General features: G+C 43.6%; 7 protein-coding genes, 1 long non-coding RNA gene and 3 other non-coding genes across 15 annotated transcripts in view; 1 reads left to right on the forward strand and 10 right to left on the reverse strand.

Moving 5' to 3' along the window:
- st6galnac5a (ST6 (alpha-N-acetyl-neuraminyl-2,3-beta-galactosyl-1,3)-N-acetylgalactosaminide alpha-2,6-sialyltransferase 5a) overlaps window positions 1–1587 on the reverse strand; it is a 54767-nt gene extending 53180 nt beyond the window's left edge. Inside the window, exon 1 of one of the 2 annotated variants that reach the window (XM_029118998.2) lies at window positions 657–1587. In XM_029118998.2, coding sequence (XP_028974831.1) covers window positions 657–671 — 15 coding nt within the window. In that variant the 5' untranslated portion in view covers window positions 672–1587. The other variant, XM_029118997.2, reaches the window with a different exon arrangement.
- Window positions 1588–14311: 12724 nt separating this feature from the next.
- On the reverse strand, window positions 14312–83049 carry st6galnac3 (ST6 (alpha-N-acetyl-neuraminyl-2,3-beta-galactosyl-1,3)-N-acetylgalactosaminide alpha-2,6-sialyltransferase 3). Of its 3 annotated transcripts, none has more exons than XM_029119162.2 (6): window positions 82774–83049; window positions 58181–58360; window positions 46899–47099; window positions 44833–45041; window positions 18598–18705; window positions 14312–15679 (listed from the first exon to the last, which is right to left on the reverse strand). In XM_029119162.2, exons 1-6 carry the CDS (start codon window positions 82789–82791, stop codon window positions 15490–15492), a joined length of 906 nt encoding a protein of 301 aa, XP_028974995.1. In that variant the 5' UTR covers window positions 82792–83049; the 3' UTR covers window positions 14312–15489. The 3 variants fall into 3 exon arrangements, with proteins under 3 accessions (XP_028974995.1, XP_028974994.1, XP_028974996.1); XM_029119161.2 differs by having other exon boundaries at window positions 58181–58363; window positions 82774–83047; XM_029119163.2 differs by lacking the exon at window positions 82774–83049 and adding an exon at window positions 72278–72348 and having other exon boundaries at window positions 58181–58363.
- Window positions 83050–99122: 16073 nt separating this feature from the next.
- rabggtb (Rab geranylgeranyltransferase subunit beta) lies at window positions 99123–107663 on the reverse strand. The gene is made up of 9 exons (XM_029119077.2): window positions 107599–107663; window positions 107088–107195; window positions 106655–106852; window positions 105697–105802; window positions 105323–105375; window positions 103557–103667; window positions 102868–102993; window positions 102400–102549; window positions 99123–101771 (listed from the first exon to the last, which is right to left on the reverse strand). Exons 1-9 carry the CDS (start codon window positions 107599–107601, stop codon window positions 101631–101633), a joined length of 996 nt encoding a protein of 331 aa, XP_028974910.1. The 5' UTR covers window positions 107602–107663; the 3' UTR covers window positions 99123–101630.
- A 1319-nt stretch (window positions 107664–108982) lies between these two features.
- acadm (acyl-CoA dehydrogenase medium chain) lies at window positions 108983–114330 on the reverse strand. The gene is made up of 11 exons (XM_010864381.4): window positions 114229–114330; window positions 113731–113836; window positions 113497–113594; window positions 113221–113391; window positions 112830–112910; window positions 112541–112671; window positions 112248–112356; window positions 110937–111077; window positions 110521–110616; window positions 109884–110132; window positions 108983–109592 (listed from the first exon to the last, which is right to left on the reverse strand). Exons 1-11 carry the CDS (start codon window positions 114241–114243, stop codon window positions 109521–109523), a joined length of 1269 nt encoding a protein of 422 aa, XP_010862683.1. The 5' UTR covers window positions 114244–114330; the 3' UTR covers window positions 108983–109520.
- Window positions 114331–121594: 7264 nt separating this feature from the next.
- Window positions 121595–121726, reverse strand: LOC114838871. The gene has a single exon (XR_003781677.1). It is a non-coding gene; the product is annotated as a small nucleolar RNA SNORA35 (small nucleolar RNA).
- A 210-nt stretch (window positions 121727–121936) lies between these two features.
- Window positions 121937–125288, reverse strand: rps8a (ribosomal protein S8a). Its single transcript, NM_001304214.1, has 6 exons — window positions 125262–125288; window positions 124335–124441; window positions 123979–124078; window positions 123583–123758; window positions 123028–123157; window positions 121937–122093 (listed from the first exon to the last, which is right to left on the reverse strand). Exons 1-6 carry the CDS (start codon window positions 125263–125265, stop codon window positions 121984–121986), a joined length of 627 nt encoding a protein of 208 aa, NP_001291143.1. The 5' UTR covers window positions 125266–125288; the 3' UTR covers window positions 121937–121983.
- LOC114838863 lies at window positions 123371–123439 on the reverse strand. Its single transcript, XR_003781669.1, has one exon. It is a non-coding gene; the product is annotated as a small nucleolar RNA SNORD38 (small nucleolar RNA).
- Window positions 124152–124259, reverse strand: LOC114838864. Its single transcript, XR_003781670.1, has one exon. It is a non-coding gene; the product is annotated as a small nucleolar RNA SNORD46 (small nucleolar RNA).
- Window positions 125289–126585: 1297 nt separating the features above from the next.
- On the reverse strand, window positions 126586–137139 carry hectd3 (HECT domain containing 3). 2 transcript variants are annotated; one of them, XM_010864385.3, is made up of 20 exons: window positions 136186–137139; window positions 135919–136079; window positions 135736–135828; window positions 135258–135393; window positions 134505–134626; window positions 133977–134090; window positions 133770–133852; window positions 132903–133068; window positions 131786–131867; window positions 130730–130912; window positions 130571–130623; window positions 129383–129551; window positions 128990–129103; window positions 128805–128894; window positions 128507–128713; window positions 127976–128105; window positions 127513–127587; window positions 127318–127399; window positions 127122–127193; window positions 126586–126897 (listed from the first exon to the last, which is right to left on the reverse strand). In XM_010864385.3, the coding sequence occupies exons 1-20, from the start codon at window positions 136537–136539 to the stop codon at window positions 126813–126815; spliced, it is 2571 nt and encodes an 856-aa protein (XP_010862687.1). In that variant the 5' UTR covers window positions 136540–137139; the 3' UTR covers window positions 126586–126812. The 2 variants fall into 2 exon arrangements, with proteins under 2 accessions (XP_010862687.1, XP_010862686.1); XM_010864384.4 differs by having other exon boundaries at window positions 133761–133852.
- Window positions 137140–137205: 66 nt separating this feature from the next.
- On the forward strand, window positions 137206–138696 carry LOC114832752. Its single transcript, XR_003778399.1, has 3 exons — window positions 137206–137290; window positions 137646–137705; window positions 138630–138696. It is a non-coding gene; the product is annotated as an uncharacterized LOC114832752 (long non-coding RNA).
- On the reverse strand, window positions 137418–142553 carry best4 (bestrophin 4). Its single transcript, XM_029118580.2, has 10 exons — window positions 142520–142553; window positions 142209–142338; window positions 141163–141257; window positions 140672–140905; window positions 140221–140375; window positions 139966–140043; window positions 139210–139362; window positions 138888–138968; window positions 138618–138772; window positions 137418–137807 (listed from the first exon to the last, which is right to left on the reverse strand). Exons 3-10 carry the CDS (start codon window positions 141176–141178, stop codon window positions 137558–137560), a joined length of 1122 nt encoding a protein of 373 aa, XP_028974413.1. The 5' UTR covers window positions 141179–141257; window positions 142209–142338; window positions 142520–142553; the 3' UTR covers window positions 137418–137557.
- Between the last annotated feature and the right edge of the window lie 1626 nt (window positions 142554–144179).

A 144179-nucleotide genomic window follows, 5' to 3' on the forward strand; every position in this document is an offset into this window, starting at 1 on the left:
TTATATAGTAATCTGTTTCAATTCTAGAATTCTCCAATGTGATTGCTTTTATACAGGCTACCCACAGGCTAAAAGAGATTTAAATATATATTGTAATTAATAACTATATGGGCTAAACACAGACATAGAAGCCCGATAAAACAATGCATCATTAATTTCACAAAACTATAAACTCTGTTACAGGTGTTATTCCTCAATGTTTTTGTTTCTTCTCCAGAAAGTGCGTGAGCAGTTTTTTCACTAATAATAACATAATAGGCTAAGCTAAATTACGTTGTTTCACGCTTGTTCTAGTATGCATTACTGAAATAGCAATAATTCAAAATTAACTAAAGTACTCTCTACTCACATGGTACCAAGCCAATTCCATGCAAACAAAATTTAATTGAAACAATTCAATTCCTTTTAAGAAAATAACAAATTCCAAAGAGTCATATTTCTTAATACATCCGAAATCAATCCGCGCAACGGGATCTATTGTTCAAAGTGTTCACTGTAATCTCCTTCTCAACCGAGAACAGCAAGTGAGCCAGGTTACAGACAAAACGCAGCCGGTTACAGGAGACTACACGGCATTACAGTGGAAGAAACACAAAGACAGATTCATAACCTGTAATAGGTTAATACACGTGAAAACAAGTTCAACAAGCTCTTACCATGGGTGTCTTCATGTTGCAGCAACACGCCGTCTTATTTCCCGCGGTCTGCACGTGCAAATCCACTTTTACTCATGGCACATATGCCTGTTTATTTGGAACAGAAAATAGCGGGGGGATAATTTCTCGTCGCTTCCCCGCTTCCCTTCAGCTTCCCGCCGTCAACCCCAGCGTGGTGCTGTTGTAGTGCTGAGGAGGGCTACTCTCTCTCTCCTCGCTCTAGCAGCGCCGTGTCACATCGCCGTCTGGCGCTGTACAAGCCGACTGGAAGCCGAGCGCGATTCATGGAGTGTAGCGGACAGATGTTGCCCACATTATTGGAGCAGCCTACCGCTTGGTCTTAGAGCTCACCCTGTTCCAGGTCTGGCAGTGGAAACACAGCAATGCACCGGACCAATGCGGATGGAAGAATTCCGTGTTAAACCACGCTCACCAACCACACTAATCACGCAGGCAGGCAGCGAGCATCAGCGGTTTCATTAGGGGCGCTGAATGTGCGCTGCGCTGTTCCTGGGGCAGAAATACATCCGCAGTGAAGCTGAAGCTGGTGGTGCCCATGGTCCTAAATTGCTTGTACTCATCGGTTTGGGTTTGTACGGTTCAATGACACAATTATCCCACTTAGTAAAGCCGTGATAACCGCCATCCTGGTGGTGTGCAGAAAGCATGCTAGACCCCAACGCGCACTGTGGATTTTAAGAGCGCTGTATGAAGAGCGCTGTATGAAGCCTAGGCCCTGCCGTGTCACACTACGCCCGACAATACATAGTCTGCTTAGGAAAACAATGGCTGATTGGGATTTGAGAGAGACTTAGTGTTTCTTCAAAGTAGGCCCCGCACCCCACTGTGGGGTGGACACCAAATGTCCCTCTAGTCCAAAGTTGTGTACTATATAGGGATATAAGGCTAATTTGGGAGGCCCCTGTAGAAATCCTAGACATCCTCACGATGTGGGGAAACGGTGTCATGTAAAGGGGCCCCTCGAAATGTTTGAATCTTAAAGAGGGGAGACCGCCTATGTACAGGGCCCATCATTTTGCCTATTGAGTCCTGGTCAGAAGTAGTGCATCAAGAAGGAAAGAGTTAACAGAAGTAAGGGCTTGAGTTTAACGCCCCAGAGTAGCAGGCAGCAAAGTAGAATTACAATACAGAATATATTAACACTAATTACAATTATAATGTGGAATATATTAACACTAATTATAGTAACAAACACTGTAGTTCTGCTCTTCCAAATGACCCCTTGCATTTGTTTTTGTCCATGTTTTTCGTGTGTGTTAGTCATTCCCTGGAGAGGACAGATAGAGGACAATGTGCATTCTGGGTATTTGTATTGTCTCTATAAGAGTATTCTTCTGAGCCAATCACATCAGGACACATCCAAAACAAATAACACTTTCTCAGTAGCACTCCAATGACACAGTGTTGATAATACGTCTTTAGAAATAAGTCGTAGCGGTGAAACAGTTGTACGAGTGCAATCGGTGTCTCTTCACTGTCAGTCAGTTTTGAAACACAACCGATCACCCAGTAAAGGAGATCTCCCGTTGGGCTGATATGTGCTGTGTTTTACTGAGGAAGACCTGACAATTACGCTCCCTTTAAATGTAAATCATGCTGAACTGCTGAACCTCCACTATACGGACTGAAGGGACTCGATAAACACTTTATGGCACATATGGGGTTCTTAAACCAGTTGTCTGGGAACCATAGATGGGGTTCTCAAACCTCTCCTCTGGGATCCGAAGATGGGGTTCTCTGAGTACTAGGGTATTCGTTTTTTTGAAGTAATATAGCCACAGGATGCGATGCGGAAATAACCATCATAACATGGTTAAGATCTGTTCTTGTATGGCACAGAACTGAGTACTCAACCCGATACGATCTGATATACTACAGCTTTCAGCTGAACACAAATCAGGTCTACAACCGCTTGGTTAATAATCACCTTTATATCATAGATCACAGATCAGGCCTCAAACCGCTTGGTTAATAATCACCTTTATATCATAGATCACAGATCAGGCCTCAAACCGCTTGGTTAATAATCACCTTTATATCATAGATCACAGATCAGGCCTCAAACCGCTTGGTTAATGATCACCTTTGTATTATAGATCACAGATCAGTGCTTGGTTAATAATCACCTTTATATCATAGATCACAGATCAGGCCTCAAACCGCTTGGTTAATAATCACCTTTATATCATAGATCACAGATCAGGCCTCAAACCGCTTGGTTAATGATCACCTTTGTATTATAGATCACAGATCAGTGCTTGGTTAATTATCACCTTTATATCATATATCAACATACACCACACCTCAGACAGCCCTGTCTAACCCCCCACTCTTGTTAACTGACAGTATTTGTTATGTTAGTGTACTTTAACTGACTGCATTGTTTAGAGACTTAAACACATAAAAGCATTTACATCCATGACAACATCTGTTATAACATGTCTGTTATAACATGTCTGAGATCGGGAATAACTTGGTTTGCCTACGTTGGTTTGGTGTTACACATTCAAACAGATGGCAGTTTTGCATCATCATGGAGAGGACATCCCGCTAGCTGTAACCCTGACCATAACCCTGACCATAACCCTGACCATAACTCTGACCATAACCTTGACCATAACTCTGACCATAACCCTGACCATAACCATAACCCTGACCATAACTCTGACCATAACCCTGACCATAACTCTGACCATAACTCTGACCATATCCCTGACCATAACTCTGACCATTACCCTGACCATAACCCTGACCATAACCTTGACCATAACCCTGTCCATAACTCTGACCATAACCCTGACCATAACCTTGACCATAACCCTGACCATAACCTTGACCATAACCCTGACCATAACTCTGACCATAACCCTGACCTTAACCCTGACCATAACCTTGACCATAACCCTGACCATAACCATAACCATGACCATAACCCTGACTATTACCCTGACCATAACCCTGACCATAACTCTGACCATAACCCTGACCATAACTCTGACCATAACCCTGACCATAACCTTGACCATAACCCTGACCATAACCCTGACCATAACTCTGACCATAACTATGAACATAATCTTGACCATAACCCTGACCATAACCATGACCATAACCCTGACCATAACCATGACCATAACCCTGACCATAATTCTGACCATAACTCTGACCATTACCCTGACCATAACTCTGACCATAACTCTGACCATTACCCTGACCATAACTCTGACCATAACCCTGACCACAACTCTGACCATAACCCTGACTATAACTCTGACCATAACCATAACCTTGACCATAACCCTGACTATAACCTTGACCAGGTAACCCTCTGGCTCAGGTAACCTCAGGTAACTTACACCAGGTCCATTCCTGGAATCACTATTAAACATTAGAACTTATTGACGTGTCGGGAGTCCTCAAGCTTGTAAACAATCTTGGAAACTAGGAAATGACAAGATTATGGCCTTTAATTAAACTGTTCCTTCAGGCATGGTGCAACGTTGCTAATGTAGTTTCAGGGGTGGGTGGCTGGGCTGAGGGAAGGAGGTGGAGGATCCAGGTCAACTGGGATGTTGGCGCAGGCTGGTATCTGAATGCCAGGCTGGTATCTGAATGCCAGGCTCTGTCAGGCTGTCTGCTTCAGAGGAGACAAGCAGCTCTTATACACACACACACACACACACATAAACATAGAGAACTCTGCCTCTGATACCTTTAATCCCTGTCTGACTGTTTTGGTGCCAAATGCGAATGTAGACCTCTTTAACTGTTGTCCCATGTTCCCTCTCTTCACCACTGTCTGTCTCTCTCTCCCTATTTCTCTTTGTCTTTATCTGCCTGTCCCTCTATTACTCTCTCTGTCTTTCTTTCTACCTCTCTTTACCTCTATCTCTTTCTCACTATGAATTCAATAAACTTTAGTGACATGGAAAGTCAAGTTACTTACATTGTCAAAGCCTACATGTATTGACAGTAGTCAGACCAAAGACAAAACATGCAGTGTTAATAATATGAAGCCATCTTCATTACTGACAACATTTACTTCACCAACAGTAATGAGAACGGTAGTAAGACACTAAAGTAGTATAGCAGGATGCAAGTGTAGAAATTACATGAAAAACCAAACAAATTGTATCATTGGCCATCCCTCAGACTGTGGAAGGGAGCCAGGTACTTGGCAGCCAAATATTCACATTTTGCTTTTACACCCGATACATATTAGATGTTTTCCTTCTTCATGGTAGTGCCTGGGAATGTTGGGAAAGAAAGCTTCTCTCAGGCCTTGGAATTTGTCACATTGTAATAGAACATACAGCTCTGTCTCCTCCTCACAACCTTCTGTCTCTCTCTCTATCTCTCCCTTTCTCTCTGTCTCCCCCCCCCCCCCTCTGCCTCTCTCCCTGCCCCCCCATCCTGTTTTTATATCCACTTTGGGACAGCCCTTTTCTGATTAATAGGCGAACTTGGATATGAGAATTCCCACTGTAAAGTGTGTGTGTGTGTGTGTGTGTCTGCCGACCGAGTGACACAGTATGATATTGTCTGATAACGTGTGTGACAGGCCCGTCAATCAACCAGTGCATGCCATCACTCACAGCTCCTGTCCGCCCGGCTCTCCTCATTACATTCACATTTGAGCGGGAATAAATGAATAGAAAATACAGCAGCTATTATACCGTCAGCCGTTATAACCGTAAGACTGACTGATGCTGAGGGAACAAGGCTGTGGAAAGTCTCCATCACGACGTCCTCTGTGGCGCCCAGGGCTCAGGCATTTAGGCTCTCCGTTCTGAGGCACCCAGGAACGACTGAAAAGCACTTTACTATCAGGGGCCGTGGGCTTGTGAAGGACGGGGACAAACAAACAGAGCTCCTCAGTGAGGGTCTCCCCTCCTCTGGACAGACATGAATTAGCAGTTGCCTGGATCAGATGCTGAATCTACATAATGTTTCCTGACAGAAAATATATTAAGATATGAATTATTATTAAGATGTTAGTCTAACAAAATTGAAAGCCATTCCCATGTGTGCTGTCGCAAGCTGACTATAAAGAGTGCAGGTGAAGGAGGAATAAATATAAAATATAAAGCAGCTTCAGAATTAGATGGATGAAACCAGAAGGACCAAATGGTTAAGTACGACATGTACTGCTGGAGATCTCATGACCAAGATGACCCTGTGTGCGTGCGTGTGTGCGTGCGTGTGTGCGTGCGTGTGTGCGTGCGTGTGTGTGCGTGTGTGTGCATGTGTGCACTTGTTTGTTTGCATGTGTGTACAGGATTGTAATGGTGCTTATTGCTGAATAGTCATAAATTAATCTGCATCGTTCAAGTAAAATAATGAGTATTTTTTAGTCTGGTATTCTGCATGAAGCCTTCAGCTATAAGCCTTATATAGAAATAAGTAGCCACAGCCATTTGGGCAAATCTGAATGCTGATTGGCTGAATTCTGATTGGTTGAATGTTGATTGGCTAAATTCTGATTGGTAGAACGTTGATTGGTTGAATGTTGATTGGACGAAAATATCGTTTAAGGATCTTCAGGGATCTTATTTTTGTTATTTAGTGATCGCATTGTCAATTAGTTTAGTAGCAATACTTGCAAACATTTAAATTGTGATTGACAGCCGAGTGTGCCACTGATAAAGCAGGGACATTTCTTTAAAATGAGGGAGCCAACCCGGTGTTGCTGAAATCGTTCCACTTCCTGCCAGGTGGTCAAGATCCTCATCCGTCATCTGGATGATTTATTAACAAAGAGACCAAGGATGGTTGGACGGGAAAGGAACGAGGGATGAGAAGAAGGAGACGAGGCGGGGTAATCAATAAAAACACAGGGCCAATTAGTGTCCTCTGTTATATTTGTTAATGGACTGATAAACATCTTAAGTACTACACTATTAATGGAAGGGGTCTCTGGTCTAAAGTACTAAACTATAAATGTAAGGGGTCTCTAGTCTAAAGTACTACACTATAAATGGAAGGGGTCTCTGGTCTAAAGTACTATACTATAAATGTAAGGGGTCTCTGGTCTAAAGTACTACACTATTAATGTAAGGGGTCTCTGGTCTAAAGTACTACACTATAAATGGAAGGGGTCTCTGGTCTAAAGTACTACACTATAAATGGAAGGGGTCTCTGGTCTAAAGTACTACACTATAAATGGAAGGGGTCTCTGGTCTAAAGTACTGCACTATAAATGGAAGGGGTCTCTGGTCTAAAGTAGTACATTATAAATGGAAGGGGTCTCTGGTCTAAAGTACTACACTATAAATGGAAGGGGTCTCTGGTCTAAAGTAGTGCACTATAGATGGAAATAGGTGGCATTTGAGTCCTGTAATGTCAACATGTTTTCCCAGGGATTAAATGTTTATCAATCATTCCCACGCCGGGCCTTCACTACATCTTCACCGGCCAAACCATATCAGTATAGATTACTATTATTGATTGGTATCATCTCCCCGGGCTCCAGCAGATGTCAGATATAGTTAAAGTAACTGGAACAAGAAGAATACGTATCGCCATGATTTACGCCAGGTACATTTGAACACAATTACATTAAAATCCCAAAGCTGTATTTATCCCAGAGGGGGGTAATCACTCAAATCACAAAACAGAAGGAAACACCAGGAAGCTCAGTGTTATTATCCACCAGGAATAATTTATTAGAAACATCTCTTGAAGATGGTTTACAAAAAGGGAATGTGATATAAATGGGCTTTGTACAGTTGGTCTCTTACGAGGAAAAAAACAAACCAACATCTGTATCTTAAATAACACTCTAATCCCCAGTCAGTACACTAGGAATTAGGGTGTCATTTTGGACACACAATGACAAAACGTAAAAAAACTGCTATGGAGGATGAAGGACATGGGTTCAATCGCCCAGGCAACGTCCAACAGACCACACAGAAAACTGTAAACACAAAACATAAAGTGGGAGAAGCATTGACATAAATACCACTGCAATCGTTTGGCAATTAGATGTCATTTTTAACAGCTCACTTTCTCTGTAGCTTTTTTTTCACATTGGACGTTGATCTGGCAAGCGGAAGAAACCTCAAGCTTCATGAAATCTTGCAAAGGTCTTTTCATTCTGAAGCTTGGCTGAATGGGGTTTCAAAATAATTCTATACATGTGGTAAATCAGCTTGAAACTCGTAACGTTCCCTTGAACAGAGCTTTACAGCCCAGATCGTGACGGCAGAAACAGGAGCTGCACATCACAGAACCAGTCAGTATGTGGCACAAATGGCACCTATTCACAGCTGTTCATGGGGACTCAGATGCAGGCTGTGTTGGACGTTTGCTTTGTTCCAGGCAAGGTCAGGCAGACTGAACATCCAGCCGCCCCCTCTCCTTCACTTCCAATGGTTTATTAGCTAGTTGTTAACCAGTCTCCATCTGTCACACAACACCGGACAGCCAGCCAGCCAGCCACTCGGTCAGTGAACCAATCAGACAGTCAGACGGTCAGACAGCCAGCCAGCCAGCCACTCGGTCAGTGAACCAATCAGACAGTCAGACGGTCAGACAGTCAGTCAGTCAGTCAGTCAGCATCTCTCAGTAATAGCACTCCCGCACACCAAAGAAAAACTGCTGTAGCCCCTCCCAGCGCCACTTCCTCCACCTTGCAGCTATTTCCTGATTAGCCAATGTATCATGAGCCGTGTCATTTCCCTATTCCCTGTATAATCCAATCACATGACAGGAAGGTCCAGACAATCTGCATGACGAATTAACCATCCACAGAATCTACATAAAGAATTAACTCAACGAGGCTGACGAAGAGGGATGTTGTTCATCTTTGATGAAGAGGGATGTAGTTTCCTCTGTGTGGAAGAATATTCTGATAAAAGCTATGAAGAAATGTGAGACTTGGCACTGTTTCATAAACTGCTACTTTGCATGTGTGTGTGTGTATGTGTGAGCGTGTGTGTGAATGTGAGTGTGTGTGTGTGTGTTTAGCTTCTGCTACTGCGTGACAGATGACTGTTTATTCCCGTAAATTAGACTCAAGCGTTCTTATCAAAAGACAAACGGAAAAGAAAAGTAAGTCTGCAGTATTAAAAAGCAGCAAAGGACTTCTAAGCCATGCTTATGCCTCGGAGCAGCATGTTTCCTGTGTCCAAATCCCATCTATCATCCACGCAAGATGAACGCCAAGCATAACCAGGGCCATGGAATCAGTCACGTTGTTCTGATAATGCGAAACGCCCTTAAAAGCATTGAGAGTGTGATTCTTGCCTGGCCTCAGCATCAAGGCATTCTGCAACAGTCTGCAAAGCATCTGAAGAGACTGGGACAAGATTGATAGGGTTGCCATGCCAACTATAATTAGTGTAAATACTTAATTTATGATGAGAGCGTGAAGGGCCTGAATTGTGCTGTCATCTTGTCACTATCAGGCTTTACATAACCTCCAATGCCAATGTTAGATAAAATACAGTTAGACTGGCAGGAAAACATTAGCTAAAATACAGTAAAACAGGCAGGAAAACATTAGCTAAAATACAGTAAAACTGTCAGGAAAACATTAGATGAAATACAGTAAGACTGGCCTCAGCTTTACAAAAGAGCTCTTGTTAAATAATTCATGCATTTTTTTTGTTGAACAGCATTTTCAGAAACCACCTTGGAGCAGGTGAAAATGATTTAAAAAGCAGCAGGTTTGACACTGATCTTAAGATGGCTGAACGTGGAGATGGAGATGGAAAGAACAACAGTATGGTGACGGAGGAGGGGAGGGGGGGCAGGAGACAGGTTCTATTAAAATCACTGTCAGACAATACAGCACCTCCTTTTTAAAACTCTCATTTAAACCCCAGGGAGATTTAATTCTGCCGATAGGCTGCACAGCAGTCGTCACATCCACAATGTTTACAAGACAGGACAAGATTAGAGAGGCAACATTTTGCTAGGAATTTACCAGATTTTTATCCTGTAGTGGAAAAAAAGAAAGGTGGTGGATTTACTAAGAACTGTTGAGTTTATGTAACCTGGGAGCCAGTGTGTTGTGCTATCATTCCACTTCCTGCCAGTGCTTGTCATGCAACACATTTGTGGCATCAGGGGCAATGATAGCACAACAGAACGCCATCCAGGCTTTAGTCTCATCACAGAACATCAATCCACCAGACGAACAACACAGCAGATTCCAAGCCAGGGCTTCAGACAGTCAACTTAAACAATTCACAATATGAGAAATACACACACATTATCCATATTGGAATGGAAGCAATGCAGACCTTTTGATTGACACTATCAATATTGAACATGATACACACTTGGAAAAACTGATGTTGTTACTGTAGCTACATATAAAAAGAAATAACAGCCCACAATGATCTATCTATACTATTACTCTGCCAATGAAAGACTGAACTACTTCACCCATCCAGCTCTTTCTCCAAAACTCTATTGACTACTGACAAATAGGCCAACGTTCAATAATAATGAATGGTATTAACCTTCCTCTAACCATGTCCCAACCACAACATAAACATATTCTGACCAAGGACACTTGATGTGAAGATACTAAAAGCGCAACATGTGTGAAACCACACGTTTTCATGAGGGAAAAAAAGCACTTGGATCATTTGAAAAAATGGCAAAAGAACACCAATTCAGTGTGAAAAAGAACCGGCGTGGATCATGAGTTACACAGAATGTAACACTGTCAGAGCAACAAATCTTCAGCCTGCTTACCAAATGGCACCCGCTTCCCTTCGTAGAACACTACCTTTAACTAGAGTCCCAGAGGCCCCACTGAGAAGGAGAGTGTCATTTGGGACACACAGCTATAATGGGTCAGGAATGGACGATCATTATTCTTTCTGATCATGGAGAGAAAATGGACCTGAATAGTCAAAATGCTTGAGAAGCAGTGCAGGAAGAACAGAAATGGAAGGCTGGAGAAAGGAAGGGTGTTAAATTGGGATTTTAAAATTCCCAGCCTCTTCTCACGTCTCTTCCGCTGCTTCAGATCTGGGACTGCCTAACTAACAGGAATTGGGTCATTTCCATTCCAGTCATTTTAAAAAGTCTTCAGATTGTGTCTGATGGCGAAGGTGCATAGAGACTGTGGCCACCATGTTCTTACCCGAGACGTGTCATTGGTTAAGTTCTCCTTATCATACAAGGCTCCCGGGACTACCCCTGTGTGGCGGCATTAGGACAGTTTACACAATTGCTACTAAAATGGTTTTGCTACTGGGACTAATCAGCTTGGGGACTATTTTGCTCCTCCTGTTACATGTCTGTGTAACAGTATTAGCACTGTATACATGATTCAAATTTTAGCCCCAAGAGCATGAGTGATACGAATCAGTTTCTGGGACTATTCTGCCATGGGACTATTTAAACACAAGGACTATTACATTATGGATTGTTTTAGTGGTGGGACTATTTCGCTACGGACTATTTGATTGTTGTTTGTTTTCTGCTCAAGAGTTGATACAGTTCACTAACTACTTATCAGGAGAGGGGTAGTAAGAATCCTGAAATAATTGTGGTTAGGGTCTGAGGATGCCTTGTCTGAATTTGGCACATTATTCTATACGTAGTGCACTACTTTTTAGGGTGTAGGGTGCCATTTGTGCCGCTTCCCTAGGTATGCTAACACACTGACAAACAGGAGATCTGCTACTGTGGCCCAAATGCTGACTGGATACGGGCTTCCACAGGATGACATCATATCACAGACGGATTGAGAACAATATAAAATAACCACATGACACTGATATGAAAGCATGCCACCATGTAGCCTTAATGACCACATGACACAGTCCATATGACACTGATATAAAAGCATGCTACCATGTAGCCTTAATGACCACATGACACAGTCCACATGACACTGATATAAAAGCATGCTACCATGTAGCCTTAATGACCACATGACACAGTCCACATGACACTGATATAAAAGCATTACCATGTAGCCTTAATGACCACATGACACAGTCCACATGACACTGATATAAAAGCATGCTACCATGTAGACCCCGGGGAAGACCTAGGACACGCTGGAGGGACTATGTCTCCCGGCTGGCCTGGGAACGCCTCGGTGTCCCCCCGGAAGAGCTAGAGGAAGTGTCTGGGGAGAGGGAAGTCTGGGCATCCCTGCTTAGACTGCTGCCCCCGCGACCCGGCCCCGGATAAGCGGTAGAAGATGGATGGATGGCTACCATGTAGCCTTAATGATTTACAGGCGTCACCTTGATGTGGGTTCAATCCAAAATGGCTCCCAATTCTCTACTGGAGCCCTACAAAGTCTCCCTACAAAAGCCAATTGCAGTAATCTGTTGTGCAACTACACAATCTTATTAAGGTGGTATTTAGGTATTTTACAATAACCACCCGGTGAATCACAATATACAGTACCAGGCAAAGGTTGGGACACGCCTACACATTCAAGGGAATTTCTAAAATGTTTACAATTTTCCACATTGTAGAATAATAGTTATGACAACAATGTAACAACACACATGGAATCATGTAGTAACCAAAAAATTATGAAACCAATCAAAATACATTGCTGACATCCTCACTGAGCAATTTAAAAAGGCACTTCACCAAATCAACTTACTGCAGGTGCATGGTAATAAGAGGATAACGCAAATAACAAAAAGAAACCCAAGTACTGCTCTTGCTAGTATGTGTTACTAGCAAGTGAAGTGTGCAGGTTTCACTCAAAACAACATTGATAGTAGCAAGAGCAGTGAGAAGGTTTCACTTAAAACCACACTGACACTAGTAAGAGCACATTTTTCTTAATCTAAAGTTTAAATAGGGATTTTTTTGTGCATGAGTCAACAACATTATATGATTATATGATGAGTCGACAACATTATTTGATTGCATGAATCGTCAACATTATCTTAGCAACAGAAAATCCACTTTTAAAAACTGACGTTTTCAATGGACAGTCACTTCAAGGGTGAAAGTGACAGGGGGTTATAGAGCTCATTGACAGGGGGTTATAGAGTTAATTGACAGGGGGTTATAGAGTTAATTGACAGGGGGTTATAGAGTTAATTGACAGGGGGTTATAGAGTTAATTGACAGGGGGTTATAGAGCTCATTGACAGGGGGTTATAGAGTTCATTGACAGGGGGTTATAGAGTTAATTGACAGGGGGTTATAGAGTTAATTGACAGGGGGTTATAGAGTTAATTGACAGGGGGTTATAGAGTTCATTGACAGGGGGTTAAAGAGTTAATTGACAGGGGGTTAAAGAGTTCATTGACAGGGGGTTATAGAGTTAATTGACAGGGGGTTATAGAGTTAATTGACAGGGGGTTATAGGGTTAATTGACAGGGGGTTATAGAGGTAATTGACAGGGGGTTATAGAGTTAATTGACGGGGGTTATAGAGTTAATTGACAGGGGGTTATAGAGTTCATTGACAGGGGGTTATAGAGTTCATTGACAGGGGGTTATAGAGTTCATTGACAGGGGGTTATGGAGTTCATTGAAAGGGGGTTATAGAGTTAATTGACAGGGGGTTATAGAGTTCATTGACAGGGGGTTATAGAGTTCATTGACAGGGGGTATATATGATGGATAAAGACAGACAGAAAGACAGACATACAGAATGTAACTCCAAAGGGTTTTGTCTGTTCTGTGGTCTGTATAATGGATGATTAGTATGAGGAGGTGGTCTGTATAATGGATGATCAGTATGAGGAGGTGGGCTGTATAATGGATGATCAGTATGAGGAGATGGGCTGTATAATTGATGATCAGTATGAGGAGGTGGTCTGTATAATTGATGATCAGTATGAGGAGGTGGTCTGTATAATGGATGATCAGTATGAGGAGGTGGGCTGTATAATGGATGATCAGTATGAGGAGGTGGGCTGTACAATGGATGATTAGTATGAGGAGGTGGGCTATATAATGGATGATTAGTATGAGGAGGTGGGCTATATAATGGATGACCAGTATGAGGAGGTGGGCTGTATAATGGATGACCAGTATGAGGAGGTGGTCTGCAGTGGTCCTCCTGCCAGCATTGAGCGGCGTCATTTTCAGGTAAACAACAACAACATTTCACAGCATTAACATCACAACAACCCCCATTGACTTCCACTACACTGACACATACTGGCAATATTTCAACAATGCAAAATATGACTCAAGAGGACGTTTACATTTATCCTGTGGTGAACGCAAAACACAGGTTAGAAGACTAAGGGCATCCCAAATGACACCCCTAGATAGATAGTGCACTCCTTTTCACCAGAGCCCTATTCCCTAGATAGTGCACTTCTTTTCACCAGAGCCCTATTCCCTAGATAGTGCACTTCTTTTCACCAGAGCCCTATTCCCTAGATAGTGCTCTCCTTTTCAACAGAGCCCTATTCCCTAGATAGTGCACTCCTTTTCACCAGAGCCCTATTCCCTAGATAGTGCACTCCTTTTCACCAGAGCCCTATTCCCTAGATAGTGCACTACTTTTCACCAGAGCCCTATTCCCTAGATAGTGCACTCCTTTTCACCAGAGCCCTATTCCCTAGATAGTGCACTCCTTTCCACCAGAGCCCTATTCCCTAGATAGTGCACTCCTTTTCACCAGAGCCCTATTCCCTAGATAGTGCACTCCTTTCCACCAGAGCCCTATTCCCTAGATAGTGCACTCCTTTCCACCAGAGCCCTATTCCCTAGATAGTGCACTCCTTTCCACCAGAGCCCTATTCCCTAGATAGTGCACTCCTTAAGACTATGGCTGGGGTGAAAATAAGTACACCTTGTAAGGAATAGGGTACCATTTGGGAGGGAGCTGAGGGTTGGTCGTTGGCTTCATTTGACTCCTCCATCGTTGTAGTTCTTAACCCCAGGAGAGTTCTGCTTCATGTTCACTCTCTGGAGGGAAGGATGTGTTTATGTCCTCAACCACACCCTATTTACTGCATGTCACATGGTGAACAGGTAGAGAATACACACAGGGCTGTCTTACAGAAGAGTGGGAATTTTAACCAGCTCAGGATGGGTGTCTGATGTCTGGGCTACAGTCAGACAAACCTCCATCCCCATCAATGGGATTAGACCGGCCTGAACTGGGCAGGGACAAGACAGACAAGGACTAGGCTGGGACTAGATGACCAGGACTGGTTGGGACTGGACCGACCAGGACTGGGCTGGGATTAGACCGGTCAGGGCTGGGACTAGACTGACCAGGACTAGGCTGGGATTAGGGAGGGTTTCACACCTGCCAAACAGAGGATGTCCATGACAACTTTGGGATCCTCGGGGCCGATGTTATCAAGGGTAGATGTGTCTGCTGTGCGTCCTAAATGGCAAACTGTCTCCTATGTAGTGAACTACCTCTGACATCTGATCTCAAAGAGGATCAGGATGTCATGGCCTGGGTGGTGTTAGACAGCATTCCAGACCTGGGTTATGAAGGTCAACAGTGGCCCTATTCCAGACCTGGGTTATGAAAGTCAACAGTGGCCCTATTCCAGACCTGGGTTATGAAGGTCAACAGTGGCCCTATTCCAGACCTGGGTTATGAAGGTCAACAGTGGCCCTATTCCAGACCTGGGTTATGAAGGTCAACAGTGGCCCTATTCCAGACCTGGGTTATGAAGGTCAACAGTGGCCCTATTCCAGACCTGGGTTATGAAGGTCAACAGTGGCCCTATTCCAGACCTGGGTAATGAAGGTCAACAGTGGCCCTATTCCAGACCTGGGTTATGTAGGTCAACAGTGGCCCTATTCCAGACCTGGGTTATGAAGTGGTGATGTCGGTGTCTCCGTGATGTCATCAACAGTGCCCCCCCCCTCGGTAGTGGGCCCTCCCTGGTCACGACTGTTGCCAGGGTGGGTTGAAGAACTTGATGGCGTGTGTTTTGGCCCACTTGGCGAAGACTGCCTTCTCTGTGATGAAGCGGTGACCACCATATGGAGCGCTCTCATGTAGAAGGTACTCGGCACACTCATCACGACTGCCAGCCTCGTAGTAGTGGTAGGGAACCTTCCGGTAGCCCTCGGACCTGGGGGGGGGGTACAATCCAATCAAAACCACGTCCCACTCCTTCTCAGTTGGACAGAGGAGTGACAGCTTCATGACCACCAGGGTGACTTGACTATGTCTCCATTACCAGAATGAACAGAAAATGAAAAAGACTGATCATCACATTACCAACCTGCCTACAGTGTTTCAGCAGTCATCTCTCACAAACACACACACACATACACACAGACACACACAGTGGTTTGTAACCACTTTAAGGAGAACTTTCATCTTGACACACCAGTCCAACAGTGTTTCCAGTCTCTGGTGTCTGCAGTATCTCCGTCGGCTCCATCTGTTTTATCCTAAGTACGGCCTTACAGCTTGAACGCTCCTCTTGGCTAATCGACCACAGAGACTGAGGAAATTTCATAACAGCACATTATCTCTGCCTCTACCTACCATGCCTGGACCAAAGCAACACACACACTCACACACAAATGGAAGAACAAGGACACCCACACACTCTGCAACTTTCCTGGACGCTGTGAACTAGAAAGTGTGATGCGCATCGAAACACACTTCCTGTTTTCTCTCTTGGAAAGACGGTGAAAAGTCCACACGTCAACTAATCAGACAATTTCCTTTCTGTGTGCATGGGGGAGACACAATTACTCCTCAACTGTGAGAAAAACAAGATCTTTTTTTCAAGAGCATGTCACCCTAAACTCCCAAACCCATGTACATTAACTAACGCCATGAAACTACGGATACATTTGGCTGTGGAACAAACAGTAAATATGTCTGTTGGATATGTGCTTGATTGACATGGCTTGAGGGACATTCTATGATTCCCAGAATTTCTTTCACAGTGTATTAATGAAGAATTATATAGAGTGACTATATTTATGTAGAATTTTAGTAGACTTTTAAAATGTTATTTATTGAATAAAGATGACACTCTATAGCAGCATAGGTGTTGTTCTTGTATAAAGGATTGTTGCTCTACTATTGTTACTATCATTACTGAAATTAACAGTTATTTTCATTGTATTATTTTGTATTTATTGAAATTACCTGTATATCATTATCCTAATGTACTGTTTTAAAATGGCTGAAACTAAGGCTAAAACTAAAGTAATCGGAGGGAGAATTTGAGCAATACAGGGCAAAAAGAAGGAAAGATCAAATAAATAGGGAAGAGAAACAGGGAAAAAACACCCTTTTCATACAGATCATACAGAAGTGCAAATCATTTGAAACCACACTACACACTCTAATTATGTAGCACCTGAAAGGTCTGTGCGTGTGTACTTACATACCAATCAAGTATTTCATTAGAAATACAATTGAAATAGAGAGAGAAAGAAAGAGAGCTGGAGGGCAGAGAAGGAAAGCGATGTATGGCAGAAAGAGAGGTTATGTTCTGGAACTGACCCTGAAGCCACAACAAGCAGTTCCTTCCTACGAGTTCACAGTGGAGGAAAACACACACACACACACACACACACACAGAATAATCACCATCCCTATTCCCCTGGGGCCTTGGACAAACATAAATAATAGTTTTAGAGGATGCATCAGTTCTGCTACCTGCTCAGAATAGCAGACAGAGCCGGACGCGTGGTGGGGGGGGGGGAGTATAAAGAGGGCAAGATAGAGAGAAAGAGGGAGATGATGTGAGGGAGAGAAAAAGAAACAGAGGGACAGAGAAAGAGAGAGAACCTGCCGGTTCGGACTGAGGGACACTCTCATCTTGCCACAGGGAGCTGCTTAATCTCACTCACATTGCGATTTAAAAATTCCAGTCCAATACATAAGCCTAAAATCACAGAATTGACCATGCCATGAATTATTTACAGAATTATTTTCTGAAAGGTATCCAAAAGGCATGTGGGCAACAAAGCTGATGCGTTTGTTTTCAGGAACCAACCCTGTGATGGTGTCAGCTAAGCGCTGCCTCTGGCTCGTCACATGCAAGTGGCACACACAACAGCCCAGTTAATCTGTCAGGCAGAGAGACGCCCAGCTGGTTGTTATGTGGAGCATCTCACCAATGACAGGCAGGATAATGTTACGTGATGACAAGGCTGTCCAGCGATAATTACACAGGAAAGTATGGCTGTGGAAAACAAGTATTCAGTTTTGAATTTAGAATGTCAACCGACATTATACGCAAATCTGCTTCCACCTCTTAGAATTTTCCTCTACAGGTATCTCTAGATAAATGAGCCGACAGGAAAGGAACGAACATCTGCCTGAATGAAATGGGAACAAACATTGACAAATTCTTAGGAGGAGAGATAGGTATTGGCTGCTGTCGGTGTCATTAATCAGGTCAGTCAGTCAGTCAGTCTTACCTGCAGTATGTGTCGTTAATCATGTCAGTCAGCCAGCCAGCCAGTCAGTCTTACCTGCAGTATGTGTCGTTAATCAGGTCAGTCAGCCAGCCAGCCAGCCAGTCAGTCTTACCTGCAGTATGTGTCGTTAATCAGGTCAGTCAGCCATTCAGCCAGTCAGTCTTACCTGCAGTATGTGTCGTTAATCAGGTCAGTCAGCCAGCCAGCCAGCCAGTCAGTCTTACCTGCAGTATGTGTCGTTAATCAGGTCAGTCAGCCATTCAGCCAGTCAGTCTTACCTGCAGTATGTGTCGTTAATCAGGTCAGTCAGTCAGTCAGTCAGCCAGCCAGTCAGTCTTACCTGCAGTATGTGTCGTTAATCAGGTCAGCCAGCCAGCCAGCCAGTCAGTCTTATCTGCAGTATGTGTCGTTAATCAGGTCAGTCAGCCAGCCAGCCAGTCTTACCTGCAGTATGTGTCGTTAATCAGGTCAGTCAGCCATTCAGCCAGTCAGTCTTATCTGCAGTATGTGTCGTTAATCAGGTCAGTCAGCCAGCCAGCCAGTCTTATCTGCAGTATGTGTCGTTAATCAGGTCAGTCAGCCAGCCAGCCAGTCTTACCTGCAGTATGTGTCGTTAATCATGCCATAGATGTGGATTTCTTTACACACGTCCATGGCCAGGACCAGGGTGAACCAGCCAGTGCTGAGGTACGATCCTGATTGAATCCTAAACACACAGGAAGACAGAGGGAAAACCCATGGGAAAGAAAATATAAGATCTTCCCTTTTTTGCATATTTTTGGAAAATTGTTGAATGTTGCCTTGTAAAATACAATAATTGTAAATCAGAGATTATTGCCATGTAAAATGTAACCATTTCTGCAGCATAATCAACCTTTAAGGTTGTTAATGTCCAAATTATCTTTTAATTTGACATTAACACTACATTTTCCTGACTATTATAGATACCACATGTTTACAAAAAGAGAAATCAGTTTTTAGGTGCAGTAATTCTGTAACATTAAGAGATTGGTGTTTAAAAACAAATTGTTTGTTTGTTTCTGAGGCAAAGAGATAAATCAAATTGCTTTCCTCTGAGAATAAAGGACCAAAGGTAACATTAGGTGTGTAACTTTACTTTCCCTGAAGGCTGTGTTTGTGTGTGTGTGTGTGTGTGTGTGAGGCTGTGTGTGTGTGTGTGTGTGTGTTGGGGGGGGGGGGGCTTTGTGTGCGGTGTGTGTGTGTGTGGCTGTGTGTGCGGTGTGTGTGTGTGCGTGCAGAGGGGGGGTGCTTTCCCTGATGTTTTACTAGCTGTCTGTCCCCTGAAGCAGCCAGTCCCTGCTGTTAAAATGAAACAGGATAAAACAGTGTTTTTTCAGGTACAAATCTGTGCTGCAGGCTTCAGACTAAAGTAAAATAAACCAGGTTTTAAAGCCCAGAGAAAACTGCTTCCTGCCCCCCCACCCCTCCCCCCACCCCTCCCACCACCCCTCACTCCCTCCATCTCTTCCTTCTTTCCTTCCTTCCTTCCTTCCTTCCTCCATCCAACCCACCCTCCTCCCTCCCTCTCCCTCATCCATCTCTCATCTGAGGCTGGCACATGTGAGTGATTGAGACTAGCAGCATGAAAGCAGCTTGGCTAACAGCTCTGCGCACACGCGTACACACGCACACACACACTCATGCACACGCACACACGCATACACACACACACACAGAGCTAATGGCTCAGTCTGGGAAATGAAGGCTGGTTGAGGGATGAAGTCAGACACTCCAAACTGGCCCTGAGTACATAATAGAATAAGGCTGAGAGAGGAGGGAGGGAAAGACAGGAGCAGCCAGCTGGTTTTGGGGCTATTCAGACTCCACAGAGCCCCAGGAGAGCAACACAGTAAGTCCCAAATAAATAATGGGAAAAACAAAAAGTTTACTATTTGACAAACTGGAAAACTGGAAAGTATCCTCCTAAAAACCAAGCAGACTAGGCTACACAGAGGCTAGACCACTGACTGACCCACTAGGGAAAAATACCTGGATGTCCAGTGGGTATGGCCTTGATATGCAGGGGCCTTCACTGACTGATCTGGAACACTGGGCACACTGGCCACAAAGTTGGAAACTGAGCTGCACTTTCTTACATCTAGCTAAATGAATGTTAACTTTAGAGACCAATAACAAGTCTGCCAACAATGCCACCAATTTGAACTTGTCATGAATGATCTTGCTTTTTTATGGACGAAAGGTAATCGAAGAGAATGGGGGCAATCAAGCCCAAACATGTATTTAATGCACCTAGCAATTATTACTGTATTAGGTATTAGTTCCGCCTTAATATGAATGTAGTCAGTAAGGCATCATTGTGTATGTACCATGTTATCTGAAGTTTTACAGTACTTTACATTATGTGTAAATGTGTAAATACCCTGTTTGGTTATTGAACAGACATCTTACCTGGATATATTGATACCGGAGTTCTTTCACACATTCTTTCACAAGGGCACAGTGTACAACACTTGGGTCGGTTTTCAGTTGAAACTGCAATCAACTGTGTTTGGATTGACTAAATAGTCTAACATTATTAACATTTTCTTTATATTTCAATCTGGTCACAGCAGAAATGCGCACTGGTTGCCATCATTCAGTTTTTAATGTGTTTTTAACAGTTTTGAGAACAGTGTGTAAGCATTTGAGAAAACATGTGCTGTGAATATATTGTTCTGTAGGTGGTGGAGTTTGAATGAGAAAAGAGTTCATGGATTTTGGGGAATGTGTTCATTGAATGCATTTTGTGTGAAAGCAATGAAAAATTATTCACAGTTTGGTTCACATACACTTCAGTTTTGCTGACTGTGTGAAGAGTTTTGTTACTGTAACTTCTGTATGGTTCAATGCTTGTAAGCAATCGGGAAAAACTGCATTATAATTATATTCATTAGAATTATATTCCACTTGCCCAGGCAATGTGAGCAGAAGTTTCCGATTCCTTTAAATGGACACTGTATTGAAACTGGGAGAGAGCGAGACCATGATAGTGTGTTGAGACAGAGGGATGGAGACATATAATGGGAAGGATGGAGACATATAATGGGAGGGATGGAGACATATAATGGGAGGGATGGAGACATAATGGGAGGGATGGAGACATATAATGGGAGGGATGGAGACATATAATGGGAGGGATGGAGACATATAATGGGAGGGATGGAGACATATAATGGGAGGGATGGAGACATAATGGGAGGGATGGAGACATATAATGGGAAGGATGGAGACATATAATGGGAGGGATGGAGACATATAATGGGAGGGATGGAGACATATAACGGGAGGGATGGAGACATATAATGGGAGGGATGGAGACATATAACGGGAGGGATGGAGACATATAATGGGAGGGATGGAGACATATAATGGGAATAAGGTAAGAGAAGGAAAGGAATAAAAAGGAACAGGGGAAAAAGGATGGAAAGAGGGAGAGAGGTTGAGAGAGAGGTAGAGGGAGAGATAGAGGGAGAGGTTGAGGGAGAGGTAGAGGGAGAGGTAGAGGGAGAGGTTGAGGGAGAGGTAGAGGGAGAGAGATAGAGGGAGAGGTAGAGGGAGAAGGGCAGAGTGTAGTGGGAATATGCTGTCCAGACAATGTGAGCACAGTAACCCTCTTTAAATAGTGTAGACACATGATGTGTTCCCAGCTCCATGATCAGAATACAAAAACAGTTATGGCCTCAGTCACTCCATTAAAGGAATGGCATTGAATATCCTCTCCTCCTCCCCTCCCCTCCCCTCTCCTCTCTCTCTTCCTCTCCCTTTGTGTCCCTCTCTCCTTCTCTCACTGATTTCTCTCCTCCTCTCTCTTCTATAGCTGTGTGTTCAGTCTGGGTGAATAGCCGTGTTGGCTTCACAAAGGGAACTACACATTGTGTCCCGCTGCCTTGGGAGGGTGTGTCCTAAACAGCACCCTCTCCCCTAGGTAGCCCACTTGGACCTGAGCCCTGGTCCAAAGTCATGCACTACATAGGAAATAGGGTACATTTGGGACCTACCTGGTTCTATATTGGGACAGGGTTCTTCAACACATAGAGAGGGTTCTACTACACATGGAGAGGGTGTGGCCCCTACTGTAAAAGGTTACTAGTCTAGACTGTCCCGTGGCTCCTTCAGTAAAAGGTTACTAGTCTAGACTGTCCCGTGGCTCCTTCAGTAAAAGGTTACTAGTCTAGACTGTCCCGTGGCTCCTTCAGTAAAAGGTTACTAGTCTAGACTGCCCCATGGCTCCTTCAGTAAAAGGTTACTAGTCTAGACTGTCCCATGGTCCCTTCAGTAAAAGGTTAGTAGTCTAGACTGTCCCGTGGCTCCTTCAGTAAAAGGTTACTAGTCTAGACTGTCCCGTGGCTCCTTCAGTAAAAGGTTACTTGTCTAGACTGTCCCGTGGCTCCTTCAGTAAAAGGTTACTAGTCTAGACTGTCCCGCGGCTCCTTCAGTAAAAGGTTACTAGTCTAGACTGTCCCGTGGCTCCTTCAGTAAAAGGTTACTAGTCTAGACTGTCCCGTGGCTCCTTCAGTAAAAGGTTACTAGTCTAGACTGTCCCGTGGCTCCTTCAGTAAAAGGTTACTAGTCTAGACTGTCCCATGGTCCCTTCAGTAAAAGGTTACTAGTCTAGACTGTCCCATGGTCCCTTCAGTAAAAGGTTACTAGTCTAGACTGTCCCGTGGCTCCTTCAGTAAAAGATTACTAGTCTAGACTGTCCCACGGTCCCTTCAGTAAAAGGTTACTAGTCTAGACTGTCCCGTGGCTCCTTCAGTAAAAGGTTACTAGTCTAGACTGTCCCGTGGCTCCTTCAGTAAAAGGTTACTAGTCCCAGACTGTCCCGTGGCTCCTTCAGTAAAAGGTTACTAGTCTAGACTGTCCCGTGGCTCCTTCAGTAAAAGGAAACAGGTGATCCTTGAAGCTGAGGTTAATCTTCTTTGCTAAATCATGCACTGTCAATCATACTGAGTGGGCATGCAGACTGTGTCTACACACACAGACACAGACACAACAGACACACACACACAGACACACAAACACACACACAGACATTTAGAGCTGCACCAACAACAAGTACTGCAGCCTGAGATTCAGGACGGGAAAAACGGACACTAAAAAATAAAACGTTTATTTGTCTTTCAACAGGTCAGCAAAAATACTCCTCCCATCCCGAATCTTCCCTTACCCCTCTCTCTGTTGTCCTGGTATGAACCATATGTCAATACAAAGAGAGAAAAGGGGGAGGGAGGGAGGGAGGAAGCAGGTGAGAGGTAGCAAGAGGACAAGGACATAGAGAAGGAAGGGAAAGAGAGGGAGAGAGAAAGGGGGAGAATTAAACACATCCTGTCCTCAGTGCCCTTCAGTCCATGACCTCACGTGACCCTGTTACAGTTGGTCATCAAAGATGTGACTTTACTGAGAGATTATGTTGTGTTCCATTCTCCACATTTAAATGCAGACCTCCCCTACTACAGACCTGTTGTGTTCCATTCTCCACATTTAAATGCAGACCTCCCCTACTACAGACCTGTTGTGTTCCATTCTCCACATTTAAATGCAGACCTCCCCTACTACAGACCTGTTGTGTTCCATTCTCCACATTTAAATGCAGACCTCCCCTACTACAGACCTGTTGTGTTCCATTCTCCACATTTAAATGCAGACCTCCCCTACTACAGACCTGTTGTGTTCCATTCTCCACATTTAAATGCAGACCTCCCCTACTACAGACCTGTTGTGTTCCATTCTCCACATTTTAAATGCAGACCTCCCCTACTACAGACCTGTTGTGTTCCATTCTCCACATTTTAATGCAGACCTCCCCTACTACAGACCTGTTGTGTTCCATTCTCCACATTTAAATGCAGACCTCCCCTACTACAGACCTGTTTTGTTCCATTCTCCACATTTAAATGCAGACCTCCCCTACTACAGACCTGTTGTGTTCCATTCTCCACATTTAAATGCAGACCTCCCCTACTACAGACTTGTTGTGTTCCATTCTCCACATTTAAATGCAGACCTCCCCTACTACAGACCTGTTGTGTTCCATTCTCCACATTTAAATGCAGACCTCCCCTACTACAGACCTGTTTTGTTCCATTCTCCACATTTAAATGCAGACCTCCCCTACTACAGACCTGTTGTGTTCCATTCTCCACATTTAAATGCAGACCTCCCCTACTACAGACCTGTTGTGTTCCATTCTCCACATTTTAATGCAGACCTCCCCTACTACAGACCTGTTGTGTTCCATTCTCCACATTTTAATGCAGACCTCCCCTACTACAGACCTGTTGTGTTCCATTCTCCACATTTAAATGCAGACCTCCCCTACTACAGACCTGTTGTGTTCCATTCTCCACATTTTAATGCAGACCTCCCCTACTACAGACCTGTTGTGTTCCATTCTCCACATTTTAATGCAGACCTCCCCTACTACAGACCTGTTGTGTTCCATTCTCCACATTTAAATGCAGACCTCCCCTACTACAGACCTGTTGTGTTCCATTCTCCACATTTAAATGCAGACCTCCCCTACTACAGACCTGTTTTGTTCCATTCTCCACATTTAAATGCAGACCTCCCCTACTACAGACCTGTTGTGTTCCATTCTCCACATTTTAATGCAGACCTCCCCTACTACAGACCTGTTGTGTTCCATTCTCCACATTTTAATGCAGACCTCCCCTACTACAGACCTGTTGTGTTCCATTCTCCACATTTAAATGCAGACCTCCCCTACTACAGACCTGTTGTGTTCCATTCCCCACATTTTAATGTAGACCTCCCCTACTACAGACCTGTTGTGTTCCATTCTCCACATTTTTATGCAGACCTCCCCTCCTACAGACCTGTTGTGTTCCATTCCCCACATTTTAATGTAGACCTCCCCTACTACAGCCCTGTTGTGTTCCATTCCCCACATTTTAATGTAGACCTCCCCTACTACAGATGTGTTGTGTACCAAGCACTGTGAACATCGACCCACCAAGCACTGTGAACATCGACCCACCAAGCACTGTGAACATCGACCCACCAAGCACTGTGAAAGTCACTGTGATCATGTAGTCCATGTGTACTGTGCCAGGTATTAGTGTGTTGGACAGATCTCCAGTTTGTTTCTGTTTCAAACCCAACAGATGTATATAGGACATCTCCTATCTACCCTCTCTGGTGTAACAGATCTCAGTCTCTGTGTTTCTATTTCAGACACATCAAACTATAACCTGTCATTTATCCTGAACACTACCAAGTAGTGCGGAATATTGTCTGTCAGTGATGTGTGTTCAGCTATGTACCCTGTGTGTGTGTGTGTGTGTGTGTCGGTGTGTGTGTGTGTCGGTGTGTGTGTGTGTATGTTCACCTTTGTACTAGATGTGAACCAATCACGTCAGATTACGGTGGTGACCTCCACAGAACACAGCTACGCTCCAAGTGAAACAGGAACAAATCATTTCCTGGCTGACGAGTTAACCCATTCGTTTCCTTGTACTGCATTTCCTACAATATGTTAGTGAGTTAAAATGTCGATAGAGACCACATTGATATCACTTATCATATGTCCTGAGTTTAAAATAAGTGTGAACAGCTATTAATTAATTAATTAATAACATGTATTGTTGTTTGACCTGTTACAAACCCAAATATTGAATTATAGTTTTGGTTACCACATTATATTTGGGGGGAAGGGTGGGTTCAGGATGTATTGTTTGATTTCTGTTTAGGATTTTCAACTCATTTACACTTGTGATTGAGTTCACTGCTCCTCTTTGAAAGAACAGCAGTAGAAACTCAAAGTCAAAAGGAGTCTGTTTAAAGTTGGGCGAATCTGTTCTTCATTTTCCCTAGTTAATAAGAACATTAATTTCTCATTATCACTTCCTAGCAGACTTTTTTTCATTGAATTTTTTTCTCGTCTTTGATTAAAAAATGTAAGAGATAACATTGTTTTGGCTTTGCAATTAAAAAATGACAGATATATGGTCAAAATCTCTGAATCATTATTCTGAGAAACTGTTTTTCTATGATGTGCCAATCATCACAATGCTAAACCAACTATATCCGCATACAAACCAGCTAGCAATACCTGTGAATTTTAGTCTGTGAAAGGGCTTGTTTTGGTTATTTCCTTTACGTTTGTGTCCAATTAAGATTTAGACAATCAGGTGAGGTGAGTTCCTCAATAAAAACATGTGAGAAAGTAACTAATAATAAACATTAAAAGACACTGTGTACTAGAAACACAGCTGCATATTTATGATACAACCTTTGCTTTATTGTAACAGTTCTGAGCATGGACTGTTAATTCCCTACTGTCACCATTAAGCCTCAAACCAGCAATCTGCATTCTGGGTGATAAACAGTCACAACATGATTATAGGTTTTCATTGCATAGGGAAAGAATTGAACTATTTAAGTGATGAGCTCTAACCACCTGTCAGTAGAGACTCAAACCACCTGTCAGTAGAGACTCAAACCACCTGTCAGTAGAGACTCTAACCACCTGTCAGTAGAGACTCTAACCACCTGTCAGTAGAGACTCAAACCACCTGTCAGTAGAGACTCAAACCACCTGTCAGTAGAGACTCAAACCACCTGTCAGTAGAGCCTCTAACCACTTGTCAGTAGAGACTCAAACCACCTGTCAGTAGAGACTCAAACCACCTGTCAGTAGAGACTCAAACCACCTGTCAGTAGAGCCTCTAACCACCTGTCAGTAGAGACTCTAACCACCTGTCAGTAGAGACTCAAACCACCTGTCAGTAGAGACTCTAACCACCTGTCAGTAGAGACTCTAACCACCTGTCAGTAGAGACTCAAACCACCTGTCAGTAGAGACTCAAACCACCTGTCAGTAGAGACTCAAACCACCTGTCAGTAGAGCCTCTAACCACTTGTCAGTAGAGACTCAAACCACCTGTCAGTAGAGACTCAAACCACCTGTCAGTAGAGACTCAAACCACCTGTCAGTAGAGCCTCTAACCACCTGTCAGTAGAGCCTCTAACCACTTGTCAGTAGAGCCTCTAACCACCTGTCAGTAGAGACTCAAACCACCTGTCAGTAGAGAATCAAACCACCTGTCAGTAGAGCCTCTAACCACCTGTCAGTAGAGCCTCTAACCACCTGTCAGTAGAGAATCAAACCACCTGTCAGTAGAGCCTCTAACCACCTGTCAGTAGAGCCTCTAACCACCTGTCAGTAGAGACTCAAACCACCTGTCAGTAGAGACTCTAACCACCTGTCAGTAGAGACTCTAACCACCTGTCAGTAGAGACTCTAACCACCAGACAGTAGAGACTCTAACCACCTGTCAGTAGAGACTCTAACCACCTGTCAGTAGAGACTCTAACCACCTGTCAGTAGAGCCTCTAACCACTTGTCAGTAGAGACTCAAACCACCTGTCAGTAGAGAATCACACTGAGGATATTTAAAATAGACCCAGTAAACTATGATCTGATCACACTGAGGATATTTAAAATAGACCCAGTAAACTATGCTCTGATCACACTGAGGATATTTAAAATAGACCCAGTAAACTATGATCTGATCACACTGAGGATATTTAAAATAGACCCAGTAAACTATGCTCTGATCACACTGAGGATATTTAAAATAGACCCAGTAAACTATGATCTGATCACACTGAGGATATTTAAAATAGACCCAGTAAACTATGCTCTGATCACACTGAGGATATTTAAAATAGACCCAGTAAACTATGCTCTGATCACACTGAGGATATTTAAAATAGACCCAGTAAACTATGATCTGATCACACTGAGGATATTTAAAATAGACCCAGTAAACTATGATCTGATCACACTGAGGATATTTAAAATAGACCCAGTAAACTATGCTCTGATCACACTGAGGATATTTAAAATAGACCCAGTAAACTATGCTCTGATCACACTGAGGATATTTAAAATAGACCCAGTAAACTATGCTCTGATCACACTGAGGATATTTAAAATAGACCCAGTAAACTATGATCTGATCACACTGAGGATATTTAAAATAGACCCAGTAAACTATGCTCTGATCACACTGAGGATATTTAAAATAGACCCAGTAAACTATGCTCTGATCACACTGAGGATATTTAAAATAGACCCAGTAAACTATGCTCTGATCACACTGAGGATATTTAAAATAGACCCAGTAAACTATGATCTGATCACACTGAGGATATTTAAAATAGACCCAGTAAACTATGCTCTGATCACACTGAGGACATTTAAAATAGACCCAGTAAACTATGATCTGATCACACTGAGGATATTTAAAATAGACCCAGTAAACTATGCTCTGATCACACTGAGGACATTTAGGCCAAGCTGTAAACCACAACAGCCAGCTGATCTAATAAAGTTGATCACATTTATCTTGTTAGAAACACGGCAGGTGATTCAGGTGTTAAACACACACATGCCCACAAACACGCACACACACACCCACACACAAACACACACTCATTCGGCTTGTTAGCTCCTTGCAGGTGTGTTCCAATGAAAAGCATTCATCAGAGTGAATAATGTATTCAACACCCCAGCGCTTTGTCTTTCCCTCTGTCTGCATCTCACCATTCCTCTCATTATCTCTGTCATTATCCCTGTCATTATCACTCCCTCTCTACCTCCTTTTTAACCAATCTCTCTCTTCTTCTCATATACTCTCTTTCTCTTTCTAAATAGCTCTTCCTCTAGCATTTACATTTCAGCCAGAGCGACCTACAGGAGTACCTGAGGTTAAGTGCCATGCTCAAGGGCACAGTGCTAGATGTTGTCAACTTAAAGAAAAGGTTTGCTATTTATGATCCTGGGCTCTTTTTTCGGATTATCTAGCCTAACCCTGGACTCTGGAGACATTACTTTTTGGAATTAATACAGTTTTGAGAGTTTTTTTAAAGGAAGTCTCTTCTGGCTAAAATGAAAGTGAACGGGGCTACAGATAAAGGGTTAAAAATTATATGATGCATTGGGTTTTCTAAAACGGGAAGGCCAGGGTATATTGATATAAGTCTCCGTATGTTCTCCGAAAACGAAGATTGTTCAATGGTTATCGCTGTTTACTCTTTCTATTAAATGTACAGGCAGCTGCCATGTGGATGAATCTGTGAGGAGGCTGTATCTTTAATCGGCTTTGTTTACAGAACTGTAACTCACGTTAGCTAGTATAAACTACTAGCTCAAACAAAAATGCCAGCAAGTTGTATTAGCTGCTAGTAAACTGATGTGAATCTGTCTGCGAGGTGGATTTATCCTGCAACCAGCTTTGTTTAGGAGTGGGATTTATTGCTACTTAATGCCATGGAGAACCTTGATGTGTCCGTGAATGAGGCTGAAACAGCTCCAGCACGTGCAACACATGGCATTGACTTTCAAGCTCTTATCAATCCTGCAGTTTTGGAAACCTTCCACATCCCCAAAGAAACTGAAAGAGGCAGAGGCCGGAGGGACCAAACGGACAACTCTCAGTTCTGTAAGTAGGCATGTAATAGCTATTTGGATAATTCTGTCCCGTTCTGCAGGATTAGTGTGGGGAGGTACTGAAATCATTACTACTACGAAGCATTGGCACAATTTTGATACTTTTGGCAACAGACATTTTATTTTTATTTTTATTATTATTATTATTTTCCAGGATTAGGCTAGATAATCTGAAAAAGGCCCCAGGATCAAAAATAGTGAACCTTTCCTTTAAGCACTCAAACTATCAACCTTTCAGTTACTAGCCCAATGGTCCAACACTAGGCTATCACTATGATATCCTCTCTTTCTTCCTTCTATTCTATCCCTCTCTCTCTCCTTTTCTCTCTCCTTTAACCTTTCCTTCCCCCAAATCCCTCCCCCTCATTTTTCTCTTTCATCCTCCTATTCGTTCCCTCTCTGAAGCATATTTCAGATCAAGAGGGTAAACATCCATGATATTTTTTCATAACCGTTTTAGCTCATCTTTACCAAAATGGTCCAATAATTCAATACACTATATGTATCTCTTACACAGTCCTACACTGTAGGCCAGGAGTTAGAAAATGCAGCTCGGTTTCCACCTAAGTTTGTGGACAGTATGCACTATATATCTTTTGAGAGCCAGTGCTGCCCATGGTGGCCTCAGTACATAGACAAGGCCATGCTCAGTGAGTGTGTACATAGACCAGGCCATGCTCAGTGAGTCTGTACATAGACAAGGCCACGCTCAGTGAGTCTGTACATAAACAAAGCCATGCTCAGTGAGTCTGTACATAAACAAAGCCATGCTCAGTGAGTCTGTACATAGACAAGGCCTTGCTCAGTGAGTCTGTACATAGCTTTTCTTTATTTTGGGTGAGTCACAGTGTTCTCTCTGTGTGGGATAAGTCAATGTTCGAAATTGTATTTGGAGGATTCATTCCGATGAGTCACATAGTTCTTGTTTCATTTTCTCAAGATTTGTTTCAGTCTAACAGTGTTGCTGTCCATGAGCCCCTCGGCCTGGTGATTTTACGGCCCTGATCACAAACACAAACAGGCCTCACAGAGCCCCGAAAGCAGCTGGCTAAGGAGCGCATTTCAATAATTATTTCCTAGCAGATTAGTGCTTTTTAATGGAGGGTTAGGTAATCACTATAGGTGCTTGTGGAATTTAAACACTCTTTTCAGTGGGTTTGGTAATAAATTGGCATTGTTTGGGAGTTTGGCACTAATGTCTCGGTAGGGTATCTGTCCTATTTTGTCCTGACTGGTGAGTGGGCCACAGACTACACAACCATAGAGTGCAATATTTCTTCTTTATTGAAAGGTCCATTGTATATTCTCTTCGTGTAGAAGGGGTGTGTTTTGAGGTAACCCCACTGAGGGTAACCCCACTGACGGTAACCCCACTAAGGATAATGCCATAAGATAAGCGTGATGCTAATTTGGATGACTGAATAGATGATGGATGATACAGACAACAAACAGGTTTTTGTGAAATAGACAAACATTTTGTATTACACATTCTAACACATTAATTTCAAAAAGTTTGTGTAAAAGACAGGATTTTTTTCAAATTTTCAAAGACAGTGTACAGTCCTGAAGGGAGAACGGGATGTAATAAGGGTTAGGGTAAAGTAAGTTTTTCTTTTGTGCAAATTTCCAATAGGCAATTTGTGTCTGTTTCAGGAAAACCCATGACACTGTGCTGGATGCAATCATTATTCACCACCTCCAGTACAATACAATGTAGTCATTAATCACTGCCTCCAGTACAATACAATGTAGTCATTAATCACTGCCTCCAGTACAATACAATGTAGTCATTAATCACTGCCTCCAGTACAATACAATGTAGTCATTAATCACTGCCTCCAGTACAATACAATGTAGTCATTAATCACTGCCTCCAGTACAATAAAATGTAGTCATTAATCACTGCCTCCAGTACAATACAATGTAGTCATTAATCAGTGCCTCCAGTACAATACAATGTAGTCATTAATCACTGCCTCCAGTACAATACAATGTAGTCATTAATCACTGCCTCCAGTACAATACAATGTAGTCATTAATCATTGCCTCCAGTACAATACAATGTAGTCATTAGTCACTGCCTCCAGTATAATACAGTGTAGTCATTAGTCACTGCCTCCAGTATAATAGTGTAATCATTAGTCACTGCATCCAATACAAAACAGTGTAGTCATTAGTCACTGCCTCCAGTATAAAAAAGTGTAGTCATTAGTCACTGCCTCCAGTATGAAACAGTGTAGTCATTAGTCACTGCCTCCAATATAAAACAGTGTAGTCATTAGTCACTGCCTCCAGTATGAAACAGTGTAGTGATTAGTCACTGCCTCCAATATAAAACAGTGTAGTCATTAGTCATTGCCTCCAGCATAAATACGTCTTTACAAGCAAGTGTTGGAACCCTGGTCGCAGCACACCGACAATGCCCGTAAATGTACTCAATCAAGTCAAAAATAAATAAATACTGCAAGGATAGACATATCACACAATAACTGTCAGATTGGGATTTTTTTTACTATTTTTGTTAAACCTACATCAGCTTTATATTTTATGGATGAAATTAGGCTCAATGTGAGATCCTTCAGTTGATAGTTGTACAGAAAGGGAACAGCCTTATCAGGAACTCGGCCATGTGGCTGCTTTTATGGAGGGATTAAAACAAGAAGGTAGAGAGTCCTACCAGGAGAATGCTATCTATCCATCATCCTGCAACTACAACAAGGAGAAATGGAGGAATCACACCCTCAGAAGATTAGATAAATATAAATAACAAACATGACACCATTAAAATAAATTGATTTGATTTAGATATCAACCACTTTTCTAAATAATTGTTGTGTCTAGACTGATTTTAACGCCCATAATATAAAAAAGTATTCCATATAAGAGAATAACATGTTTGTCCCAGAAAATAACATGTTTTAACATAATTGAATATCTACATAAACAAGATCTAAAAGGGACTGAAGGAATGACTGAGTAGAAACCAATGAAGTTTCTGCTTTGACGTAAGGCCTTAATCACGAATTAGATATCACAAACCAGGGAAAATACTTTTTTTAACAAACAAAATCGTTGGATAACAGTGTCCACCGAATGATTCAACTGTCAAAAGTTTATCGAATTAAAATGTTTTAATGCCGACAAATCTTGTGGACAGTCTTGTTCAGTAGCTGTACGCACAGCATGACAGACTGGACAGACTGATGCAGGCACCTGCTATACGTTGAGGTACAAACATCCAGACTGCACACGCTGTAGACACCTGCTGTACGTTGAGGCACAAACATTCAGACTGCACACGCTGTGGACACCTGCTATACGTTGAGGTACAAACATCCAGACTGCACACGCTGTAGACACCTGCTGTACGTTGAGGTACAAACATCCAGACTGCACACGCTGTAGACACCTGCTGTACGTTGAGGTACAAACATCCAGACTGCACACGCTGTAGACACCTGCTGTACGTTGAGGCACAAACATCCAGACTGCACACACTGTAGACACCTGCTGTATGTTGAGGTACAAACATTCAGACTGCACACGCTGTAGACACCTGCTGTACGTTGAGGTACAAACATCCAGACTGCACACACTGTGGACACCTGCTGTACGTTGAGGCACAAACATCCAGACTGCACACACTGTGGACACCTGCTGTACGTTGAGATACAAACATTCAGACTGCACACACTGTGGACACCTGCTGTACGTTGAGGTACAAACATTCAGACTGCACACACTGTGGACACCTGCTGTACGTTGAGGTACAAACATCCAGACTGCACACGCTGTGGACACCTGCTGTACGTTGAGGCACAAACATCCAGACTGCACACACTGTGGACACCTGCTGTACGTTGAGATACAAACATTCAGACTGCACACACTGTGGACACCTGCTGTACGTTGAGGTACAAACATTCAGACTGCACACACTGTGGACACCTGCTGTACGTTGAGGTACAAACATCCAGACTGCACACGCTGTGGACACCTGCTGTACGTTGAGGTACAAACATCCAGACTGAACCCGCTGTAGACACCTACTGTACGTTGAGGTACAGACACCTTAATTGGTTCTTACTGGGTTTCCAGTGAAAGACTATGCACTACCTCAGTAAACATTTCTGGAGATAAACCATGGAATTGTTTGATTTGGGTAGATTTGACATGACAGAAAGGCTTTAGAGAAGTGGCAAGAAAATACATTAGAAGACAAATGTCTTCTGACAGAAGGCTTTGTGAAATGGGTAGTTTTAGGTGATGTGCATGAGGTGAGGTATTTGGAAGTTAGTCAGGTGTGGTTTTGGGTAATGTGTCTGAGGTGTTTGTAAGGCTGAGTCAGGTGTTGTTTTGGGTAATGTGTCTGAGGAATTGGGAAGGCTGCCTGTGTGTTGTTTTGGGTGAAGTGTCTGAGGTATTGGAAAGGCTGCCTGCGTGTTTAAGTGAGGAGTTTTCTGAGTCAGGTGTTGCTGCAGACAAATGGGTTTCATAGTGTGGGCTTCTACATGTCAGACAAATGGGTTTAATAGTGTGGGCTTCTTCAAGTCAGACAAATGGGTTTCATAGTGTGGGCTTCTACATGTTGCAGCTTGGAACAGCTCTCTGATTAAAAAGGTACTGTAAATTGTGCCATGTAATATCTCACAGTTATTCTACTTTCATAATATAGTTTATGCGGTATATTTCATATATTTGCTTTATTCAACAGAGTTCACATACAGTAGCAGTGCAGTGAGTGAAGACTGGTTATAACCTGGTTATGAAACACACAATAATAGACAACCACACTCTTCATAAGAGATCGGTGTCAGCACTTTGACAGACAGTTCAAGTCAGGGAGGTATTAAGTTGGAAGCACATTGACAAGCACATTTTAGAAATTCACCATTGTTCCCTAAGGAAATAGTCAATGACAGCATGGAGCTTCCAACTGAGTACTGCCAGCCCAATTCATTTGTTCTGCACAAGCGTTTGCACATTATATTTAGTAGGTTTTGAATATGAACAAAACAGGGGACACAGGAGATACAAATAACATATCCTAAAGTATTTAATAATTGTTTTGTTGATGATTTGATCACGATTAAAACTCCCTTCATTGAAAAGCTTTGAGACATGAGTTAAGTGAACAACTGCCCTTTTCATTCAGGAGCACTGCGTGAAGCAGAGCATGAAGATGTCTTTTGATATGGTTGTAGTGGGTTGGGTGAGAGATCATCTGGTAATCGAAATTAGAGTACTGCTTGGCTATAACAATTGGAACATTTCTGAAGGCTACCTGCAGACAAAGCCTTTCATTATGCCACTGGAAGTACAAACAGGAAAGCCATCTGAAAAACTACGTGCCTGAACAATATGTGTGGACAACCCAGAGGGAAATCTAATATATGGCCATATATGGCCAAATACATTAAAAGACTTATATATTTTAAAATACATGATCATATATGTTAATAACATATTTCAATCTGACATATAAAAACTGACAATTCTTGTATTTTGACATACACTCACCTAAAGGATTATTAGGAACATCTGTTCAATTTCTCATTAATGCAATTATCTAATCAACCAATCACATGGCAGTTGCTTCAATGCATTTAGGGGTGTGGTCCTGGTCAAGACAATCTCCTGTACTCCAAACTGAATGTCAGAATGGGAAAGAAAGGTGATTTAAGCAATTTTGAGCATGGCATGGTTGTTGGTGCCAGACGGGCCGGTCTGAGTATTTCACAATCTGCTCAGTTACTGGGATTTTCACGCACAACCATTTCTAGGGTTTACAAAGAATGGTGTGAAAAGGGAAAAACATCCAGTATGCGGCAGTCCTGTGGGCGAAAATGCCTTGTTGATGCTAGAGGTCAGAGGAGAATGGGCCGACTGATTCAAGCTGATAGAAGAGCAACTTTGACTGAAATAACCACTTGTTGCAACCGAGGTATGCAGCAAAGCATTTGTGAAGCCACAACACACACAACCTTGAGGTGGATGGGCTACAACAGCAGAAGACCACACCGGGTACCACTCATCTCCACTACAAATAGGAAAAAGAGGCTACAATTTGCACGAGCTCACCAAAATTGGACAGTTGAAGACTGGAAGAATGTTGCGTGGTCTGATGAGTCTCAATTTCTGTTGAGACATTCAGATGGTAGCGTCAGAATTTGGTGTAAACAGAATGAGAACATGGATCCATCATGCCTTGTTACCACTATGCAGGCTGGTGGTGGTGGTGTAATGGTGTGGAGGATGTTTTCTTGGCATACTTTAGGCCCCTTAGTGCCAATTGGGCATCGTTTAAATGCCACGGCCTACCTGAGCATTGTTTCTGACCATGTCCATCCCTTTATGACCACCATGTGCCCATCCTCTGATGGCTACTTCCAGCAGGATAATGCACCATGTCACAAAGCTCGAATCATTTCAAATTGGTTTCTTGAACATGACAATGAGTTCACTGTACTGAAATGGCCCCCACAGTCACCAGATCTCAACCCAATAGAGCATCTTTGGGATGTGGTGGAACGGGAGCTTCGTGCCCTGGATGTGCATCCCACAATTCTCCATCAACTGCAAGATGCTATCCTATCAATATGGGCCAACATTTCTAAAGAATGCTTTCAGCACCTTGTTGAATCAATGCCACATAGAATTAAGGCAGTTCTGAAGGCGAAAGGGGGTCAAACACAGTATTAGTATGGTGTTCCTAATACTCCTTTAGGTGAGTGTATATGTAACCAAACCAAATATGTTTACAACATAAAGTGGATATAAAATACACACCCCTGTTAAAATGACAGGTTTTAGTGATTTAAAAGAATGAGACAAAGATAAATCATGTCAGAACTATTTCCACCATTAAATGTGACCTATAATGTGAACAATTCAATTGAAAAACAAACTGAAATCTTCGAGGGGGAACATTTGTAAATCTTACAATAACCTGGTTGCATAAATGTGCACACCCTCTTATAACTGGGGATAAACTCATGTTAAATATAAGTAATTACATAACTGCCATCATTTGAAGTTACTCTGATTAATCACAAATAAAGTTCAGCTGTTCTAGTAGGATTTTCCTGACATTTTCTTAGTTGCATCTCAGAGCAAAAGCCATAGTCCGCAGAGAGCTTCTAAAGCATCAGAGGGATCTCATTGTTGAAAGATATCAGTCAGGAGAAGGGTACAAAATAATTTCCAAAGCATTAGATATACCATGGAACACAGTGAAGACAGTCATCATCAAGTGGAGAAAATATGGCACAACAGAGACATTACCAAGAACTGAACGTCCCTCCAAAATTGATGAAAAGACAAGAAGAAAACTGGTCAGGGAGGCTTCCAAGAGGCCTACAGCAACATAAAAGGAACTGCAGGAATTTCTGGCAAGTACAGGCTGTGTGCTACATGTGACAATCTCCCGTATTCTTCATATGAATGGGCTATGGGGTAGGGTGGCAAGACGGAAGCCTTTTCTTACAAAGAAAAACATCCAAGCCCGGCTGAAGTTTGCAAAAACAAACATCAAGTCCCTCAAAACCAAGTGGGAAAATGTGTTATGGTCTGACAAACCAAGGTTGAACTTTTTGGCCATAATTCCAAAAGGTATGTTTGGTGCAAAAACAACACTGCACATCACCCAAAAAACACCATACCCACACTGAAGCATGGTGGTGGCAGCATTATGCTTTGGGGCTGTTTTTCCTCAACTGGAAGCTGGGCCTTAGTCAGGGTGGAGGGAATTATGAACAGTTCCAAATACCAAGCAATTTTGGCACAAAACCTTCAGGCGTCCATTAGAAAGCTGAAGATGAAGAGAAAGTTCACCTTTCAGCACGACAACAACCCAAAGCACACATCCAAATCCACAAAAGCATGGCTTCACCAGAAGAAGATTAACGTTTTGGAATGGCCCAGCCACAGCCCAGACCTGAATCCAATTGAACATCTGTGGGGTGATCTGAAGAGGGCTGTTCTCGCAATCTGACAGATTTGGAGTGCTTTTGCAAAGAAGAGTGGGCAAATATTGCCACGTCAAGATGTGCCATGCTAATAGACTCCTACCCAAAAAGACTGAGTGCTGTAATAAAATCAAAAGGTGCTTCAACAAAGTATTAGTTTAAGGGTGTGCACACTTATGCAACCAGGTTATTGTGAGTTTTTTATTTTTCACCCTCAAAGATTTCAATTTGTTTTTCAATTGAACTGTTCACGTTATAGGACACATTAAAGGTGGAAAAAGTTCTGACATGATTTATCTTTGTCTCATTGTTTTACATTACAAGAACCTGGCATTTTAACAGGTGTGTGTAGACTTTTTATATCCACTGTATATGCTCATATAAGACATATAAGTTACATTCATATATTGCCATATTACATTTCCATATGGGAAGGGAGATCTTAATACAAATTGAGATCAAGAAATGCATTGAGATACCATTTTGTCATTAACATACCAATTGTGAGAGTGTAAGACAGGAATGGAAAATGTTTAAGATGAATAAAATCTAAAAACAAGATCCGCCAGCAACTGTTTATATATGGAAGCAGGGTTAAGATTGAATGCAAAGTATGTTTGGTGAATCGTTCTGTTTAAAAGAACACTGGAGCTGTAAGATTAGAGAAATATAAATGAAGGTCTGAATAATGAATAAAATTACAATGTTAGAATTGTAGAAGATGTACATTTATCATGAATGTACTGAATATCTTTACCAAATGATAAAAGTAATGCTTAAAACAAAGCTGAATTAGAAGAAACAGTGGTTGGATCTTGATTTAGGTCGACTTTACCTTCACATAGTACAACATGTTTTCAGTACATTCAGCCATACTCACAAAGCAATCAGTGACCTTGTTTTCTTTTGCAGTGCCTGTTTATTGATTGTTATACTGTACAAGATTTTCTCTTCTCACATATATCTAAAGGTTTACACTGCTCAGTGCATTTTTGTCTTTATTATTTATTGGGTATGGATAGGTTAGCCCAATGTTCTTCTTCCTCCTGTGGTGTGAATTCAAAAAACATAATTCCAACAAAGGGATGTTTTGAATAACTGTAAGCTGTTTTCGTTCCTCCCATTGTGTGAAGGATGTTGATAGTTGAAAACTGCTAAGGTTAGAAAACTGCAATATTATAGTTTCTGGTTGTTCTGTTGATAAACTATTGCTGTCAGTTTGTTGTCAGTATTGGGCCATCAGTTTGGGCCGGGGTACCATTCTGGGCCGGGGTAACATTCTGGGCTGGGGTAACATTCTGGGGCGGGGTAACATTCTGGGCCGGGGTAACATTCTGGGCAGGGGTAACATTCTGGGCCGGGGTAACATTCTGGGCAGGGGTAACATTCTGGGGCGGGGTAACATTCTGGGCTGGGGTAACATTCTGGGCCGGGGTAACATTCTGGGCCGGGGTAACATTCTGGGCAGGGGTAACATTCTGGGGCGGGGTAACATTCTGGGCTGGGGTAACATTCTGGGCCGGGGTAACATTCTGGGCCGGGGTAACATTCTGGGCAGGGGTAACATTCTGGGCAGGGGTAACATTCTGGGGCGGGGTAACATTCTGGGCTGGGGTAACATTCTGGGCCGGGGTAACATTCTGGGCCGGGGTAACATTCTGGGCAGGGGTAACATTCTGGGCTGGGGTAACATTCTGGGCCGGGGAAACAATCTGGGCTGGGGTAATATTCTGGGCCGGGGAAACATTCTGGGCCGGGGAAACAATCTGGGCTGGGGTAACACAATCTATAAAAATGTGTCTGATGGCTGTATCTCTTCAGTAACCTCCTGGTCATAATACCAGGGTTCTTTAGCATTAAATATAGAAGATGTTCATCCCGTTTAGCTGAACTTGGTTCAGACACCTAATGACTAAAGATTGTATAGTGTATACTCTGATCTGGAAGAGGTCTGGATAACTCAAAACTAGGAGCAGTGACTGGTCAGGGAACGGATGTTTAGCTGCCCAAAGCAGAGCATGTTGTTTTGACTCCATTTTCATGGAAGTCTTCTGTAGTCATCTGGCGTTTTGACTGTTAAACCAATAAAATGTCAAAGAGGTATGCTTCATCTGAATCGAGCATTTCCACTGCAGACATCAGAGTTCAACATCTAGACATAGTTCTTTGTTTGTTCCATTGAAATGGTGCCTAGATTTATGACCTGGATCCGACCCTCAGGACATGTTCTGGAACACCATTCTTTGTGTCCTGCTGAGATAAGCTGTCAGGGTCAAAGCTGACAGAACGTGTGATGAAGATATAGGTGCTGCTCTAGGCCTTCTCTGGCAGGGACGCTCTCCTCCCAAAAGGAGACAAATTATTATTATTAATATTCACAGACTTTAGAAGGACGAGGCCGCTAAAGAGACAAAAGTATCCTTTACTTCTAACACAGAACAAATGAAGCATGAATGTAGCTACTAATACTGCCGGCTTCACTGTAATAGTCCATCATTAACATCCTCATTATACACCAGGTCCAGGACTGTTCACTAGATAATGCTAATGGAAGGCTTTACATCATCTACTGCTCCTTGCCTATTCCTCTGTGATCGCTTCCTTTCACCTTAGATGGGGTCATTTACAATGAATCGCTGTAGAATCTTTCAATTGGGTTTTAAAGCACTGTGAGATAGTCTGTAAGAGGGCTTTTCTCCCTGGTGGGCGAGCTGCTAATGACGGTAGTGAGTTGATATCATCATCATATCATGTTCCTCGTGTCTTATTCAATTTGCTTTAGGTTTGGACTAGTCTAGCATGATAAAATATAATATGTAGTAGTCTATCATGAACCAAAAAAATTAACATATTTTGATTAATGTAATTTGATTTGCAAATGAAATGTCAAATTAATTATAAACGTACAGTGATATAATTGGATTGTGAATAGGTAAGTTAGTGTTTGTTGTTGTCTAAAGACTTCCTGTTCAGTTGAAACAATGAGTTAGAACATTTTGTCATACAGAAGCTACCTGTACATCTGAAACTGGGAGTTAGACCTTGTTGTTGTACAGAAGCTACCAGTTCATCAGAAACAGTGCCACACTGCATACAAATATGTCTACTCAAACACAGTGCATCTGTGACTTAGTTTGTCCTTAATTTGTTGAATCTCCATTTTCTAACATTGGGCAGCCAGATAACTATCAAATTATAGTTATAGACATCCACACTCTATGTGTGTCTGTTTATATGTGTCTGTGTGTGTGTCTGTGTATATATGTGTCTGTGTGTGTGTCTGTGTATATATGTGTCTGTGTGTGTGTGTGTGTGTTTATATATGAGTCTGTGTGTGTCTGTTTATATATGGGTCTGTGTGTGTGTCTGTTTAGATAAGTCTGTGTGTGTCTGTGTGTATTTATGTATCAGTGTGTGTAAATGTATAGGTGTGAGTGTGTTGATGTGTATGTGTGAACCACTGATTCATATTAAACCCTGACTCATCTTAACCCCTGATTCACATTAACCCCTAATCCCTATTAACCTCTGACTCATATTAATCCCTGACTCATATTAACCCCTGACTCACATTAACCCCTAATCCCCATTAACCTCTGACTCATATTAACCCCTGACTCATATTAACCCCTGACTCACATTAACCCCTAATCCCTATTAACCTCTGACTCATATTAACCCCTGACTCATATTAACCCCAGACTCATATTAACGCCAATTCATATTAACCTCTGACTCATATTAACCTCTGACTCATATTAACGCCAATTCATATTAACCTCTGACTCATATTAACCTCTGACTCATATTAACCCTTAATCCCTATTAACCTCTGACTCATATTAACCTCTGACTCATATTAACCTCTGACTCATATTAACCCTTAATCCCTATTAACCTCTGACTCATATTAACCTCTGACTCATATTAACCCTTAATCCCTATTAATCTCTGACTCATATTAACCTCTGACTCATATTAACCCCAGACTCATATTAAAGCCAATTCCTATTAACCCCTGACTCATATTAACCCCTAATCCCTATTAACCTCTGACTCATATTAACCTCTGACTCATATTAACCCTTAATCCCTATTAACCTCTGACTCATATTAACCTCTGACTCATATTAACCCTTAATCCCTATTAACCTCTGACTCATATTAACCTCTGACTCATATTAACCTCTGACTCATATTAACCCCAGACTCATATTAACGCCAATTCCTATTAACCCCTGACTCATAATTGGGACCAGTGTAATGTCCCACACAGTCTGATTTTCCTAATGTTACTATCCTTGTAGACACACACACACACACACACACACACATAAACACTCACACCCACACACACATTCACACCCATATACATGTTCATACAGACACAAACACATTGACACACACACTCACCCACACTCACCCACACTCACCCACACTCACACACACTCACACACACTCGCCCACACTCGCCCATACTCACCCACACTCACCCACACTCACCCACACTCACCCACACACACGGCGAGAGATTAAAGAGCACTAATACATAAGGTTTCTGAGCACTAAATTTAAACGATAACAAACATACATGAACACGTTAAAACCCAATCCAAATCCCAGTCTTGCATCCTAGTACCTATGAGCCCTGGTCAGAGAAGTGTGAAAGGAATAGGGAATCATTTGGGACGTGAACCACCCTAATGGATTACAGCTGAAATGTGTATTTTAGGAGACACTGTTTGTTTGTGACGATCATTCAGACTGGTCTGAAAATAGGGCAATAAACCCTATAACCCAGGGTGCCATCTTATCTCAGAAAACACAGGCTCTCTCTCACACACACACACACACACATTCACACATACAGAATAGCTCCTGATGTGGTCATAATGATGTTGATTTATTGCAAGACAGGTGTAACAGCCTGCAGTCATCATTAACATCTGAACTCTGCAGCACAGAAACACAGAAACAACTAGAACAGCATCTTATCACAGCTGTATAATCACCCCACCTTCCTCTGTCCCCATCTCTTTCACTTTCCCTCTTCCTGTCTTGGCCTCTATTTCTCTCTCGCTTGCATCATGTCTTTTAGCTTAGTTCATTAAAGATCACCTTTTGGAAAGAATTCAACATGAAGCCACACAAGGTACATACCTTACCGTAATGTTACTGACAGTGAACTTTCTTACAAACCTTTCTATCTTGGCTACTGTTAAAAACACACAGGGGAGAAAGCCTCCCGCTACCACTTGGCAGAGACCACACAGGATGGAAAACATACCGTAAACACAAACCTGTCAGGTTTATTTTATATCAATCAAATATGCAATTAAATGGTGTCTAATGTTGGGAGAGAGAGGTGTACTGCCGACTAATCCTGGAGCCTGCTGAAGGCCTAACCACCAGCTGGGAAAGGAACGACTGAAAATGTCCTCATTACTGAAGATGACCTAAAGAAGCCAAATAAAATGCGTGTGAACCTGCAGGTATTGGTACACGTTAATCCTCTAACATCATTAAGCGTTAATTAGGAGGGGAGACAGAGGTTGGCAGACTGTCTAAAACACTTAGTCTGCCTTGCACATGGTCCCCTATTCTATTAGTAGTACACTACTACAGAGGCATAAGGGCCCACGTGAAAATGAGTTCCCTATAGGCGTGTTAACACTGCACCTTAGCCCTGGGCTTAAGGGGCAAGGGCCTTGGTATTGTGTTGTATTTGTCTGTTAGCCCAGGGCTTAGGAATACAAGTGTGAATCCTCAACCTAGGGTTAAACCTTGGCCCAGGGTTAAACCTTAGCTCAGGGTTAAACCTTAGCCCAGGGTTAAACCTTAGCCCAGGGTTAAACCTTAGCCCAGGGTTAAACCTTAGCTCAGGGTTAAACCTTAGCCCAGGGTTAAACCTTAGCCCAGGGTTAAACCTTAGCCCAGGGTTAAACCTTAGCCCAGGGTTAAACCTTAGCCCAGGGTTAAACCTTAGCCCAGGGTTAACAAACTCTTGTGTAAACACAGGCTAAGCTAACCCGGGGCCAGTCATAGCCCCACTCTATAGGGGGCAGGATGAAAGGTAGGACAGGGTGAAAGGTAGGACAGGGTGAAAGGTAGGACACTCTATAGGGGACTGGGTGAAAGGTAGGACACTCTATAGGAGACAGGGTGAAAGGTAGGACACTCTATAGGAGACAGGGTGAAAGGTAGGACACTATAGGGGACTGGGTGAAAGGTAGGACACTATAGGGGACTGGGTGAAAGGTAGGACAGGGTGAAAGGTAGGACACTCTATAGGGGACAGTGTGAAAGGTAGGACACTCTATAGGGGACTGGGTGAAAGGTAGGACAGGGTGAAAGGTAGGACACTCTATAGGGGACTGGGTGAAAGGTAGGACACTCTATAGGAGACAGGGTGAAAGGTAGGACACTCTATAGGAGACAGGGTGAAAGGTAGGACACTCTATAGGAGACAGGGTGAAAGGTAGGACACTCTATAGGAGACAGAGTGAAAGGTAGGACACTATAGGGGACTGGGTGAAAGGTAGGACACTATAGGGGACTGGGTGAAAGGTAGGACACTATAGGGGACAGGGTGAAAGGTAGGACACTCTATAGGAGACAGGGTGAAAGGTAGGACACTCTATAGGAGACAGGGTGAAAGGTAGGACACTCTATAGGAGACAGGGTGAAAGGTAGGACACTCTATAGGAGACAGAGTGAAAGGTAGGACACTATAGGGGACTGGGTGAAAGGTAGGACACTATAGGGGACTGGGTGAAAGGTAGGACAGGGTGAAAGGTAGGACACTCTATATGAGACAGGGTGAAAGGTAGGACACTCTGTAGGGAACAGGGTGAAAGGTAGGACACTCTATAGGGAACAGGGTGAAAGGTAGGACACTCTATAGGGGACAGGGTGAAAGGTAGGACACTCTATAGGAGACAGGGTGAAAGGTAGGACACTATAGGGGACAGGGTGAAAGGTAGGACACTATAGGGGACATGGTGAAAGGTAGGACACTATAGGGGACAGGGTGAAAGGTATGACAGTAGGGGACAGGATGAAAGGTAGGACACTATAGGGGACAGGGTGAAAGGTAGGACACTATAGGGGACTGGGTGAAAGGTAGGACACTATAGGGGACAGGGTGAAAGGTAGGACACTATAGGGGACAGGGTGAAAGGTATGACACTAGGGGACAGGATGAAAGGTATGACACTATAGGGGACAGGGTGAAAGGTAGGACACTATAGGGGACTGGGAGAAAGATAGGAAAGGCTGAAAGGCAGGACACTCTATAGGGGACAGTGTGAAAGGTAGGACACTCTATAGGGGACAGTGTGAAAGGCAGGACACTCTATAGGGGTCTCACCTGTCCTTGCCTGTCTCCTTCTTGAACACCATGTCACAGTAGTTCATGCGTTCCTCTGTGGTCAGGTAGATGCGAGCGTGAGGGAAGTTGATTGTGGCCTGGCGTAGCATGTTGTACACCATGCCCTTCCCGTCCTTCCTCATGTTCCTCAGAGGCCCCCACACTACATAAACCGTGTCGTTGGCCTGTCCAAAGAAATACTGCGGCCTCTTGAAGAAGGAGAACAGGGAGAAGACATAAATTCAGTCAGTTAGCAGACTCCGCCTGTCCAGAGTGATTGACAGTTGTTCCATATAATTGGTGGAACTATGAGGTGCAGGACTGGGTTCTGACTGGGTTCTGACTGGGTTCTGACTGGGGTCTGCCTCAGATCTTCACAATTCAACAACTTCTGGTGGTTTAGTACAGCCCAGAGAGGGAATGGAAGGACCAACCAGGTGGTTTAGTACAGCCCAGAGAGGGAATGGAAGGACCAACCAGATGGTTTAGTAGAACCCATAGAGGGAATGGAAGGACCAACCAGGTGGTTTATTACAGCCCAGAGAGGGAATGGAAGGACCAACCAGGTGGTTTAGTACAGCCCAGAGAGGGAATGGAAGGACCAACCAGGTGGTTTAGTAGAACCCAGAGAGGGAATGGAAGGACCAACCAGGTGGTTTAGTACAGCCCAGAGAGGGAATGGAAGGACCAACCAGGTGGTTTAGTACAGCCCAGAGAGGGAATGGAAGGACCAACCAGGTGGTTTAGTACAGCCCAGAGAGGGAATGGAAGGACCAACCAGATGGGTTAGTAGAACCCAGAGAGGGAATGGAAGGACCAACCAGGTGGTTTATTACAGCCCAGAGAAGGAATGGAAGGACCAACCAGGTGGTTTAGTACAGCCCAGAGAGGGAATGGAAGGACCAACCAGGTGGTTTAGTAGAACCCAGAGAGGGAATGGAAGGACCAACCAGGTGGTTTAGTACAGCCCAGAGAGGGAATGGAAGGACCAACCAGGTGGTTTAGTAGAACCCAGAAAGGGAATGGAAGGACCAACCAGGAGGTTTAGTACAGCCCAGAGAGGGAATGGAAGGACCAACCAGGTGGTTTAGTAGAACCCAGAGAGGGAATGGAAGGACCAACCAGGTGGTTTATTACAGCCCAGAGAGGGAATGGAAGGACCAACCAGGTGGTTTAGTAGAACCCATAGAGGGAATGGAAGGACCAACCAGGTGGTTTATTACAGCCCAGAGAGGGAATGGAAGGACCAACCAGGTGGTTTAGTACAGCCCAGAGAGGGAATGGAAGGACCAACCAGGTGGTTTAGTAGAACCCAGAGAGGGAATGGAAGGACCAACCAGGTGGTTTAGTACAGCCCAGAGAGGGAATGGAAGGACCAACCAGGTGGTTTAGTAGAACCCAGAGAGGGAATGGAAGGACCAACCAGGTGGTTTAGTACAGCCCAGAGAGGGAATGGAAGGACCAACCAGGCGGTTTAGTACAGCACAGAGAGGGAATGGAAGGACCAACCAGGTGATTTATTACAGCCCAGAGAGGGAATGGAAGGACCAACCAGGTGGTTTAGTACAGCCCAGAGAGGGAATGGAAGGACCAACCAGGTGGTTTAGTACAGCCCAGAGAGGGAATGGAAGGACCAACCAGATGGTTTAGTAGAACCCAGAGAGGGAATGGAAGGACCAACCAGGTGGTTTATTACAGCCCAGAGAGGGAATGGAAGGACCAACCAGGTGGTTTAGTACAGCCCAGAGAGGGAATGGAAGGACCAACCAGGTGGTTTAGTAGAACCCAGAGAGGGAATGGAAGGACCAACCAGGTGGTTTAGTACAGCCCAGAGAGGGAATGGAAGGACCAACCAGGTGGTTTAGTAGAACCCAGAAAGGGAATGGAAGGACCAACCAGGAGGTTTAGTACAGCCCAGAGAGGGAATGGAAGGACCAACCAGGTGGTTTAGTAGAACCCAGAGAGGGAATGGAAGGACCAACCAGGTGGTTTATTACAACCCAGAGAGGGAATGGAAGGACCAACCAGGTGGTTTAGTACAGCCCAGAGATAATGTCCCAGCCCACCTGTAGCAGCAGAGGAACGGATGTGTGTGAGACAACGCGTAGGGTGGTACGATGTCCCACGTCGTGCTCAAACCCCCGCGTCGGGGCATTGTTCATTCGCCAGATGCAGGAGGAGCGGTCAATCTCCGGCCCTGCTGCCTGGCCCAACATCTGGCCAGAGCTGGACACCACAATGCACACCTCACAGTTCAGCTTCAGGGGCTGTAGGAAGAAAAGGAGGAAGAGGAGGATCTGTTTACTGTAACTGAACTACAGACACCACAGACTCAGAACCCCAGCTGGTCCATCTATTAAATCACATGATTCAACTTGATTCAACTAATCAATCTATCAATCAATTCGTGAGGTCTGTCAGTCTCATCCTTATCCATAACTCATGGCATTGAACTAAAAGCAGTGCCAACATTACACTGCCAGATATCAGCCAATATGACACAGCAGTGAGTCACCCCACCGTCGTCCTTATTCACACACACACATACACAAAATTCATGAGGTCTGTCAGCCTTGTCCTTCTCCACACACACGATTAATGAGGTCTGTCAGCCTCGTCCTTATCCACACACACACACAAAATTAATGAGGTCTGTCTCGTCCTTATCCACACACTCACTCACACAAAAAATTAATGAGGTCTGTTTCGTCCTTATCCACACACACACACACACACACATAATTCATGAGGTCTGTCTGTCTCGTCCTTATCCACACACACACACACACACAATTCATGAGGTCTGTCAGTTTCATCCTCATCGACACACACTCACATACAAAATTCATGAGGTCTGTCTGTCTCGTCCTTATCCACACACACACACAAAATTCATGAGGTCTGTCTGTCTCGTCCTTATCCACACACACACACATCATTTGTGAGGTCTGTCAGTCTCATCCTTATCCATAACTCATGGCATTGAGCTAAAAGCAGTGCCAACATCACACTGCCACATATCAGCCACAATGACACAGAAGTGAGTCACCCCTCCTGTCTTCTTCGAAGATTCTTCTGTTGGCAAAAACCTGTCTGCTCTGGACCAGATAGCACCAGATGGTACCAGATGGCACCAGATAGCCCACTAGAGACCAATACCCATCTGGGTCATGAGGAAGAGCGAGGATGACCAGGACTGAAAACTACATGGATCCAGTTGCTAAGATGTGTTTAAAAACAATGTTTGTATTCAGTATCTGAATGGAATGCACCCTGAGTCCCACTGCTAGAACCCTGAGTCCCACTGCTAGAACCCTGAGTCCCACTGCTAACACCCTGAGGCCCACTGCTAGAACCCTGAGTCCCACTGCTAACACCCTGAGTCCCACTGCTACCACCCTGAGTCCCACTGCTAGAACCCTGAGTCCCACTGCTAACACCCTGAGTCCCACTGCTAACACCCTGAGGCCCACTGCTAGAACCCTGAGTCCCACTGCTAACACCCTGAGTCCCACTGCTAGAACCCTGAGTCCCACTGCTAACACCCTGGGTCCCACTGCTAACACCCTGAGGCCCACTGCTATCACCCTGAGGCCCACTGCTAGAACCCTGAGTCCCACTGCTAACACTCTGAGTCCCACTGCTAGAACCCTGAGTCCCACTGCTAGAACCCTGAGTCCCACTGCATGCACGCTGAGTCCCACTGCTAGCACCCTGAGTCCCAGACCTTCCCAGCATGAACCAATCACAGCTCTCCTGACCCCTTTCTATTCCATTGCTACAAATCTTTATCTGTTCTATTGTTCTCCTGTCTAATGTCTACTGTTCTGTAACAGTTCTATTCTACTGACACTCACTTCTCCAGAGTTCTTTGTTTGTTCTCATGATTGCTGTCATTTACGGATTAGAGCTTAATTCAAGGACATTGTGTTCAGACTGCACCAGAAGGACATTGTGTTCAGACTGCACCAGAAGGAAATTGTGTTCAGACTGCACCAGAAGGACATTGTGTTCAGACTGCACCAGAAGGACATTGTGTTCAGACTGCACCAGAAGGACATTGTGTTCAGACTGCACCAGAAGGACATTGTGTTCAGACTGCACCAGAAGTGGTTGAGCTCTCGTATTAACTAAAAAGACAATTTAAGGACACTTCGGCCTTCGACAGCAGACCAGTTTTTGTTGTGTCAAGTACAAGCAACAAAACAATCCAGGGACTTAAGTATTTGGGACTTGGGATGCGCCCAGGTAGAACCCTCTGATCGACTGAGATCGCTGTGGACTCAACATGCATGGTTCCCTGGTAGAACCCTCTGGAAACCCTCTGATCGACTGAGATCGCTGTGGACTCAACATGCATGGTTCCCTGGTAGAACCCTCTGGAAATCCTCTGATCTACTGAGATGCTTCAGAACCCATATGACCATGCTTCAGAACCCATATTAACATGCTTCAGAACCCATACGACCATGCTTCAGAACCCATATTACCATGCTTCAGAACCCATATGACCATGCTTCAGAACCCATACGACCATGCTTCAAAACCCATATGACCATGCTTCAAAACCCATATGACCATGCTTCAGATCCCATATCACCATGCTTCATAACCCATATGACCATGCTTCAGAACCCATATGACCATGCTTCAGAACCCATATGACCATGCTTCAGAACCCATATTAACATGCTTCAGAACCCATATGACCATGCTTCAGAACCCATATGACCATGCTTCAGAACCCATATTAACATGCTTCAGAACCCATATGACCATGCTTCAGAACCCATATGACAATGCTTCAGAACCCATTTTAACATGCTTCAGAACCCATATTAACATGCTTCAGAACCCATATGACCATGCTTCAGAACCCATATGACAATGCTTCAGAACCCATATTAACATGCTTCAGAACCCATATGACCATGCTTCAGAACCCATATGACAATGCTTCAGAACCCATATTAACATGCTTCAGAACCCATATGACAATGCTTCAGAACCCATATTAACATGCTTCAGAACCCATATGACCATGCACGCCTTGGAAGACCCTGAGGAAGGACGGGAAGGGCATGAGGAAGGACGGATGCTAGAAATATGTTAGATATCCCTGGTAATTTTATTCTATTCCTTGGTATAATTCTGTGTGTTTTGCTTTCCTAATATACATTTTTTATCCTGTACATTCATTGGTAACCTTTGTATGTAATCTTCTTTGTTCACAAAATATACAACTTTTTTGGAAAGGAAAGAAAAAGGTGCAGTAGGATATAGGGTAGGATATAGTACTGACTGGTTTAGTACCAGCTAGTCCAGGGTGGTTTAGAGGAGGAAGGATAGTACTGACTGGGGATAGTACCAGCTAGTCCAGGGTGGTTTAGAATAGGTAGGATAGTACTGATTGGTATAGTACCAGCTAGTCCAGGGTGGTTTAGAGTAGGAAGGATAGTACTGACTGGTATAGTACCAGCTAGTCCAGGGTGGTTTAGAGTAGGAAGGATAGTACTGACTGGTATAGTACCAGCTAGTCCAGGGTGGTTTAGGGTAGGATATAGTACTGACTGGTTTAGTACCAGCTAGTCCAGGGTGGTTTAGAATAGGAAGGATAGTACTGACTGGTATAGTACCAGCTAGTCCAGGGTGGTTTAGAGTAGGAAGGATAGTACTGACTGGTATAGTACCAGCTAGTCCAGGGTGGTTTAGGGTGGGTAGGACAGTACTGACTGGTATAGTACCAGCTAGTCCAGGGTGGTTTAGGGTGGGTAGGACAGTACTGAGTGGTATAGTACCAGCTAGTCCAGGGTGGTTTAGAATAGGAAGGATAGTACTGGGAGAGTCAATGCAAACTGACTGGTGAGAGAGGTTTAAATAGGGAATATGCCAGTCACTCTGATTAACTGTCCCAGGTCTGAATGAGTTCCTGATTGAACAGAGAGGGTGAATGAGTCTATGATTGGACAGAGAGGCTCAGTGAGTCTCTGATTGGACAGGGAGGCTGAAGTGGTGGTCCCTACAGGACTCTGGTTCAGTGACCTTCCATCGCTGTGATGGAGGCTTGAATCACATTCCTGCTTCCTGCAGCTGTCACAGATAGCACTATTAATACTATAACCACACACACATAGACACACATGCACACACACATCTCCCCACACTTTTGTTCTCTCCCAGAACTCCATTTCACAGACCTTTCAGCACAGACAAATTGGGGCCCATAGAGAACCAAGAACCTACAACAATATAGATTGAACATAACAGAAAACCCAGAATCTGGTGAGATGAAAGAAACAATATTCCACCGCAACCTTGTCTGTGTCAACATGTCAAAAACACACACCCGGAACAGTTATATGATTCCCATTCATTTAGGCTGTACTAATCTCCACATGAGCCCTCTTTAATGATTTTAGCACCGCTAAAACCAAAGCAGGTTATGAAATCATCTTAACAGCGTCCAATGACGTGGTGTTCATTAATTAAGCTTTTACCCATGGTGCACAGGGAGTTTGGTTTAACCTTGATAGTCATTACTTAAAACATGGCTCATTCCCAACTAGCACCCTAGACACCGTGCGGTGCACTTCTTTTCACAAGGGCTCACAAAAGTAGTACACTATAAGAAAAGGGTGTCGTTTGGAGTGCACCCCATGACTCATTAAGTAGACGTAATTATTACTCGGCTTCACTTCCTTCCCTGGGAAAGTCTACTTCCTGTTATCCCACAACCCACTGCTTCAGGGCACAAAACATTACAAAGAGACCAGGAAGTTAACTGCCCACGTCAACAAAGCTGCGATGCGCTCGTTCGTGTCGAGCGCTCCGGGGCTGTATAGTCTAGATGAATCAGTCTTTAATGGGTGGAAAGTGAAATTAAAATCTCCCCAGAATGTATGAATTCCTGATTGGAAACAATGCTAACTTTAGAATGCCCTTCAAGCCAATAGGAATAAAGTAAAAAGTTGAGCATGTGGCATACCTATATACTACCATTCAAAAGATTAGGGTAGCTTAGAAATTTTTTTGTCCATTACAATAACATCAAATTGATCAGAAATACAGTGTAGACATTGTTAATGTTGTAAATGACTGTTGTAGCAGGAAACGGTTGATTTTCAATGGAATATCTACATAGACGTACAGAGGGCCATTATTAGCAACCATCAGTCCTGTGTTCCAATGGCACGTTGTGTTTGCTAATCCAAGTTTCTAATTTTAAAAGGCTTATTGATCATTAGAAAACACTTTTGTGATTTTGTTAGCACCACTGAAAACCAATTAAAGAAGCAATAAAACTGTCCCTCTTAAGGCTAGTTGAGTATCTGGAACATCAGCTATTGTGTGTTCAATTATTAGTCTCAAAATGACCAGAGATAAAGAACATTCTTCTGAAACTTGTCAGTCTATTCCTGTTCTGAGAAATGAAGGCTATTCGATGCGAGAAATTGCCAAGAAACTCTGACAACAATATCCTACTCTCTTCACAGAACAGCGCAAACTGGCTGTAACCAGAACAGAGAGAAGAACTGTCAGGTCCTTAGCCATCTCTGTGCTGGTCTGGGCACCATACTCAGGAGCCTGAGGCCTCTAGGCATCTTTACACTGTTGTTTTTTTGTTCTCCCCAATTGGAGGCAGCTGTACATCGTTGCCTCTCATTGGGGATCCTATTTAAATTTGGCCTTTTGCCATACCTGGTGTGGGTCTTTGTTTATGCTCAGTGTCATTTGGTTGCTGTTTTGGTTCCTTTGAGCGTAATTTAAAGAATGTCTTTCAACCGTCCTTCTTCCACAGCCGTGACAAGAACACAGATACAGGACAGAGGACAACTGGAAAAAAGTGTTATGGACAGACTCATCTAAGTTTGAGGTGTTCATCTCACTAAGAAGAACATTCGTCAGATGCAGACCAAATGAAAAGATGCTGGAGGAGTGCTTGATGCCATCTTTCAAGCATGGTAGAGGCAATGGGATGGTCTGGGTGTGCTTTGGTGGTGGAGAAGTGGGAGATTTGTACAGGGTAAAAGGGATCTTGCAACGCCATGCCTTACCCTGTGGATGGCACTTGATGTCCTCCTACAACAGGACAATGACTCAAAGCACAGCTCCAAACTATGCAAGAACTATTTAGGGAAGAAGCAGTCAGCTGGTATTCTGTCTATAATGGAGTGGCCAGCACAGTCACCAGATCTCAACCCCATGGAGCTGTTGTGGGAGCAGCTTGACCGTACAGCCTCGGTTCAGGGGGGAACCGCGGACCAGGCGTTGGGCACCTCTTCGGCTGGGCCTTCCAGAACGAGGGGAATATGTCCTTCCCCAGCCGAAACGCATACCGGATACGGGGTATTGTGAAGAGGAGGATGCCAGACCCAACAATGCAGAAGAGCTGAAGGCCACTATCAGAGCAACCTGGGCTCTCATAACACCTGAGCAGTGCCACAGACTGATCGACTCCATGCCACGCCGCATTGCTGCAGTAATTCAGGCAAAAGGAGCCCCAACTAAGTATTGAGTGCTGTACATGCTAATACTTTTCATGTTCATACTTTTCAGTTGGCCATTTTTTTAGTTTTGGTCTTAAGTAATATTCTAATTTTCTGAGATACTGAATTTGGGTTTTTCATTAGTTGTCAGTTATAATCATCAAAATTCAAAGAAATAAAAACTTGAAATATATCATTCTGTGTGGAATGAATGTATACATTATACAAGTTTAACTTTTTGAATGGAATTACTGAAATAAATCAACTTTTTGATGATATTCTAATTTCACGACCAGCACCTGTACTAATGAGATGATAGGGACCTGGTGTGAATGATTAAAGACGTGACACGAAACAGGTCAGGGATGCGTTCATATGATGATGGGAACTGAAGGTGCACGGCACAGTGGCGCTGCCACTCACCATACCTTGACACATCCAAATTCCCCAACCTCCAAAATTATATTGAGAAACAAGTTTGTATAAGATTGAGTCTCAGATAGGTACGTCATTCTCCTTCTGTGGCCCTCAAACTTGGAATGATCTGTAGGATGACCTTAGGTTGAAGGATATTGTGTCCATAGCACATTTTAAAGTAAATTGTACTTGATTTTTTAAATTATTTTATATTAGTTTTAAAATCTTTTCTTATTCATGTTTTTATTGTTTGTTGTAATACAGGGCACCTTGGTCTCAGCTGGTTTTCCCTGTATAAATGAAAATACAATAATTTCTAACCTTGTCAGTGAATATACTTGCTATATTTCCTATTCAAACTCATTTCATGTACACTCACCTAAAGGATTATTAGGAACACCATACTAATACTGTGTTTGACCCCCTTTCACCTTCAGAACTGCCTTAATTCTATGTGGCATTGATTCAACAAGGTGCTGAAAGCATTCTTCACAAATGCTTTGCTGCATACCTCGGTTGTAACAAGTGGTTATTTCAGTCAAAGTTGCTCATCTATCAGCTTGAATCAGTCGGCCCATTCTCCTCTGACCTCTAGCATCAACAAGGCATTTTCGCCCACAGGACTGCCGCATACTGGATGTTTTCACACCATTCTTTGTAAACCCTAGAAATGGTTGTGCGTGAAAATCCCAGTAACTGAGCAGATTGTGAAATACTCAGACCGGCCCCTTCTGGCACCAACAACCATGCCACTCTCAAAATTGCTTAAATCACCTTTCTTTCCTATTCTGACATTCAGTTTGGAGTTCAGGAGATTGTCTTGACCAGGACCACACCCCTAAATGCATTGAAGCAACTGCCATGTGATTGGTTGATTAGATAATTGCATTAATGAGAAATTGAACAGGTGTTCCTAATAATCCTTTAGGTGAGTGTATGTTTTCATGGAAAACAAGGTCATTTCTGTGACCCCAAACCTTTGAACACTAGTGCATATAATAGTACGTAATTTATTATATAAGGAGAGACCCCAGCAAACAATTACATGTACTTTCCCAGAGTGTTTTTTAACCTTGATGCTATGTACATTCAGGCCAACCACTCGCTCATAATAACAGCAACCAGAGCAATCTAAACCCTGACGTTTGTTTGATAGAAAATCCCATCCACTTTTTTGATTCCGCCCAGACTGCATTTCCACATATTAATTCACAGAAATGGAAATATTGAATTTTGTCTGAGTGATGGACACACTATAGCTGTCCCACATTGCACCCTATTCCTAACATAGATCACTACCTTTCCAGCTCCCTGCAGACACTGGTGTGAAGCAGTACACTTTAAAGAGGAAACAGTGCAATATTAGAAAAGAAGCACCAGGAAAGTTTAAGACAAATGTATTCAATCGCCATCACCGAAGAACATTAATACAAGATATTTATACAACATTGATACAAGACATTTATAGAACATTAATACAAGACATTTATAGAACATTAATACGAGACATTTATAGAACATTGATACAAGACATGTATAGAACATTGATACAAGACATGTATAGAACATTGATACAAGACATTTATAGAACATTGATACAAGACATTTATAGAACATTGATACAAGACATGTATAGAACATTGATACAAGACATGTATAGAACATTAATACAAGACATTTATAGAACATTAATACAAGACATTTATAGAACATTGATACAAGACATGTATAGAACATTGATACAAGACATGTATAGAACATTAATACAAGACATTTATAGAACATTAATACAAGACATTTATAGAACATTAATACAAGACATTTATAGAACATTGATACAAGACATTTATAGAACATTCCAGATGGTCTAGCGGTCCGGGAGTTGTTCCATTAATTTAACGTGTATGTCAATAAAAACTCCAACAGACCTCTGATATAATCTGTCCCACGGACACACGTAGCACCTCTTCTGCTAACATTAGCGTTCACACCATGTTTGTTCCCATAATGCACTGGAGGACCGAGCCAAGCGGAATGACAAAGCGTCTCAAATGGCAGCCTACTGACTGGAGTACTAGCAGACTGCTGGAGACCCGGCCCCTGGGGTGCGTGGAGTGGACAGGGTGCCATTTGGGATGGATGGTGCCATCTTGTGAGCCAGCCTGTCTGTCTGGAGATAATCATGATTTTCCAGGGAACAGCCAGCACCAGGGCTGCTCTGATCTCATCTCGCCCAGGAGCCACGGTACACACTGGCATCACTGGGATTACTGTGTCTGGAATGTCCAGGCTGATGGTGTTCCAAGACACACACACAAACATGCACACACACACACAAACACACACAAAAACCAAGCACCAAGCTTTTGGCAATACAAGAACATACTTTACATCACTTTACAGACCCAGCCTGACATCTTTATATATTGGCTGGTTTGTATTCTGAACGCTGATTGGCTGATAGCCGTGGTATATGAGATCCTATACCACTGACTCAGTATAGGTATAATATATGTTGTAGTGGTACTGACTCAGTATAGGTATAATATATGTTGTAGTGGTACTGACTCAGTATAGGTATAATATATGTTGAAGTGGTACTGACTCAGTATAGGTACAATATATGTTGAGGTGGTACTGACTCAGTATAGCTATAATATATGTTGAGGTGGTACTGACTCAGTATAGCTATAATATATGTTGAGGTGATACTGACTCAGTATAGCTATAATATATGTTGAGGTGGTACTGACTCAGTATAGGTATAATATATGTTGAGGTGGTACTGACTCAGTATAGCTACAAAATATATGTTGAGGTGGTACTGACTCAGTATAGCTATAATATATGTTGAGGTGGTACTGATTCAGTATAGCTATAATATATGTTGAGGTGGTACTGACTCAGTATAGCTATAATATATGTTGAGGTGGTACTGATTCAGTATAGCTATAATATATGTTGAGGTGGTACTGACTCAGTATAGGTATAATATATGTTGAGGTGGTACTGACTCAGTATAGGTATAATATATTTTGAGGTGGTACTGACTCAGTATAGCTATAATATATGTTGAGGTGGTACTGACTCAGTATAGCTATAATATATGTTGAGGTGGTACTGACTCAGTATAGGTATAATATATGTTGAGGTGGTACTGACTCAGTATAGCTATAATATATGTTGAGGTGGTACTGACTCAGTATAGCTATAATATATTTTGAGGTGGTACTGACTCAGTATAGGTATAATATATGTTGAGGTGGTACTGACTCAGTATAGCTATAATATATGTTGAGGTGGTACTGATTCAGTATAGCTATAATATATGTTGAGGTGGTACTGATTCAGTATAGGTATAATATATGTTGAGGTGGTACTGACTCAGTATAGCTATAATATATGTTGAGGTGGTATTGATTCAGTATAGCTATAATATATGTTGAGGTAGTACTGACTCAGTATAGGTATAATATATGTTGAGGTGGTACTGACTCAGTATAGCTATAATATATGTTGAGGTGGTACTGATTCAGTATAGGTATAATATATGTTGAGGTGGTACTGACTCAGTATAGCTATAATATATGTTGAGGTGGTACTGACTCAGTATAGCTATAATATATGTTGAGGTGGTACTGACTCAGCAGCCAAGCATGATTACATTTAGGATGCCGCAAATTATGTTTCACAGAACTCCATGCAGTTTGGACCCGGTAGGTTTCCCTGTTTGTGTGTGTGTGTGTGTGTGTGTGTGTGTGAGTACATTTCAATATCCACGCCCGGCTTCAAATTCCAATTATCATTCCCCTCCTCCTAACAACAAACGTTCATCTCTCTGCGGCGTTCCAATGTGAAGGGAATTGAATTGTTTTCATATTTCAATTTCCACAAATTGCGCTGGGAACATGGCAACAGGAGCACAGCGTCTAAACCCCGGGCTGGGTTCTAAATAACGCCCTATTGCCTACAGAGTGTACTGCCTTACCTACTACAGCCATAAGGGCCTGGTCAAAAGGAGTGGCCTACGGAGGGAATGGGCTGCCATTTCAATATCTTCCCTGGAGAACAGAATCAAAAACGCAGGGCGTTTGAAATTACAGAGGAATAATACACAGCAGAGAGACATCAAACAGCTGTGGTTCCGACCCGTCCCAGAGCCACCAGGGGGCTGAGGAGGGAAGAGTGTTGGGAGATATATGCCGGGTGTCACTGCATTCTGAGGAGCCCTTCATGGGAAATGAGCCACTAGAGCTGTGGGAGGACCACCAGTTGGAGGTCAGGTATCCAATATTCAATATTACTCCTTTGAAGTTCATGGGGCCTGAATGGTGTACGAGAGGCCCTTCAAACCGCTCATCTGTACAACCCATTATGTTCTGCTGAAGAGCCCATCAGATCTCAATTATATTCTTTCAAATGCACTTGATTTAGTGTCTCCTCACCTCCTGGTTGGGTATGCTGATGTAGCCGAGGTGAGGTTTGAAGGCTTTGTGCGGCTGCCTGGAGAACATCCAGTGGCTGTTGAAGACAGGTGCCAGGAGAATGTATGGCTTCTCAGAGTAGTTGAACACCACAACGAATAGAGACACCACCAAGATCAGACTGGTGGCTATCACCGACTTCTTCTGGAGAAGAGAGAGAAGAGAGGACAGGAAAGAGAGGAAAGAGAGGGGAGAAGAGAAAGAAGACAGTAAAGAGGGGAGGAGAAAGAACGGGGGACAAAGGAAGGAGAGGGGGGAGAGAAAGGGAGAGAGGGGGAGAGAGAAGTGAGGGTTAAGATCTATCAGTTCGGTTATTAACATGACGCTGACATTTCTCCTCAGACACCAGGAAAGTATTCATCTGCAGTCCTGGAGACTCTGTAACTTTGGTTCAATTAACTTTTCAAATCCCCAATCTCCCAGACCTCCAGACACACTGAGAGATGTCTCTACTACATTGCATTCAGCCCATTACACTAGCACACACACACACACACACACACACATACAGTATACACACACACACACATACATACAGTATACACACACATGCACACACACACACACACACATACAGTATACACACACACACACACACATGCACACACAGATATACAGTATACACACACACAAAAAAACACATTCACACGCACACACACACAGATATACAGTATACACACGCACACACACACACGCACACACACACAGATATACAGTATACACACACACACACACATATGCACACACACACACACACACACATGCACACACACGAACACAGATATACAGTATACACACACACACACATATGCACACACAAACACACACGCGCACACACACACAGACACAAACACACACACACACACCCACACACACACACATACAGTGGGGAGAAGAAATATTTGATATAGTGCCGATTCTGCAGGTTTTCCTACTTACAAAGCATGTAGAGGTCTGTAATTTTTATCATAGGTACACTTCAACTGTGAGAGACTGAATCCAAAAATCCAGAAAATCACATTGTATGATTTTAAAAAAAAAAGTAGCATTTTATTGCATGACATAAGTATTTGATCACCTACCAACCAGTAAGAATTCTGACTCTCACAGACCTGTTAGTTTTTCTTTAAGAAGCCCTCCTGTTCTCCACTCATTACCTGTATTAACTGCACCTGTTTGAACTCGTTACCTGTAATAAAGACACCTGTCCACACACTCAATCAAACTGACACCAACCTCTCCACAATGGCCAAGACCAGAGAGCTGTGTAAGGACATCAGGGATCAAATTTTAGACCTGCACAAGGCTGGGATGGGCTACAGGACAATAGGCAACCAGCTTGGAGAGAAGGCAACAACTGTTGGCGCAATTATTAGAAAATGGAAGAAGTTCAAGATGACGGTCAATCTCCCTCAGTCTGGGGCTCCATGCAAGATCTCACCTTATAGGGCATCAGTGATCATAAGGAAGGTGAGGGATCAGCCCAGAACTACACGGCAGGACCTGGTCAATGACCTGAAGAGGACCACAGTCTCAAAGAAAACCATTAGTAACACACTGCCGTCATGGATTAAAATCCTGCAGCGCACGCAAGGTCCCCCTGCTCAAGCCAGCGCATGTCCAGGCCCATCTGAAGTTTGCCAATGACCATCTGGATGATCCAGAGGAGGAATGGGAGAAGGTCATGTGGTCTGATGAGACACAAATAGGGCTTTTTGGTCTAAACTCCACTCGCCGTGTTTGGAGGAAGAAGAAGGATGAGTACAACCCCAAGAACACCATCCCAACCGTGAAACATGGAGGTGGAAAAATCTTTTTTTGGGGATGCTTTTCTGCAAAGGGGACAGGACGACTGCACCGTATTGAGGGGAGGATGGATGGAGCCATGTATCGCAAGTTCTTGGCCAACAACCTCCTTCCCTCAGTAAGAGCATTGAAGATGGATCGTGGCTGGGTCTTCCAGCATGACAACGACCCGAAACACACAACCAGGGCAACTAAGGAGTGACTCCGTAAGAAGTATCTCAAGGTCTTGGAGTGGCCTAGCCAGTCTCCAGACCTGAACCCAATAGAAAATCTTTGGAGGGAGCTGAAAGTCTGTATTGCCCAGCGACAGCCCCGAAACCTGAAGGATCTGGAAAAGGTCTGTATGAAGGAGTGGGCCAAAATCTCTGCTGCAGTGTGTGCAAACCTGCTCTTCTGATGTATCAAATACTTATGTGATGCAATAAAATGCTAGTTAATTACTTAAAAATCATACAATGTGATTTTCTGGATTTTTGTTTTAGATTCCGCCACTCACAGTTGAAGTGTACCTATGATATAAATTACAGACCTTTACATGCTTTGTAAGTGGGAAAACCTGCAAAATCGGCAGTGTATCAAATACTTGTTCTCCCCACTGTATGTACAGTATACACACACACATGCACACACACACAGATATACAGTATACACACACACACACACATACACACACACACACACTAACATATTTAATTACCATTAACTACCGAAGACTAACATATTTAATGACCATTAACTACCGAAGACTAACATGTTAATGACCATTAACTACCGAAGACTAACATGTTAATGACCATTAACTACCGAAGACTAACATGTTAATGACCATTAACCACCGAAGACTAACATGTTAATGACCATTAACCACCAAAGTCTAACATGTTAACAGCCACTTGTCACTGAAGACTAACATGTTAATGACACTTTACCACCAAAGACTAAAAGTGTTCCTTTTCTGTCACTGAAATATTTATTTGCTGAAAGAGACCCTATGAATTTAAATTATTAAATAATCTTAACTAACTAAATACTTGCTATACAAAAAACTATAAAAAAAAATTATTTTGTTGAATGTATTTAATTCCGGTAGTGAATTAAAAAATATAACCCCGGAAAAAATTAAGAGACCACTGCACCTTTTTCTTTCCTTTCCAAAAAAGTCGAAAATGAAGGTTTTGAGTGAGGAAGAGAAGGGTTAAAATTAAGAGACCACTGCAAATTGAACACTTCTGTTCCTCACTCGAAACTTTCCTTTCCTACTTTTTTGGAAAGGAAAGAAAAAGGTGCAGTAGTCTCTTAATTTTTTCCGAAGCTGTATTTCTTTCATTTCATTCTTTATTTGACAGGAACGTGTGAAAAGACAGAGATCAGTTTTGGTGAAAAAGGACTCAAACTTATGCTGCCATGTCTATATGTGCCAGACAAAACAGCTCAGACCACTGGATCAACAAATTACAACCAGCAGCTCAGACCACTGGATCAACCAAGTACAACCAGCAGCTCAGACCACTGGATCAACCAAGTACAACCAGCAGCTCAGACCACTGGATCAACCAATTACAACCAGCAGCTCAGACCACTGGATCAACCAAGTACAACCAGCAGCTCAGACCACTGGATCAACCAAGTACAACCAGCAGCTCAGACCACTGGATCAACCAATTACAACCAGCAGCTCAGACCACTGGATCAACCAATTACAACCAGCAGCTCAGACCACTGGATCAACCAATTACAACCAGCAGCTCAGACCACTGGATCAACCAAGTACAACCAGTTTCTCAGTTTATTGGGAAATCATGGCTCTCTCTCCCTCCCCCTTCCATTTCTCTCCCTCCCTCTTTCCCTCACTCCCTTTCTCCCTCTTTACCTCCACCCCCCACCCCCCCTCCCCCCTCCCAGATCTATTTCTGAGCCACTAAAGCTTTATCTGTCAGGTATTGATCTTGGTTCACATTCAGCAGCCGGAGAGGATGAGACACACACACACACACACACTTTACCACCATAATTCTCTGAGGTCCAGACCACAGCAGAAACATTGTCAAAAGACTTCATACAGACTCTCACGTAGGCCACAGCACAAATGACACCCTAGTCACTACACTAGCCCCTGGTGGTCAGAAGCAGGCCACTATACAGGTAGTAGGGTGACATTTGGGAGCCAGGCTGATAGCTGTAAATACAATCACACTGAGACCAACCATCAGCCAAGTCCTGGATGAAATGAAACTAACTGACTCTGTCTTTGTCTCCCGCTCTCCTCTTTGTCTCCTCTCTGCCTCCTTCTCTGTCTCTCTGTCCCTGTCTGCCTCTCTTTCTCTCTGTCTCTCTCTGAACCTCTCCTCTCTCTCTACACATTCTCCCATTAAAAGAGACGGGAGTGGATGAACTCTAAAAGGAGAACAGCAGACAGAACGTGGATTAGTGATGCATAGTAAGGCAGGGGTGGTGTAGAATATAAAACAGGCAATAAATGTGCTTTTATTATGAAGTAATCAGCAACTAATTCTCCTCAGCCAGACTTCACCATAGAGTAAATTCAAGTTATATTACAATGGTTATGTGTAGGTCACAAATAGTTCCCTATGCCCTCTGCAGTGCCCAATTGGCCCTGGTATAAAGTAGTGTACTACCTAGGGAATAAGGGGCCATTTTGGATCCAACGATATATATCACACAGTAAAGATTTCAACTCCACTGAGCACTAACTGCGCATGAAACAAATGCATTTTTTGACAGAAACACCTTTGAAAGGACTCTCAGGGTTAACAAGAAACACATCATTCATTCAGAAAGCATTGAAGGAATTAGACTGCTCAACATGAAGAGGATGGGCTTGTGAGAAAAAAAAAGCTAGCTCATTTTAAGATTGTGTTCATGGAAAAGCAGAAAATTACATTTGCATTGCTAAACTAAAGCTTGGCTAGTAGTCTCTCCTTTCTCTCTCTGTCATCCTGGCAGACTGTTCCAGAGTCCACCCTATACTGAAGAAGACTTCTGGCACGCTGTTAGAGACCACCCTATACTGAAGAAGACTTCTGGCACGCTGTTAGAGACCACCCTATACTGGAGAAGACTTCTGGCACGCTGTTAGAGACCACCCTATACTGAAGAAGACTTCTGGCACGCTGTTAGAGACCACCCTATACTGAAGAAGACTTCTGGCACGCTGTTAGAGACCACCCTATACTGGAGAAGACTTCTGGCACGCTGTTAGAGACCACCCTATACTGGAGAAGACTTCTGGCACGCTGTTAGAGACCACCCTATACTGGAGAAGACTTCTGGCACGCTGTTAGAGACCACCCTATACTGGAGAAGACTTCTGGCACGCTGTTAGAGACCACCCTATACTAGAGAAGACTTCTGGCACGCTGTTAGAGACCACCCTATACTGGAGAAAACACCTGGCACGCTGTTAGAGACCACCCTATACTGAAGAAGACTTCTGGCACGCTGTTAGAGACCACCCTATACTGAAGAAGACTTCTGGCACGCTGTTAGAGACCACCCTATACTGGGGAAGACTTCTGGCACGCTGTTAGAGACCACCCTATACTGGAGAAGACTTCTGGCACGCTGTTAGAGACCACCCTATACTGGAGAAGACTTCTGGCACGCTGTTAGAGACCACCCTATACTGAAGAAGACTTCTGGCACGCTGTTAGAGACCACCCTATACTGGAGAAGACTTCTGGCACGCTGTTAGAGACCACCCTATATTGGAGAAGACTTCTGGCACGCTGTTAGAGACCACCCTATACTGGAGAAGACTTCTGGCACGCTGTTAGAGACCACCCTATACTGGGGAAAACTCCTTGCACACTGTTCCAGACACCACCCTATACTGGGGAAAACTCCTGGCACACTGTTCCAGACACCACCCTATACTGGGGAAAACTCCAGGCACAATGTTCCAGAGACCACCCTATACTGGGGCAAACTCCTGGCACAATGTTCCAGAGACCTCTAAACATCAGTTGACTGTAAAGCTACAGACACCTCTAAACATCAGTTGACTGTAAAGCTACAGACACCTCTAAACATCAGTTGACTGTAAAGCTAAAGACATTTCTGAATACCAGTTGACTGAAAACCTTTCACTAAATAACTATTTATTTTACCAAAGATCCAGAGGTTTCTGACTATTTTTTCAACACTCTTTCCATGCAGTATGCTAGTTAAAGCTGTACTAGTGATGGAGAGAGTTGTCCTGAAAAGAAACACGTCATTAAATCTCAGCTCAGACATGATTAAGATGGAAGTCTAACTCATCCACAAATGAGTTCCTCTATCTCAGCTGAGGCATGACCGAAGTCTAACAAAAGACGCCATATCTTAATTTCACCCAGTTTCTCACAGCACAGAAATAATCCTACAGCAATAGGACAATGTTATGTGGATTTTAATTTGTGTAAATTGAAAACATTAAAAGCCTTTTGGAAACTGAAATAAACTAGGGCTTGGTTTCACAGACTAAAATATCAAAATCAATGATGATTCTCTACAGAGCGTGGTTTTTCTAGTCCAGGACTAGATTTCTGCAACAAATTAAGATTCCTGGTCAAACTAAGACACCACATCAGCACAGGTTTAAGTTTACACAAGACCGTCTAAGAAACCTTAGTGTATTTCTGACAACACACTCCAGCAACAAATAAGCAGGGAATCCAGAATCGTCCAAACAGGTATTTACTAAAGACTGCTGATTGTACAAACCAAACAAGCAGAGTTTGGTTGTAATTCCAGCCATGTCCAGAAGAGGGAGCACTAGCCATACACATACACCTCATGGCTGTCCCTAACACCAGAGATGTGCTCTGCTAACTGACACACACACACACACACACACACATTTGTACAACCACTCTAACCTTTAACCTCAATATAACCATGATCTTGACCCCAAGACCAAAATTAAATACAAAAAAAGTTGGTACGTTGTGTAAAATGGACATAACAGAAAGCAAAGGTGTGCAAATAATTTAAACCCTATATTCAATAGAAAATAGTACAAAGACAACATATCAAATGTTGAATTATTTTTATTGTTCCTTGAAAAATATATGCCCACTTTGAATATGATGCCAGCAACACGTTTCAAAAAGTTGGGACAGGAGGCAAAAGTTGTGTAACACTAAAACAGAACCTGACGGAACATCTCACAACTAATTAGGTTAATATGCAACAGGTCAGTAACATGATTGGATATTAAAATATCATTCCAGAGAGGATGGGCCTATCAGAAGTGAGGATGGGGAGGGGTTCACCCCTCTGTGAAAGACTGCGCAAGCGAATAGTACAACAATGAATATGGGGGTGCATTAGTGCACATGGCATGGGTGACTTGGACATCTATGAACGCAGCACTGATCATGATTGATGATGAGGTTTGGGACCTAACATACAGTTAGGTCCGGAAATAACTGGACACTGACACAGGTTTTGTTATTTTGGCTGTTTACCAAAATATATTCAAGTTACAGTTAAATAATGAATGTGGGCTTAAAGTCTCACAGCTTTCATTTGAGGTTATTCACATACATTTACATTTAAATAATGAAGGGTTTAGGAATTACAGCACTTTAATATTTAGCCCCCCTCTTTTTCAAGGGACCAAAAGTAATTGGGCAATTTACTCAAAAGCTGTTTCATGGACAGGTGTGGGCCATCCTTCATTATTTCTTCATCAATTAAGCAGGTAAAAGGTCTAGAGTTGATTCCAGGTGTGGCATTTGTGTTTGGAAGCTGTTGCTGTGAACCCACAACATGCAGTCAAATAAGCTCTCAATGCAAGTGAAACAGGCCCTCCTTAGGCTGCAAAAAGGAAATTCCATCAGAGAGAAAGCAGGAACATTGTGAGCTCTGCACCACAGAAAGGCCTGGACATCCACAGAAGAGAACAGTGGTCGATGAGCATAGGATCCTTTCTATGGTAAAGAAAAACCCCTTCACAACATCCAGCCAAGTGAAGAACACTCTCCAGGAGGTAGGCATATCATTATCCAAGTCTACCATAAAGAGAAAACTTCACTTCAAATACAGAGGGTTCACCACAAGGTGCAAACCATTCATCAGCCTCAAGAAGAGAAAGGCCAGAGTAGACTTTGCCAAAAAACATCTAAAAAGCCAGCCTAGTTCTGGAACAGCATTCTTTGGACTGATGAAACCTGTACCAGAATGATGGGATGAAAAAAGAGGTTTGGAACAGCTCCTGATTTGAAGCATACCATATCATCTGTAAAACATGGTGGAGGTAGTATTTATGGCAATAAATGTTTATTGATGATGTGACAGAAGACAGAAGGCCTGGCAAAGCATCACAAAGGTGGAAACCCAACGTTTGTCTATGCGTTCCAGACTTCAAGCAGTCATTGTCTGCAAATAATTCTCGACAAAGTATTAAAAACTGACATTTTATTTATGATTGTGTTAATTTGTCCAATTACATTTGTGTCCTGAAATAAGGGGACTGTGTATGAAAATGGTTGCAATTCCTAAATGTTTCATACAATATTTTTGTAAAGCTGAAAGTCTGCACTTCAATTGCATCTTCGTTGTTCCATTTCAAATTCATTGTGGTGGCGTACAGAGATAAAATTATTAAAATTGTGTCAGTGTCCAAATATTTCCAGACCTAATTGTATGCTGCCATCCAGACAATGTCTTTTTCAGGGAAGGCCTTGCTTATTTCAGCAAGACAATCCCAAACCACTTTCTGCACTTATTACAACTGCATGGCTCCGTAGTAAAAGAGTCTGAGTGCTAAACTGGCCTGCCTGCAGTCCAGACCTGCCACACATTGACAACATTTGGCACATTATGAAATGGCGTCAAATTCAAAATGGACATGTATTTTTCCAAAAACAATAACATTTCTCTGGTTCATCATTTGATATATGATATTTCTTTGTACTATATTCAATTACAGTTTTTATGATTGCTAAATAGCATTGTTCAATACTGTGGATACATCTGCAAAACTCTAAATACAGTTATCACAACAACACTTTGTGGCAACCTGTCACGGTGTGTAGAAGGAACCAGGCACAGGGTCTTGTGCTCTGAAGTCAGGTTTATTCCAAACACATAAGGAAAACGCTTTATGCGTAAAATACAAATGATAACTTCCATTGAAAAACAACAACGCTTACATGCATAAAGGAATCAAGTGGTGAAGTCCACATAACAAAACACGTGACATCTAACATTGACGAACACAGAATGAAGGGCAGAGGAGACATATACACACATACTGATGGGATAATGGGAACCAGGTGTAATGATGGGGACAAGACAATTAACAGACCAGGTGTGATGATGGGGACAAGACAATTAACAGACCAGGTGTGATGATGGGGACAAGACAATTAACAGACCAGGTGTGATGATGGGGACAAGACAATTAACAGACCAGGTGTGATGATGGGGACAAGACAATTAACAGACCAGGTGTGATGATGGGGACAAGACAATTAACAGATCAGGTGTGATGATGGGGACAAGACAATTAACAGACCAGGTGTGATGATGGGGACAAGACAATTAACAGACCAGGTGTGCTAATTGGGGCAGTGGCAGCTAGAAGGGCGGTGAAGCCGTGACCGACCGGCTGGAGCCGTGACCGACCAGATGAGGGCACAGGAGGATCGGAAGGCGTGAAACAACCTGTGGATATTTGGACCACACACACGGATCATGTTGTCGATCATGGTCTATCAATGAGAGATGCTGATCTCAGAGTGCAGCCAAATTTGCAACACTCAACTGTGTAATCTATTACAAGAAAAAATACAGAAAATGGTATTGAAGCATATTGCAGCCTTTCTGCTTTATTTTCTTTACTTGCATAACATTCTGTACAGTACAGGTTTGCCACTTTTCATTTGTAAAAATTGTATGTGACAAATTGACACATTTTCAAGTGGTAATTGTTTTTAAAGTTTGTAGGTCATGATACTATGAATGTAAATACAGGGATTGGTAGCTTTTTCTCTAAGTGAATACCAACAAAATATCCTCACATCAGTAGATTTGCCATAGTTTACTATCCTTGTGAAGCCTTCTGGCTCTACTGATATACAAGTAAACTACACAGAACACGGCTGTCCCTAAGACACACACAGTCCTACTAATGACAAGACTGAACGGACCAGGACGGACCAAGGACCAGGACGGACCAAGGACCAGGACGGACCAAGGACCAGGACGGACCAAGGATCAGGACGGACCAAGAACCAGGACAGACCAAGGACGGACCAGAATGGACCAGAGACCAGGACGGACCAAGGACTAGGACGGACCAAGGACAAGGACGGATCAGAACAGACCAAGGACCAGGACGGACAAAGACGGACCCTGGTCTTCTTACAACATGTTTCAGTATCAGCCAGTGGAATAACAACATGCTTCAGTTTCAGCCAGTGGAACAACAACATGCTTCAGTTTCAGCCAGTGGAACAACAACATGCTTCAGTTTCATCATGTTCCAAATTCAAATGAGGTTCTAATGAGGTTTGCGGTGGAAGTTAGGGTTAAGGTTAGAAATAAAGAGTTAGGTTTAGGGTTATGATTTAGGTTTAGACGTTGGGGTTTGAAAAGTTAAGGTAAGATTTAAGGTTAGGGTTAGAGGATAGAGAATATTATGGAAATAAATGTTGGTCCTCACAAATATAGTAAAACAAAAAGCATGTGGGTTGTGTGTTGTGTGTTTGTATGGCTGTGTAGGGCAGGTGTACTGTGTGTGTGTTGTCGTGTGTGTGGGTGGTTGCATGTATGCAGGCCCTGCGTCACGAGGGGGCCATAGGGGGGTTAGTCCCCTCAGTTGTATTTTCTTCCCCCCAGTTTAAGTTTTAAATGCCCAATAGAAAAACCGCCAAAATAAAGATTAGCTACCTTGACATTTTTAAATACCCCCTCAGTCACTCTGTCCAGGCACCAGGCACGTGTGTGTGGCAGGTTGTGTGTGTGTGTGGCAGGTTGTGTGTGTGTGGCAGGTTGTGTGTGTGTGGCAGGTTGTGTGTGTGTGGCAGGTTGTGTGTGTTGTGGCTGGTGTGTGTTGTGCATTGTGTGCGTTGTGTGTGTTTTGGCTGTGGGTGGTGTGTGTTGTGCGTTGTGTGTGTTGTGTATTGTGGCTGTGGGTTGTGTATTGTGGCTGTGTGTTGTGGCTGTGGATTGTGTGTGTTGTGGGTTGTGTCTGTTGTGGGTTGTGTGTGTTGTGGGTTGTGTGTGTTGTGTGTTGTGTGTTGTGGGTTGTGTGTGTTGTGGGTTGTGGGTTGTGTGTTGTGGGTTGTGTGTGGTGTGTGTTGTCTGTTGTGGGTTGTGTGTGTCAGAGCCTGGTGCCTTGGCAGCTTGTTGTCTTTTCTACTTCCACATTTGTGATGTCATCAGACCCCATTCAGCTCAGTACCCAGAACCCATTCAACAGAACCCATTCAGCTCATTAACCAGAACCCATTCAACAGAACCCATTCAGCTCAGTACCCAGAACCCATTCAACAGAACCCATTCAACTCAGTACCCAGAACCCATTCAACATAACCCATTCAGCTCAGTAAGGGATTAAACATCTCAGAGAATCAGTGTTGAAGGATGGGTGGGCTGGTGATGGGTCAGTGATATAGGATGGGTGGGCTGGTGATGGGTCAGTGATATAGGATGGGTGGACTGGTGATGGGTCAGTGATATAGGATGGGTGGACTGGTGATGGGTCAGTGATATAGGATGGGAGGACTGGTGATGGGTCAGTGATATAGGATGGGTGGACTGGTGATGGGTCAGTGATATAGGATGGGTGGACTGGTGATGGGTCTGTGTTGAAGGATGGGTGGACTGGTGATGGGTCAGTGATATAGGATGGGTGGACTGGTGATGGGTCAGTGATATAGGATGGGTGGACTGGTGATGGGTCAGTGATATAGGATGGGTGGACTTGTGATGGGTCAGTGATATAAGATGGGTGGACTGGTGATGGGTCAGTGATATAGGATGGGTGGACTGGTAATGGGTCAGTGATATAGGATGGGTGGACTGGTGATGGCTCTGTTTTGAAGGATGGGTGGACTGGTGATGGGTCAGTGATATAGGATGGGTGGACTGGTGATGGGTCAGTGATATAGGATGGGTGGACTGGTGATGGGTCAGTGATATAGGATGGGTGGACTGGTGATGGGACAGCGATATAGGATGGGTGGACTGGTGATGGGTCTGTTTTGAAGGATGGGTGGACTGGTGATGGGTTAGTGATATAGGATGGGTGGACTGGTGATGGGTCTGTTTTGAAGGATGGGTGGACTGGTGATGGGTCAGTGATATAGGATGGGTGGACTGGTGATGGGTTAGTGATATAGGATGGGTGGACTGGTGATGGGTCAGTGATATAGGATGGGTGGACTGGTGATGGGTCTGTTTTGAAGGATGGGTGGACTTGTGATGGGTCAGTGATATAGGATGGGTGGACTGGTGATGGGACAGCGATATAGGATGGGTGGACTGGTGATGGGTCTGTTTTGAAGGACGGGTGGACTGGTGATGGGTTAGTGATATAGGATGTGTGGACTGGTGATGGGTCTGTTTTGAAGGATGGGTGGACTGGTGATGGGTTAGTGATATAGGATGGGTGGACTGGTGATGGGTCAGTGATATAGGATGGGTGGACTGGTGATGGGTTAGTGATATAGGATGGGTGGACTGGTGATGGGTCTGTTTTGAAGGATGGGTGAACTGGTGATGGGTTAGTGATATAGGATGGGTGGACTGGTGATGGGTCTGTTTTGAAGGATGGGTGGACTGGTGATGGGTCAGCATTATAGGGTTATTAGATTTTTAGATTCAACTTTAATTTAATTGAACAGTACCGAAAAACGAAATGCAGTTAGCATCTAACCAGAAGTGCAAATAGAGGAGGGCAGAAAATGTACAAGTATTTAACAAGTATTAAGTATATGTATATCACCAGTGGAATGTATAGATGTGCAATGAAGGCAAATTGAGCAGGGCAGAACATTTACAATTATTAGGTAGTGTATGTTACAAGTGGGATAATAGTATTTAGTATAGTGTATGTTACAAGTGGGATAATAGTATTTAGTATAGTGTATGTTACAAGTGGCATAATAGTATTTAGTATAGTGTATGTTACAAGTGGGATAATAGTATTTAGTATAGTGTATGTTACAAGTGGGATAATAGTATTTAGTATAGTGTATGTTACAAGTGGGATAATAGTATTTAGTATAGTGTATGTTACAAGTGGGATAATAGTATTTAGTATAGTGTATGTTACAAGTGGCATAATAGTATTTAGTATAGTGTATGTTACAAGTGGGATAATCGTATTTAGTATAGTGTATGTTACAAGTGGGATAATAGTATTTAGTATAGTGTATGTTACAAGTGGGATAATAGTATTTAGTATAGTGTATGTTACAAGTGGGATAATAGTATTTAGTATAGTGTATGTTACAAGTGGGATAATAGTATTTAGTATAGTGTATGTTACAAGTGGGATAATAGTATTTAGTATAGTGTATGTTACAAGTGGGATAATAGTATTTAGTATAGTGTATGTTACAAGTGGGATAATAGTATTTAGTATAGTGTATGTTACAAGTGGGATAATAGTATTTAGTATAGTGTATGTTACAAGTGGGATAATAGTATTTAGTATAGTGTATGTACCAAGTGGGATAATAGTATTTAGTATAGTGTATGTTACAAGTGGGATAATAGTTGTTTGGGTACAAATGCCAGTTTCTAAAAAGGGCATTCTAGACGTCCAATCGAGGCAAATAAAGGAGTGATGTAGTAGGGTAGCATGAGCAGCCGGATTGCAAAGATAGCAGCTCTAAGATCCGTGACAAGAGACGTGTGTGTAACAACAATAAAATGCAAGCACAATTTATTGATACTGCAGCGCTGATATACAGTCTTTAGTGAATACGTTTTAACCTTTCAGTAAATAATCGTTTTAAAGCTTATAAATAAGGGAATTAAGGAGCCAAATGAACAGCTCATTTCACCTATGTGATTTGTTTCCAAACGTTCACCAGGAACAGCAGCTGAAAAAGAGCCATTCGTTCGCAAATGACCCATCGCTAGCAGCATCAAAAAATGCATTGAAAGATTCAGGAGACCGGCGCCCTACATGTGCACATAGCTTCGTTACAGTCGATTAGTGTACGTAGCTAAGTGTTGAAGTAAAACACCTCAAATTAATTGTTGGGTACAGTAGTGCATTGATTAGCGTACCGTTCACCGTAGCACCACTTCACCAGCCGGCTACTTGTGCGCTGTCGGCAAGGAGTTGGTTTACAGTCGAGCTTGTTAATCATTCCCCGCATGACATACGTGATGGATCAGGACATGATTAACATACAGGATATTGTCTGTGTACTTCAGACTATAATCCATTTTTTTAAAGCGACCTGTAATAAGATTCTCAGCAATGTCTAATCTACCATATTCCTCCTTGTTATTCTGGTTTAATTCCAACAGTCAAAGTATACCAGCGTTATTTTAGCAAATTATTTTACATCGTTTTTTTAATTATTCATTATATATCAAAATATTTTTTAATAGTACCTTTAAACATAAAGAGTGAAACAGCTTTGTAAAGCATCTCTTGCTACACAAAATGTACAAGAAAAAAGACTAGTTGTTTTATTATAACTGCTACTTCAAGTTGTTTGAGAGAGTAATGTGCAAGACATTCAAGAGGTGTCTGGCTAAAGAAATGTAGTTGATGCAGTACCAGGGACCTGGCACTCAGAAGCCGTTGATGCAGTACCAGGGACCTGGCACTCAGAAGCCGTTGATGCAGTACCAGGGACCTGGCACTCAGAAGCCGTTGATGCAGTACCAGGGACCTGGCACTCAGAAGCCGTTGATGCAGTACCAGGGACCTGGCACTCAGAAGCAGTTGATGCAGTACCAGGGACCTGGCACTCAGAAGCCGTTGATGCAGTACCAGGGACCTGGCACTCAGAAGCAGTTGATGCAGTACCAGGGACCTGGCACTCAGAAGCAGTTGATGCAGTACCAGGGACCTGGCACTCAGAAGCAGTTGATGCAGTACCAGGGACCTGCACATCAAGGACCAATTACCTCGTAACATAAAGGCTGTTGACCCCTGACCCAGCACATCAAGGACCATATACCTCGTAACATAGAGGCTGTTGACCCCTGACCCAGCACATCAAGGACCAATTACCTCGTAACATAAAGGCTGTTGACCCCTGACCCAGCACCTCAAGGACCATATACCTCGTAACATAAAGGCTGTTGACCCCTTACCCAGCACATCAAGGACCAATGACCTTGTTGTAACATAGAAGCTGTTGACCCTTGACCCAGCACATCAAGGACAAATCACCTTGTTGTAACACAAAAGTTGTTGACCCCTGACCCAGCACATCAAGGACCAATCACCTCATTGTAACACAAAAGCTGTTGACCCCTGACCCAGCGTATCAAGGACCAATCACATCGTAACATAAAGGCTGTTGACACCTGACCCAGCACATCAAGGACCAATCACCTCGTTGTAACATAAAAGCAGTTGACCCTTGACCCAGCACTTCAAGGCAGTGGAGCCGTCTAAGACCTCTACACCAGATGGGTAGAAGAAGAGCCTGAAGACGACGAAAGGCCCCTCCAGCCTGTTTTTCCTGTCACCACATGTCAAGCACCAATCAGGAAACCATAGGAATACTAACCAGCCAATGACAGGCTACGCAGAGAGCCTGCCGTCCATGCTACACCTGTCAGCATGGGATAAATATGATTTGGTTCGTTTGAACAGATTCTTTTGTTTGCAGGGAACAGGACAGCGAGTCGTCATGGTTATCCAGATGGCCACACACATATATATATATATATAAAACAATGAAAACAACCACCTTACAGAGACTGTTCTCCTCCCCAGGGATTTCAAAGACAAATCAGGTGCATGTGAAGGAGAGGAGAGGAGGAGAGGAGGAGGAGAGAACTGTTCCGTCCATCAGGGGGGCTTGCAGCTGCACCCCAAAACAACAGGCTGCTTCCACCTGCAGTCAGAAAGCAACCAAATCAGAATATCGAAACAACAGGCTTCTTCCACCTGCAGTCAGAAACCAACCAAATCAGAACATCGAAACAACAGGTTGCTTCCACCTGCAGTCAGAAACCAACCAAATCAGAACATCAAAATAACAGGTGGCTTCCACCTGCAGTCAGAAACCAACCTAATCTGAACATCAGACAGACAGAAAATGAAAACTCTAACTAAACCAAACAGTGTGACTGGAAATATTAACTACCAATGAGAAAAAGTGAGTAATTTCACCAAACAACAAAAAACTAAACAATGGAATGACCAGAGCAATGAACCAGAGACAAAAGACCACCGGACTGATGAACTGTCTTGGTTGCAGGCCTGGACGGAGAAACGTTCAGTGTTTCTCCCATAATGAACACAAGAATGTACCAGAATGTACTTTGGCCAGAGGCTGTGTTTGACCGTTTCACTCCACAGTGAGACAACAAACTCCGGCAGGCTTCAGAACACAGTATTCTAGTTCCCCAGCAGCAGCCATGCTGAGGTCTGTTTGCCCAAAATTAGTTCTAAAACCACCAGCACCTAAGACTATCACAGGGATTTTACTGGCCCATTAGGGACAGAGAATCAAAGAGACAGAGAGTCTGGCATACTAACTTGCTGACTGGTTGAATGACTGTCTGACTGTCTGGCAACTGGATAGAAATAGTGCTGACAACTTTAAAGCATAAACAACAATGTGTTAGCAGCCTTCAGTTTAAATGATTCGCCCACACAATGCCATGTCTAGACTCCAACATGACCATGAGGACAGGGTCAGGGAGGATTGTGGGTTTAATCCTGTGGAGACCCACCTGGGTACAGCCACCTGGGTACAGCCACCTGGGTACAGCCACCTGGGCGTCCTGGGGTACCCTATTCCCTCCAGACCAGGGCGTGAATATACATAGGGTGTTTTTGGGAGCTGATGCACAGTAGTGCCCAACAGTGAACAGGCTGGTTTTCTGGAGTCAGATCTGTGTGTTTCTGAGTCACTGGGAACTAAAGGCCACAACAGGTCAGTGGTGAATGATGCCCTGACTGTGTTAAAGATACTTTCTCAGATGTTTGGAGCTCTGCTTTAATGTCAGTATGTCGTCTGTGTTTTGATAGGAGCTCTGCTTTAATGTCAGTATGTCGTCTGTGTTTTGGTTGGAGCTCTGCTTTAATGTCAGTATGTCATCTGTGTTTTGGTAGGAGCTCTGCTTTAATGTCAGTGTGTCTTCTGTGTTTTGGTAGAAGCTCTGCTTTAATGTCCGTATGTCATCTGTGTTTTGATAGGAGCTCTGCTTTAATGTCAGTATGTCGTCTGTGTTTTGGTTGGAGCTCTGCTTTAATGTCAGTATGTCATCTGTGTTTTGGTAGGAGCTCTGCTTTAATGTCAGTGTGTCTTCTGTGTTTTGGTAGAAGCTCTGCTTTAATGTCCGTATGTCATCTGTGTTTTGATAGGAGCTCTGCTTTAATGTCAGTATGTTGTCTATGTTTTGGTAGGTGCTCTGCTGCTGCTGACAGATTTCTGTCACATCACTCAGAGAGAACATCTGTTAGGGATTTCTACTGAACATGTGAGGAGACCTAAGTACTGAGTGGAGAGCGTTCCATTTGCTCTAAAAACTAAATAGAAATGTGCTCAGGCTGTACAGTTTCTCAGTTGTTGACAAATAGCTGATCATCCTGTTGTTGCAGGAAATAATACCATGTATAAACCCTTACAAAAAGAGCCTTTCGTTATTTTAGCCAATCATCTTCCACAACTCATTAACCGTGTGTTCTGTGCACAGAGGCACCAATCGCTACCCTGTAACAGTCACGTCCCAGCTGAGGTGACTCGCTAGTACTGACTCAGTAGTCCTGACTCGGTAGTACTGACTCGGTAGTATTGACTCAGTAGTACTGACTCAGTAGTCCTGACTCAGTAGTCCTGACTCTGTAGTCCTGACTCGGTAGTCCTGACTCAGTAGTACTGACTCAGTAGTCCAGACTCTGTAGTACTGACTCGGGAGTACTGACTCGGTAGTCCTGACTCAGGAGTACTGACTCGGTAGTCCTGACTCAGTAGTACTTACTCAGTAGTCCTGACTCTGTAGTACTGACTCTGTAGTACTGACTCTGTAGTTAAAAAAGCAGTTTTACTCCATTTTTTAAGACAAACGGTGTTGTTGGCTATTAGTGCCTGGCTCGGGCCAGGCTGGATGGAATAAGTGCTCCATCATAGGATCTAATGAAAGAAATGCTTCTCCGTGAAGCCACACGTGTTACCCTCCACCAGACTGACACAGTGCCTCCCTAAAGATGTTCCAGGCTCGTATGTGCTCATCAGCCTGGGGTGCGAGGTCAGGGGTTAATGTTGCAGGCATTAACATGTTCACGTGTGAGGATTAGGAGGTCACTGCATGGTCGGATTATCTGTCATCTTTAACACTTGACTGTCAAACAGGATGGGATGACAGAACACACACAGACCCAAATCCTTCCTGCAATCAAAGGCAAGCCTAACCCAATCACAACAGCCCGTTATCAGAACCACAGACTCAGATCCATTTGTCAAACTAAATGGGCACCCTATTCCCTATGTAGTGAACACTCCTTTAGACTGAGACCCATGATGTAGTGAACACTACTTTAGACTGAGGCCCATGATGTAGTGCACACTACTTTAGACTGAGACCCATGATGTAGTGCACACTACTTTAGACTGAGGCCCATGATGTAGTGCACACTACTTTAGACTGAGGCCCATGATGTAGTGCATTAACTACGGAGTAGGGTGACATTTTGGACATTATCCTGATGAGGAGGTAGCATTTCCTAGAAGATAAAAACATTCAAACATACTGTACATTATTTGACAAAACAATTCCTGACACAGGTTGAAAGAAGATTCACTTGAGATCCACTGGATAGCCACTGGAGATACACTGGAGATAAACAGGAGAAACTGGAGAAACGCTGGGCATAAACTGGAGATACGCTGGGCATAATCTGGAGATATGCTGGGGATACACTGGAGTTACATTGGAGATAAGATGGACATAAATTGGAGTTACACTGGAGATACGCTGGGTTTACACTGGAGTTACACTGGAGATACGCTGGGGGTACACTGGAGAAACGCTGGGGGTACACTGGAGATACGCTGGGGATATGCTGGAGATACGCTGGGGGTACACTGGAGATACGCTGGGGATACACTGGAGTTACATTGGAGACAAGCTGGACAGAAACTGGAATTACACTGGAGATATGCTGGGGGTCACTGGAGTTACACTGGAGATACGCTGGGGATTCACTGGAGTTACACTGGAGATACACTGGGGATATGCTGGAGATATGCAGGGGATATGCTGCAGATACACTGGACATAAACTGGAGATACACTGGGGATATGCTGGGGATACACTGGACAAAAAATGGAGTTACACTGCAGATACGCTGGGGATATGCTAGAGATAGACTGGACATAAACTGGAGATACGCTGGGGATATGCTAGAGATAGACTGGACATAAACTGGAGATACGCTGGGGATATGCTAGAGCTAGACTGGACATAAACTGGAGATATGCTGGGGATATGCTAGAGATAGACTGGACATAAACTGGAGATACACTGGAGATACGCTGGGGATATGCTAGAGATAGACAGGACATAAACTGGAGATACGCTGGGGATATGCTAGAGATAGACTGGACATAAACTGGAGATAAGCTGGGGATACACTGGGGATAGACTGGACATAAACTTGAGATACGTTGGGGATATGCTGGGGATATGCTGGGGATACACTGGAGATAAACTAGAGATATACTGGAGATATGCTGGGGATACACTGGACATAAACTGGAGATAAACTAGAGATATACTGGAGAGCCACAGGAAATACATTGCATTTATAATCAAAGGATAACAGAAAACAGTTTTATAACTTAGTCACAGTGATGTAGGGTCATGTTTAGATGTCCAGTCTTAGGTTGTTATGACATAGAACACCCTGCTGGCCAGATTCCTCAGATGGTTTACAGCCATGTTGAAGAAATAAATTAAATATGAAAGGTTTATCCATGGCCGGCAGCTAGCTACATCAAAAATGGAGTTGTATACCTTACACAAACACTCACAAACCATTCAAACAGAATTACATTCAGACATAATCAGATTCACACACACAAACACAGACTTCTTAAGTTACAAGAAAATGCTCGTCAAACCACAGGCTGTTCTTATCAGGACTGTGGTGAACAGCACCATCTAACAGACTGTTAACTTTGAAGACCACCCGATTATTGACAGACAACAGTTAAAACATACCCATTAATAAAAACCAAGCAAATCAGTGAATCCACAGCATCAACTTAATTTTAACAAAACATTTACTGGACATGAATGAATGCAATTGTAACAGTGTAATCATATAAGCATGTAATAGGTGAGGATGTGATAGTGTGTGGGCTGAACCCAGGATCCTCACAGTGCCTGTGAAGCGGTGGTGGCCATCACTCTATCTGAGAGGAAATTAACACATTACAAAGACAGTCAGCTAAACTCACCTCATCCTGAAGAATGTCACATAAACCAATGAAATAAAAGAGGAAATCTGGGTTTGGAAGAGTGCTTTCCAAATCCCTGGACACTGTTTTAACACCGCTTTAACATGTATCTAAACCTGTAGTACTGACACAGGAAACTGTCTCTAAACCTGTAGTACTAACACAGGAAACTGTATCTAAATCTGTAGCAATAACACAAGAAACTGTATCTAAATCTGTAGCAATAACACAAGAAACTGTATCTAAATCTGTAGTACTAACACAGAAGATTATCTCTAAATCTGTAGTACTGACACAGGAAACTGTCTCTAAACCTGTAGTACTAACACAGGAAACTGTATCTAAATCTGTAGCAATAACACAAGAAACTGTATCTAAATCTGTAGCAATAACACAAGAAACTGTATCTAAATCTGTAGCAATAACACAAGAAACTGTATCTAAATCTGTAGCAATAACACAAGAAACTGTATCTAAATCTGTAGTACTAACACAGAAGATTATCTCTAAATCTGTAGTACTGACACAAGAAACTGCATCAAAATCTGTAGTCCTAACACAGAAGATTGTCTCTAAACCTGTAGTACTGACACAGCAGATTGTCTCTAAACCTGTAGTACTAACACAGCAGATTGTCTCTAAACCTGTAGTACTAACACAGGAAACTGTCTCTAAACCTGTAGTACTAACACAGCAGATTTTCTCTAAACCTGTAGTACTAACACAGGAAACTGTCTCTAAACCTGTAGTACTAACACAGAAGATTGTCTCTGAAACCTGTAGTACTGACACAGAAGATTGTCTCTAAACCTGTAGTACTGACACAGAAGATTGTCTCTAAACCTGTAGTACTGACACAGAAGATTGTCTCTAAACCTGTAGTACTGACACAGAAGATTGTCTCTAAACCTGTAGTACTGACACAAGAAACTGTATCTAAATCTGTAGAACTAACATAGGCAACCATCTCTAAACCTGTAGTACTAACACAGGAAACTGTATCTAAATCTGTAGCAATAACACAAGAAACTGTATCTAAATCTGTAGCAATAACACAAGAAACTGTATCTAAATCTGTAGTACTAACACAGAAGATTATCTCTAAATCTGTAGTACTGACACAAGAAACTGCATCAAAATCTGTAGTCCTAACACAGAAGATTGTCTCTAAACCTGTAGTACTGACACAGCAGATTGTCTCTAAACCTGTAGTACTAACACAGCAGATTGTCTCTAAACCTGTAGTACTAACACAGGAAACTGTCTCTAAACCTGTAGTACTAACACAGCAGATTTTCTCTAAACCTGTAGTACTAACACAGGAAACTGTCTCTAAACCTGTAGTACTAACACAGAAGATTGTCTCTGAAACCTGTAGTACTGACACAGAAGATTGTCTCTAAACCTGTAGTACTGACACAGAAGATTGTCTCTAAACCTGTAGTACTGACACAGAAGATTGTCTCTAAACCTGTAGTACTGACACAAGAAACTGTATCTAAATCTGTAGAACTAACATAGGCAACCATCTCTAAACCTGTAGTACTAACACAGGAAACTGTATCTAAATCTGTAGCAATAACACAAGAAACTGTATCTAAATCTGTAGCAATAACACAAGAAACTGTATCTAAATCTGTAGTACTAACACAGAAGATTATCTCTAAATCTGTAGTACTGACACAAGAAACTGCATCAAAATCTGTAGTCCTAACACAGAAGATTGTCTCTAAACCTGTAGTACTGACACAGCAGATTGTCTCTAAACCTGTAGTACTAACACAGCAGATTGTCTCTAAACCTGTAGTACTAACACAGGAAACTGTCTCTAAACCTGTAGTACTAACACAGCAGATTTTCTCTAAACCTGTAGTACTAACACAGGAAACTGTCTCTAAACCTGTAGTACTAACACAGAAGATTGTCTCTGAAACCTGTAGTACTGACACAGAAGATTGTCTCTAAACCTGTAGTACTGACACAGAAGATTGTCTCTAAACCTGTAGTACTGACACAGAAGATTGTCTCTAAACCTGTAGTACTGACACAAGAAACTGTATCTAAATCTGTAGAACTAACATAGGCAACCATCTCTAAACCTGTAGTACTAACACAGGAAACTGTATCTAAATCTGTAGCAATAACACAAGAAACTGCATCTAAATCTGTAGCAATAACACAAGAAACTGTATCTAAATCTGTAGTACTAACACAGAAGATTATCTCTAAATCTGTAGTACTGACACAAGAAACTGCATCAAAATCTGTAGTCCTAACACAGAAGATTGTCTCTAAACCTGTAGTACTGACACAGCAGATTGTCTCTAAACCTGTAGTACTAACACAGCAGATTGTCTCTAAACCTGTAGTACTAACACAGGAAACTGTCTCTAAACCTGTAGTACTAACACAGCAGATTTTCTCTAAACCTGTAGTACTAACACAGGAAACTGTCTCTAAACCTGTAGTACTAACACAGAAGATTGTCTCTGAAACCTGTAGTACTGACACAGAAGATTGTCTCTAAACCTGTAGTACTGACACAGAAGATTGTCTCTAAACCTGTAGTACTGACACAGAAGATTGTCTCTAAACCTGTAGTACTGACACAGAAGATTGTCTCTAAACCTGTAGTACTGACACAGAAGATTGTCTCTAAACCTGTAGTACTGACACAAGAAACTGTATCTAAATCTGTAGAACTAACATAGGCAACCATCTCTAAACCTGTAGTACTGACACAGAAGATTGTCTCTAAACCTGTAGTACTGACACAGAAGATTGTCTCTAAACCTGTAGTACTGACACAGAAGATTGTCTCTAAACCTGTAGTACTGACACAGAAGATTGTCTCTAAACCTGTAGTACTGACACAGAAGATTGTCTCTAAACCTGTAGTACTGACACAGAAGATTGTCTCTAAACCTGTAGTACTGACACAGGCAACTGTCCAATAGAAAGGCACTATTTAGTGACTAGGGTGTGGTGTGATATTTGGAAAAATAACAGAAGATTTGAAAAGTATTATTCACCACAGACTGTTTGGATCAGGGTTCTGGACTACTCAGTGGCCTACACATTTTGTCTCTCCACACACACACACACACCCGCACACACACACACACACACACACACCTGTTTTCAGTTCTTTACAGCTGATCTCTTTCCAATTAAAACATAAGCTAATAAACAGAATCCACAGAATCCACAAGCTAATAAACAGAATCCACATCTCTGCGCACGCACACACACACACACACACACAGACAAACACACATAACTTTCCCAATTAGGAAACTGAACACCAAGCGGTGGGGGATTCAGGGAGTGGCAGATGCTGTGACCACACACACACACACACACACACACACACACACACAGACACTATTAGGATGTCTGTAGTGTGTATAAAAGCATACCCAGCGTATCTTCTCTGTCCAAATATCAATGGCCTCATTGTTCAGCTTACTCTGCACTAGCTATCTGACTGTTACACAGCTGATGGCTGAGGTGTGCCATTATTAAAACCATTACCGTGTGTTTTGAGCGGTGGGGGGTCAACAACCAGCAGAAAGTTCCTTTTTATAAATAAAATATAAAAAGATACTTTCATTGTTAGGAACATACAGTCTCAGTTATGATAAATACTTATTTGATAAATACTTATTAAAACGTGAATTTGAGCTCAAATGCCCATATTCATTGATGTCTGTTTGGGACTTCGTTCAACTTTAGGTTAAAGTAGCAATAAAAGCGGTCTTTCCACTAGTCTGTTCCTGTACACTGGCAGGAATTCAGACACACCACGCATGGATAGGCCTATAAACAAGATAAATGTTACCGTTTGACACTGTGTAGCCAGTAATGCTCCGCATTCATTCCTCGGTACATTGTAATCGATTGGACGTTTACCCATCCGACAACTACAGTTGGGGCCAAAAACAGGACAGAAACGGAGCAGCGAACAGCTCCAAACAGAACATGAGCCTCCAACTGAACAAAACAAGGTTTCGGCAAAATATTAAAAACTCACATTACTCGATGTAAGCTTGTTCTGATATACAAGTAATGAAAAGGGTACGTTAATCTATTTAGGCGTGATTTAACGAAGAAATCAAGACTTACCTTTCCTATCCAGGCCATCCTAAACGTCTATTCAGACAATGGTTCTGGCCGTGTGGAGCTTGTTGGGCTTCGTGGCGAGGAACCGAAAACACCGTTCTGACGTTTGATGTTGTTTAGATGAGCGTCTATAGAGGCGCGCGACAACGCATATTGGGTTGTTTACCGCACGGGGACCTTTTCTCCTCCACATAAATATTGTAGCGAACCGTTATTCGTGTACTTCGCCTTCTCCATGGATCCTAGATTGACGTGTGCTGCTAGTGGACGGTGGAAGCGGCGCCCCGCCTTCTCGTGGTCACGTGACCCAGTGGAATCTGTAATTTTTTATTCGTTCTTTGCAGCGGATCTGTCCTGTTGCAACACAGTGACGTGTTTGGATGAAGTAGTATAGAAAACTGAATAGAATGTAATAGAATATTTGGCATAACCATTCAGGCTTTGGGTTCTGTGGGAGACATTGGGGTCAGTGGGAGACACTGGAGTCAATGGGAGACACTGGGGTCAGCGCAGTGGGCGACACCAGCATGTCAGAGAGAAATCCTGTTGATATTCAGTGTCTCTAACACTGTGTATTTGTTTGTTTCTGTGTGTGTGTGTGTGTGTGTGTATGAGAGAGAGAAAGAGAAATTGGCTTGAGATACTCTTCATCTGCATGTGAAATTATTTCACTCTACAATTTAGATTTCCATCCATCTCTGGTCACCTCCTGGGATGGTCAACTCCTGGGATGGTCTCCTCCTGGGATGGTCTCCTCCTGGGATGGTCTCCTCCTGGGATGGTCTCCTCCTGGGATGGTCTCCTCCTGGGATGGTCTCCTCCTGGGATGGCCTTTAATCCCAGGACGTGATAGGTTTAAAGAAAATTCAGACACAAAGTCCAGCACATCTATAAATAGTTCAGTTCATATTATTGTTATGTATTTTATATTTGATGTACTTTTCAGCCGGAATTGATTTATTCCATTAATACATTTATTCATTAGGTCGTTGGTGATTCTAAGGCTGAGTCTAGAGGTATTCCACTACCTAGCTCTTGGCTCTGTCATTCATGTATTCTTTTATTTATTCATTTATTTACTTACTATTTTATTAAGTGATTTATTCATTCAGTCGCTGTTCTATTTCCACAGTCCTGGGGTTTGCTGATCTGGTTCTGTGTCAGGTCTGGTGCTCAGGTTGTGGGACTTTGAGACAGGCTCTGTAAATCGCTGAGGGATGGAACCTCCCTTGTACTGAAATCCTTCTCCTGTGATGACAAACTCACACACTGAGACTGGGACACGCTGACTGATAAACAGACAATACCTTGGGTGGAGGTTCCCTGGTAAAAAAGTCCTTTTGTAGCTGATGGTAATTTAATATCCTTACAGCGGAGCCACTGGACTTTATCAGAGATTATCTTACTCAAAGAAAAGTACCATGACGTGATACTCTTGTACAGAGAGATACTCCACACAAGGAAATAAACTTTGTATAGGAAGACAGACAATCTGTACATAAAGATAGATACTCTACAGCAAAGACAGAGATACTCTGCACAATGAGATACTCTACAGGAAGGAGTACTTCATAAAGGAAGACGATGCTCTACAGGAAGAGGGATGCTCTACAGGAAGAGAGATACCCTACAGGAAGAGAGATACTCTACAGGAAGAGAGATACTCTACAGGAAGAGAGATACTCTACAGGAAGGAGTACTTCATAAAGGAAGACAATGCTCTAGAGTTAAGAAGATACTCTGCAGGAAGATGGAAGCCTTGTAGAGGACAGATACTCTACAGGAAAGACAGAGACACTCTACAGGAAGAGAGATACTCTACAGGAAGAGAGATACTCTACAGGAAGAGAGAAACACTAAAGGAAGAGAGATACACTAAAGGAAGAGAGATACTCTACAAGAAGATGGAAGCTTTGTAGAGGACAGATACTCTACAGGAAAGACAGAGACACTCTACAGGAAGAGAGATACTCTACAGGAAGAGAGATACTCTACAGGAAGAGAGAAACACTAAAGGAAGAGAGATACACTAAAGGAAGAGAGATACTCTACAAGAAGATGGAAGCTTTGTAGAGGACAGATACTCTACAGAAAAGACAGAGACACTCTACAGGAAGAGAGATACTCTACAGGAAGATTGATGCTCTCTGACTTTCAGCTCCCTCCAAAGATTTTCTGTTGGGTTCAGGTCTGGAGACTGGCTAGGCCACTCCAAGACCTTGAGATGCTTTTTACGTAGCCACTCCTTAGTTGCCCTGGCTGTGTGTTTCGGGTCGTTGTCATGCTGGAAGACCCAACCACGACCCTTGTTCTCCCCACTGTACGTGGATGGGGTCAGGTAAGCTGCAAGTGTTATGAACCTCAATGTTGTGGTACAGCGACATCTCCATGAAAACCCAGAATTAACCTTACATGACCCCTCGTCAGGTGTTTGCCAGAAGTCACACAGTTCATTCTTTACCATTTCAATGATTATAGAAATCAGAATTATTAAATCAATAATTGGCAACATTCAAACTTAACTTAAATTACTTTCTAATCACTTGAGTGCTTCCTAACAATCGCTGAGTTCATTCTGAGAAGCACAATGCCTGTATGTGTTTGATTGTGTTGGTGTAAAAAGATCTGTTTTTGTTTGATTGTGTTGGTGTGAAAATATCTGTTTTTGTTTGATTGTGTTGGTGTAAAAATATCTGTTTTTGTTTGATTGTGTTGGTGTGAAAATATCTGTTTTTGTTTCATTGTGTTGGTGTGAAAATATCTGTTTTTGTTTGATTGTGTTGGTGGACTGTATTGTGTCACTGCATCACTGACTGGCCTGTCAGAGCGAGAAACTTTCTATTTCAGTTGAGATTTTCCTTCATCCTTGGCAGTCCAGTCAAATGTATGAACCTTGCTGCCCTCTAGCAGATTTACAAAACACTGTAAGAATGAAAAGAATTGCAGAATGATCTTAACCTTTATTTGACCTTGTAAGTTGACTGAGAACAATGTAATATACAGAAGCAAACTAGGAGCAATTAATGTTAACTATCTTGCTCAAGAAGAGAACAGCAGATTTTTCACTTTGTCAGCTCATGGATTTAATTTCAGTTCTTGATGCTCTGACCACAATGCTACCTGCAATAAAATACAGTATGTCATGGCTTCAATGTGATTAGCTCTGCAAACAACTCTACTGCACAAGCCATTAAAGACTCAAAACCAATTAAGACATTCACTTTACAAATATAACAAGTGATTATGGAAAAAAGTGCCAAATGAATATTGTAATGCATACCGTGTTATTGAATGGCAAATTACTTACGTTTTTTTGAGTAGATAACAAATCCAGCAACCTTTGACAAAGCATAACATGAGCCAAACTCCTCCCATAAACCAGCTGTTATTAGATGTGGAAGCAGCTGGCACTCTGGCAGTAGACTGGAAGGAAGGTCACAGCCCTTGGATAGGGCCTGAAACAGTCGGCTATAGACGGCGATCTGAGCCGTGATCAGCTGAGAAAATGAAGCGTAGGACCCTGGACAGCGACTCTAGAATAGATATTTTGATGAAGGTTCACGCCCAAAACCACAACGAATTAAAACGACACTCCCTTGAACATCAGTTGCTGGAGCAAGATTACTACCGCTCTACGTTTCTCATCAACCAGGGGATAAGGAACGTTAAAATGGCGTTAAGGGATATAAAGACGATTAGTGGATACTTTCACAAAACAGAAAGTCTAAACCAGAAAACAAGAGGATACTATCCAAATCTAAGCCTCACAAATAGTTCGAATAATTTCAAAAAAATGTACCACGGAGACACAAAATCGTCGTTGAACTTGAATGAAAAGTTTACCAACACCATCCCGAACATTAGCCCGGATCACACCAAAGGAAATCAAAATGGTCATCAGAAATGTATTTGGCATGCAACAGCATTCAGCAAGGAGGGTGTTGGTTGCGATTTATCGATTTCCCATTGGATGTCTTGCAAGAAGACAAGTTCCAAAACAGCCGCTACGCTGAACTACGGTCAAAAAACAGGCGTGTTAACTTACTGTAAACTTTCCCCCCGCGCAGAGGCCCGCGGCTCAGCGGTCGGAACCAGGGACCGCACTCGCATCTTCCACGTTGCTAATGCCATGTCCAAGACTGCCACCCAGAAGGGCCTGAGAGAGCTGGTCCTTGAGTACAATAGACCCAGGGGTCTGAGCAGTCTCGAAGCTGAAAATCAAAAGGTCTTACGAGCAAGAATCACTGCCTTTATGAAAGGAGTATCAAAGTAAAGATGGCCTGATGGAGAGAGGTGATTAGGCATTTAGCCTACCTTTTATGTGGTTATTTTTATGCTACCATTGAAGTTTAGACGTTAACTTCTGTATTTAGCTGTCATTTAATCTATATTAAAAGCATACATTAAAACAGTGAAAACTAGAATAATTTAAGCCCCGAATGGCCAAGCGCGACCAACAGAACGTCCTGTGTGGTGACCAGTGACTGCTCACATACGTAACAATGCAAAGGAAACTAAAGCCTACATTCTGAAAATCAAGAAGAGTTTGTCCTGAGGAAGGCAAGTGTTCCAGTACAGAAAGGTCGGATTGCGATGAAGACCAAACCAACGGCCACGAGAATGTTTTTCTCAACCTGGTCGCGGGGTCGGCTCACGCGCGGATGGACTGGCAATGCGGTTAGTGAAGTTCATCAAACTGTGCAACAAAACCTTCTACTGGGTGTTAGCGCGATCGGGCAGTGCAGGCATAGTTCGGAATTATTCCACATCCATCTATTCCATTAAAGGTCCAGAGGTTTGCTTGGAGACTACAGCACACTCTTGCCCTGAGCACACTAATGAATCAGGATTTGGCCTTACTGTAGAATTCAGGCTGTGGTCTTCAATTCAAGATGTATAGGCTATGTCAGCCGGGCTGTGAGTTCTTTTTAATTAAATCTGCGCTTTAGTTTTGGGGGCAATGCTCCGAAGCGAGAATGCTTTGCCCCCCAAAATAGTGTGGATAGGATGCTTCCCAATACTATACTAAACGAATTAATGTTGGGAGTGTAGCTCTCTTGCCTTCATCTGCAAATACAATCGAAGATATGCTTTATTCAGTGATGTGATCATACGCTTCAAAGTATGTGTAAGTACTGCAGTTACTAAACGCTTTAGAATTTGATTGACAGCTGATTATTTTGCTATTTTATAGCCTTAGTAAGACTGGCATGCTAAAATTATTTGCTTTCCATCCCTGGTGCTGAAGTTATTATTCTACAAGAGTTGCAAGAGTTGATCATACTCCTTAATAAAGATACTGTTCTGTATACCTCTAGGATGGACATTAAAACCTGCATCTGTTTTTTTTTTGTAAAGATTTAACAAGATTAACAAAATCCCATATTAGCTGTAACAGGATATTTTTGTAATAGGGGACTTTTTTGAGGGAGTACCCATTTTGTTTTACATTTTTTTTAAAACAGGTCCCAAAATAAAACCCTACATATGCTGTAAGGCCCCTCCCTGTCTGCTCTGGCCTATAGGAATACAGTCCACAGCAAGGCCTGAACTACCATCCTGGAGGGCCAATAGATGGTCACTCACCTGGGTTGTTTTTACACAGGAAGATTTATTGTGACCCTGACACATCAGAATTCACCCGTGTAAACCCACCAGAGGTGTGAATCAGTCCCATATTAGATGTAAGGGGCCCTTTGGGTGTAGATGGGAATCAGTTATACATTTGGTGTTAGGGGCCCTCGAGGTCTGGATGTGAATCAGTCCCATATTAGATGTAAGGGGCCCTTTGGGTGTAGATGGGAATCAGTTATACATTTGGTGTTAGGGGCCCTCGAGGTCTGGATGTGAATCAGTTATATATTAGGTGTTAGGGGCCCTTTGGGTGTAGATGTGAATCAGTTATATATTTGGTGTTAGGGGGCCTCGAGGTCTGGATGTGAATCAGTTATATATTAGGTGTTAGGGGCCCTTTGGGTGTAGATGTGAATCAGTTATACATTTGGTGTTAGGGGCGCTCGAGGTCTGGATGTGAATCAGTTATATATTAGGTGTTAGGGGCCCTTTGGGTGTAGATGTGAATCAGTTATATATTTGGTGTTAGGGGGCCTCGAGGTCTGGATGTGAATCAGTCCCGTATTAGGTGTTAGGGGCCCTTTGGGTGTAGATGTGAATCAGTTATATATTTGGTGTTAGGGGCCCTCGAGGTCTGGATGTGAATCAGTTATATATTAGGTGTTAGGGGCCCTTTGGGTGTAGATGTGAATCAGTTATATATTTGGTGTTAGGGGCCATCGAGGTCTGGATGTGAATCAGTTATATATTAGGTGTTAGGGGCCCTTTGGGTGTAGATGTGAATCAGTTATAAATTTGGTGTTAGGAGCCCTCGAGGTCTGGATGTGAATAGCCCTGAGGGAACGACAGCAGTCCACTGATGTTGGGGGCCCAGAACAGGCATGTCGAGGCCAGAAGGTGCTGCTGCAGTCCGGCCTGCTGGAGGCCCCATCTGCATCCTGAGCTCCACCCTTCTCAGCCCCCCACCCCTGGAGGTGCTCGAAGAACGCAGCCCTGTCGACGTCACCAGGGAACTCGGGGACGAGGTGGCCCTCTGTTTCAGGATGCTGTGGCACATCTCCACCACAGATGTAGAGGTTAGGAACACAACACACACCAACACAGACACATACATCCCCCTGAGTCGCTGCCAGGAACCCTGTGAACTGAGCCATCTGTTCCGCGGGGAAGTCCTAACCTCTGCGCTGTCAAAAGGCTGGTTACCGGACGGCTCCATGTCACTACCTCTCCCTGGACATCTCCAAGGTTACTTCAGCCTGGAGAGCTGAGCCGACTGAACACACCTGCTCACACTGGGGAGTTTCACCTGGACGTGTCAAGGTCATGTGGTCTGGGAAAACCCCACGGCACCACTGTGGAACCAACCGGTAGGGTTTCTCAGTCTGGAGAGTTGCGTGTTTGTTAATTAACTGGCTGCTCTACTTGTCAACAGATGGAAACTAATTCGACTGCAGACGAACGGCACTTCCTGTACCCAGCGTGGAGTTTGGTGTGTTGGGAAAGAGAGATTCCCAGAATTTATGAGGTGAAAACATCCCTAATTTCTCCAGTCACCATAAAAAAGGATGATCCCTGGACATGACCTCACTGTATAACATTTAATGTTTTGGGAAATTGGACAAAAAGGGGGAAGTAATTCACACTGTATTTCAACCTGCCTAACCTGCTGTTAAGAGCTGTCTGAAAAATACAAACATATCAAGGCAGCTAAACTTCTGCTTCTCTGTCTCTGCCTCCCTCCTCTCCCTCATTCCCTCCCCTCCTCCTCTCCCTCACTCCCTCACTCCCTCCTCTCCCTCCCTCCCTCCCTCCCTCCCTCCCTCCCTCCCTCCCTCCTATGCCTCTTCGCCCTCCCTCCCCTCCTCTGCCTCCTCGCCCTCCTCCCCTCTCTGTAATTTACAGTGGTGAATTGAAGGTCTGGTTCAAGATGCAGAATAAGGTCAGAACTGTGTAATTTGGCAAATACAGAGGATCACAAACACCGCTTCTCTGTGTATCTGCCTCTGCAATTTACTGTTGTGGATTGAAGGTCTGGTTTGGGTTTGTTCCAAACAGCCCTGTCAGGATGTCAAGGTGCAGAACCACCAGGTCAAAACGAATGGTTGTCAAAAAAGGTCTGAGCAGCATGTCATCTGGCAAACACAGCTTCTCCCTCTCTATAATTTACAGTTGTGAATTGAAGGTCTGGTTCAGAATGCTGTAGAAGGTCAGAACCGTGCGTCATTGGTCAAAGAGATACGGAGAGGTAGACTCCTCCACCCTGTAATTTACAGTTCCCTTGGTAACTACAAATGCCATGGGAAGGACAATAATCCCAGGATACCGACTGGTAAAGACAGCCAGGACATTTCAAAATCATCTAAGAGTTCCCCTCAAAGACAGAGATCATAGAGATTCTCCTAGATATCCTGGAGATTCTGTCCTAATGGGATCATTTTGAAACATCCTGGATTTGTACGTAATTGTGGGTTTATTTCTGTGCTTGCTGGTTGATCTCACAAGATTTCGCTGAGTCAGGAGCTTGGCATCATCATATCAGGCATCATGAAAATGTGTATAATGATACTCCAATATATATGGCTCTCGAACCATATGACAACAGCTCAATAGACTCTCTGTGTCACTGTATAGAGCACATAAATACCTGGATGAACCAAAATTGTCTACAATTAAACCAAGATAAAACTGAGATTATTGTGTTTGAAAAAAAAAAAAAAGGAACAAGTATTAGTAAAGAGCTGGATTCTCGGGCCCTTAAAACCAGGGATCAAGGGCATAATCTTGGTGTTCTGATAGACTCTGACCTCACATTTCGGTCACCAAAACAGCATTCTTTCATCTTAAACATAAAGCCAGAATCAAAGGGCTTGGTGTTTCAAAAAGACCAAGAGAAGCTCATCCTTGCTTTTATCTCTAGTAGGGTGACTACTGTAATGGCCTCTTAACTGGACTGTAAAACAACTGCAGCTCATTCAGAATGCTGCTGCTAGGATGTTAACCAGGACCAAGAGAACAAAGCACATCACTCCAGTTCTTAAATCTTTGCACTGGCTTCCAGTCAGTTACAGAATAGATTTAAAATGGTTGGTTTTAGTTTATAAATCACTGAATGGTTTAGGACCCAAATACATTCCTGATATGTTTGCAGAATATAAACCGAGCAGAGATCTTAGATCCATGAACTTAGGTCAGATATTAGAGCCCAGAGTCCATACTAAACATGGCCAAGCTGTGTTTAACAGTTATACACAACTGGAATAAACTACCAGAAGATCTTAGACGTGCCCCAAACGTATCCATTTTTAAATCCAGGTTAAAAACACTTCTCTTTTCACATGCCTATGACTGAGCACATAAACTTAGCCACACTGTTAAGCATTAAAATCTTTTATAGCTTCCTCATGGAACATACTAGGCAATCTATCATTTATGATTATATTTAGTTCATATTCTAATTCTATTTTCAATTCTATTCAATGTTTTATAATGTTTTGTTGTTTATTGTTTTTATTCTATTGTATTTTTATATTTTTTCTTTTTCTTTGTGAAGCACATTGAATTGCTTCTATGTATGAATTGTGCTATATAAATAAACTTGCTTGCTTGCCATAAAACATGTTTAAAAAACCTTTGTAAACTAATTTCAATAAGACTCCAATCCAATGTGTCAACCATGGATTTGTTTTCCCAGTGTTCCTTGCACCCATATTTGGTTTTGTAAACAGTATCATCTCAGTTCCAAGGTGTTACGCTGCTATATTATTGTGCTGGGGGACATGAGGAATGCACTTTCTAACTTTTCTCAGTCTCCTCCAGTTTAAAATTTCAGGAGGAGATGAGGACCTGGTCCACACCTGCGGAGTACCTGGTTTGGGGGGCCCGTTGCTGTCCCTGTCCTTGTCCACCTGGTCATACTTTTGACCTAGTCTAGAATCAAATAGACTATGGATTTAGCCCAGAGAAATGTATTTATTATTCTAATTGGACTCTTAATATCTCACCCGGCACAGCCAGAAGAGGACTGGTCACCCCTCTGAGCCTGGGTCCTCTCTAGGTTTCTTCCTAAAATTCTGCCTTCTTAGGGAGTTTTTCCTAACCACTGAAATCCAACACTACTGTTGTTTGCTCCTTGGGGTTTAAGGCTGGGTGTCTCTGTAAAGCACTTTGTGACAACTGCTGTTGTAAAAAGGGCTTTATAAATACATTTGATTGATTGATTGATGATACTGAAATATTGAAATATTAGGACAAAAACAATTCTGAATGAGATTTTGATGTAATAGGAGTTGTCTAGTTTTGTTAAAATTATGTGTTTTAGACCAGGTCCTAACATAGTGGAGACAAGTCTTGTTTGTACACTGTATTTAAGATTCAGCAAAACATTCCAATCTTCCCATCATTCTGGTACAGGTTGATCTTAGTTTCATCTGTCTGAAGAATGCTGTTCCAGAACTAGGCTGGCTTTTTTTTAGATGTTTTTTGGCAAAGTCTAATCTGGCCTTTCTAATCTTGAGGCTTATGAATAGTTTGCACCTTGTGGTGAACCCTCTGTATTTTCTCTTGTGAAGTCTTCTCTTTATGGTAGACTTTGATAATGATATGCCTACCTCCTGGAGAGTGTTCTTCACTTTTGATGTTGTGAAGGGGTTTTTCTTTACCATGGAAAGGATCCTATGATCATCTACCACTGTTGTCTTTTGTGGACACCAGGCCTTTTTGTGTTGCAGAGCTCACCAGTCCATTCTATTTTTCTCAGAATGTACCAAACTGTTGATTTGGCCACTCCTAATGTTCCTGCTTTCTCTCTGGTGGATTTGTTTTGCAGCCTAAGGATGGCCTGTTTCACTTGCATTGAGAGCTCCTTTGACCGTATGTTGTGGGTTCACAGCAACAGCTTCCAAATGTGAATGCCACACCTGGAATCAACTCCCGATCTTTTTCCTGCTTAACTGATGAAGAAATTATGAAGGAACAGCCCACACCTGTCCATGAAACAGTTTTTGAGTCAATTGTCCAATTACTTTTGGGGGTTAAATATTACAGAGCTGTAATTCCTAATCCCTTCCTCTAATTTGGATGTGAATACCTCAAATTAAAGCTGAGAGACTGCACTTTTTAGCCCATATTAATTATTTAACTGTAACTTGAATATATTTTGGTAAACAGACAAAATAACAAAACCTTTGTCAGTGTCCAATTATTTCCGGACCAAACTGTATGAATTATATATACATATTTTATAAATATTGATACTTTCTTTATTTACAAAATAATCAAATGGCTTTAATTTGACTTTCAGGTACCTAAGACTTTTGCACAGTACTGTATATATACCACTTTTTTCTTAAATCAGCATCTCTACATGTATGACATCAAGTGACCTACAAAAAGAATGGCAAACAGCAGCTGGAGTGAAGTGCATGGAGAGGACAGTTCAGAACAGGCTCCTAGGGGCCGGGCTGAAGTCATACAAAGCTAGAAAAAAGCCTGTAATGTATGAGAAGCAGTGCCAAGCTGAAGTTTGCAAAAGACCATAAGGATTGGACCGTAGAGGAATGGAGTAAGGTCATCTTCTCTGACGAGTCACATTTTCAGTATGCCCAACACCTGGTCATCTAACGGTTGGACGGAGAACTGGAGAGGCCTACAAGCCACAGTGTTTCGCACCCACTGTGAAATTTGGTGGAGGATCGGTGATGATTTGGGGATGCTTCAACAAGGCTGGAATCGGGCAGATTTGTCTTTGTGAAGGAAACATGAATCAAGCCAAGTACAAGGTTATCCTGGAAGAACACCCGCTTTCTTCTGCTCTGAAAATGTTCCCCAACGCTGAGAATTGGTTTTTCCAGCAGAACAATGCTCCATGCCACACAGCCAGGTCAATCAAGGTGTGGATGGAGGACCACCAGATCAAGACCCTGTCATGGCCAGCCAGACCTGAACCACATTGAAAACCTCAGGAATTTGATCAAGAGGAAGATGGATGGTCACAAGCCATCAAACAAAGCTGAGCTACTTGAATTTTTGAATCAGGAGTGGCATAAAGTCACCCAACAGCAATGTGACAGACTGGTGGAGAGCATGCCAACACACATGAAAGCTGTGATTAAAAATCAGGGATATTCCACCAAATATTGATTTCTGGACTCTTCCTAATTTAAAACAATAGTAAACTGTTGTTGAAAATGAATATGAAATTTGGTTATTTTGACCAGTTGTTATTTTCCACAAATAAATACTCTAAATGACAATATTTTTATTTGGGATTTGGAAGTAATGCTGTCACTAATTTATAAAATAAAACAAATGTTCATTTTACTACAACTCTGGCAGGGCCATTCTAAAACTAAATCTTCTTCTGGTGAAGCCACGCTTGGATGTGTGCTTTGGGTTGTTGTCGTGCTGAAAGGTGAATTTCCTCTTCATCTTCAGCTTTCTAACAGACGCCTGAAGGTTTTGTGCCAAAATTCCCTGGTATTTGGAATTTGGAATTCCCTGGTTCATAATTCCCTCCACCTTGATTAAGGCCCCGGTTCCAGCTGAAGAAAAACAGCCCCAAAGCATGATACTGCCACCACCATGCTTCACTGTGGGTATGGTGTTCTTTGGGTGTTGTTTTTGCACCAAACATACTTTTGGAATTAAGGCCAAAATGTTCAACCTTGGTTTCATCAGACCATAACACATTTTCCTATGTGCTTTTAGGGGACTTGATGTCTGTTTTTACAAATTCAGCCGGGCTTGGATGTTTTTCTTTGTAAGAAAAGGCTTTCGTCTTGCCACCCTACCCCATAGCCCATTCATATGAAGAATACAGGAGATTTTTGTCACATGTAGCAAACAGCCAGTACTTGCCAGAAATTCCTGCAGTTCTTTTAATGTTGCTGTAGGTCTCTTGGAAACCACCCTGGCCAGTTTTCCGCTCATCTTTTCCTCAATTTTGGAGGGAGGTACTGTTCTTGGTAATGTCTCTGTTGTGCCATATTTTCTCCACTTGATGATGACTGTCTTCACTGTGTTCCATGGTATATCTAATGCTTTGGAAATTTATTTTGTACCCTTCTCCTGACTGATATCTTTCAACAATGAGATCCTTCTGATGCTTTGGAAGCTCTCTGCGAACCATTTGAGATGCAACTAAGAAAATGTCAGGAAAATCCTACTAGAACAGCTGAACTTTATTTGTGATTAATCAGAGTAACTTAAAATGGTGGCAAGTGTGCAATGACTTCTATTTAACATGAATTTGAATGTGATTGGTTAAATCCCCACTCATTGTAAGTTTTTTTTTCATTTTTCCCACTAGAATATTTCAGTTTGTTATTCAATTTAATGATTCACATTATAGGTCACATTAAGAGTGGAAAATAATCTGATATGATTTATCTTTGTCTCATTCTTTTACATCACAAAAACCTGGCATTTTAACAGGGGTGTGTAGACATTTTATATCAACTGTATATACACAAATGCCGATCAGCCATAACTTTATGACCACATGCCTAATATTGTGTAGGTCCCACTTTTGCCGCAAAAACAGCTCTGACCTGTCGAGGCCTGGACTCCACTAGACCTCTGAAGGTGTGCTGTGGCATCTGGCACCAAGACGTTAGCAGCAGATCCTTTAAGTCCTGTAAGTTGCGAGGTGGGGCCTCCATGGATTGTACTTGTTTGTCCAGCACATCCGACATATGCTCGATTGGATTGAGATCTGGGGAATTTGGAGGCCAAGTCAACACCTTGAACTCACTGTTGTGTCAAAGTAAAATCCACATGAATGGGAGGACCCAGGTTTTCCCAGCAGAACATTGCCCAAAGCGTCACACTGCCTCAGCCGGCTTGCCTTCTTCCCATAGTGCATCCTGGTGCCATGTGTTCTCCAGGTAAGCGACGCACATGCACCTGACCATCCACATGATGTAAAAGGAAACATGATTCATTAGACCAGGCCACCTTCTTCCATTGCTCCGTGGTCCAGTTCTGATGCTCACATGCTCATTGTAGGTGCTTTCGGTAGTGGACAGGGGTCAGCATGGGCACCCTGACTGATCTGCGGCTACGCAGCCCCATACAGAACAAATTGCAATGCATTGTGTTCTGACACCTTTCTATCAGTACCAGCACTAACATTTTCAGCAGTTTGAGCTACAGTAGCTCATCTGTTGGATCAGACCACAGCCTTCGCTCCCCACATGCATCAATGAGCCTGTCGCTGGTTCACCGCTTTTCCTTCCTTAGACCACTTTTGATAGGTAATGACCACTGCAGACCAGGAACACCACACAAGGGCTGCAGTTTCAGAGATGCTCTGACCCAGTCATCTAGCCATCACTTTGGCCCTTGTCAAAGTCGCTCAGATCCTTACACTTGCCCATTTTACCTACTTCTAACACATCAACTTTGAGGACAGCATGTTCACTTGCTGCCTAATATATCCCACCCACTGACAGGTGCCATGATAACGAGATTATCTGTGTTATTCACTTCACCTGTCAGTGGTCATAATGTTGTCTGATCGATGTGTGTGTTTGTATTTTTGTGTGTATATCTCAACACACACAGGATTATATACAGAAAATAGGAAAATAACGATGACAGCAGGGTGTGTCTGTCTGTCTGTCAGTTCAGCTGTAAATACCCTCAGCTGGGCTCTAATGAGTACCGCTGGGATTCCAGTGTTGCTAAATAACCATGAGGTTTGTCTCTAGTTGTCCCGGACACACAGGTTGTTGGTAAAAGATAAACACAGAAATGAAGAAAAACTGATCCAGCCCTTGAGTTTTCTGTTAACTGGTTAATGTCTTAGGCTACACTAAACAAACGTGTGAAGACATTATGCGTATAGATTTCAGAAGACAAAAAGATGTTGCCAGGCTATGCATTTACAGTGAAAGATGGTGTTGGCAGAAGATACCCTGTAGACGGCTTGTGAGTTGGTGTTGTAATCTTTTCCACAGGAAAGAATGCCTTTGATATTTACTATACAGCAGAAACTTAATTTGCTTGCTATGCCCAGGACTATTCTATTGTTTGGTTGTCAGAGAAGTAAAAAATAAATGCCTCAGACCAGTCAGGTGCAATGTACAGTGGGGAGAACAAGTATTTGAATAGGTATTTGATACACTGCCGATTCCGCAGGTTTTCCCACTTATAAAGCATGTAGAAGTCTGTAATTTTTACTATAGGTACTCTTCAACTGTGAGCGATGGAATCTAAAAATCCAGAAAAACACATTGTATGATTTTTAAGTAATTAATTTGCATTTTATTGCATGACATAAGTATTTGATACATCAGAAAAGCAGAACTTAATTTTGGTACAGAAACCTTTGTTTGCAATTACAGAGATCATAAGTTTCCTGTAGTTCTTGACCAGGTTTGCACACACTGCAGCAGGGATTTTGGCCCACTCCTCCATACAGACCTTCTCCAGATCCTTCAGGTTTCGGGGTTGTCGCTGGGCAATACAGACTTTCAGCTCCCTCCAAAGATTTTCTATTGGGTTCAGGTCTGGAGACTGGCTAGGCCACTCCAGGACCTTGAGATGCTCCGTACGGAGCCACTCTTTAGTTGCCCTGGCTGTGTGTTTCAAGTCATTGTCATGCTGCAAGACCCAGCCACGATCCATCTTCACTGCTCTTACTGAGGGAAGGAGGTTGTTGGCCAAGATCTCACGATACTTGGCCCCATCAATCCTCCCCTCAATACGGTGCAGTCGTCCTGTCCCCTTTGCAGAAAAGCATCCCCAAAGAATGATGTTTCCACCTCCATGTTTCACGGTTGGGATGGTGTTCTTGGGGTAGTACTCATCCTTCTTCTTCCTCTAAACACGGCGAGTGGAGTTTAGACCAAAATGCTCAATTTCTTCTCATCAGACCACATGACCTTCTCCCATTCCTCCTCTGGATCATCCAGATGGTCACTGTCAAACTTCAGACAGGCCTGGACATGCGCTGGCTTGAACAGGGGAACCTTGCTTCCGCTGCAGGATTTTAATCCATGACGGCAGTGTGTTACTAATGGTTTTCTTTGAGAATGTGGTCCCAGCTCTCTTCAGGTTATTGACCAGGTCCTGCCGTGTAGTTCTGGGCTGATCCCTCACCTTCCTCATGATCATTGATGCCCCACAAGGAGAGATTGACCGTCATCTTGAACTTCTTCCATTTTCTAATAATTGCGCCAACAGTTGTTGCCTTCTCACCAAGCTGCTTGCCTATTGTCCTGTAACCCATTCCAGCCTTGTGCAGGTCTACAATTTTATCCCTGAAGTCCTTACACAGCTCTCTGGTCTTGGCCATTGTGGAGAGGTTGGAGTCTGTTTGATTGAGTGTGTGGACAGGTGTCTTTTATACAGGTAACGAGTTCAAACAGGTGCAGTTAATACAGGTAATGAGTGGAGAACAGGAGGGCTTCTTAAAGAAAAACTAACAGGTCTGTGAGAGCCAGAATTCTTACTGGTTGGTAGGTGATCAAATACTTATGTCATGCAATAAAATGCAAATTAATTATTTAAAATTCATACAATGTGATTTTCTGGATTTTTTAATTCCGTTACTCACAGTTGAAGTGTATCTATGATAAAAATTACAGACCTCTACATGCTTTGTAAGTGGGAAAACCTGCAAAATCGGCAGTGTATCAAATACTTGTTCTTCCCACTGTAGCTGAGGTGATGGAAGGAAGAGGTTTGCCACCTGGTGGCCAGATCCGGTAATGCATTAAGTCATCCAGAGCACGTGTTCCCTGTTCAAAAAAATGGGAAGACCAGAGCAGAGGGGGTGGATTACGGAATAATTTATGTATTTATTGCCTCCTAGAAGATGACTGGTAACACATTCTGTTGCAGATACATAGACAGTCACAAACTGTGTATTATTCTCCATTACATAACAGCAGATAGGTGGAAATGTTAAAGGAAACAACAGTGAAACAGAATGACTGACCACAGTAGCATCAAGAACCGTCTCAGCACAATCCTGAAAAACAAACAGCGATTCTCTAAATAAATGCTGACCACAGTTAAAGTGGTTATCACTGTAACACAGGTTAAGGGTCAAATGACACCACTTCCATACGATTGCCCTACTTAAGAAGCCCAACAGGTCTGGTCAAAAGAAGCCCAACAGGTCTGGTCAAAAGAAGCCCAACAGGTCTGGTCAAAAGAAGCCCAACAGGTCTGGTCAAAAGAAGCCCAACAGGTATGGTCAAAAGAAGTCCAACAGATCGGGAGTAGCTTGCCATTTGGGCGCAGGAACACAAATCAAGACCATTTAAGCAGGACTTTGGATTGATGCTACTCAGTAACGAGTATCATGGATGCGTTTGCACAAGCAGCTCAATTTGGATAACCTTTCGACCAATCAGACCTGCTCCGAACAAAGATCTGAGGAGAAAAATAAAGACATTCATTTGAAGAATACCAAAATTTTGTGTCCTATAGACGCCAAAATAACATGACTGGAACCCAGGCTAACAGCTTGATGCCACCAGACACAGAGGGACTGGAACCCAGGCTAACAACTTGTTGCCACCAGACACAGTCTCAGGTCCGACCTTGATTCTGCCGTCCCCATTTACATGCCTTAAAAAGCATACTGTCAGTACTTGCTTTATACGGAGACATAATACAAAACATACAGGATAAGCAGTCAAACAGGTTTTGGTCAGTGAGTCCTCTCAGTTGTTAAAGCAGCTAGCGCTTTGAAAACACAGTGACTGATATTTTTTAATGTGCATGTGTTGGGTGGAGGATGGTTACCTTAATCCAGACCTCAAGCCCACAACATCACTGACACTCATGTTTTCATTAGGTAACCTGGTGAGTGGTTCAATAAATTACCAACCAGGGAAGGTGGACCAGCGTGTCAAAAACCCCATGAGACCAGATCATACAAATCCGGATATTGGACGCTTCCTTAGACCCTGCCCTGGTCTAAATTCAGTACTTTCTAAGACCCTGCCCTGGTCTAAATTCAGTACTTTCTAAGACCCTGCCCTGGTCTAAATTCAGTACTTTCTAAAACCCTGCCCTGGTCTAAATTCAGTACTTTCTAAAACCCTGCCCTGGTCTAAATTCAGTACTTTCTAAAACCCTGCCCTGGTCTAAATTCAGTACTTTCTAAAACCCTGCCCTGGTCTAAATTCAGTACTTTCTAAAACCCTGCCCTGGTCTAAATTCAGTACTTTCTAAAACCCTGCCCTGGTCTAAATTCAGTACTTTCTAAGACCCTGCCCTGGTCTAAATTCAGTACTTTCTAAGACCCTGCCCTGGTCTAAATTCAGTACTTTCTAAGACCCTGCCCTGGTCTAAATTCAGTACTTTCTAAGACCCTGCCCTGGTCTAAATTCAGTACTTTCTAAGACCCTGCCCTGGTCTAAATTCAGTACTTTCTAAGACCCTGCCCTGGTCTAAATTCAGTACTTTCTAAGACCCTGCCCTGGTCTAAATTCAGTACTTTCTAAGACCCTGCCCTGGTCTAAATTCAGTACTTTCTAAAACCCTGCCCTGGTCTAAATTCAGTACTTTCTAAGACCCTGCCCTGGTCTAAATTCAGTACTTTCTAAAACCCTGCCCTGGTCTAAATTCAGTACTTTCTAAAACCCTGCCCTGGTCTAAATTCAGTACTTTCTAGGATGCTGCCCTTTTCATATTCCAGTGCTTTCTAAGACCTTGCCCTTAGACTTGCCAGTCTAAATTGGCTGCTTCAGTAGACAAAGCCAGAACCCAGGAGGAAGCAGAGACTTAAAGCTTCATCCTGATTTATCGTGGACAGACATAAAAAGAACATACACACTAAAATGGACTGCTGTATTGGAACGGGTTTCATCCGGTTTCCCCCGAAATAAAAGCCTCGGACTAAAGAAGGCTAACACCATGAAGAATCTCTACTGAAGATGCTTATTAACCAAAGATTTGGTTAGATGTCCTTGGAGTAACTCATCATCTCTCTGGACCCCCAACACCCCCGGTCTCTAAGGCCCTGCATGGGGGGTTGGGGTGGTGGGGTAGTGGCTGTGATGCAGAGTTGGCCTCAGTCTTTGATTCAGACAATTCAGAAAATGACCATCGTAATACAGGTGTAATACAGGTGTAATACAGGTGTAATACAGGTGTAATACAGGTGTAATACAGGTGTAATACAGGTGTAATACAGGTGTAATACAGGTGTATTTTATTCTACTTGATGAATTGACTGAATAGTGATCTGACCAGGCACAAACCCCGGTGTGAGGTGGTGCGCGTGGCCGTCTCTGTGAGTGTGTTTGTGTGTGCGTGCGCGTGGAGGGCTAGCTGAGCAGGTCAGGGTGCAAGCCGATCCTATCCAACACGTCTTCAGGCATGCATAACACCGGGTTGACGTCCTTGATCTGCTCATCGCCCAGCAGAGACAGGCCCGCCACGCCAAACAGGGTATGGAACGGGTCCACCTGGAGAACACAGAGGGAGGACAAAGTTCTTAACCCCAGGGGGGTCTGTCACCAGAGGTCAACCCCAGGGGGGTCTGTCACCAGAGGTCAACCCCAGGGGGGTCTGTCACCAGAGGTCAACCCCAGGGGGGTCTGTCACCAGAGGTCAACCCCAGGGGGGTCTGTCACCAGAGGTCAACCCCAGGGGGGTCTGTCACCAGAGGTCAACCCCAGGGGGGTCTGTCACCAGAGGTCAACCCCAGGGGGGTCTGTCACCAGAGGTCAACCCCAGGGGGGTCTGTCACCAGAGGTCTGTCTCCAGAGGTCAACCCCAGGGTGGTCTGTCACCAGAGGTCAACCCCAGGGTGGTCTGTCACCAGAGGTCAACCCCAGGGTGGTCTGTCACCAGAGGTGACTACTTCTGGTAGTTACACATCACTAAAACACATGGGGTCCGGAGGGCAAAAGATAACAGATCCACTCCGTCTTTGAACGTTGCATGACTAAGACAGCATAATCATTTCATACTTAACATGATTCATTAAGGGTTCATTAGGGCTCATTAAAGGTTCATTAGGGCTCATTAGGGCTTCATAACGGATCATTAACGATTCATTAAGACCCTCCATTACACATCCGGGAGACTCACCATGTCTCCGGGTCGATCAGCAAAGCCCCCCGTCTCCTCATCCTGACAGGCCAGAATGAAGGACCTCAGCTTGGCTTTATCGATCCAGTGGATCCTCCCTATGATCTTCAACGAGGCCAGAACCCACCACGAGTAACACACATCAGGCAGCTGGAGGGGGGAGGGATGGGGGAGGGAGGGGGGTCAGTGAGAGGGACATGAGGAGTCTAAATTGTTTCCAGCCATCCAATTATTCAAAAAGAGGTCCCAGAGCACAAGGGCCCCAGGGGAGATGAGGACTCAAAGGGAGAAGACATGATTCTGTCAGGTTTTGCGTGGACCAAATATGTTTACAGATTGTGTCTCTGTTTACAGATTCTAAGACGTTCTGTGTCTCTCTGAGGTTCTGTTGGGAAGGGACTGTACAGGATGGTAGAGGACACTTTGGTTCTGGTAGTGTGAGATGCATTGTGGTATAAAGTGAGGTACCTTCTCAGGACGTCCGTTAAGTCCTCCAGAGGGGAGCTGTCTTTCACAGAGCCACCAGCCCAGAAGATCTGCATTAATTTGGTGCAACTGTCCTGTTAAAGACAGGAATCCTGTACAGCAGTAGATCTGAACGGCAGGGAGGAGGAGAAGGAGAGGCAGGAGGTGGGGGAACAGTGGGTGGAGGAGGAGAGGGAGGAGGGGGGGAACAGTGGGTGGAGGAGGAGAGGGAGGAGGGGGGGAACAGTGGGTGGAGGAGGAGAGGGAGGAGGGGGGGGAACAGTGGGTGGAGGAGGAGAGGGAGAGGCAGGAGGTGGTGGAACAGTGGGTGGAGGAGGAGAGGGAGGAGGGGGGGAACAGTGGGTGGAGGAGGAGAGGGAGGAGGGGGGGAACAGTGGGTGGAGGAGGAGAGGGAGGAGGGGGGGAACAGTGGGTGGAGGAGGAGAGGGAGGAGGGGGGGAACAGTGGGTGGAGGAGGAGAGGGAGGAGAGGGGGAACAGTGGGTGGAGGAGGAGAGGGAGGAGGGGGGGGAACAGTGGGTGGAGGAGGAGAGGGAGAGGCAGGAGGTGGTGGAACAGTGGGTGGAGGAGGAGAGGATGTACTTAGATGTTATAAACCAAACAATATCATACCTAGATGTTATAACCGAAATCCTGCCATACCTATTTGTTATAAACTAAACCCTGCCATACCTGTCCAGCGTGGGACTCTGAACCGGGCCTGCAGCCAAACCCTCCATCAAAGTTCATACAAGAGAGAACAAACTCCACAGCCTTGTTCATGTTGATAGCATCCAACTTCCCCTGCAGACAAACACAGAACATACAGCAGACTGGTATCTATTCACTAAATAAAGTACTGATCCATAATAACATGAGTCTCTAAAATAAACAATACATAATAAAACCATTACCAATTCATTAAAAACACACTGCTCAAAAGAAGGGAACACGTAATCATCACAGTATGACACCAAGTCAGTTAAGTTCCAGTTAGGAAGCATAAGCAATTGTGAATCAGTGTCACCTGTTTTGGTGCAAATGAAAGTGACAACAGGTGCACTGGAGAGGCAACAGCAAGACAACCCCCAAAAAGGGAACGGTTTTGCAGGTGGTGGCCACAGACAACTCTCTCCTTATCCTTCCTGACTGATTATTCTCTAGTTTGGTGTTTTGCCAGTGTCACTACTGGTAGCATGAGGTGGTACCTGCAGCCCATTCATGTTGCATAGGTAGTCCAGCTCCTCCAGGATGGCACATCCATATGTGCCGATTGCAAGAAGGTTTGCTGTACCTCCCAGTACAGTGTCAAGAGCATGGAGGAGATACCAGGAGACGGGCCATTACACAAAGACAGCTGGACTGGGCCGTAGGAGGGCATCAACCCAACAGCAGGACCCGTATCTGCTCCTTTGTGCGAGGAGGAACAGGAGGAGCACTGCCAGAGTCCTACAAAATGACCTCCAGCGGGCTACTGGTGTGCATGTTTCTGACCAAACTATCAGAAACATACTCCATGAGGGTGGCATGAGGGCCTGACATCCTCTAGTGGGACCTGTGCTCACAGCCCAGCACTGTGCAGCTCGATTGGCATTCGCCAGAAAACACCAGAATGGTCAGGTCCGCCACTGGCGTCCTGTTCTCTTCACATGTGACAGGCATAAATTAGTCTGGAGACTCTTTCGTGAACATTATGCTGCCTGCAACATCATCCAGCATGACCGGTTTGGTGGTGGGTCAGTGATGGTCTGGGGAGGCATATCCTTGGAGGGTTCACAGACCTCCATGTGCTAGCCAACAGTACCCTGACTGCTGTTAGGTACCGGAATGAAATCCTCAGACCCGTCATCAGACCTTACGCTGGTGCAGTGGACCCTGGGTTCCTCCTGGTGCAGGACAATGCCCAGCCTCATGTGGCCAGAGTGTGTAGGCAGTTCCAGGATGACGAAGGCATTGATGCCACGGACTGGCCCTCACGTTCCCCAGACCTGAATCCAATTGAGAACTTCTGGGACATTACGTATCAGTGCATCTGACACCGCTAAGTAGCGCCACAGACTGCCCAGGGGTTCACTGATGCCTTGATCCAAGTCTGGGAGGAGATCCCCCAGCCATCTCATCAGGATCATGCCCAGACGTTGCTGGGAGTGCATACAGGAACGTGGGGTCATACACACTACTGAGTCACATTATGAGTTTCTGTGGTGACAGCCTGTGATTTAAATTTTTCACTTTGATTTTCGGTGTGAGTTTGAATCCAGCCTTCAATCGGTTGGTGATTTTTGTTTCCAGTGACCATTATGTAATTTTGTTCTCAATGAATTACACATTTTACAGTATAGATTTTGCTGTTTTAATATATTTAATTCATCAAGACCCGATGTGAGATTTAAGTGTTCCCTTCATGTCTTTGAGCAGTGTATGACCATTAAAGTTAAGGGAGTTCATTTCAGACATACCAGCAATGCCAGGGTTGCCACAGCACAGAAGGAAAAGCGTGTGTCTATTTCACCTGGAGGTCAATGAGTCCATGAGGGCAGAAAGGTGAAAAGTAGACTCAGCAAAATGACATCAGCAGATATTTTGTGTATAGTATTTTGTGTATAGTATTAGTCCGGTTCTGGGCCAGTTAATGAAAGGTTCTTGGTTCTAATCCCAAGCTGACATGGGAAAAACCCTGTTGTTCTGTCCCTGAGCCAGATCATTAACCTCAATTAATACAGCATCATCGCTGGCCATTAAGATGTGTTCTTTGCATAATTACCTGGTAAAATAACATCAAAAATAATTTACATCTATTTCCATTACAAGAACTCAGACGTGGTAAACTCACCCCATTTGTCCCCAGCAAAGGAGCCGTCCTCCTGTTGCAGTCCTTTGACATACTCAACAACCTTATCCACATCCAGGATATGAACATTATCATAAAGACACAGGATCTAAAGGAAATAGAACACAGTATCATCAACACACAGGATCCAAGGGAGGTATTAACATTACCATAGAGACACATGATCTTGGGGAGACAGACCACATTATCATAGAGACACAGGATCTGAGGGAGACAGACCACATTATCATAGAGACATGACCTGAGGTACACACCAGTATTCCTAGTAGTTTAATCACAGTAAAGTTTTGTGCACAGATGGATTTTATAGACACAACCAATCCTCGTATACCGTGTAACATAATGAACATGGTCAAGCCGTCTCACCTGTACCGCTCTGAATGGGTACAGGGGTCAAGCCTTCTCACCTGTACCACTCTGAATGGGTACAGGGGTCAAGCCGTCTCACCTGTACCGCTCTGAATGGGTACAGGGGTCAAGCCGTCTCACCTGTACCACTCTGAATGGGTACAGGGGTCAAGCTGTCTCACCTGTACCACTCTGAATGGGTACAGGGGTCAAGCCGTCTCACCTGTATGGCTCTGAATGGGTATAGGGGTCAAGCCGTCTCACCTGTATGGCTCTGAATGGGTACAGGGGTCAAGCCGTCTCACCTGTACCGCTCTGAATGGGTACAGGGGTCAAGCCGTCTCACCTGTACCACTCTGAATGGGTACAGGGGTCAAGCCGTCTCACCTGTACCACTCTGAATGGGTACAGGGGTCAAGCCGTCTCACCTGTATGGCTCTGAATGGGTACAGGGGTCAAGCCGTCTCACCGGTACCATTCTGAATGGGTACAGGGGTCAAGCCATCTCACCTGTATGGCTCTGAATGGGTACAGGGGTCAAGCCATCTCACCTGTATGGCTCTGAATGGGTACAGGGGTCAAGATGTCTCACCTGTATGGCACTGAGCGTGTACAGGAGGTGGGGGTCGTGTCCGATGCTGGCGCTGATACCTCCACAGTCGTGCTGACAGGACTTGATGAAGTCAGAGATCTCCTGTTGGTTCATTCGTGTCAGCTGACCCATCAGGTCCATTACTGTCAGACCCCAGTAGATCCCACTCACCCTCAAGTACTCTGACAGAGTGTACTCCTAAGAGGAGAGGACAGGAAATCAACAACTCAAACACTGATGGCCAACTAAATACCTTGACATTCAAGTAGTTCAGCAGAAACTCTCACCCAGGGCCACTTACTGTAATGACTGCATGCATTTCCAATGACCCCCCTTGTGGTCAATCAACCAACAAGGCACCTCTACCACCTGAAAGACACAATTCTACTTACACGATCACCCTGACCAGAACTCTGTGTCCCGGAATACTTACATAGTCATCCTTCTTGGAGCCATAGGCAGCAATGTAGTCTGCGTGTTTATCTAACAGCAGATCACTAGGTGCGTCAGGCTTGATCACAACGTCTTTCACTTGTGTCCCCTACAACGGAACGGACAACTTATTTCAGTCTGACTGAGGAAGAACTAACGTTAGCGAAATAGTAAGACAACAGCTAGAAACTTTGTCAGTTGGGCAAAAAATCTAATCATACTACTAAACACAAAACATTCACATTACAGAAATAGCATACGTCTGGTAAGCATGTTGTGTAAAGGTTAGCTGCCACAACATTGTCAATCCAGAAACGTATTCTAGGTAGCTAATTACTTGAACCATCCCAGCCCATTTAGCTATAACGTTAGCCAGGTTCTTCACTCTATTTAAATGACAGGTAATTAACTGCATTTAATTTAATTGCAAGTTTATAATATAAATAACATTAACACTGTTTAAATTATATTCAGAGCAGAAGAAAGACAAACGTAAATGTAAACAAAGTCACCATTCTGGAAATCTTCGCATCACCTCGCGGCGCAGAATTTTCGCGTCATGGAGGTTTACGGCTTCTTCTCTTCTTCTCTTAAATTAATTGCTGATCGCATCCATTGAAGGTGCATATACCGCCACCTACCGTACCGGTGAAATTATCAACGTTTTAATTTCCAACGTCCTAGCGGTACCTGTACACCCACTCTCTCCTTCCTTCACCCACTCCTAGCCAACCTATCAGCCCCTTCATTACCCTCCACACCAACATGAGCCATCACCCAGCAGAACCGAACCACCACACCCATCCTCTCCAATCCCAACAACACCATCATATCCACCAACAAGTCACCTGTCTGATCTTCCAGTCCGTAACCTGCCTAACACCGCCGTTGAGTCAGAACACACCACCACTCTCAAGGGTCTCACCTCCTCCACCCACCTCAACCCGAGAATCATCGCCACCATCTCTGCCGTATATACAGACACCTGGTCTGTCAGTCTCTGAGCCGTCTCTACACTAAATTCTGGCACATACACCCCCACACCAATCCTTCCACTCTCCAGATCCTTTGACCCATCTGTATATATCTGGAGAAACGTGTAGTACCCCTCACCAACATACCTTTCCACACATCAACCCATGCACCCGTCATCCCATTCCTTCCTTCTCTCTAATAACACGGACATCCACTTCTGGCTTTGGAAACAACCAATTTGGAACCAAGTGCGACTGTAGGCCCCATTTCCCTCTCACTTAATCCATACTCCTCCTCCAACTTCCCAATCACCCACCCAAACACCTTTACCTTGCCCACTTCCCTCTCCCAGCAGTCAGCCACAGCCTTGGCTGCTGGATGCCCCTTCACGCTCCCCTTTAATCTGACCCAGTACGCCAGTGCCAGTTTATCCTGCCTCAGGTCCAGCGGCATCTCCCCAACTTCCACTAGCAAGGCCTCAACCGATGTGGTCTTAAACGCACCTACACACAGCCGTAACGCGGTTGCCTGGACCACATCTAAACATTACAACCCTGATTTAGCTGCATACCCATACACAAAACACCCAGTCTAAAATGGAGCTAATCAGCATCTGATAGATACACACCATAGTATGTCTATCTGCTCCCCAATCATACCCTACCACTGCCCGCATAAGGTTCATAGCCCTTCGACATCTCACAGCAATATACTGCAGGTGGGTCCTCCAAGTCAACTCCTCATCAGACCACATGCCAATGTACTTAAATACTGACACCCAGGAGGAGCCGTTAGTTAGTGAGCCTGGACTTCAACCGAAAAAAAAAACTCAACCAATATTACAAAATCTACACCTTCAAGAACCAAACTCACAGCACTGAATGAATACACTGACAGTAAGGAAATGACAATACAAGTACATCAGAATACATTGTTTATTACGTTACAATGAAGCCCTTACAGTTTGTGAGGAGTCAAGTCACAATTCAAATGAGCAATTTGTTCTCCACGCCCTTTTGATTAGTTGTATTCATATACATTTCCATGTTGTGAAAAGGCTAAGCAACTGTTGAAGGTTCACATGGCAACAAGGTGTTATGATGGACTTAAGGCAACCAATATCCGCAGTTCTGTATCCATCCCTGCATGTTACTATAATCAAAGCACACCTCCTGTAACAATGTCTGACTGGGAGCATCTCAAAAGGGCAGCATATTCCCTCTGGAGTCCACTGCCCTTTATCAGGGCCTGGTCAAAGGAAGTTCACTACATAAGGATTAGGGTACAGTTGGGGTTCCCCAATTGCACCTTGGATTGATCAATAATTGTCACAGTAAATGTGGGATGATTCAGGAATATGGCAGGTGTTCATTCAGAAGATGGACCAGGTGGGGCGAGGGCAGACAGACAAGTGTTCATTCAGAAACGGGACGGATGAGTGCAGACATGAGTTGGCAGCTCATTTCTTGAACCTGCTGAAGTGTTCACGGGAGATGATGAGCCTCTGGATCTGAGCGGTCCCTTCATAGATCTGAAGGAGAAGTAACAGGCAGTTAGTTGGGGAACAATTCACATTCAACCTTTACTAGACCATGTGACCTGACTTGGGAAGTGTTTGGTGAGGTATAACTTGAGTAAATGTCTTGAAACAAAAAAGGGACAATCCCCAGTAAAATAGCTTTGTTTTCCAGATCTGTGGACATAAAACATTTTAGACAGGCAAGAACCAGGTCTACAGAATCCTTGACACTGAGCTAAAGGGATTACTACGGCTTCTAGACCACTCCAGCTGATCCTCAAAAACCCTTTGAAGTGGCCCCACCTGGTAGATCTTGGCGTCCCTCATCAGTTTCTCGACGGGGTACTCCGAGTTGAAGCCGTTGCCCCCGAACACCTGCACCGCATCACTGGCCACCTGGTTGGCGATGTCGCCGGCGAAGGCCTTGGCGATGGAGGCGTAGTATGTGTTCCTCCTCCCGGAGTCAACCTCCCAAGCGGACCTCTGCCAACCCATCCTCGCCAGCTCCACCTTCATGGCCATCTCCGCCAGCAGAAATGACACCGCCTGGTGCTGGGGTATAGAAGTCAAAGTCCAGCTCACTTTTTTTTGATTGGCTACTTATGGCAGGCTAACTGGCTATGGTTTCTGTTTTGGACATAGTAGCAACTTCGTTTCAGCTGGCTGCCATTTGTGGAGAAACGTTCCCTGACATGTGAAATGAGGACTAGTCCTGGAGTAGATACAGAGGAATGTTAGTGAGAACACCTGGCTACGATTCTAGACCATGTGTGGTGAACATTCTGGCGATGCAAAGAAACAAATCAACTCCGTTCTAATTCCCAAATAAATTATTTGGGTGCTCTTGTTCAGCCGGAAAACAGATTAACCTCTGCCAGATTAACAAATTTTTGTACAAATCTTGCTTTATGGGGTTTTATTTTAAACCACTGTGACCGACCTCAGCGATGAGTTTTCCGAAGGTCTTCCTCTCCAGGGCGTATCTAGTGGCCTCATCCAGCGCTCTCTGGGCCAGGCCAGTTGCTCCAGCCGCCACCTGGACAGTCAATTAACAGACACTCGTATCCAGACTGATCCACACATCAAGACACAACCGCCCCTGTGTCATACTAAACAGGAACAGGGTGACTTTCCACCCAGAACCATAAGTTGGGCGGTGCCAATACGAAAGCAGTGTTTTTCTGCCACTTTCCGCACATAGGAACTCCATGTTAAGTGTCAGACAGTAAACTACAGCTAGTACATGATTCCACGTCCCTAGCAGATCAGGTGAAAGCAAACTGAAGTTTTTCTCCAAAATAATGTTCATTTTATATATTTTTTAAAACACTGCAGTGAATGTACAAGGGCACTCACAGGTGGGCGGGTCTTATCAAAGGCTCCCATGGCAATTTTGAAGCCAGCCCCTTCTCCAATCAGGACGTTCTCCTTGGGTATCCTGACGTCTTCAAAGGTGATTCCTCTGGTGTCAGAGCAACGCTGGCCCATGTTCATCTCCTACACAGACCAACGTATCAAAAGAGTCAGTCAAATGTCATCTAGGTAGAGTGGTTCCTGTGTAAAAAGCTAAATCCAACAATTTGTGGCCAAAAAAGTATTTGCTTAGGTCCAAAACATTGGCCCCACTGCACTAGTTTGACTAAATCCTTTGCCTGCAAAGAAACACAGGTAACTGGAGAAACTCCTAAAATATTCCAGATTACAACTATAACAGATCAGCCAGAGAGAGACTGGCCCCTACCTGGCCCTACCTTAGCCTGCTGTCATGGAGACTGGCCCCTACATGGCCCTACCTTAGCCTGCGGTCATGGAGACTGGCCCCTACCTGGCCCTACCTTAGCCTGCGGTCATGGAGACTGGCCCCTACCTGGCCCTACCTTAGCCTGCGGTCATGGAGACTGGCCCCTACCTGGCCCTACCTTAGCCTGCGGTCATGGAGACTGGCCCCTACCTGGCCCTACCTTAGCCTGCGGTCATGGAGACTGGCCCCTACCTGGCCCTACCTTAGCCTGCTGTCATGGAGACTGGCCCCACCTTAGCCTGCTGTCATGGAGACTGGCCCCACCTTAGCCTGCTGTCATGGAGACTGGCCCCTACCTGGCCCTACCTTAGCCTGCTGTCATGGAGACTGGCCCCACCTTAGCCTGCTGTCATGGAGACTGGCCCCACCTTAGCCTGCTGTCATGGAGACTGGCCCCACCTTAGCCTGCTGTCATGGAGACTGGCCCCACCTTAGCCTGCTGTCATGGAGACTGGCCCCACCTTAGCCTGCTGTCATGGAGACTGGCCCCACCTTAGCCTGCTGTCATGGAGACTGGCCCCACCTTAGCCTGCTGTCATGGAGACTGGCCCCACCTTAGCCTGCTGTCATGGAGACTGGCCCCACCTTAGCCTGCTGTCATGGAGACTGGCCCCTACCTGGCCCTACCTTAGCCTGCTGTCATGGAGACTGGCCCCTACCTGGGTTTTAAACAGCAATGTCTTATTGCAGAAGGATGCATGACACATGGGTCCTCTAAATGACACATGGGTCCTCTAAATGACACATGGGTCCTCTAAATGACACATGGGTCCTCTAAATGACACATGGGTCCTCTAAATGACACATGGGTTTAAGCAGCATTGATCCAGCAGGGTGATTTGGTCTAATCAGTACATGATCCCCACCTTCCTGCCCACGAGGACTCCAGGTGTGTCGGCCTCCACGATGAACCCAGTGAAAGCCTTGCTGGCTGGGCACTTGGGGTCAGCATCAGTACGAGCCAACAGGAAATACCTGCAAGCACAGGGGAGAAGTGTCACACCACAGACGCTAAACAACACAACCCCCAGGCCACCCCCTCAACCAGGCCACCCCCTCAACCAGGCCACCCCCTCAACCAGGCCACCCCCTCAACCAGGCCACCCCCTCAACCAGGCCACCCCCTCAACCAGGCCACCCCCTCAACCAGGCCACCCACCAGTTGGCTTTGCCGCCGTTGGTGATCCACATTTTCTGTCCGTTAACCACATAATCGTCTCCTTTCTTCACCGCCATCGTCTTGAGGCCGGCCACGTCAGAACCTGCCCCAGGCTCCGTCACACAGTACGCCTGGCGGACACAGCGTTGACACACACGGACACAGCGTTGACACACACGGACACAGCGTTGACACACACGGACACAGCGTTGACACCCAGTAGAAACCAGTGCCACGGTCAACATGAAGTCACTTAGCTGACAGAGTGACATAGTTCCAATGCACCTACACACATCAGCGGCTCCTCAGTCATCCTACCCAGGTACTTTTTCTTCTGAGCGTCATTACCAGCAATGATAACTGGCATTTGCTGAAGGGAAAGAACAGTGAAGAAGCATTTTAAGACATCTGGCAGAACCAGGGCTGTATAGATAAACTGACTGTACAACAGCTGCAAAACTGAACCGCCAATATAAGCTATTACATTGTCAGCCTAGTCTGAGCCAGCTGTCAAAAGTCTGACACAAGTCATCTACCAGACACGCCTATACACAGACTGAGAACATCTTTTTTAATTGATTACTTGATTTAATCAGTCTCTCAGGAGGACAGATAAGAGCAGAGACTATATTGTCTCCTTGAACCCATATGACCTGGCAGAGAGCTGAATGTCAACCTACTCCCAGAGAGTTGGCCTCGATGGCTGTCTGGACTCCTGTACAACCATACGCCAGCTCTTCTGTGATGAGGCAGGAATCGAAGATGCCCAGGCCCATTCCCCCACAGTCTTCTGGGATGTGGCTGTTCATCAGGCCAAGCTCCCATGCTTTCTTGATGATGGGGACAGGATACTGTGGAATATATATATTTATTTTTTAATTAGTACACCAATGTTTGCTTCAGACACAAGCAAAGATAGACCCAGGCACCAAGTTAATCCACATATACACACTCACTTCCCCACTCCTGTCATAAGCAGCGGCAACAGGAATGATCTCCTCCCGGGCAAACTTCCTAGCTAGCTCCTGGAAATCCTTCTGCTGATCCGTCATCTCTTTTTGTAGTGAATTAGAGAAACGAGATAGGAATTGAGACAGAAACAGCCATGATACGACTGACTAAATCAATGCATTTGTTGACTTAGAGGCTTTGATGTCATATTTACAGCGACATGCCCGGTCACTACTCACCAAAGCTGAAACCTCCTGATGGTGCCTTCTGAGCCCCAGTCGCTGCCGCGGCCGCAGCACTGCCGCTCTGAAGCCGCAGACCCGACTGCAAACCAGCTCTCAGCGCCTTGGGGAGACATAACAGAGCAAATAAACACCAATTCATAATGTGGAGTTACACCAGCTACAACAAGAGTTTATGAACCAAATTACCATACACTGTAGAGTAGTTTGGTTTTCTAAAACGTTTAGACCTGTTAGCTGCCTCGTCATTAACTGACACGAGTTACATTAGATCGTGGTCAGAACTTCGGTTTACGGCGTATTGTCAAAATAAAACTATACCAATCCTGTAAACATTAGCCGTGCTAGCTACATAATCTTTGTTAACAAGACAACATATTGCATAGGAGTCAATGTAAAACTAGCTCGATTTATTGAGAAACCAATCGACAAGAAACTACAAAATACTTAAGTACAGAATACAATTGTAAAACAAATATTTGTAGGTATTTTTACCTTGTTAAAAAGCATTGTTTTTGACGTTGAACTTCAGACGTCCGTAGTACAAATCCTTGAGTCCCGACCAACCTACCATACCATTTTAGTAACATGCTTCTATCCAATCATGACGGCCGATTCTGCCACGTGACATGCAATGTCATTCTGCGGAGGACTTTTCACCTACTTTCTTATCTAACGCGTCTGTTCCATCCATACGATTCTGTCTACAATACGGGTTGGCTGTTATTTTATTTTAATTTTATAATTACATAACTGCTATATGGAATATACTTTTAAGAATCCACATTTACTAATGAAGTGTGTGTACGTTTAGTAATGACTATTTTTAGAACAGACGTGGGAACTTGTCTAAAGAAATAAAAGTATTTTAAACTACATGGCCATAATAGCACGAGTTGCCTGGATACAGCGCTTATCTACAAACAGGTAACAGGTTAAATAAAAAATTTGAATAAATGAACATAACAAATGCAGATGCTTCCATACAGGTGTACTGCATGATACAATTAAGCAATTAACATCCTATCATGCTCTGTGGCATGTATAAAAATTCTGAGCAGGCCCACTTGACTTGGATTTTGGATCAAGACAGCAAACAGAAAGGATTTAAGTCACTTTAAAACAGGGTTCATTATTGGGACACGAATGGCTGGAGTTTCAGTGAAACACTGAACAAATGGCTCATTTGTCAATAGGAATAGTGACTTAAGTTACTGCATTTAGATCTATGGGAATGACCCAGTCAAATGGGGTTGGTCAAAAGCCGCCGCAGGGGGCGTTTTCCTGGCATTGTTTGATGAGTGTGAAACATAGAGTTTGACATTCGAGCCAGAGGGGGCAATGTGACGACGTCCATTGACAGTGGGGGACGTCCACGTCGCTCTGAGGGACGTAGCCCCTACTGGCAATTTGGATGATTTCTGTTATCATTACGATTTAAAAAGGAGCCAAACAACTATGTGATAATAAATGGCTTCATATGATCACTATCCTTAAATAAAAGACTGTTTTTTTTATGCATGATCAGTCATATTTTCAAAATCAATGCCAGAATTTCACAATTTCTGCCAGGGTATGCAAACTTATAAGCACAACTGTAGTATGCAAGTATGCGATATGAGATTCAGCCCAGGAAACGACAAAAAGATGGGCGGGAGTGAAAGGAGGGGACCGATTAGCTGACAGCCAACTGAGCGATTTGATAGCTAGCAGAAGGATTTGATTGATATCAAAGGGATTTGATTGATATCAAAGGGATTTGATTGATAGCAAAGGGATTTGATTGATAGCAAAGGGATTTGATAGATGCAAAGAGAGGGATGCCTGTAGGCAGGGAAAGAGTAGAAGAGGGGGTTGTGGGTATAAAGAGTTACCTGGACTGCTCCCTGGCTGTGCCTCAGAGCTTGTTCGAAAGTGAAATACAGAAAATAGTAAGTAAATATTTTTCAGTCAAATACAGAATATAGAAAGTAAATATTTTTCTGTCAAATACAGAAAATAGAAGAAAAAAAATATCTGTCAAATACAGAAAATAGAAAGTAAATATTTTTCAGTGAAATACAGAAAATAGAAAGTAAATATTTTTCTGTGAAATACAGAAAATAGAAAGTAAATATTTTTCTGTGAAATACAGAAAATAGAAAGTAAATATTTTTCAGTCAAATACAGAATATAGAAAGTAAATATTTTTCTGTCAAATACAGAAAATAGAAGAAAAAAAAATCTGTCAAATACAGAAAATAGAAAGTAAATATTTTTCAGTGAAATACAGAAAATAGAAAGTTCATATTTTTCTGTCAAATACAGAAAATAGAAAGTAAATATTTTTCTGTGAAATACAGAAAATAGAAAGTAAATATTTTTCTGTCAAATACAGAAAATAGAAGAAAAAAAAATCTGTCAAATACAGAAAATAGAAAGTAAATATTTTTCAGTGAAATACAGAAAATAGAAAGAAAAAGAAATTCTGTCAAATACAGAAAATAGAAAGTAAATATTTTTCAGTGAAATACAGAAAATAGAAAGTTAATATTTTTCTGTCAAATACAGAAAATAGAAAGTAAATATTTTTCAGTGAAATACAGAAAATAGAAAGAAAAAGAAATTCTGTCAAATACAGAAAATAGAAAGTAAATATTTTTCAGTGAAATACAGAAAATAGAAAGTAAATATTTTTCTGTCAAATACAGAAAATAGAAAGTAAATATTTTTCAGTGAAATACAGAAAATAGAAAGTAAATATTTTTCTGTCAAATACAGAAAATAGAAGAAGAAAAAATATGTCAAATACAGAAAATAGAAAGTAAATATTTTTCAGTCAAATACAGAAAATAGAAAGTAAATATTTTTCAGTCAAATACAGAATATAGAAAGTAAATATTTTTCTGTCAAATACAGAAAATAGAAGAAAAAGAAATCTGTCAAATACAGAAAATAGAAAGTAAATATTTTTCTGTCAAATACAGAAAATAGAAGAAGAAAAAATATGTCAAATACAGAAAATAGAAAGTAAATATTTTTCAGTCAAATACAGAAAATAGAAAGTAAATATTTTTCAGTGAAATACAGAAAATAGAAAGAAAAAGAAATTCTGTCAAATACAGAAAATAGAAAGTAAATATTTTTCTGTGAAATACAGAAAATAGAAAGTTAATATTTTTCTGTCAAATACAGAAAATAGAAAGTAAATATTTTTCAGTCAAATACAGAATATAGAAAGTAAATATTTTTCAGTGAAATACAGAAAATAGAAAGAAAAAGAAATTCTGTCAAATACAGAAAATAGAAAGTAAATATTTTTCTGTCAAATACAGAAAATAGAAAGTTAATATTTTTCTGTCAAATACAGAAAATAGAAAGTAAATATTTTTCAGTCAAATACAGAATATAGAAAGTAAATATTTTTCTGTCAAATACAGAAAATAGAAGAAAAAGAAATCTGTCAAATACAGAAAATAGAAAGTAAATATTTTTCTGTGAAATACAGAAAATAGAAAGTAAATATTTTTCAGTGAAATACAGAAAATAGAAAGAAAAAGAAATTCTGTCAAATACAGAAAATAGAAAGTAAATATTTTTCAGTCAAATACAGAAAATAGAAAGTAAATATTTTTCAGTCAAATACAGAAAATAGAAAGTAAATATTTTTCAGTCAAATACAGAAAATAGAAAGTAATTATTTTTCAGTCAAATACAGAAAATAGAAAGTAAATATTTTTCAGTCAAATACAGAAAGATGAAATATCTTACGGAACCGTAGCACACAGATATGACATCAAATATGATGGGCTTTCACTAACCCACTGACATCCATTACACCATCAAGTGTCAATTTCACATTTTAGTTTGTAACTCGTACTCGCCAATTACTTGTAACAACATTTCCAGTTATGGTGTTTGATTTGTATAGTTGAATTTTGACTAAAAAACATTCCATATTTCAATGTGTCATAGAGTATTATGAGAAATATCCTATTAATTTTTTACTGCACTGGACCTTTTTAACACATTCAATGAAAAAAGGTATGAAAAAAAACAGGAGTACTGTTCTTTACAAGCTCCTGTTAGCCGAGGATGCCAAATTAATAGTTAAGGAGTCAGTCCATGTGTTTCTATGGGTGAGGGAGTCAGTCCATGTGTTTGTATGGGTGTGTGGGTGAGGGAGTAAGTCCATGTGTTTGTATGGGTGTGTGGGTGAGGGAGTCAGTCCATGTTTTTGTATGGGTGTGGGTGAGGGAGTCAGTCCATGTGTTTGTATGGGTGTGTGGGTGAGGGAGTCAGTCCATGTGTTTGTATGGGTGTGTGGGTGAGGGAGTCAGTCCATGTTGAGTCAGTGTAGGTGGTCAGAACAGGTCAAATGTTCAGTATTAGAAGTGGTTTGGGAACCAAAATGGACAAAAGGAAACAAATTCAACAGAAATACTAGAAGAGGTTTTCACCTCCATATTCAGCCTCTCCCTGTCCCTGTCTGTAGTCCCCTCCTGTTCAAACAGACCACCATCGTCCCTGTACTGAAGAAACCTTCCATCACCTGCCTGAACAACTACTGCCCTGTAGCATTGACCCCCTGTAGCATTGACCCCCTGTAGCATTGACCCCCTGTAGCATTGAGCCCCTGTAGCATTGACCCCCTGTAGCATTGACCCCCTGTAGCATTGACCCCCTGTAGCATTGAGCCCCTGTAGCATTGACCCCCTGTAGCATTGAGCCCCTGTAGCATTGACTCCCTGTAACATTGAGCCCCTGTAACACTGACCTCCACCATCATGAAGTGCTTCTAGCGGCTGGTCAGAACTCACATCGACTCCACCCTTCCTGACACCCCTTTCAATTTTCTTACCGCCCCAGTAGATCTACAGATGATGCCATCGCCCTGACGACACACACCGCCCTCTCCCACCTGGAAAAAGGCAACTCATATGTGAGGATGCTGTTTGTGGACTACAGCTCAGCTTTCAACATTCCAAGGGGTCCTTCTTCAGCAGGACGGTCTTGGTGAAAGAGATACACAGGTCATCACTGACATTAACCACAAAGCACCAGTATTCTCCAATGTCCTCCAATGTCAGGTTAGAGAGGACCAGAAAAGACAAATTTTATTCTCCCAATGATATCCTCAGGTAGTGGGGGAATCTGGCTCCTGTTTCTGGCCCACATCACATAGTAATTGAGATTAGAGTTACATCTGAGAACCTCCTCTCCTTCAGTAAAGAACTCTGTGAATTGATCAGATTTCATACACACAAACATATCATATGATTCCAAAGTACCATCATTGTCCTGACATGAGTAAAACCCTGTGTGTTGAAGTGTAAGTGATGGGATGACCAGTGAGTAATTCCCTGATATTCTTCCATGTAAATCTGATTGACTTGACCACTGATGTTTCTCTCAGACTGGTTTATAGATGGAGATGATTGGATCCTTCCCATAATTGTCTCCCACAACATCTCTGTCTTATTAGGATTCTTGTTAAAGCAGGGTAGGACAGTCCCATCTCCTACTGAACCAGGAATACATTTACTCATCATTGCAACCAATATCATGCTCTAACTGTTAGGTCCAATATTAAAGGTTGTAGTTTGTCTTTAAAGGTTTTGTAAAACCATTGGACTCTCACATTGTCGCCGGCCAACTGCTTCTCCACACTGAAGATGTATCTCAGCTGGACCAGTATACTTGTTCAATAAAGTCTCTTTTACTGTACTGCAGACTGAGAGGATGTATTGTTCCTGGTATGAAACCTTCTCATCTCTCCAGCACTCAAGCTTGTACTGACCAGAGTCTGACTGAGTAACATCGTAGATCTTTAACACTTCCCCTTTCAGATCCAGTCGATCCCGTAACCCTCCAGACATGGTGAAATTCTCAGGTAAAAGGTTAGAAGTGTTCCACAGAACTAATGTTCTGATGATGATCTGTTGTTGACCAAAAGATGTTCAACTCTATATTTCTATATCTAATCATCAGTTTCTAGGACATCCATCTTTATTTCCTGCTACAGCCTTTGTGCATTTCCAGTTCTACTGCCCACAAACGCATGTTTCCTTTAAGAAATCTTAAAAAGCTTTGAAGGTCAGCAGGCTGATATCTAAGCTGAATAACTGAAGGTGATACTGACTAGAAAAATGTGAAGGATTTTTCTCATATAAGATCTCAATACATTATTTCCAGAAAGACCTGAAACAGACAAACCCAGATGTGTTTTTTGAAGTCAACATGATGCATCTCATTAATTCAACTTGAGTCATTTACACAATCAGTCTGTCATGGAACTGCCTCCTGAATAGAGGATACGGGCCATGAACACAGATGTAGGCTAGAGTAGGTTAAGGTTTGCTGTTTTTTTTCCTAAGGCTTTTTCCAAAACTTGTTTCAGTATGTGCGTTGTTCGTTTCCGATGCGTGCCGTGAGCATGTTAATGCTGCTCAGTGAACCTGATAAGGATTTCGTAGTTTTTAATCACCCTCACTCCACTAAGTGTTAAATGAATCGTATTGATGACAAGGGTAGTTCCCCTACAGAAAAAAACACATTAAATGGTTTCCATACATTTCACATGCGAATGTTTCCACGTGTATTTTTCACTTGTTTTTTTTCCTTTAAGCATTTTTTGGGGGACAGACCAACCGCCCGCGGATTGCACAAAAACAGCACAAACACTATTTCTTCTACACAACCCAATCCACATGTGGCAACAGTGGTTACAGCCCCACTGTCACCTATTGGCTAGCAAAAATATTTTAAGTTAAGTAACCTACACGACTGCGAACGGGAATCACCACATTACAATGAACATTCGGTCCGAGCCTGCCGCCATAACTGAAGTTTGATCCTGGTATCAAGAACACAAGTTCGGTTGTTTTTGTAGCAACTCAGACGCAGATATGTCAAGTTTGGTCTCTTCGCGGTGTTTTAATTATATCTCGATCTAAGAACAAGAATATCAACATTGGTCACCAATAACTCCGCACGACCTGAGAATTTCAAGGAAACATTTTAGATGTTGTCTTGGTCACACAGCATCACCTTACTCATTTGCGCCACATAAGGTTTTCCACATTCTGGGAATGACCCCAGAAATTAATGCTAGATTAAGTGTACAACAGCACCAGACATCGCGGAGCCCGACCAGCAGAACTGGGATGTTCGTCGGGGCCTGTGGACGACCTTTGTGAAGACTCGGAAAACATTGACTTTTAACATCCGAGTATTCCTGCATAAAGTTCTCTCTCTCCCGCGTTTGTCGTGCACAAGTTCTGAAAAAACGACTACTGCAATTTAGGGGCGATTGAAGGTAACAGCAATAAAATATATCCGTGACCCCGGGGTCCAAAATCAGATGTACTGGTAAATGAACAATAGATTGTGGACGGGGAACTGGTATACAAGCATTTATTGACTGGCAGTTTAAGCTACACTTCAATTTTACCCCTTGTATCAGCTCATCCGACAAAACCTCCACGAAAAGTAGCCTAGTTTAGTGCTAGAGTAACAGTGTGTACATTCGCTTGCTTATGCAGAATCATTAGGAAAAATCAGTTCAAACTAGCTGTTTACATATTGCTTGTATTCAACGCCTGCAAGCTTTAAGACTTACTCATGTTAGGCTAAAAGACATCAGCTTCCCTTAACAGAAAACTCCGAAGAGAAAGCCTACGGATCAGCCGCTGGCCACGGTTCAGACCACTAGGGGCTTTCAAATACAGCATGCTAAGCACCGCTAGTACTCAAATTACACATCAGTCACGAAAACACTGCACTTAAACTCGTCAGCTTGCCATTTTTCACCAAATGAGAACTTCAGACAAATGAATCAGATTGAGGAATTTATTCACCATATTTCAGTTAGCCACCAAATGTGTGTTCTCTGCCAACGAAAGGGTCAGGCCACTGATGAGACCAGCCCTTCTGCCTGTGGCGGAGGTCATTCTAGCACTGGAATGAGACAGGACTGCCAGGGGAAAAGCAGTCCTGGCACTTGACAGTGCAACAACATTTGAACACCAAATAACTGTCACTTACCCAGAAAAACAGAGATTAGCCTACAACGGTACCTTGACCTTAAAAACACTGCATCAGCCAAGAAAACCCAATAAACAGCACAGATTGCATTTTAGTAACACTGCTGCCTTGACAACCCCATCCACCCGGCCTGGAATGACAGGGACACGTTCAAAGAGACGAAGCGGACAGCGGTGTTGGGACGACTAGTTTTTATTGACGTGGAACCAAACAGCTGCTGAACATCTATTTGCCTTTCTTGGCCTTGATCTTCCTCAGGTAGAACTCCAGCTCCTTCCCCTCCAAAACGTAGCCGTCCACACGGCCACACTGACCCGGCCTGGAGGCGACACAGGCTGCAGAGAGAAGGGAAGGGGGGAGCATTAGTAACGCAAACCAGTTCACCAGCACCACAGAACCGTGACCGAAGTCCCATCGGAAAATTGGTAAGTGGTACCATCACTGAGGATTCAGTAGCAGGACTGGGTAAGATCGTGAATAAGCAGACCAGTGGTTCAAAGCAGCGTCCCTCCCCTCTAAACAGGCACCCAAGTCCTCGTTCCAGCCCACCAGTCCAGATGGGTGGCAGATCTGAGGAGGTTTACGCTCTAGGACAGAGGTCTCAAACCGGTTCCACGGAGGGCCGAGTGTCTGCAGGTTCCCTCTCTCACCTTGTACTTAACTGACTAATTAAGTTACTAATTGGTTAGTTTCTACCCCCACCTGGTTGTGTAGGTCTGAACTGGGAACCAATTTAAAGGAGAACCCAAAAACCTGCAGACACATGGCCCTCCGTGGAACCGGTTTGAGACCTCTGCTCTAGGAAGACTGGTGATCACTGGGAACTAAGCAAGTCTTAAATGCTCAGTTGAACACATGATTCAGCAGGTTCTGACCCAAGCTGGAAACTAATTAGCTCACAAACACACTGAAACTAAGCCTGCATGTTGAATGCCAAGTCATGGCTAGATGAACACTGCTGATACACTTCAGACCTGGAGGGTTTCTAGTTAAACTCCACACCTGTAGTTTGAGGGGCCACATCCAACCAGACATCATATTTAAACATTAACAGGACAAAACATGACTCTAATATGACCATTCCTCAACCCAAACACTTCTACCGACCCAAATGTGTCAAGGTGTGAGTGCCAAGTGAACTGCACCCCTCAGCAGATAATCTGATGTAGAATACAGAAGGACATCAGCTCTATACACTGCACATCTGGAACTTTCAATGGCTTCTCACAGACAAACGTATCCCCGCAAAACAAGAGGCATTAAACTCACCAAGGAGTTTCCCCTGCATGAACTGCTCCTCTAGGAGAGTGGAGATCTTGCAATTTTTCTTGCGCTCCTCGAACTTCTTCTGGATCTTCTTCGACCTCTTCTTGTTAATCACGTCCTCCTCATCAGGAGTCTACAGGATATAAAGCGTTCAAATGCAGTTAAGTTAATATGAACTGAACATGTCAGAGGTACTGTGGACTAAGTCAAGGTATGTACACTAAATGACTTAAAACATGTGAAGTGGATAGAGTCATTCAATTATTGGCAAACAGCACAATTACACTGATGGGAAGGACACCACAGCGTATCGCAACTGGACATGGTACTGTTGAACCCGTGGTCATTCTCAGAGTCACGAATATCAATCACATTCATTCAGTAGCAGAACTGGACAAGGGTATCGTCACAGAAAGACCAACGAGTCCAATCAGACCAGGGAGCTCAATTGTCAGGGCAGGGTTATCCAGGGAGCTTTTGGGGACCGCCTCAGGCTTTTCCCTGTTCCGGTACGAACCAACAGCGCTGACAAACGGGAGACAAGACTAAAACACCCACCAGCTTGGCGCCCTTCTTCCGTCCCAGAGGAGTGGCGAAGTGGGCCTCATACCACTGCCTGAAGGGCAAGCTGTCAATAAGCACGATGCAGTTCTTCACCAGGGTCTTGGTTCTGACCAGCTCGTTGTTGGAGGCGTTGTACACTACATCGATGATCCTGGTCTTGCGAGTGCAGCCTGTAGAACCACAAACCAGAAAGTGTAAACACTGCCAGTTTAGCAAATGCATCCAACCGAGCAGTGACACCACAAGTCGGCCCTAGGAATCTAGATTTTGTCTCTCTCTGAGTCACAAATATCCGCACAAGCATTCAGTAGCAGAACTGGACATGAATATCTTCATGGAAAGACCATTCACAAGGCAACATCCACAAGGCAAAGGGAGCGACAAACTTACACTCTGAGCCCCATGAGAAGTTGCCAACGTCCACCCTCAGAGCACGGTACTTCTTGTTGCCACCGCGCGTTCTCACTGTGTGGATGCGACGAGGTCCGATCTACGACAAGATGAGGATACGTTAGTGGAAGCCACAGACATAACCAGGCAACATGAGGCCGGTGTTTCAATGCAGTGTGTCAGTGTAACTATGACAGTCCGGGTCATTGGTAGGCCCATAAACTTTTAACCAAAACGGTCAAAACAGACCTACCTATGGTCAATTTATAATCATCCACACAGCATCAAATAATCATAATATAGACCCCCCCCGCCCCCCCAAAAAAACCGCAACACGTGGTCGCTGTTGTGTTCACCTTGGTGTTGGCGGCAGGGCGACCGAGCTCATACTTCCTCTTCTTGTGGTAGGGCTTGCGTTTGCCGCCGGTCTTGCGGCGTTTATGCCAGTTGTCCCTCGAGATACCTGGGCCACAGAAACAGGTGAGAATTTAACAGGTTTGCAAGTCCCACGTAAAAAAAAAAAAAAAAAAAAGCATTTGATTTCTTGTGGTCGAGTGTTTCAGTTCTCCAAGGTGTTATCCGCACATTTAACTCGGAAACCTAGTTGTCATCACAATCACTCGAACACAAAGCTCTTACTACGGCTAGCTGGCACGAGTCACACATGGCCAGTATGATCGGCTGCGCTAGCGTGGTGGTGTGGCAATAAGCCAGTGTTAGCATAGTGCTAACGAGGAAGAGTGCTTGGCCAGCTAGTTGGTCACTGAGCGGTCTCACTTATACAAATTAACACAAAGAAACACGTATTTAGTGTAAAACACAACCGCTATACTAAACGTCATTAGGTTCGTTGACTGAGTCTTAGACGTACAGTAACTAGCTATTCACGGGCCTCGCGGTTGCAGCAATTGCAAGGTAGTTAACCAGCTATACCTTCCGAACAAAATACAACTACAACAATATGCCACCACTGTATATTATCGCCAAACGACACAATAAACTTGAGCATATACGACTTACTGCAATTCCGGAAATATTTCCAATATGTATATAATTTCAACTTAAAGCTAGACTAGCCCATGAGAGCCGCCATCTTGTTACATGTCTGACATACTTGTACAATACTGTTTAAAAACATAAATTTAGTTATCCGTGCAATTTAATAAAATATATGTTAAACATTAAAATAAACTTTAACCCGTCAAAGAAGTATAGACATAATCCTGCAGTAAACAACTGATGGACAAGGATTCTGCCAACGACCCGAGGATAAAAACACGTACCCATTCTCAGGCGCCGGCTAGAAAGAGAACACGCAAGCGCTCATGGGTAAGTTTGATGGAGTCAGAGATCGCGAGAATATACGCGAAGTCGACGCAGCTCTTCTTCTAAGATGTCTGTATTACCAAACAACCAGACAATTGGGCTACCGCCATCTATGGGTAAACCTTATAGCCCCACAATGATTGCTATTAGTGATTTTTGAAATAAAATACGGTCTGAAATAAAATACGAGGCTTTGCACCTTTCCAGGCAGATAACATTTGCATTATGATTTTTATTTTTTAATTTTTACCATTATTTATTGAGCCCAAACTGTCATGATCGAGAGCGTACGTCGGTATACACTCACTGTATTAAATTGGACACAACAGATCACAGCATGATTTAAACTATGTGGAATAAATAGGACAGGGAAAAGAACAAAAAGCAGCAAAAGTCAAAAGAGTTAAACAGAGGAATGCTTAAACACTACAGTCCAAAGGAGACCAAACAAAATACAGATTTGTTTTCTTACTTTCATTGTATAAATGCTTCTTTCTGTTTATTTGCTGAAATAACTTTAAACACATTTCTCTGGTGACCTAAGAGTTTGTTTCTATAAATATATATGTTCTGGTATGACTGTGTTAAATCTAGGTTCCTTCATAGTGTCAACACAGGTTGTTTTAGGTGTTTTGCTATTTACTTTCTCGATCAACAATAATTTTGTGTGAACTTGCAACTTCAGTTGATCTTCAGTCAAATGTTTTAGTAAATAGCAAAATCCTTTGTTGATTAGAAACTGGGTAATATTAAGACATTTAGAAAATATATTAAAAAGCTGAAATTATTCAGTTACCATTTTTTCATGGATTTAACTGTGGCAAATGCAGATGACAATTTATTGATGACATTTCCAATGAACACATTCATGATTGAATTTTTAACTATTTTTAAGTTATGATGGCCACAGGTTCAGGGCCCAGTCCCATGGGCATGTGAGTGACTGAGGACGTATCCTGATTAGCTTTCTAGTATGGCGGTGATTCATTACAATATTCTGACTTTCAGAGTAGCGATTCAGGTGACAGAACTCAGATTTTGACTATGTCCTGGGGGGACCCAAATGGCAGGTGGTGCTCACTTATCAAACAGTGGCCCTGTCCCATTCAGATTTCTTACAGTTTAACCTGTGATATGATACCTGTAGACTGCAGATGGTGAAACGATCTCTGAGACAACATACAGACGTCTGACCAATTGATAAATAAATAAGCCTTGGTCTTCATTCACGATGACAGACTTTCATCGAGGCGTTAAGCAAACATTCGAGACACTGGCAAGTCGTGTTAATTAAATTCATTTTATTATGTACAGCGGGCTTGGCGATGTGTGGATACGGTGTCATGGTAACAGGCTGCAGCTTGTGAGGGTGGTTCTCAATGAATGCACACAGCACAAGTGTTCCCCAAGTGTTATGAATGCAGCATAAAAAAAAGTGGGCTGTGGGCACAGAAACTGCTGTAGAGGGCCGGGCTGGGGCGTGTCCAGGGGTGTGTCCAGGGGCGTGGCTACTCCTCCCAGGGACTCATGTCTGTGTCTATGGCAACACAGTTGTACGCGGCATAGCGCAGCTTCTCCTCACAGACCTTTGCACTGCCCGGGACAGAGGAAAAACACAGGTCGTCAAATAGGAATTACTACAAGAGCTTTATGAAGAAAAGAAAAAGGGCCGTCTTGCACAAACGCTGACAAGAGCAACTGGGTCGTTTTCTAAATATCCTGATAACAGGAAGATGATTATCACATATATATTCAGATAAAGAGATGGGAGACGGTAAATATTCAAACACCAGGAGGGACTCATCGCTGGGACTCACCTGCGGTAGTTGGGTAGATAAAGGGTACTGGAGCAGGTGGAGGACTGTGGCAATGCATCTGTGGTCTCGGACCTAGGCAAAGATGTTTCAACACAATTAACTGTTAGATCTGAAGTCACAGCATTGATTTGAATGATTCATAGTAGCATCATCTTGCGTTCAGCTATGTGCTGTGGGAAGAGGTCTCCTGGCATACCCTTGTTTGTCTGGGAATATGTAGATTGGAGCAGGAAGTCGACTCCTCCCCGTCACAAATCTCAGGAAGCGACTGCGATCCTCTGGAGAGACGAGGCAGAAAACAGTTAAAGATCAGAGACGGGCAGCTCTGTTCCTCAGAGAGAAAGACAGACAGAGAGACGGAGACCGAAAGAGAGACAGATAAACTGTTAACCATTAGTGAAGTTCATCAGGGCCTCCCAGAGGTACTGTACTCTGATGTCTGTCTGTTCCAGGTCTTCATACCGAGCTGGAGGGGAGACAGGACATGACTGCATTATAGTGTTTTCATACAAAGACGAAGAAATTAATGGTCAAACAAGTTTGTTCCTTGTTCTTCTGTTACTGTTCTGGTTGATTTATTCAAGGGTTTTCTGTTACTGTTCTGGTTGATTTATTCAAGGGTTTTCTGTTACTGTTCTGGTTGATTTATTCAAGGGTTTTCTGTTACTGGCTGGTTGATTTATTCAAGGGTTTTCTGTGACTGGCTGGTTGATTTATTCAAGGGTTTTCTGTGACTGGCTGGTTGATTTATTCAAGGGTTTTCTGTGACTGGCTGGTTGATTTATTCAAGGGTTTTCTGTGACTGGCTGGTTGATTTATTCAAGGGTTTTCTGTGACTGGCTGGTTTTACTCACTGAGTCGTTTCAGGGCTTCCACAGAGATCTCAGGGTCTCCACAGACTTTCTTCTCCACCTCCTGCCAGGTCAACAGATCCAGCACCGCCTGGGGCACCACCTTCAGAAGCCCCGCCTGCATGGCGGCAATCTGTAACACACACACACATACACACACACACACACACACACACACTTTGTATGGCTATCCTCATGGGGACCAGAAAATAGAAATTGCATGCTCCCTTGCCCTAATCTTAACCATAAACCTAACCTTATCCTCAATAAAGTAACATTTATTCCTAAACTTTAGATGTAATGCCTAACCTTAACCCTAAACTTAACCAACAACGCCTGGACCTTAAACAAACCCCAATTCTAACTAACTAAAATTAATTGTAAATTTGACCCTAAACCGGAAATTTACTTTTGCCTCCTGGGGACTGGCAAAAGGACATTTGGTCCCCATGAGTATAGTTAGACCTCACAGACAGACAGACACACAACTGCATGTGCTGCTTGGAATCAACACACCTGCCCCCCCCCCCTTACCTGTTGCTGGCTCTCCTCCAGCCGCGCCTTCTGTACCAGGTGAATGAAGTCCATGCGGTGATGGTAGTGGACCACCTGGTGGCTGCCCCCTGGTATCAGCTCCACCAGCTGGCTGTCACTCAGCATGGTGGTGTAGACCAGCTCCTCACCAAACTTAAACTCAAACGTTTCCTGGTCCATCACCTCCATGGCCTCCAGGAGCTTCACCTGGATGGAGGGGCAGAGTGACCTTAAACAGGCAGGAGAGGGTGACCTTAAACAACCATACCAACCACACCGCAGAGAACATCCGTCTTACCAGGACGGAGTCTACAGCCGGGAAATCTTTGGCCCAGCTCACGGCTTCCCCTGTCAACTGTTTCCACACCAGACCAGGAAGAGCCAGCACCTATTCAGGACAGACAGGGTTAACGGATGGACAGAATGTGCCTGGGGCAAGTTATACCAACACATGGAACGTTAACAGGAAGTGATGTCACTAACCAGGAAGTCCTTCCCTCTCAGAGCAGCTCCCATCAGCTGTCCAATCCACTCAAACTTCTGGAAGTCTCTGCAGGATGGGTTGGGGACATAATAGTCCCTGGCCTCCCCTGTTCCCTGGGGGGAACAGTCAGTCAGCAACACCTCACGACATCAACCAGTCAGCCAGCAACACCACACGACAACAACCAGTCAGCCAGCCAGCAAAACCTCACGACAACAACCAGTCAGCCAGTAACCCCTCACTACAACATCCAGTCAGCCAGTAACCCCTCACTACAACATCCAGTCAGCCAGTAACCCCTCACTACAACAACCAGTCAGTCAATCAGCTGCCATCACCCCACAACAACCAGTCAGTCAGCTAGTTAAGATGGGTAGATGTTAGGTGTTTACCTGGTTAGAGGTCCTGGTGAAGAAGGGGAGAGGCAGGGGACATTCAGCTGAACTGGGGCAGAGCTCTTCAGACATGTCAGCCAGGCTGTCCCGGAAACCTCCTCCCTGGTCGATGATGCCCTCAGCGATGAACTTACACTCCCACCACTGGTCGTATCGGGCCGGCCATCTGACCAACAACACATTTATTCAACCTATCAACTCTCATAACAGCAGATGTCTGGGCTGCACCTGTATGATCCTTCCTCCCTCACGCAGTGTCCCCCTGTTCCCCGGCGTAACGGCAGTGTCCCCCTGTTCCCCGGCGTAAAGGCAGTGTCCCCCTGTTCCCCGGCGTAAAGGCAGTGTCCCCCTGTTCCCCGGCGTAAAGGCAGTGTACCCCTGTTCCCCGGCGTAAAGGCAGTGTACCCCTGTTCCCCGGCGTAAAGGCAGTGTACCCCTGTTCCCCGGCGTAAAGGCAGTGTCCCCCTGTTCCCCGGCGTAAAGGCAGGGTCCCCCTGTTCCCCGGCGTAAAGGCAGGGTCCCCCTGTTCCCCGGCGTAAAGGCAGGGTCCCCCTGTTCCCCGGCGTAAAGGCAGGGTCCCCCTGTTCCCCGGCGTAAAGGCAGGGTCCCCCTGTTCCCCGGCGTAAAGGCAGGGTCCCCCTGTTCCCCGGCGTAAAGGCAGTGTACCCCTGTTCCCCGGCGTAAAGGCAGTGTCCCCCTGTTCCCCGGCGTAAAGGCAGTGTCCCCCTGTTCCCCGGCGTAAAGGCAGTGTCCCCCTGTTCCCCGGCGTAAAGGCAGTGTCCCCCTGTTCCCCGGCGTAAAGGCAGTGTCCCCCTGTTCCCCGGCGTAAAGGCAGTGTACCCCTGTTCCCCGGCGTAACGGCAGTGTACCCCTGTTCCCCGGCGTAAAGGCAGGGTCCCCCTGTTCCCCGGCCAAAATTCAACTAAAATTTGAAATCACCAATATTCATGAGCTCTAGGATGATGCCCACACTTCCAACTTGGAATTTCATGTTGGATGATGTTCAAAATTATCTTGCCCAGTTGGAGCTCTTGTACATAAAATGTATTTTAAAGAGTTCCCGTTTGTCGAGAATCAGAGGTTAGACATTTCCTAGTTCCGTGTTCTAAATTCAGAGTTGTCTTGAACACCACAGAGGTCATGTCAAAGGTCATGGTGAATAAGAGGCTCAGTAGGGCATATTACCTGTAATCTAAGATCTTCTCAAACTTATCGGACGGTTTCAGGCCCTCGTACACCTGCATGAGTTAACACAGGACGTGAAGATGAAACAGTGGAAACACAGACGCATGAACGCACACACACACACACACACACACACACACACACACACACCTAACGTACCTGTGTGAAGACGGCGTTCTTGGCGGCAGGGTCAAGGGAAGGGTTGTCTCTGTGCTCCATGGCCAACCTGCGGTTGATGTAGAGCCTGGGCATAAAGTTGGGCTTGGCGGTCTCCGAGTCCTTCAGACACTGTGTGATCAGGGCAGAGCGCCGCTTCGAAAGAAGGAGGAACGGCTTGATCCTCTGGGGGTCGACACAGAACACATGGGTCAATACACAAGACCAAATAATCACTTATTATAGCGAGTTGGAACGCAGTTTTCAAAATAAGCTAATAAACATTATTAATAATGATGATCCGTCAAAAATAAAGACGCTGAAGTTTGAGAAAGCTCTTCACTCGTGTGAGGTCAGAGCGGGAAACTAGACAAGCAGAGAGTCTCAGGGGATCCTACCACCTGGTTATGGGTGTGCAGGCTTGTGTTCCTGCCCCAACAACAGCTTGATGTGGGTAAAGGCTGTATTGGGATTTAGCAGACACTCACATTTTCATAGGCAGACAGACGGACAGACAGACGGACAGACAGACGGGCAGGCGGACGGACAGACAGACGGACAGACGGACGGGCAGGCAGGTGGACAGACGGACGGGCAGGCAGGTGGACAGACGGACGGGCAGGCAGGTGGACAGACGGACGGGCAGGCAGGTGGACAGACGGACGGGCAGGCAGGTGGACAGACGGACGGGCAGGCAGGTGGACAGACAGACGGGCAGGCAGGTGGACAGACAGACGGGCAGGCAGGTGGACAGACAGACGGGCAGGCAGGTGGACAGACAGACAGCAGGCAGGTGGACAGACAGACGGGCAGGCAGGTGGACAGACAGACGGGCAGGCAGGTGGACAGACAGACGGGCAGGCAGGTGGACAGACAGACGGGCAGGCAGGTGGACAGACAGACGGGCAGGCAGGTGGACAGACAGACGGGCAGGCAGGTGGACAGACAGACGGGCAGGCAGGTGGACAGACAGACGGACCGGCAGGTGGACAGGCAGACGGACCGGCAGGTGGACAGGCAGGTGGACAGACAGACGGACAGACAGACGGACAGGCGTACCTTGATGTGGTTAAAGGTTGCCAGGCTGTAGTCCCAGGCAGGTACGAGGTGGGGAAGGAGACTATCCAGCAGAGAAATGAACCTGAGGACAACATGACAATTAGTAGGTCAATAGACCAGAATTCAACAGGACGTTTCTGAGTAAGTCCATAGACCAGAATTCAACAGGACGGTTCTGAGTAGATCTAGTAGACGAAGACTTGGTCAGGCAGAGCTGAGGGATCCATGATACTTGGTTAGGTTAAGGTCAGGGTCCTACCTCTGTATAACCAGGGATCCATGATGCTTGGTTAGGTTACGGTCAAGGTCCTACCTCTATATAACCAGGGATCCATGATGCTTGGTTAGGTTAAGGTCAAGGTCCTACCTCTATATAACCATGGATCCATGATGCTTGGTTAGGTTATGGTCAAGGTCCTACCTCTATATAACCAGGGATCCATGATGCTTGGTTAGGTTAAGGTCAGGGTCCTACCTCTGTATAACCTGGGATCCATGATGCTTGGTTAGGTTAAGGTCAGGGTCCTACCTCTGTATAACCAGGGATCCATGATGCTTGGTTAGGTTAAGGTCAAGGTCCTACCTCTATATAACCAGGGATCCACGATGCTTGGTTAAGTTAAGGTCCTACCTCTATATAACCAGGGATCCATGATGCTTGGTTAGGTTAAGGTCAGGGTCCTACCTCTGTATAACCAAGGTTCCATGATGCTTGGTAAGGTTAAGGTCAGGGTCCTACCTCTGTATAACCAGTGATCCATGATGCTTGGTTAGGTTAAGGTCAGGGTCCTACCTCTGTATAACCAGGGATCCATGATGCTTGGTTAGGTTAAGGTCAGGGTCCTACCTCTGTATAACCAGTGATCCATGATGCTTGTTTAGGTTAAGGTCAGGGTCCTACCTCTGTATAACCAGGGATCCATGATGCTTGGTTAGGTTAAGGTCAGGGTCCTACCTCTGTATAACCAGGGATCCATGATGCTTGGTTAGGTTAAGGTCAGGGTCCTACCTCTGAATAACCAGGGATCCATGATGCTTGGTTAGGTTAAGGGCAGGGTCCTACCTCTGTATAACCAGGGATCCATGATGCTTGGTTAGGTTAAGGTAAGGGTCCTACCTCTGTATAACCAGAGCCCTGCGGTACAGGACATCAGGCGGGGTTCCCTCCAGACGAGGGTAGCGGACCAGGTTAGGAGACTGGAAGACGTCAGCGTTGAGGCCCAGGTCTCTCTCACATGATGATTTGATCTTCAGCCCCCTGATTCGCACGTCGATCCCCTCGTCTGACACACATGGAGGGGAGGGGAGGAGACGGGAGCATTTCAGACTGGGGCAGAAATGTCATTTACAATGTCTGATATCTGCAACATGCCAACCAAGACTGGGCCCGTTGGAGAATCCCAACTTCATAATCTGTGTCCTTTTCAAAAACCACTGGAGGAAAAGGTCCCTCAGAGGTCCCACAGGCTTCATTGGATTTGGAGAAGGACACAGTGAGGGCATCTGAATACAGGGTTTATTTAGTGGAAGTTAAGACATTGTTAGAAGACATCCTAGCAGCCTGAGGTCACAGGATGGGTTGGCTAATGTACAGTACACTTATCTACTGGTACTGTATGTCTAGTATTATCTACTGGTATGTCTAGAATTAGTATTATTTACTGGTATGTCTAGTATTATCTACTGGTACTGTATGTCTTGGATTATCAATTGGTATGTCTAGAATTATCTACTGATTAGGTTGTGTTTTCATTTTTTCTGGGCTTTCAGGCTGCCCCTTCCTCAGCAGCAGACAATGATTTGGACAAAATACTAAAATATCTCAGAGTGCTAAGAGCCGGTCTCCTCCTCTGTCCATTTAAACTTAGTTCCAATTATGCAAAAGCAGGTTCTAGATCAGCATTCCTACGGAGAAGCGAAAACAGGAAATGATGCGTACAGTTGGGTGTGTGTTAAATATTCAGAGGGTAGCCACCATTCTCACCCCTGCACTCCTCGATGCGGACCTCGATCACGGGTAGGTGGGATGTCATGTCTTCCAGGACACACACCTCCCCAATCAGATTGCTGTGGTGGATGTGGAAAACAAACACCCAGCATTTAGACATGTTAAAAGGTTTCATTAAAAGCCCATGACCTTCAGGCGCTTTCTGAAAGACAACCTCAGCCTTCACTGAGGACTAAAACCTACTCATCTATGGTGACATCGCTGAGTTTCTTCAGGTTGTCTCCTTCTCCCCCGAAGACGGTCACTCTCTTCGGCATGTAGTTGTCATCAGTAGAGTCCACCGTCAGGATCAGCTTACTAAACACCAAACCATATCATGACCGGAGCAAATTTAGGACCCCAGGACCAAATCTGGCCAGCGTTCAGGGAGGGGTTTAAAAAAAACACACGGTCCACCCTCTGAACAACTAAAACTACATTCAGAGGGTGTAAGATGGAAAATATCAAGTAAAAACTCTTCAGTCATTAGCATAAGAGTTAATTATTTCAGGTTTCATCATATACATGGGAACAAGTATCATAGAAACGATTATGGACCTATGAAAATTTGACACTAATTAATCTTTTACCTTAAACCCAACTGCTAAGCCATAAAAAGCCTTTTCCTTGTGAGGATTGACAAAATGTCCCCAGGAGGTCCTGTCGTCCCTGTTGGTTAGTGGTCCTACCTGGACCGTAACCTCTGACCTCAGGTCTTTCCTCAGGACTTACTTGACCACGGTTCCTCTCTTCATGTGCAGACGTATCCAGTGTTGACCCTGCATGCCATCACTCTCCCAATACGTCTCCGTATCGCCATCAGTAAGACAGCCGGCTCCACCACTGGGATCCTCCTGACAACATGCAGACAGACAGTGTGGGTCAGGCAGACAGACAGACAGGCGGTCAGACAGACAGAGAGAGTGTGGGTCAGGCAGGCAGACAGAGAGAGTGTGGGTCAGGCAGGCAGACAGAGAGAGTGTGGGTCAGGCAGGCAGACAGAGAGAGTGTGGGTCAGGCAGGCAGACAGAGAGAGTGTGGGTCAGTCAGACAGACAGAGAGAGTGTGGGTCAGTCAGACAGACAGACAGACAGAGAGAGTGTGGGTCAGTCAGACAGACAGACAGACAGAGAGAGTGTGGGTCAGTCAGACAGACAGACAGACAGACAGACAGAGAGAGTGTGGGTCAGGCAGGCAGACAGACAGAGAGAGTGTGGGTCAGGCAGGCAGACAGACAGAGAGAGTGGGTCAGGCAGGCAGACAGACAGAGAGAGTGGGTCAGGCAGGCAGACAGACAGAGAGAGTGGGTCAGGCAGGCAGACAGACAGAGAGAGTGTGGGTCGGGCAGGCAGACAGACAGAGAGAGTGTGGGTCGGGCAGGCAGACAGACAGAGAGAGTGTGGGTCGGGCAGACACTCGGTCAGGCAGACACTCGGTCAGGCAGACACTCGGTCAGGCAGACACTCGGTCAGGCAGACTACTCACTGAGCAGGAGGACACGTCGATGCTGGTGACACACTGCTTCACACTGCCCAGGTTCTCATCCTCCTTCCCTATGTGGTCGTAGAAGTAGTGGACCAGATCCTCATCACATTCAAAGGTCCAGGTGGGGGGGACATATCTGGGGGTACAGAGTAATGGGTCGAGGGGGTGTTTCCTGTATTAAATGTACACCCCTCTGACCTCAAAATCCTTCTCAGTAACAGTTGCATTTCTATTGTCATATACTTCCTGTGTCTGGTCAGTGGATATTAAATCACTTCAGTGTGTTGCATTAAGTCACTCTGGAAATTAAACGACCAAAGTGCTAATGTACCTTGTTACAAAATAGGACTATGGACTATAGTTCGGAACATACATGGGTGAAGCTACATTTAGAAAATGAATCATTGGCTTTCTTTGGTTAGGTATGATCAACATGCAGATGACTGTCTTCTACACACAAAAAGACTACAAAACACACCTAAGCTTCTGGACGGCCGCTGGGTCACATTCTGCTATCTTGGGTTTAGAGCCGATGTGCAGAGTACTTTCAACATCTACCACCTGCTCCCACCTGCAGAGGAAGAAAACAGCCGAAACTCACCATCTCTGGGCTCAAATCAAGCTCTCATCACTTCAGTCAGTCCCTCTCTCATACACACACCTGTCGCAGGGCTTGCTGTCATATCCGAAGAGCTGCTGATGTCTGCTGAGGGTGTCGGGTGATTCTACAGGGACGAGTCGGTCTCCCCCTTCCGTGTGTTTACACACCAGGACCCAACCCTCCTCGCTCTCCTGGCCGACACGGTACTCCTCCAACTGATCCTGGATGGGAATGGAGAAGTCCGCAGCAAGAAAGAAAACGTCATTCCAGTATATCTCGAACCAGGACCTGTGGAATGTATTGTTCATTCCAGTCTTTTCATCTTACCTTGCTGATTTTGACCCACAGGCCGTGACTGTTGCAGTACTCCTCCCCGGTAGTTCGGATGCATGTCCCTTTCTTTGGTTCGATGTTGCACTTGCATAGCTTTTTGCTGGGGAGAGACTGGTGCGGGCTCTCCCACACTGAAACTAGAGTCTTCCCAACAGATGAGTTAGCGGCGGATGTACTAGACGAAGCGGTGGAATTTGATGACGAATCTTTGCAGATTTTATAACAAACCTCTTTCGGCACGTAACATAGACACTCGGGTACGGCTTCACCGTTCCTGAAACATTCTATGCACTTGTTCAGAAACCGAATCCGTCCAAGGAGAACGTGTGGGTTGTCCCCCGGAAACATTTTCTGCTGTTTCAATAGCGAGCTAACTGAAGTTAGCCAGTCACAACACCAATCTCCGAAGCGCTAGCTACCTACTGAAGCTATCCAGCTAGCTATGAATCACTGTCAGCAGAGTGGAGTGAACGTCACCTGACATTTCAGTTATTCGGATTGGTTCTTCCTTTGTTGCCTTTAATTCTCGTGGATAAACCTCTATTTTTAACAAACAAAAACACAAAGCTAATTATCCACGGCCCGTTTCAGACAAAAACAGAACATTCGCAGGCGCCACCGCTTTAGCTACTCCTGACAGGTAGTTAGCTACAGGCTCTAGCAGACAACTCTTTCCGTAGAACTTGATCGGGTCTAAAGAGTGAAACGCCCATATATTTAGCGGTGTCTTCTTTCGCCTACAGACTAGCCTAGATAGACTGCTTCCTAGTTACACTCCTGAATAATTACCATAAAGACTTAGCAAAACAGCTAGCTATTTAGCTAAACACTTTGTCATGTTTACATTCAGTAAACAGTATATATAATCGCACATGACAACCTTGAAGATTGGAACCCCTATATACAGTAACTGGCTGAGTTATGAAGATAAACTAATTTAGATAAAAACTAATGTTCGTTGAATCAATCCAATGAAGCACACGCATAATAAGGAAGTAACTTCATTCTGCCATGTATCACTAGAGGACGCGCGCTGCTCTTGTTGATCCTATCAGGCTTCAGAGTAAAGGTCACGCACTAACGTCAAAGCTTTTTCCCGGTATGTTCCATTGCACACAGAAGTTACATAAAAAAATTCATATTATAATTCATATTAAAGTATACTGTTTTACAAATCGTATTTTAATGATTAATATTACAAACATCAAATATTATTACAATTTTCCCAATCTCACATACACATGTGCATGAAAAACAAAACTATGGAATCAATATCCGAATCGCCCAGTTTCTTGAACAGCAGCTCATTGTCATTGGCTGTCATGCATTCCAAAGCCATCTTCCTCTGCCCCAACCCTGCATCCATCTACAGACAGGATACCTCCAGCTGTCCATCTCTGACTAGGGATACATTCTTCAGCTCTCTTTCAGTGTCATCTTTCCCATCCTTATAGGTGAAGGGTTTGGAGCTGATGCCCTGACCAGAGTCGAAGCTCCCACCCCTGAGACGGCAGGTAAGGACATTGTCGAGTGACCCTCGTTGAGAGACAGGTAGGTATTGGCCCATTATAGGTGTGTCTGTGTTATGGTGAATGGTCAGGTCCTCTTCACTCATCCTGCCATAACACAGAGTACTGGATATGAGTACTCTACATGACTACTGGACACAGAGTACTGGATATGAGTACTCTACACGACTACTGGACAAAGAGTACTGGATATGAGTACTCTACACGACTACTGGACAGTGTATTGGATATGAGTACTCTATACGACTACTGGACAGTGTATTGGATATCAGTTCTCTACATGACTACTGGACAGTGTATTGGATATGAGTACTCTACATGACTACAGGACAGTGTATTGGATATGAGTACTCTACATGACTACTGGACAGTGTATTGGATATGAGTACTCTACATGACTACTGGACAGTGTATTGGATATGAGTACTCTACATGACTACTGGACAGTGTATTGGATATGAGTACTCTACATGACTACAGGACAGTGTATTGGATATGAGTACTCTACATGACTACTGGACAGTGTATTGGATATGAGTACTCTACATGACTACTGGACAGTGTATTGGATATGAGTACTCTACATGAATATTGGATATGAGTCAGCAGTATTTCCACTGCTATCATTTCACCATGGCAAAATCATTGCAGCCACTGCAAGAAAACAACTTGTAAATAAGCACATTATTCACATCATTCAATGTTGATCATGTAAATAAGGGAAAAACAAGTCATGCTGTCAATTTGCTCTTTTTGGTGCTCTCTCCGCTCTTTTTCCATATACATTGTTTTCTGTTATTAGGTGGGCTTACTTCCACATGATTTGAACACGTTATAAAATAGGTCACATGCCATTTAGAATGTTGCCCTAACAGTCAAACCGCCGTGTGATTTTACCTCATGTCGTAGGTGGAGCCTTTAAAGGCCGGTCTATGGGCCTCAGCTACAGTGGAGTTGGTGTAAGGGACTGAGAAGTACCTCTCCACCCAGAACTTATCCTTCTCCGTGGGAGGAAGGTTCTGGTGCATGTCATCCACTGCCAGCATGGAGACCTGGAGGGAACAGCAGAGATAGGATGGCCTACAGCATACATCATTTTAGGATAATGCGGTCAGCACTGTACAGATAAGACTCTGGATAATGTAGTAATCATGGTAAAGTACACACTTGGATATTTCGGTCAATGAGTTGGTTGGTTTCAAAGTCATCATCGTCCTCTCCAAATGGATTGATGATCAGTTCTCCCACCTACAGAACAGTCAACTCACTGATCAGTCAACCATTCAACCAAAAAACAAGAGTGATCCAAATGGATTGATGATCAGTTCTCCCACCTACAGAACAGTCAACTCACTGATCAGTCAACCATTCAACCAAAAAACAAGAGTGATCCAAATGGATTGATGATCAGTTCTCCCACCTACAGAACAGTCAACTCACTGATCAGTCAACCATTCAACCAAAAAACAAGAGTGATCCATGAACCCACCTTGAGCCAGCCTGCGTAAAAGAAGAACTGAAGCAGAGTAAAGATGGGGACATACAGGTCAAGCTGGTGACCTTTATAACCTTTCTCAGGGTTCAAAAACTGACGACCAATCAGACAGAAGCCGAAGAAGGAGTACACAGCCACGGTCACCACCTGTACAGAGTGTAATTACACTGCATTATCAAGTCTACTTCACATGAATAATGTAGAAGAAATGTAGGTTTCTTTTTGTGTAATTACACTGCATTATCAAGTCTACTTCACAATAATGTAGTAGAAATATTGGCTTCTTTTTGTGTAATTAGACACAGGTAAAGAAGTGGGCAAACAGTCTCTACCATTAAACTGAACTATTGTACTGTACCTAGGGGGGTTTACAGCTGAAGACTTGACACTTCACCACTCTATTTTTAGGGTGCTTCAGTAACCTACACTGGCCGGATAAATTACTGTGCTTGGGAAGAACTATTACACAACCATAACAAAATACAGTCTTGGAGTATGAAATAGTCAGGGTTTAGGGTAACGCTTGGAATTTACGGCTTAGAGATGAGAGGTTAAGGTAAAAGTTTAGGGATTAAGTATACCTGAGAATAAAAACAGAGGGTTGCATGTCAAGTTTAGGTCAGGAGTTAGAGGTTAGGGGTCAGGATTAGGTGTTATAGGTAAGGGATCTGGGGTTGGCAGTTAAGGTTAGGGGTCAGATGTTGAGGTCAGAGGTTAAGGTTAGAGCTTAGGAAGTAGAGGTTAGCGTACCTGAGTGTAGACCAGAGGAATGCTGATCCAGTCATAGTGGAACAGGAGGCTGCACTTTCCTCTGTAGTTATTCAGCTCCTAGGGTCAAATGTCAAACACACTTGATTTATTACACTGTATTTAGAATAACACCATGGGGATAACAACGGAGTCACTACTGCAGGGCGGGGAGCCTGGGATGGGCAGGCAGGTGAATCTCAGAAGCTGTTCAGGTGAATCTGTTTAGTGGGTTAATGTGACAGGGGCAGTGCTTACATCCATGAGCAGCCGTAGAGCGATGTCGTCTCTGATGCGGCCCTCCTGCCGGGCCAGAGCGGCCAGGTTGGTGAACCAGGTCAGGGGCATCCAGTACTTGTTGAAGTCTGATTTCAGACCTTCCAGTTTGGTCTGTTCCAGTGGGGTCATAAACCCTGCATGGCGAGAGAAGAGATAAGATAGTCATAGATGTAAATCCTTATTCCTGGGACATGGTTACTAACACACACACACCCACATACACAGAAACACAAACTTGCTGGCAGTTATATATACTGTTAAAGACTCTGTTGTTTTCAGTTAGCTGTGAAGCTAAAAATCTGAAACACACACAACCACCCTCCTTCCAACAGGTTGCACACCTTTAGAAGGTACCTATAGAGACATTTCAAGTCACTTTGGAGTGAGCTTACAGTACCTTCCTAACTCCATTAAAACACACGGGTCTTACCAGCCTCCACCACATGCTCCAGTGTGGGGAACCGCCTGCGCACCCTGGTACTGATGGAGCGCAGGATGAGGACGGACGCCAGGTTGGCGTATCTCATGAGGGTTCGTCTAAGCAGGCGACCCTTCTCGTCGACTCCGTGGACGTTGGCCGACACCACCATCATCAGGTTGTCTGGCAGGGGGAAGCTGGTGTACTGACCCCACCAACGGTTGAACGCCAGTGTCACGTAGAATCCTGACAGGAAAAACCCACAGAGGTGAAGAAGTAGAAGAAGAAAATGAAAGAAAACAAAACAAACAACAAGAATACATTTGAGGTCAACTATTACAGAAAGTAAACCTTCTCATAATAGTGTTGTCATATGTACCACATCCTATGTCTTCCTCATATATACCACATCCTATGTCTTCCTCATATATACCACATCCTATAGCATTCCAGCATTGGTGTAATAAAGCATGAGAAATCCCAGCTAAGAGATTTTAACTTACCAAGTACAAAAGACATGGGGATGAAGGTGGTAAACTGGTCACAGTAAATTGCGAAATCTTCAAACAACGACTGTTGTTTTTCAGAGAGTAAGAACCTAATGAGAGCAAAGCAATGATGTAGGAAACATTATATATCCCACCACAAATAACACATATTTCTGACTTGTAACCCTTTCCCGGTTTGGGGTTGAACTCCATTTGAATTCTAATTAATTCAGGAAGTTCAGTAACTATAACATCAAAAATTGAAATATGGTGGAAATTTGTTTTATGACCCCAACTCTACTACTGTACACAAATTATTAATCTTAATATGATCGACCTGTTGCTTGAGCAATGTCCAACAATGCTAAAAATGTGTAACTTAAAGTGGTGATTTTAGTCAATTACTGAATGTTTTAGGCCCTGAAAACATTTCTCATGTGTTTAAAGAGGTCAGATCAGATATCAGAGCCCAGAGTCCAAACTAAACGTGGCCAAGCTGCATTTAGCAGTTATGCTATACATTACTGGAATAAACTACCAGAAGATCTTAGAACTACCAAACACATCCATTTTTAAATCCAGGTTAAAGACACTTCTATTTTCACGTTGACTAAGCGCTTCAACTTAACCACACTGTTAGCCTTACAGGTTTTATAGTTACAAAGCTTCCTCATGTAATCTACTAAAGAATCTATCAGTTTAGTATGATTTTATTCTATTTCATATTTATTCTATTTTAAAAAAAAGATTCTATATAAAGCACATTGCATTTCTTATGTTATATATGTTTTTATTCTAGTATTTGTTTTTATTCTAATGTATTTTTTTCTTCTTTGTAAAGCACAATGAATTGCTTCTATGTATTAATTGTGCTATATAAAAAAAAATTGCTGGCATGCTTATTTGTCAATTTGAGGTTTAAAAATCCTTCACAAATGTGATTATATTTTTACAATGCCTTACACAAAATGTATGAACCCCTACAAAAATATAATAAACCACAAAATATTTTTATTTCCTATGGCTTTCTGGCATTTCCCTGTGCACACTGCTTGATGTACCTGTAGAAGACACTAAAAAAGCTGTATAGAAGACAGAACACCAGGAACTCCTTATACAGCAGCTTATAGATGCTCCCCCTCCATCTGAAGAGCAGCTTGGAAAACCCTCCAAATCTAGCATCAGCCACCTCTAAAGTGTAGGACACTGTCATTTTAGTTTCTAGTTGAAGCCAACACTCCTGTGAAATTGAGGAAGAGCAGTAGAAACAATATTCATAAAGGGACCTTGATTGCCAATGCTTTGTTTGATTTTCAGAGTTATGTGATGAGGATACAGTCATGTTGAAAAGCATTAGGTGTTGTCCTCTCACCTGTAAAGACTGTTCCTCCTGTTAAGATCCAGTTCTGTTAAGATCCAGTTAACATCCAATTCTGTAAGATCCAGTTCCTCAGTCCCTCAGAGAAAGACAACACCTTCTCTCTCCTGTTTTAACCTCTGCACTGGCCTGTCGGGAATACATCGTCATTATTTTGAGATTTACAGGCTGGGAACCTGGTCAGAATGTTAATCAATTAATGCAACACATATTGAGGAAGTACATCACTGTGACAGTCATTTGTTACTGTGATGGATTGGCTGCACAGAGATAACCCTATTCTGTTCTGTACATACAGAGGTACCAGACACAACTTGTGTAATGAATGCACTCAGAGAAACATAGAGGTGGTTGGACCCAAGTGGAGAGCGCAGGATGTTTAACTCCAACAAAACCCAGAGAGCAGGCTGGCACATAGTACTAGAGCAGGCTGAAGGTAGGTACACTGGGGTCAGATAGAGAGTAGCTGAAGGTCAGTACACAGGGGTCAGATAGAGAGTAATGCTAGAAGAATTACATCACAGTAATGCTAGAGGAATTACATCACAGTAATGCTAGAGGAATTAAATCACAGTAATGCTAGAGGAATTAAATCACAGTAATGCTAGAAGAATTACATCGCAATAATGATAGAGGAATTACATTGCAGTAATGAAAGAGGAATTAAATCACAGTCATGCTTGAGCAATTACATCACAGTAATGATGGAGGAAGTACACTGCAGCAATGATAGACGGGGCTGCATCTTAGTAACGATAGAGGGGTTACATCATAGTAGTGATAAAGCAGTTACACCATAGTAACAATAGAGGGGTTGCGTCATAGTAACAATAGAGGGGTTACATGATTGCAATGATAGATGGGGTTACATCACAGTAACAATAGAGGGGTTACACAATAACAATAGAGGGATTACATAATAGTAACGTTAGAGAGGTTACACCATTGTAACAATAGAGGGGTTGCGTCATAGTAACAATTGAGGGGTTACATGATTGCAATGATAGATGGGGTTACATCATAGTAATGATAGAGGGGTTACATCATAGTAATGATAGAGGGGTTACATCATAGTAATGATAGAGGGGTTATATCATAGTAATGATAGAGGGGTTACATCAAAGTAATGATAGAGGGGTTATATCATAGTAATGATAGAGGGGTTACGTCATAGTAATGATAGAGGGGTTACGTCATAGTAATGATAGAGGGGTTACATCAAAGTAATGATAGAGGGGTTATATCATAGTACTGATGCATAACTTGTCTGGACCCAGATGACTTATTCATTTATTTCATGTGAATGTCTGTGCTTGTAAATCTACCTTCTGTCTGCTGGACGGTTTTATCCTTCCCTGTTTGTTCTGGCGCAGCATTTATGGGTCCATCCGTATTTTCTAAAGAGCAACAGTGGGCCATGAATTCACCAACTTGAATTTCTCTCTTCCACTGCCAGCCAGTTATCCCTAGTTATTGGATTCAGATCATGTACATATATACACTACCGTTCAAAAGTTTGAGGATGCTTAGAAATTTTGTCCATTAAAATAACATCAAATTGATCAGAAATACAGTGTAGACATTGTTAATGTTGTAAATGACTGTTGTAGCTGGAACAGGTTGATTTTCAATGGAATATCTACATAGACGCACA

This window comes from Esox lucius, chromosome 3 (genome assembly GCF_011004845.1).
Source record: "Esox lucius isolate fEsoLuc1 chromosome 3, fEsoLuc1.pri, whole genome shotgun sequence".
Classification (NCBI taxonomy): Eukaryota; Metazoa; Chordata; class Actinopteri; order Esociformes; family Esocidae; genus Esox; species Esox lucius.

Excerpts from the sequence above, each read along its gene's own strand:
- best4 (XM_029118580.2), bottom strand. Across the intron at positions 139,363-139,965 it reads TTCCTCTGGTCTACACTCAG|GTGGTGACCGTGGCTGTGTA; the intron begins GTACGCTAACCT and ends CACTCTGTACAG. Across the intron at positions 138,969-139,209 it reads TTTACGCAGGCTGGCTCAAG|GTGGGAGAACTGATCATCAA; the intron begins GTGGGTTCATGG and ends ACTGTTCTGTAG.
- rabggtb (XM_029119077.2), bottom strand. Across the intron at positions 105,376-105,696 it reads CTTTGCTGGGGACAAATGGG|GTGAAATAGACACACGCTTT; the intron begins GTGAGTTTACCA and ends ATTGACCTCCAG. Across the intron at positions 102,994-103,556 it reads CAGAGTCCCACGCTGGACAG|ATCTACTGCTGTACAGGATT; the intron begins GTATGGCAGGGT and ends CCTGCCGTTCAG.
- rps8a (NM_001304214.1), bottom strand. Across the intron at positions 123,759-123,978 it reads CTTCTCATGGGGCTCAGAGT|GCTGCACTCGCAAGACCAGG; the intron begins GTAAGTTTGTCG and ends GTGGTTCTACAG. Across the intron at positions 122,094-123,027 it reads CATGCAGGGGAAACTCCTTG|CCTGTGTCGCCTCCAGGCCG; the intron begins GTGAGTTTAATG and ends TTCTCTCTGCAG.
- st6galnac3 (XM_029119161.2), bottom strand. Across the intron at positions 45,042-46,898 it reads CCGTTCCTCTGCTGCTACAG|AGGCCGCAGTATTTCTTTGG; the intron begins GTGGGCTGGGAC and ends TCCTTCTTCAAG. Across the intron at positions 18,706-44,832 it reads AAGGAGACAGGCAAGGACAG|GATTCAATCAGGATCGTACC; the intron begins GTGAGACCCCTA and ends CTGTGTGTTTAG.
- acadm (XM_010864381.4), bottom strand. Across the intron at positions 112,357-112,540 it reads AACGGCGGCAAAGCCAACTG|GTATTTCCTGTTGGCTCGTA; the intron begins GTGGGTGGCCTG and ends CTGTGCTTGCAG. Across the intron at positions 111,078-112,247 it reads GAGTCCTCGTGGGCAGGAAG|GAGATGAACATGGGCCAGCG; the intron begins GTGGGGATCATG and ends TGGTCTGTGTAG.
- hectd3 (XM_010864384.4), bottom strand. The coding sequence starts at position 136,539 with ATGTTTCCGGGGGACAACCCACACGTTCTCCTTGGACGGATTCGGTTT. Across the intron at positions 135,394-135,735 it reads GCGGCCGTCCAGAAGCTTAG|ATATGTCCCCCCCACCTGGA; the intron begins GTGTGTTTTGTA and ends CTGTACCCCCAG. Across the intron at positions 127,588-127,975 it reads GGAAGCCCTGAAACGACTCA|CTCGGTATGAAGACCTGGAA; the intron begins GTGAGTAAAACC and ends TCTCCCCTCCAG.